The 125,664-nt window shown below is 41.6% G+C and overlaps 3 protein-coding genes across 4 annotated transcripts; 2 read left to right on the top strand and 1 right to left on the bottom strand.

The window, feature by feature from the left end:
- Positions 1-5,161: 5,161 nt before the first annotated feature.
- GPNMB (glycoprotein nmb) lies at positions 5,162-29,833 on the top strand. Its single transcript, XM_035129478.3, has 11 exons — positions 5,162-5,995; positions 13,728-13,880; positions 15,540-15,683; positions 16,456-16,638; positions 18,274-18,432; positions 18,681-18,974; positions 20,447-20,578; positions 23,068-23,170; positions 23,893-24,095; positions 25,206-25,299; positions 26,468-29,833. The coding sequence occupies exons 1-11, from the start codon at positions 5,917-5,919 to the stop codon at positions 26,619-26,621; spliced, it is 1,698 nt and encodes a 565-aa protein (XP_034985369.2). The 5' UTR covers positions 5,162-5,916; the 3' UTR covers positions 26,622-29,833.
- Positions 29,834-31,600: 1,767 nt separating this feature from the next.
- On the top strand, positions 31,601-39,172 carry MALSU1 (mitochondrial assembly of ribosomal large subunit 1). Its single transcript, XM_035129517.3, has 4 exons — positions 31,601-31,976; positions 34,515-34,693; positions 36,155-36,236; positions 37,323-39,172. The coding sequence occupies exons 1-4, from the start codon at positions 31,697-31,699 to the stop codon at positions 37,478-37,480; spliced, it is 699 nt and encodes a 232-aa protein (XP_034985408.3). The 5' UTR covers positions 31,601-31,696; the 3' UTR covers positions 37,481-39,172.
- Positions 39,173-40,476: 1,304 nt separating this feature from the next.
- IGF2BP3 (insulin like growth factor 2 mRNA binding protein 3) lies at positions 40,477-104,475 on the bottom strand. Of its 2 annotated transcripts, none has more exons than XM_088654161.1 (15): positions 103,813-104,475; positions 101,940-102,000; positions 76,564-76,612; positions 63,870-63,921; positions 63,706-63,769; positions 58,206-58,490; positions 56,170-56,304; positions 54,933-55,055; positions 51,556-51,691; positions 50,752-50,883; positions 45,967-46,086; positions 44,736-44,810; positions 43,939-44,070; positions 43,707-43,820; positions 40,477-43,136 (listed from the first exon to the last, which is right to left on the bottom strand). In XM_088654161.1, the coding sequence occupies exons 1-15, from the start codon at positions 103,985-103,987 to the stop codon at positions 43,035-43,037; spliced, it is 1,755 nt and encodes a 584-aa protein (XP_088510287.1). In that variant the 5' UTR covers positions 103,988-104,475; the 3' UTR covers positions 40,477-43,034. The 2 variants fall into 2 exon arrangements, with proteins under 2 accessions (XP_088510287.1, XP_088510288.1); XM_088654162.1 differs by having other exon boundaries at positions 50,800-50,883; positions 103,813-104,456.
- Between the last annotated feature and the right edge of the window lie 21,189 nt (positions 104,476-125,664).

Raw genomic sequence — 125,664 nt, 5'->3', positions numbered from 1 at the left:
TATGCAATATTTAGAAGACATCTAAAGGCAGCCCTGTATGAGAAAACTTTTTAATGTTTTATTATGTTTATATATATGTTGGAAGCCAACGAGTCAGATGGGAGAGATACAAATAAATAAAATTATTATTATTATTATTATTATTATTATTATTATTATTGAATAGGACATGCCTATTTTCATCAGAGAAATGCTGGAGGGTTTGCAACAGGTTTCTAGAGGCACGTTGCCTCTGATCTTGGAAACAGTAAATAAATCATCATTACTACTAGCCCTTTAAGATAGTTGCCAGGTACCGGTATAACTGAAAGCCAGGCCTCCTCCCAGTTGTCCAAACTGCACTGTGCCCCTCTCATGCTCTGTCCTGGGCTCCCCCCAATTCCTACCCCAGTTCAGATTATTTGTGCTGACTTCTCTGGGAGTTCATTTCAGCTCTATTACTTCATGTAGATTCGATACTGACATGAGAAAACCCAGTGCGGCATGATCAATAAAAGGCATAATTCATTTGAGGCCAGGGTATTTTAATAGGTAGTTCTCAAAAGCTGCATGGCCTAAACCCCTAGAGCATACTGGATAAAGAAGATCAAATTGTCCTATTTTTGAAGCCACAGAACGTACACATTATAAACACCTCCTGTCAAGTGCCCTCAGATGCATGACATGGGCTGAAACGTCTCCAGGAAATTGCACGAGGGACCTTGATCTTGTCGTGTCTGCTGACAGTACTTCCTCTAATTTTTCAAGATAGCAACTCTTGCAACTTTTATCCACACAAGAAAGAATGCCCACGGAATCAACAATTTTCTCGTCTACTGGAAAATGTCAAATCCTGCCTTCTTAAAAAAAGAAAAGAAGCAGGGGCTAAAAAAAAAAAATTTCAATGCACACCCCCCCCCCGGTCAGTCTATGTTTACAACCTTTTGCTCAATCCACAGTTGTGTGTGTTCAGTGCTCTTGATCAGGTCCCTGTGATAAGAGCAATTGCCCCTTTCATGAAAGTGAGTGAGAACACTATTGCGCACAGAGGAGCTTCACGTCTGCAGGGAGCATTTGGATTCAGGCACTGATGTGGCGACCTTTTTTTTTTTTTTTTGCCGCAAGCTGCTTTACAACCTGGATTATTATTTTTCTTCACTGCACATGACATTTTCTAGATGTGGAGCTTCAGATGTGGAAAAAATCCCAATAATCTTCATGGTTTTTTAAAAAAATGCTCGAAAATTGTTCTGCCCTTTTTTTTTTTGAAGGCAGGAGTGGGGAATCTGTGGTCCTTCATCTTGCAACATCCCTGAGGTGAAACAGGAATGTGCCTTCCTCTGCTCCCCCCCCACTACTGCACCCCCCCCCATGGGAGTTCCAGCAGGAGGGGTGGAAGGGATGCTTCCCCCAACCTCATGGGTGGGCAGGGTCTGGCTGGGGCTGATGGGATTTGGAGTCCAACAACATCTGGAAGGCACCGGTTCTCCTTCCCTGTTTTAACCCCTTTGAGCTGTACGTCTACAGCACAAGCATATAACATGTCTACTCTGAGATAAGTCCCAGTGAATTCAATGGGGCTTACTCCCAGGTAAGTGAATATAGAATTTGAATCATTGAAGAGTTGGAAGGGACCAACCACAAGTTGGGTCATCTAGTCCAACCCCCTGCTGTACAGGAATTTTTTGCCCAACATGGGGCTCGATCCCATGACCCTGAGTCTCAAATTGATGGCTTAATGACTTGAATTGAAAGTTCTGATTTGTTTTGTTTTGTTTAAAAAACACGCCCCTCTTCCTTTTTGTATTGCTAAAATAATCATTAAAATGATTGAAGTTTTAAACCCCGAATTCATCCAGGAAAAGCCAACTGAGAATATTAAATCAAAGTATGTCAGCATTGCTCTAGGCAGCCATTCCGTTGGACTGTCTGTACTGTTTGATTCCAGCTAATCTGTAAAGACTAACGTTAGCCTCGTGTCCAAGTTTGCTTTTGTCCTCCTCTGAATCCCTTTTCCCTTTCATGTCATTTCTTTTAGATTGAAAGCCTGAGAGCAGGCCCTGTCTTACTGCTGATTTTTGAAACCCATTCTGCAAGCCCACCCACCCCCCCACTTTTTTGCTGAATAGGAAGCTAAAAAATGTTTTAGCTAAATATTTAAAAACAAATTACTGCCAGATATATGCATTTGCTTTATTTATTTATCTCTTTCTCTGCTAGCCACTCAAAGTGTTTCTAGACTTCCTTAATTCTGCAACATTTAGCTGATTAATAGTGGGATTAAGGGATTCAAAATGTTTTGATTGATTACTCAGGAACATTGTTTAGGGCTCATTGGTTTCCTTTCTTTTTAAGATTTCCCTCAAGACTGCAGTTCTAGAATGACAGACTTAGAAGGCATAGGTTCATTTGAAGCAATGTGACAAGAAATAATCCTTTGTTCTTGGGGGTGCCCTGTGTGTACTGAAACCTCAACTGTCACCTAGTGGCAGCCATTCTTTCAGACTAGCTGAACTGTTGCATTCTAGCTAGCCTGGAAAAACTGTTACATTTTCAGCTGGTAGGCGAACTTGTTCTTTTTCCTCTTCCCTCTGCACCTTGTTTTCCTTTTGTGCTGTGCTTTTTAGATTGAAAGCCCGAGGGCAGGGCCTGCCTTATTTAAAATATTTGAGAGTGGTGAGGTACTGGTAATAGGCAAACAAATGAAGAAACAAGAATTTCAGGATATTCATGGAAATATGAGATGATATTCAGCATTATGGACAAAAATGAGCACATATTATTAGAAGGAAATGCCATCTCTAGTATTTTATTTTGTATTCCCTAACATAATGCGTCAGAGCAAAATAACTTAAGCCAATAAACAAATGTGCCCTTAACTCTCAGCTAATGCCAACTCATTGAGGTTAGAACTTTCTGATAAAACGTTTTTATTAGTAGTGATAATAATAAAAAATTATTATACCCCATACATCTGGTTGGTTTTCCCCAGCCACTCTGGGTGGCTTACAGCAATACAGTAGAATATTTAAACCACAGCCCTAATTTAAAGCACAGAAGATTTGAGCCCATCTAAGATGGTCAAATAGATGCCATCATGATGGAGTGGCATGAAACAAGTGAGATGTTCTTGTGACACCACAGTAGTGCTTTTACAATCATTTTGTAAAAATGAATGAATGATTGTCTTTGTGTCAGTCGCAATAACTAGAAGCAGCGCAACCAAACCCATTACACATATTGCAGCCATGTAATTAGCAATTTCATATCACATTTGATGCTCAAGATTAGAAAACTGCTAAGTCACTTAGTTTGCTGTTCTTTGATTTACAAATCAATAGAGAGAACAGGAATGATATTGTGAGTGTATTGTTTTAATATCACACAGAAAAAACCAGACATTCTCGTTCTTGTGCCATTGGCCATTAGGTACGGTGAGGCAGCTACCTCAGGTGGCAGATGCTTGGAGGGCAGGAACTGAAAGCAAGGTGTTAAAGGACAGATCAGTGTGTGACTTGTGACATACCCAGCACCCTTTGAGCTAGCCTGCTGCCCTTAAATGGGATGGAGGATCCAGAATGATCACCAGTGTTGAAGAGTCAACTGTTAACCTGCTTGGTTTATGTATGAGGGCATCACTTCCTCCATCAAATTAGAGTCCTCCAAAGCAGTTCTGAAGTAAATAAAAATATATTGGGTGAGCTGATCATGAATCACCTCCCTCACATTTACACTGGAAGGCCTTGTGCTAGAACCCAGGGTTGTGTTTTGTTTTTAACAAACTTTTTCCTTTGGAGCACTCGATCTCCAAGTCAGATCCCAAACTGCTTTTGAAATGCCTGTCACTTTTGAAAGCGACTTGCCATGAGGCTTGTGGGACGCTGTGCTTTGATTAGATTTCCCATGAGCGCACGGAATTCGTTTTATTATTCTTTGGGTCTTCCATTGTAGGTTCCACTGTAATTTGTTCTCATCATTAACGCTTCTAATACATTTTTCATTTTGCTTAACACAAAACACAGGTAGGAACGGCAGAAAGGGAAGCTAAAGGGAAGTTACATAAACCTACAAACACTTTCCAGTTCACCAAGTTGCTTGAGCTATATCATATGACAACATGCAGACTTTTGTGGCAACAATCTAACACAGTCACTACTCTGGAATTTATCACATGGCAAGTCTTCAAAGTATATAGATCTAAATCTCTGTATGTAATCAGACAAACAATCAGTTATGCATGGACATTTTTGTTGTCTGAGCTGCTTCTGAGTACTATGTTGATATGAAGTTTGCTTAAAGGTCTCTGGGAGAAGAGCTGTAGCCTCTACCTGCCTATAAGAACGGGCTGGTGTGTTTTCCAGTCATACACATTTTTGGGGGGGGCGGCAGGACTGAACCCCTAGCAGTCGTATGGAGGCCATTTTAAATCTTGAATAAAGGTTTCTTAATGTGGAGTCAACTACGTGTAGGAGTTGATCACAATGAGCTGCCACTCCTTAATATGCATCCAGATTTACCAGCCATACAGAGTGTATGATACCCTCTACCTTTTAAAAAAATGGCTCCAACCCTATTTCCGCACCAAAATAATCCTGATTAGCTTGTGAAGACACTCCTGTACCTTTAAAAGCTGCATAGAAGATAGACAAGTTTGCCACCCGTGAATTCTGCATCACTGTGATCAAAGCGATGACACTGTGTCACAACTTTTACTGAGACGCAACGGGGTCTTGCTTAGACTCATGAGCTAGCAGACAAACATGGATATGGCAAAGTGGCTCTGGCCCACAATTCAATTGCTTACAGCATCTTTTTAAATCATCTATAACAACATACACATTACGTAATTCAACATAACAGCTGTCCTGGGCTCACAAGCCACAGTCCTGAAGCAATAAAGATCATTGAAGTGGGATACCTCAGTCAACAGAGCATGAGACTTAATCTCAGGGTCGTGGGTTCAAGCCCCACAATGGGCTGCCCAAACGACAAGACCCCTTTCTTGGACTTCCATTCAGTTTCTGGAACATGGCTGATACAGTCAGTTTGGAGTCCATTAAACAATAATATTTTGATCCATGATATTGCCTCAAAGGCTTTACCCAAGAATGAATCCATTCCCAGCACATGTGATAATATGTAATCCCAGTTGGGGGGGGGGGGGTTCTTTTGCCATCTTCATGGTGGCTCTCTGGTATTAAACAAGGCAATGTAGCACCTAAGTGCCCCTCTTGTGCGTTCCCTAAGGGCTCCTCTCATATTATGTAAGGATCTGTACACCTTGTCACCTAGAAGGAAAGTAAGTTTGTTGGAGAAAATGTGAAATACTATATTTTGACATTAGACCTCTTGGTGGAGTTTTTCTATAAGGCCTTGGGCATTCCTGAAGTATATTTGCTCCAGTAGTAATTCTTGCTGCACTGTGCTGGCCTCACTGAGTAATAAATGGCACTGGTTCCATTATATAAAAAAAACTTTTCCAAATACACTCCTGATCCTTTAGCCACTATCTGGAGAGCAGAAATGGCCTCCAAAGAATGCAAGAGCTGGTCACCCCTGAATGTCAGTAGGAATTGACAACTTTGTGTAAGATGAACAGCTACACCTTCTGTGAAAGGTGCAGGATTGCTCCAGAAATGCCCGAGAGGCTACAGGCCGTTGCATCTAAGCAAAGCTGTTAAAAATCCCAGTGGATGTAGAAAGTGAGAAGCATGAGTCATAAGCACATGAGCTGGAAGGGGGGGGGAGGAAAGCCGAAGACACAAAATCATGCATCTCTTCTTAATGCCATCACATGATGAGCCCTGGGGCTTTAATTTAATCAGAAGGGAGGAGGGCAGCAGGCAAACTTTATTCCCAGTTCTGCTCTGAAGAGGTTTGGAGAAACAGCAGGCTGATCCATGCAAGTTCTGTGAGTCCAGCTGTGCATTTCCAGTTATGAAGGGGGCCTGCCTCTTCTTCCTCCTTGGATACCTGCTTGCGGCTGAAGGAGTCCAATCTGCTGTGGCCACCAGACGTGAGTGCCTTGCTCCCCTTCTCTGTGCTCCCTAGCGCAGCAAAAATATTACTTGCAATAGCACTGTTCTTACATCTTGAAGAACAGGTGGATCTGTAGGAATAACTGGGTGAAGCATCCAGATCAAGATGCTAGCAGCACAGGATCAAGGGTCAGGGTGAATGGGGGCATCACCCATTTGCAGAGATGGAGTTTTAGGAAAGATGTTTGATGATTTCACCATCACTAGACCTGAGCTATACCCACCTACTTGGGGGTATCGGTGAGCTCAGTGTGGTTACTTCTGAGAGGGTAAGTATAGGATTGCACGATTGCATTCCATATTCAATACCACTTAGTCCAGATTAGAGCAGCTGGGGAAACCCAGCCAGATGGGGCAAGGTATAAATAATAATTTAAAAATGTTGTTTTTGTTGTTTTTAACCTCTATTAACTTTTAATCAATTACTCTGGGTAATGAGAAGTTCCCCTTCCTTTCCAATGCTTGCTTACAGGCGGCAGGGGGTTCTGATTCATACTTTCGAATATGGAATACAGGAGGGGAGTTAACCCTTCTGAATTAATTAACATGGAGTGTGAAGTCTGCATGTGGCCTGAACACGATTTTATTTCTGAAACGACACTCTCCAGACTTCGTCAGACGTTGCTGGACTGGATAAGTGATGGGATTTGGGTTGGTTGCAGAGCTATCCACTGCATACCAACTCCCTCTGCTGCCTCCTGTAGCAACAGAGATTAAGGGAGACGACGCTTCTATTGACTGCTCCATAGGATACGGGGCTGTTGCCATCTTTCCAGTGGACCCCTCACTCAGTGATGTCCCTTAGGGGCCGATTGCATACTACATACTCATGCACTTGTTTTATTCTTGATGTAGTTCAGCCATTTACAGAATCATAAAATTGTAGAACTGGAAGGACCCTGAGGATCAATCTATCCCAACTCCCTACAATGGAGGAATATGCAGCTGTCCCATAGCGGGATCGATCCTGCAGCCTTGGCATTATCAGCACCATGCTTTAGCCAGCTGAGCTATCCAGGCACACTGCTTAATGCCATCATTTCTAAGCAGCATATTATAAGGTTGCTAAAAGGGATACCACTTACCGTATATAGTCACACCCCAGCAGCATTATTCTGAAAAATGAATGAAAGAAAGAAAGAAAGAAAGAAAGAAAGAAAGAAAGAAAGAAAGAAAGAAAGAAAAGAAAGAAGGAGGAGGATGTTAAAATGGCAGAGGGTTTGCACTGCCTTTTCCGCTCATTCCCCCCCCCCCAAATGTGTGAGGGTGCAAGCACACACTTTGAACTTGGAGTAGGGAGGATCTCTTGGGGAGCAAATTTTGTATCGGTGGAAGTGGGGAGAAAGCAGAGCAGCACCCTCTCCTGCCACTTCTGCTTTAAAACAATTGTTGAGGCATTGTTGCACACCTTAGTCCCTAACATGTCACTTGCCCCTTATGGACATGGGTGAGTGGAAGAAAGATTTGAGCAAGCTCTGCACAACAATTACAGCAATAGTTAATATCGCAGAGATGATGTGACTGCAAATTTCCTTCTCTGTCGACCCCAGCTCTCATGTTCAGAGTTGGTTTCATCGCTTGTCTGGCCCTGATAAGAGGGACTGGGGATTTATCTGCACTTTAGCGTTTTAATATGAAACCAGATGTGTGGAATGCAGGGCTATAGGAACAAGATACAGCTTTGCATGGTGCAAGAGCAAACATCATTTCCCTCTTTCTATGTGTGCTGCACATATGGAGCTCAGGATATGGAGAAGGACTCAGTGGTAGAGGATCTGCTTTGCACGCAGGTCCCAGGTTCGATCCCAGGGATCTCAAGGCAGGGCTGAGAGAATCCCCTGTCTGAAACCCAGTCACTGTAGACAGTATGGAGGTAGATGAGCCAGTGGTCTGACTTAGTATAAAGCTGCTTTTCTGTTCTCAAAACCTAGGATATTATTAAGTGTGCAATGTGAGCATATTAGGAAATTGACATGAGCTGGGTGTTCTGTGCCCTGCAGGTCTTATTGATGCCAGTAACACGGATTCAGCTCTCTTCTGGGGCATACAGCAGCCATGGGGAAGGGGGAATCTCGACTTGGGACCATGAACAGGACAGAGTTCAATCCTCCCTCTGTCCACACCATGGTCCCAGTCTGGGTTGATCTCTCCTGTGGTTGCTATTGATTTAAAAAAACCCACTACATAGCCACATATGAAGCTTCCAGATACTGGATCAGACCATTGGCTCATCTAGTTTAGTGTTGTTTACATTGACTGGCAAGATATGGAGGTCTCATACACCCCAGGTAGTGTGGTTGCTGACCTTGAGCCAGACATCTTGGAGAGTGAAGTCAAATGGGCCTTAGAAAGCATTGCTAATAACAAGGCCAGTGGAAGTGATGATATTCCAGCTGAACTATTTAAAATTTTAAAAGATGATGCTGTTAAGGTGCTACACCCAATATGCCAGCAAGTTTGGAAAACTCAGCAATGGCCAGAGGATTGGAGAAGATCAGTCTACATCCCAATTCCAAAGAAGGGCAGTGCCAAAGAATGCTCCAACTACCGCACAATTGCGCTCATTTCACACGCTAGCAAGGTTATGCTTAAAATTCTACAAGGCAGGCTTAGGCAGTATGTGGACCGAGAACTCCCAGAAGTGCAAGCTGGATTTCGAAAGGGCAGAGGAACCAGAGACCAAATAGCAAACATGCGCTGGATTATGGAGAAAGCTAGAGAGTTCCAGAAAAACGTCTACTTCTGCTTCATTGACTATGCAAAAGCCTTTGACTGTGTCGACCACAGCAAACTATGGCAAGTTCTTAAAGAAATGGGAGTGCCTGATCACCTCATCTGTCTCCTGAGAAATCTCTATGTGGGACAAGAAGCTACAGTTAGAACTGGATATGGAACAACTGATTGGTTCAAAATTGGGAAAGGAGTACGACAAGGTTGTATATTGTCTCCCTGCTTATTTAACTTATATGCAGAATTCATCATGCGAAAGGCTGGACTAGATGAATCCCAAGCCGGAATTAAGATTGCCGGAAGAAATATCAACAACCTCAGATATGCAGATGACACAACCTTGATGGCAGAAAGCGAGGAGGAATTAAAGAACCTTTTAATGAGGGTGAAAGAGGAGAGCGCAAAATATGGTCTGAAGCTCAACATCAAAAAAACCAAGATCATGGCCACTGGTCCCATCACCTCCTGGCAAATAGAAGGGGAAGAAATGGAGGCAGTGAGAGATTTTACTTTCTTGGGCTCCTTGATCACTGCAGATGGTGACAGCAGTCACGAAATTAAAAGACGCCTGCTTCTTGGGAGAAAAGCAATGACAAACCTAGACAGCATCTTAAAAAGCAGAGACATCACTTTGCCGACAAAGGTCCGTATAGTTAAAGCTATGGTTTTCCCAGGAGTGATGTATGGAAGTGAGAGCTGGACCATAAAGAAGGCTGATCGCCGAAGAATTGATGCTTTTGAATTATGGTGCTGGAGGAGACTCTTGAGAGTCCCATGGACTGCAAGAAGATCAAACCTATCCATTCTTAAGGAAATCAGCCCTGAGTGCTCCCTGGAAGGACAGATCGTGAAGCTGAGGCTCCAATACTTTGGCCACCTCATGAGAAGAGAAGAATCCTTGGAAAAGACCCTGATGTTGGGAAAGATTGAGGGCACTAGGAGAAGGGGACGACAGAGGACAAGATGGTTGGACAGTGTTCTCGAAGCTACGAACATGAGTTTGACCAAACTGCGGGAGGCAGTGCAAGACAGGAGTGCCTGGCGTGCTATGATCCATGGGGTCACGAAGAGTCGGACACGACTAAACGACTAAACAACAACAACAACAACAACAACATTGACTGGCAGCAGATCTCTTGGGTTATCAGACTGCCTCCTACCCCAGCCCTACCTGGAGATGCTGGGGATTATACCTGGGACCTTCTGCCTTCAAAGCAGATGCTCTCCAACTGAGCTACAGCCCTTTCCCTAAGGAGACTAGGAGGGGATTGTGAATGTGCCTTTGGGTTGTGCACGCTGAATGCCACGCCTAGTTTGACCATCAGATGTGCAGGAAGAACATGCTCAAAACTTCTGCAAAATCTGTATGCTCCTCCCGCGTCCTCTGAAACCCTGAATGTCAAATGATTCCTAGCTCTCTGAACCAGGGCTGTGTCGAGGGAGCACAAAGAGCTCTTAAGTTTGCTGTTTTCTCTCAAGAGGCAGCCCATATGCTCGGAGCAGAGAGGCGAGTCCAGGAGGGGGAGAACAGTTCTCAGCCCAGCCAGCCTCAGTTCTAGGATTGTTTAGTTTGACGATCATGAGATCAATCAGACTTTCTTCCAGGAAAGAGCATAAAGGGCTGGGTTTATGAGTTGCAAGCTCAAGATCACTTGACACAGTTGGGGTGTCTGCCATCTCTCACTCTCCATCTTAAGACCCTTAGCCACATCTCTCTCCCCCTCTCTCTCCCTCTCTCTCCCTCTCTCTCCCTCCCTCTCCCTCCCTCCCTCTCTCTCTCTCTCTCGCCCACACACTGATATATACAACCATCTAGACCAGGCATCCCCAAACTTCGGCCCTCCAGATGTTTTGGACTACAATTCCCATCATCCCTGACCACTGGTCCTGTTAGCTAGGGATCATGGGAGTTGTAGGCCAAAACATCTGGAGGGCCACAGTTTGGGGATGCCTGATCTAGACTGATGTAGCATTCTAAAGAACTTGAAACCTTGCGTACCACTTTATAAAATGCTATTTTAAGGTTGGCCTACTAGAGCTTGACCTACTTTCTTTTCATGGTCCAGCATGGCCGCCATGACTTCTTGTATGACACAGACTGTTCTCCAGTTATGGATGTCACTTAGGGGCTGCCACACAGGATGCCTGCCTGGGGTTCTTAGTCCTGGGCCTGGGGGTCTTGTAAGGTGTAGGGGATCACCACACCTCTGTCCATCATGAGCCAGGTGTGAGTTGGCACATTGCTGCCAATGAGATGTCAAAGCCAGGCTAGCTAAGTAAAAATATGGTTATAAATAAATAAATAAATTCCCCACCATTACAGTTGGGGAAGCGATTCTAATCCACATTAGTGATTGCGAATACAAAAGCAAGTGGAATGCTGATTGCTCCAGGTGAAAATAATTGGGAGTTATGCATTGCATAGAGTCAGAACTTGCAACCCTTTCTGAACTATTCGCTGTACCGTTGGATGTTTTGATGAACAAAGTCTCTCTTCATCTGGTAGCAATTTATTCTTGCTCTTTTATAACAAGGGGCGGGGAAACTGTCATAGGCATTCTTTCCTTGTTGTTGAGGCTGACACAAATGTGATCACTGTACAAAGTGTGTTGAAATTCGCTAGAAATGAGCACGAACTTCAAATGAATTTTTCTACGGCATTCATCCACTAGGCCAGATGATGTGATTAACAATTTCATTTATAATAAGCGATATTTTTATACCAGTAAAGTAAAAAATCCTATTATTTGACTCTTATGTATTTTGCAATGAAAATATGTTGCTTTTTTCAAGTGGGGGGGGGAGTGGGTAATGAAGTCTCTGTCTCTGTGAACCGGTGGAGAAGTGGAGTTCAGACAGCCTTGAGTTAGTGATTTGGTAAGTTATATGTGGAAACTCAGTGAGGAAAATGTAAGCACAAAATTCTGCAAACCCCCCCCCCCCGCAAAAAGGCTTGCTTTTGGACTGCACTTAGGGAGGTATTTAATAACACTAGTCCTACTCAGAGTTGACACATTGAAAGTAATAGACATGACTAACACAGGTTCATTAATTTCAATAAGTCTACTCTGAATAGGACGTCGTTGAATATAATCCTGAAGGACCGACATGAAGTAGAAACATTTTGTGAAGTCTCCACAAATAAATTAGTGATGTGTGTCACCACGATTGAATTCAGGGGCACATATCTGTTTAAACCTTTATCACAGGGGATGGTTGTTTTTGTTTGTTTGTTTTGGCCTAGTGGGACAGATCTTTATCTCCCCCCACACCCCATGGGCCAACTTTGGCAGCTGGGGGTCCCACCAGCCTATCACAACCAATCAATGGGGTAGGGAATTTGTTTCACCTTTGCATTCCCCCCAGGAAAGGTACTGATGAAGCCGTTCCCGCCACAACTCCCCACACATCAGCTGATGAGTTCAGACTTCACTTCTGCTTTCTGCAGGGGGCTCCTCCGTCAACACATTCCCCAAACAGAAGGAACTGGCAAAGCAGCACCAACTCCACCCCTTGACCAGTGACACCAGATGATTGATGGGTGGGCAAGGGGAAATGTCCTTGCAGGCCAGATTGGACCCCCTGGTAGGCCAAGATTGGCTCATATGCTAGATGTGCCCGATTCCTGTTTCAGAAGAACCAAAGAATCACCAGGTCGTAAGAACTTCCCACCTTTTGAGTTTAGCACTAAATTGTATCAGAAGCTCTGGAAGTTAAAAAAACATCTGCCCAAAGCTTTTACAATAATGGGAACTTTTTGAAACCTGAAGATGAATGAAAATGCCAAGCAGTTGAGCGGAAGGCAGGAACATGCAGCAATCACATCATATGATGCGCGATTATGATCTTCCACAAGGTGTAGCCTTAGAAAAGTCACGGCTCCTGGCTCAGATTCTGCTTTTAACAAGTGTGTTCTTGCTCCACTGCAACGCACAATTAAGGCAGGCTGTTGATTAATTAAGCCATCTCGAGTAACATGACAGGTAAGTCATTCCTTAAAGACCTGTGGCAGGAATGTGAAAAGGATTTCTCAACTCTCTACCAGCCCTGCTCACACGAAGCAAGATTTGTTTATTTATTTTGCACAGAAATGTCTGTTCCGTCCTTCTTGTGCCTATGCACTACTCAGAAGGGCTTATGACAATTTAAAATGAAACCAAACCAGAGGTACCCCTCTGGCACCCCTGCAAACTCACCACTTGGCGATTGTGGCGCATGTAAACAATACATTGCAAGCAAAGGTTACAAGGAGAGTTTGTGTCATGGTATGAGAACCTGATGGCTCAGTTGGTTCAATCATGGTGCTGATAGTGTCAAGGTTGCGGGTTCAGTCCCTGCATATTCCTGTATTGCAGGGGATTGGACTAGATCAGGCATCCCCAAACTGCGGCCCTCCAGATGTTTTGGGCCTACAACTCCCATGATCCCCAGCCAACAGGACCAGTGGCCAGGGATGATGGGAATTGTAGTCCAAAACATCTGGAGGGCCGAAGTTTGGGGATGCCTGGACTAGATGATCCTCAGGGTCCCTTCCAACTCTACAATTCTATGAATGTGAGCTGCTGTTGTGTTTCCTATTATTTCACTCATCGAAGTTATGTAAACATGTACACATGTCAAACATGCATTCTTTAAACTTCTATAATTTTGTAATGTTCCTTCAAACATCCAGCTGCAATTAGTTTGCATGCAACTGTTACTCATTTACAACCCCCCCCCAAAAAAAACATTTTTAGAGTGTTCTTGAGAAAGCAAGATGAGCATCATAGAATGTTCATTCAGTCACCTCTGCATTTACAAAAGTGCTTTTTAACCTTTGACCATACAACAGGCAATGGAAAAACCTCAGAGAGTTATAGCTTAGCCATGTGCTTTCTTCGCAATGTTTTGTTATGGGGTTTGCCTTGGCAGTTCAGTGTATGTCAAATAAGCCAAAGGGACTGTGCTAACACTTTCTCCCTTGTTAACCCTTCTTTCTAGGATTTCGAGATGTGATGAGTCGAGGAAGGGGACCTTCTCACACCAAGTTCCACAGGGGGCTAAGCAGTTGGTCCCCCGATCACAACAACTGGAATGACAAGCTTTACCCATACTGGGAAGAAGGAGATCCCAGATGGAAAGACTGCTGGAAAGGTAAAACATGAAAGATCAGTCTGGCTCCATGAAAGGAGATGCAGGGTCCGAATGTAATAATGTTGATGACACATTGCAAATAGGAACAAGGTCAGAATGGTATTTCTGTTCTACATTTAACATTTTAAATGGCTCTTATTTTTATGCCAACACTTAAGAACATGGGGATCTGCCTCAGAACTTTTCAGCTTTAAAATCTTGTTTGTATTTGTGAAAATATTATTTATTGACATTTCTGAATTACCTGGTCTCTTAGCTTAATAGTGGTGTTTCCCCATCCATTTTTGGTGCCATACGCAATTGCTTTCTTTAATTTTCTGAATATATATATTTTTTAGAATTCCCAGTGGGTTAACAATCTAGTCCTCTTCACAGGGAACTCTGAGAATTGTAGCTTTGTGAGGGCAATCGGCGTCTCCGAACAACTCTCAGCACCCTTAGCAAGCCACAACCTTGATTTCTGAAAGGAGCCAGACTTGAGTGCTGACAGATCTGACCAGGGAGCGACTTTAGAACTGGGGAGCACAAATGAAAAGACCTCTGACAAGTAGTGAATCAGACTGAATTTTTGTGGGAGAGACTGAGCAAACTCTATCACTCACATTTGAAATAAAAGTAGAAGTTGTTATACTGTTTGTATTTGATGCCATGCAAAATATAAAAACAACACATGCACATTGACATGTTGTGTTTGCGGTTATTATTAGCAGACTGCATCTATATGTGGTGGTCATGTTCAATTATCCAAACATTTTGAATCCATTCAGAGGCATTGGAGGTATTAAGAGAATAAAGGTAAAGGGGCCCCTGACCATCAGGTCCAGTCGTGTCCGACTCTGGGGTTGCGGCGCTCATCTCGCTCTATAGGTCGAGGGAGCCGGCGTTTGTCCGCAGACAGCTTCCGGGTCATGTGGCCAGCATGACAAAGCTGCTTCTGGCGAACCAGAGCAGCACACGGAAACGCTGTTTACCTTCCCGCCGGAGCAGTCCCTATTTATCTACTTGCACTTTGATGTGCTTTCGAACTGCTAGATTGGCAGGAGCAGGGACCGAGCAACGGGAGCTCACCCCGTTGCAGGGATTCGAACCACCGACCTTCTGATCAGCAAGCCCTAGACTCTGTGGATTAACCCACAGCGCCACCTGGGTCCCATTAAGAGAATAATGAGATATAAATGTTCCTTAGGTCTTTAAGTAATGCTATTAGAAAAATAGTTATCTGAGCATGTTGAAATCATATTGCTCAATTGTTTCAGACTAACACCTGCAAAATCGATTATTGCAAAAGACGCAATAAATGCAAGACACCTGCATGCAGATTACAGATAAGTGGGAGGTGGCAATTAGCATAACAAAACAAACTGCAATGCAACTGAATTCTAAACCTGTGACATTATGCTGCTTTATTTGAATATAAATTAATGCAATTAAATAACATTCTGAAAAGGGGGGTAGTCTGTCCCATGTTACAGTGTAGTTTTGAAGATCACCAATGAATAAGAAATGTTTTGGAAATATCCTGTATAATGTACAGGGTTGCCTATAAGGATAAAATGGAGTGGGGGTGCGGGGAGAGAACATTGCATGCTACTTTGAAATCCTATATGAAATGTGAGATATAACCGGAAGTGATAAATAAATGCATCTTAACTTCCTCAGGGGGAAGGGTTGTGGCCAGTCTGACCAGTGACAGTCCAGCTCTGGTGGGATCCAATGTATCCTTTAACGTGATCCTCAAGTTTCCCAGATGTCAAAGGGAAGATAATGACAGCAATATAATATACGATCGACACTGCATCAATGGCAAGTAATGAAAGTACCTGCATATGCTAGGAGTGTGAATGGGTCTCAAGCTTTGCCCTGCGTCTTGTATGTGCGTCTTGTATTTCAAAAATTCTATTCTGTACACACACAAAAAGCAAAGTGACAGAGCCTCTGTGGCTTGGTGGGTCCTGATGGGACTCATAGAGATTTACGGACATTGTGCTTTGACTCCAGTGGGATGGGAGACCCTGGAGATCAGCAAACATATTCCTGATGTACAAGGAAAGTTCTTTACTTCTCCATCTTTCTCGATTTCTTAAATGATACGTGGGATAGCTGACATGATGTGTTTGCCGGGAGTGACTTGTGGGATGTACCGCTCTTAACAGATGAGATTTCCTTGGTTATCATTATGACGCTTCCTTGAAGTACTGTATTTACTTTACAAAAGTTTGAAGGGAGTTTTGTGGCATTGCAAGTCTCAAATCCAAGTTCATATAAATGCCAGGTCGCTGTTATAGTCCATAGACAAGTGCAGTGCCATCCTACGCATGTTTACTCAGAAATAAGGCCCGCTGTGTTCAGCTACACAGTTGCAGATAAAACGTTTCGAGTGTGTTTTAAGTGCAATATACAATGTAACACTAGGTGGCGGTGGTGAGCCATATGGAAAATTCAATGTATTTTAAAAAATGCTTTTAAAAAAGCATTTTCAAAGCAGTTTTTATATGTGTCTAGATTCCACCCGAGTCTTTACTGACTCTCCTGAAAAGGTTGCCTTCTTTTCATTTATCCTTTCCTTTGCTTCAAGGTTCTTCTGATTATGCAAATCTTCCCGACCTGTATGTTTACAACTGGACTCAGTGGATTGACGATTGCGACGGGCAGAATTGCTCTCATAACAGTAGTCACAATGTGTTTCCAGATGGCAGACCTTTCCCTCACCACAAAGACTGGAGGAGGAGAAACTTCATCTATGTATTTCACACTCTTGGTTAGTCCTAAAAATGTGCATTTAGCTTACTGTGTTATTACTAATAATTAGTAGTACTTGTTGCTACTAATAGTATTTGTTACTTCTAATATTAGTACTTGTTGCTACTAATAAAATCATAACAATAATTATTTAGCTTTAAAAAGAAGACACTTAAGATGCTTTATAAACTTCTTTACATATAAAGAAAGACTTATATGAGATAATGTGGTCCTCATGTGAGAGGACAGTCAGTTCAGAGCTGCTCTGAGACTACAGAAGCTGTTTTGTTGACTTTTCTGAATTTCGGAAGCCGGACACCTTTTTTCAAATGCAGTCTTTCCTGAGTGGATGTACAGTTTATAGGAGAACGGTTCAATATGGCAGGCATTTAAACAACTCTGGGAAAGCAGGATATATACAATTATGATATGTGTTTGTGATTAGGAGGTATTTTAATACTGTGCGTTTTTAATGGCTGTGAGTAAGAGTTTCATATTTAAGGTGGGATTTCTGGCTTGAAATGCTCTTTCTGTTTTATTTTCTTTTAACTTTTGATGTTTAGTTTTAAAACGCGCCCCTCATATTGCATATGCTGCCTTGGGAAGATGTTTATATTTTGTAAGGTGATCTGTCTATTAAATAATAAGAATAAGAATAGGGTTGTTTCTTGTCTGTTTCGATCTTGTTGGTAAGAGATAATAAAGTTATTTTCTAGCTCCCCCACTTATGCCTTCTGAAATATACTCGGAGTCGAGAGTGAATTTCATGCTCTTTATTCAGCTCGTAGTCATCAAGGAGAAGAAGAGAAGAATGCCCTATTCCCCAAACCATCTGCTTATATACATTATTTACACAATGGGCTTTGCGTGATTGGCTACTTCAGGGCTACACCTGTGGGACAATCAGTTTGTGGATTGACTTCTGCCAGCAGCCTGATTGGCTGCTCCTGCAGGCCAATCAGGTTGCGGATTCACTTCTGCCAGCCGCCTGATTGGCTGCTCCTGCAGGCCAATCAGGTTACGGATTCATTTCCACCTGGAGCTGGATTGGGTGGCTCCTGCAGACCAATCAGACTGCTGATTCTGGATCCTATTGTTCTATGATTCAGCTCAGTACATAACACCTTCCATGATATGAGCAGTGATTGTGCAACAGAAAGCAATGGGGAGGGATCCGAATTCAGCGGTGGAGTACCTGTTTTGCACCCATTTGTAGTCAATGCCAGTACTGGTTTATTCAAGTTTGTACAGTCACTGGGAGACTGTCTTGGGCTTTTAAGTGCAAGAGGATAGAATGTTGATCTTGGATGGAGGGAACCTGTGTCCAAATTCCTACTCAATCATGAACTTAAATGAGTGACCTTGGTCATCTCCATCTCTCCCCTATCTCATCCCAAAGAGCTGCGGAGGGAAAGTGGCAAAACCACCACATACATTTCCCTGGTCTCTGTGTTATAATGATTGGAACAAATGCAATCCCCTTTTAGAACTGTTTTCAGAAAGTTTTGTTGATTTATTTACTTACTTGTGGGAAAGGATAAGTGTGTTTACCTACTCGAGTAAAATGGGTGCCTATGTTCAAAAGAAAAAGAAATTGCAAGCCTGACCAGTTCCACAACGATAATTCTCTTTTTCATTCCCCCCTTTTTCGCAGGCCAGTATTATCAAACGACGGGAGGTTCTTCAGCTGCGGTGTCCATCAACACAACAAATATCACGCTTGGAAATCAAATTATGGAAGTATCAGTTTATAGGCGAAATTATCGATCGTTTCAACCAGTAGCCACAGCAAATGTTGTTTATGTCGTAACAGGTAAGTGGGTAGGTTAAATAAATAATAACTTCGCAAATCTGGTTTAAATAACACAATACAAGAGTGCTTTAATTGTATTGTGTGCATGTGAACTTTGTATACCACGACAAACACTGGTTTGTGCGAAGACCTCTCCTAAATATGAGAGCTTCGTTGAATTTTGTTACCTCTGTGGTTTTTCAGTTTCCAGGGCTTACCTGAGTCCAACCACAATCTCATCCTTTTGCTTGGCTTCATTTTCCATGCAGATAAAATCCCTTTCTATGTGAACATGACCCAGAAGAATGATCGCAACGCCTCAGACTACATTTTCATCAAGGATATCCCTATTACGTTTGATGTCCAGATTCACGATCCTAGCCACTACCTGAACCGCTCTGCTATAACCTACCGCTGGAATTTTGGAGATGGCAGTGGTTTATTTGTTTCCAACAGTTCTGTTGAGATGCACACATATAAACTTCTGGGAAATTTCAGCCTTGACTTGACTGTCAACGCTCTTATACCTGCCCCTTGTGGACCACCAACACCTCTTCCACCAGGTCAGAGGCCACGGCTCCAGGCTAAGTTGAAAGAAAACAAATGGGTTCATTATGTGGAACAGTTAACCAGACAGTCGTTCATGATAATAATGAGCATATTGAATTAACAAAGAATTGTGGCATACGGTACTTACGGTGTTTGACTTCTATTCCCTTTCTTACAGGAGTGCTGGAAGGGAATAGTTGAAATAGGCCATTGGCATTTTAGTGTCCTAGGACAAATGCTTTTAATATATACCGTAGTGAGAATATTGAAGTGGCTTCTTTCACTCTCCCTACATTATGATTTATGCAGCACCAAAGTTACAAAAATAAAGTAGAGTAAAAGAAAATAAAATGATGATGATGATGGTATTGCTTTTGCTGCATTAATTTCTACTTTTCCTCCCAGGAGCTCAAGGCCGTGTACAGGGTGCATTTTATCCACACAATAAACCCTTGAGCTAGATTAGTCTGAGAATGAGAGTAAATGTCCCAAGATCAGCCAGTGACCTCTGCGGTTTAGTGGGGATTTGAATATGGGTCTCCCTGGTCCTAGACCTAGACCAACACTCTAAACACTCTGGCTCTCTGCTTGTAAGTTTACAGACTTTGGGGCTAAATGCAAGTGAAGAAAGAAGAGGAAGGGAGGGTGTACTCAAAACTAGGGACCAGCAAGAAATAAAGCTGGGGAAACATGTGAAGAAGTAAGACTTTAAGGATTTTTTTTAAAGTATAGCAAGCTGGAGCAAGAGAGATATTGGGGGAGGAATTATAAATAGAAGGTGTAATAAGATATGTAAAAGAATGGGTTCAGAAAAGCGAAGGCCAAGAGGACAAATATTTAGTTATGTATTAAAAATGTATATTCTGCCCATCACCTAAGGTCACAAGGTGGGTTACACAACATCAAGCGATGTATACATTAAGTACAATAATAAATGCATAATTAAATGAGCGTTGCCATAGAGATTATGTTATACACATACAAACCTTCTAGATAAGGCAAACTCTTTCTGTACAGTAAACTGTATATATATAAAAATTCTGTCGGTCATCCAACCCCCAAGGCCAAAGAAAACAGGTGTAGTAAGTGTCTGACTTGCCTTTACTTAGTTGTGTGAAATACAGTCGTACCTCGGGTTACGACCACCTCGGTTTGCGAACAGTTCGGGTTATGAACTGCGCAAACCTGGAAGTGTTTTCGCCGCGCGCGCGAGATCGCGCGATTTGCGCATGCGCAAAATGGCGGCGCCCGTCGCGCTCGGTTTGCGAACTATTCGGGTTACGAACTGCAATCCGGAACGGATCGCGTTCGTAACCCGAGGTATTACTGTACACAAATCCAGTTGATATCCGGCCATAACACGTCCGATTGGAATTTATGGGAGCTAAGCAAGAGTGCAAGACATGGATAAATTCTGTTTGTTATGCTCAAAATGTTTTGCTAAAAGTGCAAATACATTAACTCATTTCCCTTTTCCTTGTTTCAGTAACTACCCCGCTGCCTTCGAATGTAACTCCCAGCTTCAATAGTTTAACAGAGGTGCCAACAGGACAGTCTCCTGTCGAAGGATGCCATATTGCTCGATCTGGACCTTATAAAGCATCTCTCTTCATTGCAGGTATGCATCTACATCCGTAAGGAAATAATGTGGTTTGATAGGTAATAAAGGGAATTCGTTTGAACTTATGCATGTCATGAAAGTGACTTTTCTGAAGCTGCTCTTGCTGGCTGGCTGCTGTTTCGTTTTGCTCAAGAGACAAATTTTTGGAAGAGTACCAATAAAGAATATCAATAGCTGGCAATTAGTGGCAGCTGGCGGGGCAGAAGGACAGGATGCCAACTGTAGGTGGAGCCAGAGCCAAAGACAGGCAGAATCAACCCATTCTGGTTTTATCCCCATCCTCCTCCCTGTTGAGTTAAACAAGAGCAACACTAAGACTAAGGAGGAGGAAGGTGTCAGCCAGGACAGCCAGGGAGGTGAGGTCTGGCTGAAGGCAGACTGAGGTTGGTGAGGCAGTGCCCCATTTGTCCTAATGAACCAGTCTCCACTGTTGGCAAGATCAACTCTATTATTTTTGCAGGTCAGGTTGCATGCAGCAAACATTGTGGGTTGGATCCAAAACTTCCCTTCTGTGAACTGAAGGAGGCCTCTTTTAACAGGAGGACCCGAGGAAGATTCCTTCTGCCCAACAACAAATCTTCCATTCACAGAGGGGAATCTTTGAATCCAACTCAACGAAGTAATGTCTGTCAAACTTTTTACTAAACAGAGGTAAAGGTAAAGGGGACCCCTGACCATTAGGTCCAGTCGTGACCGACTCTGGGATTGTGGTGCTCATCTCACATTATTGGCCAAGGGGGCGGGCGTACAGCTTCCAGGTCATGTGGCCAGCATGACAAAGCCGCTTCTGGCGAACCAGAGCAGTGTACAGAAACGCCGTTTACCTTCCCACTGTAGTGGTACCTATTTATCTACTTGCACTTTGACGTGCTTTCGAACTGCTAGGTTGGCAGGAGCAGGGACCGAGCAACGGGAGCTCACCCCGTCACGGGGATTCGAACTGCCGACCGACCTTCTGATCGGCAAGCCCTAGGCTCTGTGGTTTAACCCACAGCGCCACCCGCGTCCAGAGGCATTAAGCTGGCAGCCTTAAGCACTCCTAAATTAGATGTAAGTCCTGTTGAAACCAATGGGCTGTCAACAATATCATTGGAAGAAGGACTTTCTAGTCTGAGAAAACTACACTGCCAGAGAGGTGATGAGGAACAGCTGCATCAACATTACAAAATGAGACAACAGTATTGCAGAGATGTTGGAGCAGCGGGTGTGTATAGGGGACACCCAATAAAGGCGGGGAGACTTCACAGACCATCCCCTAACCAAGTGAAAACATTTACAGGTGAGTATGTTTAGTAACGCGGGTGGCGCTGTGGGTTAAACCACAGAGCCTAGGGCTTGCCGGTCAGAAGGTCGGTCGGCAGTTTGAATCCCTGTGACGGGGTGAGCTCCCGTTGCTCGGTCCCTGCTCCTGCCAACCTAGCAGTTCGAAAGCACGTCAAAGTGCAAGTAGATAAATAGGTACCGCTACAGCAGGAAGGTAAATGGCATTTCCATATGCTGCTCTGGTTTGCCAGAAGCGGCTTTGTCATGCTGGCCACATGACCTGGAAGCTATACGCTGGCTCCCTTGGCCAATAACGCGAGATGAGCGCCGCAACCCCAGAGTCGGTCACGACTGGACCTAATGGTCAGGGGTCCCTTTACCTTTAAGGCTGCAAGCTTAAGCTACCATTCCAAACAGATGGCTATGAAAATCCTGTAGAAGAGATCAGCCAGGAAATATATTAAAGCAGTTGTAAATTCTCAGCACCCACTTTCCAGAATAACTTACTGTGCGATATCTAGTGTAGAAAATTCTAATGTGGTTTGCTTGTGCAGATTTCTGGTTTTCTGCAAATCTGAGGGATTGCCGGTGGGGAAATATAGTTCAGGAGTACTCTGAAAATAGTTACAAGCATAGCTGGGGAAGAAATTAATGTACGGAAGAACTAGTGGGTATGTGAAGGAGAGCAGCAGAAACTGATGATAGATCTGCCCACTCCAAAACACTGAAACAAATAGTCTGTGACCCCAAGTGGAGCACTTTGCAGCCCAATTTCCCACAGTTTATTGGATTATCCTTGTATGGTAAGCCTGAATTTACAAGGGGAACGCATCAAGACTGGTGTTGTGAGGGTAGTACTATGTGGACTATGCAAATAAAATGGGAACACAAACAGCAGCAAACACACAATAAACTCTGGTGTGAACCATTCCAAAGTGTCTGGAGTATTGAGGTGCTTTAAAAATGTTAATTTCAAGAACAGCAGGAATCTAATACAATGGTCAAAATGAAATAAATTGCAATGCATTTCCACACTCTCTTGAATTGTGTATCCACTATGACAAAATGTAAATGAGCTCCATTTGCAGGCAGCCTGCGGATCCAATTAAGATCATTCTAAAACAATTCATTCTCTGCAGTTCCAAATGGGATTTTTTTATTTTTGCTGTCAAAGTTCTTGTCTCAGAAATTCTGACATTTTGCCAATTTGTTTCTTCGGCCAGAGGGGATCCTTGGGGTCAATATTATCCAGATGACAAGTGTCCAGGTGGCAGCTACTGAGGTTGAGAACTCCATGGTTGATTTTGTGGTAACCTGTCAAGGGAGGTAGGTGCTTTCGTTAATTCTGATAACTCTGCTTCTTGTAAAACTTAGACCATGGAGTACTACAGACATTTACGTTGTTCAGTTGCAGTAGAGCTCATCTTAGCTCACTGAGCTTCTTGCCAATAAAGTGGTATTGCTGAGGATGGTCCACAGAGCAGAAGTTCCAGGTCTTTTGTGACAGTCACCAGATCTCTGACCTCTTCCCCCCTGTGCTTATAGGGCAGTGTTGGTGAGACCCACTCACCAACTTAGTCTCCCAGAGGCATATATATGGATAAATCAGCATGTGCAAATTTTATACAGATTTGTTTCAGGAGCCCATGCTCCAAGTTCAAAAAGCAGCTGACAGTGTCGCTGCTCACATAAAAAACCTTGCATCAGGATTTATAAAAAGGCTGGTTCACCAAGGTTTGTGAATTGTTAAATATTACAGAAGACCTTTATTTTCTGTTAGCCTTTGGTGAATAAAGCCACTAGTTTTTACTCCTGAGTTTTGATAGCCTTCGGGTGTTGCTTTCATTTGGTTCCTGATTTCTGTACTTTACTGCTTTTTATTGTGTTGTGTTGGTTTTAAAAATATCTTTTAAGATAAATCCATCTGAACATAGCTCTCGTAGAAAAGCAGAACAGAAATGTGATAAACAAACGTGTTGACTTCTGCGAAATGAAAACTGATGAAAAGTCCATAATTTCATGCATCTTTCTCTCTTTCCGCTCCCTAGTCTTCCTACAGATGCCTGCACAATAATTGCTGACCCCACCTGCCAGGTGTTACAGAGTGAGACATGTGACCCTGTTGACATAGATGAGTGCCTGCTGACCATAAGACGGACCTTTAACGAATCCGGAACCTATTGTGTGAACATTACACTGGGTGATGCAGCAAGCCTGGCTCTCACAAGTACTTTGATATCCATCAATGGAGGTGAGTCCTGACTGAACATCTGCATTCATTTGCAGTCAGCACCTTGTGGCTCGTGAAGCGTGGCAGAGTTGTCTCCCAACACTCCCATAGCTGCTGGTTGTCAGGACAGGACGGAGGCAGGCAGTGGCAAGGTCAGGGCTGTGCAGTTGCATTGACAAGAGTGCAGGATTGGTGTCACATGCAGGGCCGGCCCTAACATTAGTCAGGTGGCTGCCTCAGGCAACTAATTGTGGATGCCTTGAAAGATCAGGGATGCTTCATTATTTAATGCATTATTATTGCACTATATAACCAAGGAGAGAGAGGTGCTTGTGGGATCTTCAGCCTCAGTGGCCAAAATAACTTGGCTGGGTAAAGGACCCCTGGACGGTTAAGTCCAGTCAAAGGCAACTATGGGGTTGTGGCGCTCATCTCACTTCAGGTTGAGGGAGCTGGCGTTTGTCCACAGACAGCTTAGCAGGTCATGTGGCCAGCATGACAAAACTGCTTCTGGCGCAACGGGACACCGTGACGAGTGCCAGAGCACACGGAAATGCTGTTCATGTTCCCGCCACAGTGGTACCTATTTATCTACTCGTGTTGGTATGCTTTCAAACTGCTACGTTGACAGGAGCTGGGACGGAGCAACAGGAGCTCACCCCGTTGCGCAGATTCGAACTGCCGACTTTCTGGTCGGCAAGCCCAAGAGGCTCTGTGATTTAGACCACAGTGCCACCTGCTCCCTACGACTTGGCTAGACTAGGGTACTGTGACTTGGAGGGGGGCACAAAATTATTTGGGCAGCTCTGGAATAAGACATGTGCCATTTCTCCATTCCAACAAAGAATGTTTGCTTTGTCTACAGCAGTTCCCATCAGCTGCAATGATGTCCAGTGTCAGTGGTAGTATCAGGGACATGTAGACTGTGTTGATATTTTATGCTGTAAGGCAGTCTTTGTCAAGGTGGTGCCTTCCAGATGTTTTGAACTACCATCAGGCTGGCTAGGCTGATGGTAGTTGTAACCCAAAACATCCGTAGGGTACCAGGTTAGCAAAGGCTGCTATAAGAGTATTGACCTCTGTGTTAAGCAGTGTGAACTAACATTATGGCCTTTAACTTTGTCATTCAAGCTGCAGGGTCATTTTCAAGGACAGCAGAAGGAGTTCTGCTCGCCTGCGGTCTTTTGGTGGTTTTGGTTGCCGTCGCGACTTTTTTCCTTTACAAGTAAGTTGCTTGGCCCAGACCTTAAAAACAGTGTCCAACGCGCTCACAATTTTCAGTGTTCACAAGGAACATTGACATTACAGATTGCCCAGTTATACGATCTGAGGAGAAACCAGAGTTACCTTGGAAGGAGATTCCTGCAAGAGTACTGATTTCGTTTTGTTTTATCTATGCATAAATTATACCCTGCTCTCAAGCCAACATTGGATCCCGTGGCAGCTTGCATTTAAAATGCATAAAGCTACAACATATTAGGGGATACATGGTGGTGTGGGCAACACTCTCTTCTTGACCTTGGCAGCTGAGGTCCACCTTCTGGTGGCATTGTATTTGTTGGCACCCTGGGTGTGCGTATATGTATGGGGGCAGGGGCACAGTGCAGAGGGTGAACAGAACCTGCTATGCCAGCAATGCTGCCAGGTGGGCACGCTGGGTGGGAGCAGAGTGTGGAGGGTTCACAGAGCCTGCTGCATGGCCCAGCGCTTGCTACTGGAGCTGCACAATGCCACCTGCCCACCTATGCTAGGGGGAGCCCAGTTGGCCAACGTGGCCCTTGGTGGGTGAATCCCTCTGACACTGGCTGGAAGGCCATTCAGCAAGGGGACCTGGGATCTGGGCCAGTCTCTAGGGCTCAGAAACTCCTGGTGGCGCGCAGGGTGGGACGGGGATCCCTGCATGTGGGTGCCTGGTTCGTGCCCCCACAAAATTGTGTGCCTTTGGTTCATGCATTGATTTGAGAAGTGTAAATTACCAAAATGAATCCCTCCTCCACCCCTCGTCCTAATCCGACACTCTAACCACTGCATCACATTGGATCGCTTTCAAAAAAGGGGGTTACAGAACAAGAACACCAAATACAATTTTTCTCCTTCATGGTTTAGCCTATGGAAAGTTTTTGCAGAGTAGCTTGTTGACGGGTGAGAAGCACAAGTCTTTCTAAGCATCAAATAGATCGTTTCATACACACACACTTACCAGTTTTTCTCTGGCAATAAAGCTCTTGCACATGCCATAGAATTTTTCAAAATACTGGCCTGGGCAACAACAATTTGTACAGGAGAATAAAGTGGCTTGTTTTGTTTGTTCTCATCCCAGCTACACTACTGGCATAGCAATGCACCATCGAGGAAATACTTTTCAGTAAATTAATTTTGAAAATTCCTTCCAGGAGATATAAAGAATACAAGCCTATTGAAAGAAAAACTGGAGACGAGGCCGGTAATGAAGGACTGAGTGTTTATTTCAACAATGTCAAGGCTGTCCTCTTCCCGGCAAACAATGAGAAACATCCTCTGCTGAAAAATAAGCCAGGAATTGTTTAACTCTTCAGTATAATTGCTTATATTTGTATGCATTTGGGGATGTGCATTAAACTGTCATTCAATGGAAGAATACCTAAGTGTTAAAATCAGGATTTATGTGGTAAGCTTGCATTACTATAGAATGGCTGGTGTTGTGTTGACTTAGAAGGTTAAAATGGCATCTCATGGAGAAATTGATCATACATTTTGCTTGCTTATGTTCTTGAATCTGCTATGGTATATTAGCTAATAAATCATTTAAGGTTGATACGGTTTCCTAGACTAGTTACTCCTCCTGAGTATCACTAAGTGTCTTTTTGGCAGAAAGTTTTTCTCCAAATAATTTTAGGCTGAAATCCTAGCAAGTCAAGTTCCACCAAACTTGAGGGAGCTTGTTTCGGGGTAAACATGCTGAGGATCACGCTGTTTCATTGGAATTTCCCTAGTTCCCCTTGATGGCAATGTGGCTGCTTTGAAAACTGTAATAGGTATCACTTACCCCAATGGCTTCAGATGAATAGTACAGATACCCAATATACTCTCCATCAGTTGAGCAACATGCAGTTACATGACTACCCTTGGTTCTGTTTCCTCTGCCAACTATATTCCTTATACTTGAGATACATGAGAGCAGGATCTCCCTTCTGCACCCAAAGGAGCAGTAGGCAATGGGCACTGAAAAACCCATGGCTCTGGTCCCTTGGGATGTGTTTGTGTGCGGGGCTGTTTTTGAGTAGTCTACATGCTGCTGAGTCTTCAGGCCACACTAGTCCCCACTTCTCTGCTCAGCAGAATGTGCCATGTGGTGTTGGCATGGAGTGATCCTAAAAAGGCTCTACAGTGTGTGTGTTTTTACTAGACAGCTTTCCTGAACATCTGTGGTTTCGTGGCAAAGCGCTCAGCAGAAAGTGTGAGAAGTTCTCTTAGAAATGCACCCTAGTACAAAGATGATATATTTGCACGATTTCAGTCTGAAACCAGAGGACAAAGCAATGCTTCCCTGGTGCTGCTTGCTTTTGTGCAATAATTATGTTATGCTATCTATCAAGCTGGAAAACTCACATTGGCACACAGGACAAGTTGATTCTACTACTCCATAATCTGAGTTTAGCAATGCTGTAAACTTTGGAAATGTGCAGACTTTGAAAATAAACAATATATTTGGCTGAAAACTGCGGCAAGGAGGGTAGGCACAATAGGCACAGTAGGATTTATGAAATACTGTTATGCAATATGCCATTTATAATGCCGGAAGTTCTGAAGCCAACCATATAATTTTTTATGGTTGGCTTCAGAACTTTCTGCATCTTAACAGCTTATTTCACTAAAGAAAATTATGTGGAACTATCTGCCTGCCTTCCTGGAAAATGCAGAAAGGGTTTTTGATTAAATCTGTTCAGTATAAAGCTGCTTGATTTTGATTTGCAGTTATTTGGCTGCTTAGGTATCTGCCTGATCCTGCAGATTGTGTAGAATACTTTGCTCCACTTATGTCCACTCCACACATGGCTGCTGAAGACATTTTATATCTGAGGCCAAGCCCTCCTCTCAACTACTGGGATGAAGGGAGCACACAAAGGTTGTTGAAGGATTTGGGAACTTCAGGATAGAAGGAAGGGGGAAAGTCTTTTCTTTATTCCTTTGTCTGCTTCCTGTCTTCTCTGTAAATCATTGAGATGGGACAGGGAGGAAGAAAGGAGGACAAAAAAGATGAGTCCTTTCCACCTTCCCTTTCCCACCTCAAAATTTTTCCAGGTGTTAAAAACATGGCAATAGCACCCAAAGTTGGACGCAATCACTTTGCACTGCCTCATAGCACCTGTTCCCCACCAGTTTAATCTTTGCAGTGGTGTTTATGATATAGGCAAGGTAGTGCCCTCTTTGATAGCGATGTTTTCCCTGCAGAAATAGGCACGGTGAGCTCTAGATGCAAAGAAGTACAGTTCTCTTGTAACTTTAATAACGGTGTAGTTATCATGGCACTGTGGATGTTAAGTGATCTTAAGAGTACCGTACAGTCATGCAGGCAATTTAAGGTTAACAATGATGCATTAATGTTTTCATTCCACACTACTGTTTTGCACCACATGACTGGCATGCCACCACACAGGTGTAAACATCTTTTACTAACTAGTAGGTGCAGCATAGTTAGGGTTGCCAGACTCAATAGAGGACAGGACTTCTGTGCCTTTAATTGCCCTGCTCTCTTTTGAGTCTGGAAACCTTAAAGAGAAACCAGGAGACCCTTTGTTTAATTTCCAAGCAGACTCTATTGAGTCTGGCAACCCTAAGCATAGTGGCAAGAGACTGAGCTGTGACTCTGGAAGACCCTAGTTTGCACCATCTCTCTTTTGCAATGAACTCATTAAGTGGCTTGAAGCAATAGAGTGGCTTGCAGGGTTGTTGTACAAAATGCAGCTAGATAATGCATGCTAAATGCTTTTGAAGACTTGAAAGCACGCTATAGAAGTGTTAAGTATTACTGCTCCTAAATTACTAATGGCACGGAACTGGAATGTTGGACGAATGTTTACCTGAATGTTGTTCGATAAATCTTCAGTATTGCAAAGGACAGTTTAGCTGTGTAAAGTCTGCATAATCCGATACTGGTTCTAAACAGAGGTAGCCCCACTGAAATTAAAACGTCACATCAGTACATTCCTATATATGTCTGCTCAGATCAGAAGTCCCACTTACGTACGGTAGGTAAATGGGGCATACTCCCTGGTAAGTGTGCAGTCTTGATATAGTATGATGGGTCTACAAGCATTACAGGATAAGTATATTTTAAAGGTTTGGAAGTATGAATTAGTATTATCAACTTTTATTTTTCTATCTTGTACAAGTGGACATACTTTTATACAGAAGGCTACGAAGAGGAGGAAGTGTAAATGATTATAGTTTTAATGTCATGGAAGAAATTGTATATTGAATGTGTCTTGCCTTACACTGAAACATCACTATTTCAGTCTGAGACAAGACATAATAAGAATGATTTGCCCCACTTATTGCAACTCTGTTAAGTTGGAGTAAAAAGTTACACTATTATAGTTTGGGTTCTGTCTTTTATAACCTACCATTTCCTGGCATGACTTAGAAATGTAGTGTGTTTAATATTTTAGTCTATGGAGATCCTTGCAAAATCTTACAGGTTCTTTGCGAAGAGAAAATGTATGTTTTCTGTTCTGTCTTTTCCTCTTGCAACTCTCAATAAAGGTATTGATTTTATCTAATATATTGTTAGATTTTATTAAAGTCCTTTGCTACATTTTCCAATACCAAAATGCTATATATCAATCCCTGTCTGAAGACAATCTGCTTTTGTGACTTCTTTTGCCTCCCCCCCCCCACTCCTCAATGGGTAAGAAGTAATGTACATATCAAAGGACTTCTATTCTTTACATAAGGCCTCTTCATGTGCTACAAATTCAGGGCTTGAACTCACTCTACCAACTGATATTTGTTGGTTTCAGATGCTACAAGCCCTGCTCTGGCCTTTTTGTTACACACACCCCGCCCCCGCCCCCAACTAACATAAGGTACCATGCTGCTCACTGCTGCCTGTTCATAGGTTGCTTCCCATTGGAAAGATCCTCTGATGGGGATGGCAAGGGAAAGTTTAAGATCTGGCTCATTCTGTGCATTTAAAACAATAGAGAACTGTTGTTAAAGAGGCCAAAAGAATCAGGGTGATTTTGGTTCCCATATATCAGCTGTGTGTAAACAGGAGTGATTTAATATTAGACCTCATATTGCTCACACTTAACATAGACAGGCTGTGTCACAGATAGTTGAAGCCTTGGCAATGCATTCAATGATTCAGTTATTTAACAATGTCCCTGCTCACACCACGTGACTGATGTATGCTTGCAACACCTTGGAGTTGATAAATGCCATTTTATCATAAAAACCAACAAAACATTGCAATAAATAAATAAATAAATAAATGCCACAAGCCTTATTGTTGCTGTAGCTGCAACAGGCTTTAGAGGGCTACCCCTCTAAAGATACTGGAAATGAATCAGTTGTATGAGGTTTTATCCTATGTTGGGAGTTGTGTGTGGGTTTGACATAATTCAATAGAGTGTTAGCATCGTAGGATTGTCATGTATCTAAAGCTCTTTATGGAAAATTTAAGCTTGAAAACAGTGCTCTGCAAAATGGAAATCTCCTCTTTTGGATTTTCAAAAAATGTGCACCTGGGTTTTATTACTTTATTCCTTATTCCATTATGACCAGTTAGCACCTCAGCCTTGAACATGTGACTTAGTTGTATATAGGTGCGTGCTACACAATAAAAACATGGTCCATGTGCTCATGTCCTACAGACTCACAGGCTTCCCATAGGCATTAATGTTGGCTGCTGTGAGCTCAGGATGCTGGGCTATATCCAGCAGGGTTCCTCTCACAATTCAGAGCAAGGTATCAGATGGTGACTGGAGATTATCAGAAGGAACGAATGGAAAAAAATTGGTCCTTAGGGTACCCAGGTAGAGGTTCCAAGACACTTAGAATGACGTATCTGCACTCTCTGTGCAGCCTGATTTTATGGCCTTCACCTGAAAATCATAGAATTGTAGAGAATCTCACGCCCCTAAGATTAAGAGTTTTAAGAAACTCGATTTCCAAGGAGGAGCCGAGAGTCTCGTTAAGCCCCATTAAGACCAGCAAGTTTATAATGGCACAAGGTTTTGTGGGCTGGAGTCCATTTCATCAGCTGCATCGTTTGTCTTCAGGGCAGCCACCAAACTTTCTTAGCTGGCTTGTGTTTCCAATCCGTTCCACAGTCTCCAGGGCAGGGCGAAAACGAATCCGGTTCCCAGGAAGGAGCGCGCCGCGCAGTGGCGAAAGAAAGGCGCTCCGAAAGCTCCCACTCCTGGAGTTGCCTTCCGAAAAGCTTGTGCGCCTGCGCTCGCCGCCCCCAGCTTTCACGCGAGGAGGCGCGCGGCCAATCGCCAGCGGCCTCGGCAGTCGAGTCAGCCGGCGCGCCGAGGAGAGGGGGAGTTTCCCGGAGAGATTCCATTTGGAACGTTGAGTGTTCGTAAGTTCCATCCGCGGAACGTCGGGGGTTCCTCCTTGGGAACCGACGGCCCGCCATGTGGCAGAGCAGCCGCTGCTTGCGGGCGCTGCTGAGGCTCAGGTCTTGGCAAGCCGCGGGAGGAGGAAGAAACAGCGGCCTGCGAGAGGCGGCGGCGGCAGCGGCGGCGGCTCCTCGATTTCCCTCGCGCGCGGGCTCGCTAGGGTTGCGGAAATTCAGCGCGGCGGGCAGCTCGGAGCTGCGGGATGCAGAGGTGGAGCAAAGCTTGCAAGAAGACTGGGCAGCCGGGCAGGAGCAGCGCATTCGCTCCGGTGCCGGCGAGGCCGCGGGTGCGTCTGGTAAGTAGCGCCGAAGCCCCGCTCGTTTGGGTCGGGGCGGTTGGGCCTTGAACAGCTGCAACCTTCTCGCGCGGTGGTGCAGGGTCAGCGAGCGAAAGGGCCCGGGGTTCAGCCCCTGGAATCTCCAGGTAGAGCTCGGGAAGGAAACCTTGGAGCGCCGCTGCCTGTTCGTGTGGGCATCGGGTAGTTTTGGCGGTGGAAGCCGGTCTCCTATGATCAAGGGCCAGAACGACTAGCCTTCTGTAGGAGCAACGCTACTAAGCTTTTCGACGTGCGATGCGGATGGGTCCTCCTTTCAGAGAGTTGGAAGGGGATCCGAGGGACATCTAGTCCAACCCCCTGCAGTGCAGGATTTACAGCATGATGCTATTTCCCTAAGAAGAGTTTGTAGAAACTGCAGTGTGAACTTTCTGCTACACCACGGATGGAGAACATGCATGGCCCTCCAGATGCTGTTGAGCTCCAACCCCATCAGCACAGACAGTGGTCAGGCCTGATGGGAGCTGTAGTCCGAAAAGATCTGGAGGGACAGTTCTAAAGCCTTTGATATCCACCCTGTTTGTGGAAGTGGTGGCTATGTTTCATTAATACCCCTAGAGTATATGCGTACCCCTAGAGTATATGCGTATGTAATTTAATTTATAGAAATATATATCTAAACCACAAGCTCATTTAAAAAAAATCAAGTTAAATACACTAAATACATCAAAGCATATTCAAACGTATAGCTAGTGCAGGAGGAGAGGCAGCTGGCCAACTGCTTCCATACTTGTGTACAAGTAGAGGAGCCATCTCCAACCTGGTGTCCTCCAGACATTGTTGACCACACCAGTGTTTCTCAACCTTTTTTGGGCCACGGCACACTTGTTCCGTGAAAAAAATCACGAGGCACACCACCATTAAAAAAGTTAAAAAATTTAACTCTGTGCCGCCCTATATTATAATTATGACTGTAAGAAACACTTGCCAAATATTGCTTTCCGGCGGGTCAGTGTTGTGTATTGGCGGCCGCCAGGCTCGTTTGCACTGAGCTTTGGGAAAGAGGAGGAGAAATATTGCTTTCCGGCGGGTAAGTGTTCTTCATTGGCGGCCGCCAGGCACGTGACAATGCAAATCGCCCTTCTCGTCGCCGCACGTCGCCGCACACCAGCCAGCGTCTCGCGGCACAGGAACAGTGGTTGAGAAACGCTGGACCACACCACCTAGAAGCCCCAGCCAGCAAGGCCCAATGGCAAGGGATGAGTTCCTTGGCTGCTTTCCCTTCTCACCAGAGAGCAGATCCAAAAGCATCATAGGTCACCAGACTTTGCTTTCAAAAAGTCCTCCTCTTCAGTGAGCTTTCAGATCCTTGCAAGCTCAGTGTGCAGCGGGCACTGAGTTTTAGCTGACACCCCAAAGGCGATGTTTATTATCAGGACCTGTAGTTTTATCCATACTAGGTTTAGCGCCATTCCATGAAAAGCTGCTTTCCGTCTATTAAACCTCTGTTAGAATAGAAGCAAGCCAACCCAGATTTATTTGAGGGAAAGAGTGGGCTTCCGAGGTATGATGTGTACGTAACCTGGGACACTGGTGTAACAATGGAAGAGAAGGGGCTGAGAGCAGGACTGCAACTTGAGGGCAAATTCCATTTCAGAATTAGATTCAAACCATTTGTAATTTAAACAATCACAAGTTTCAAGGGGTGGCGGGAAAGTTTAAACTGTGAAACAGTAGCATGTCTCTTGCTTACAGACTAGGGTACTTTTGCCTACAGGCAATGAGGGATCTCGATTGCTTGGTTTCAGTAGTGAACTGTCAACTGCTCTTGTTGGTAACACACAACACATTGAGCTAAATTGTAAATATAATCTTTTGGGGATTATTCATTGTTTGGGTCACTTCACTGACTACCTCAATTAGTCCCTTCAGAATATTAAGCAGTTAACTCTTTCCAGAGATTTCTACATTTCCCCCCAGGATTTGTTATGCAGTTTGAAAGGATGATTTAGCATTGGTCAAAGGCAGATTTGCCTGTCTGCTCTTTTCTTCTTCAAATGTGACTCATTTAAAAGTGATATGCAGTAAGAAAAATTGTATTTATGTGGGGTTCCCATGCAGCATTCCCTGAGTTCAGTATCTTGCTTAAGCTGGGTCTCAGCCACTGTGTATTTGTGTGTAGTATGAACACACTGGGGATAAGTGGTCCAGGCAGAAAACATGCTGGCATGCTAACAATGTACGTTTAGATGAATTGACCCAGTTTAGAAGCAGCATGTGTGTGAGATGCCACTTGTGAAAGTTTCTATTGCACACTGGTGTCAAGTTTAAAAATTGCCAGAGAGTTAGTGCACAACGGAAATGGGTTGGAGATTATAATCCAGTTTGAGTTTGGCAAAAACGGCATATTCCAAAATCCTAGTCCAGAGAGGCACTTTTTGTGAACTGTAGTTTGCAAATAAGGAACTAACCTCAGGAAATGCATGCACACCTTTCCTTCCTGCAAAAGGATTTCTTTTCCACACTGTTTCATTTTTATCATTCTGTTGCCTCTTTCAGATCATGTCTCTTCAGTATTCAGCATCGACCACATGGTATCACTTCTGAGACAAGAAAATGCCAAGGACATTTGCGTTATTGAGTTGCCTCCAGAACTGAAATACAGCAATTATTTCATAATTGTCAGTGGGTCATCTCCCAGGCACCTCCATGCCATGGCTCATTACCTGGTCAAAATGGTACGTCAACTACTCTGCACTCTTCTTAGCTTGTAGAACATTATTAACAGGGATGGCTGGGTGTATACAAAGTATGCTTGCAAATTTGCCAATTAGGGGGGAAATAGGTAAAGGGACCCCTGACCATTAGGTCCAGTCGTGACCGACTCTGGGGTTGCGCGCTCATCTCGCATTAAACATGGCCGTTTACCTTCCCGCTGTAGTGGTTCCTATTTATTTACTTGCATTTTGACGTGCTTTCAAACTGCTAGGTTGGCAGGAGCTGGGACCAAGCAACAGGAGCTCACCCCGTCACAGGGATTCGAACCGCCGACCTTCTGATCAGCAAGCCCTAGGCTCAGTGGTTTAACCACAGCGCCACCTGGGTCCCTCAGGGGGGAAATAGTAGATAATAAAATATAAGGCCCTGAGTATACCAAAGATTTGTGAATTACAAAGGAGATAAATTAGCTTCAACTAAGAGTAGGGTTCCAGAAAAAGGTGCCCCAAAAGGAAATTTGAGGGATATGGGAAAGGCTGGAGGAAAAGGCACGATTTATCCCATAGCTGGAGGACCTCTGGCTCACCATGTTGCTCTCAAATAGTTACTTTTCAGGGCTAGCAGGGGAATGGGACTCTGCTGACCAGGCAAGAGCTTTTTCCACCTACCTTTCCCCACCCTCCGTCCTTCATAAGGGAGCAGTTTTCAGAGGAGGAGCTGGGAGAGGAATAGGACTCTATGCTGGCCACCAGGGAAGAGCTTGTTCCACCTGCCTTGACCTATCCTCCAGCCCTCGGAGCTTTCAGAAGCAAGTTGCTACCACCGCCACTATGTCGATGTGTTTTGATGTAGTCTTCTGCTCAGTTCAGGTCATGGAAGCGGCAAGTGTGTGTGAATTGTTTTGTTTTTGCTTGTTAACGTTAATATTGTTTTGTGGATTATGAGTGTTGTAATGCTTTGCAAATTTTACAATATGACTTGTTGTGTGTTTGTGCTGTTTATTTTTTATGTTTTGTTAATAGTGTTATGTAGAAGGTAGTTTTATTGATTATTTAATTTAATGTAATTTATATTGCATTTGTGATGTTCTACTATGTTATTATTTATTGTATGTAAGCCACTTTGTGACTTGTGAGAGTCAAAAGCAGCACAGAAATAAAATGAAATGGCAGAAACCAAATAACCTAATACATGATGATGATACTTTTATTATTTATACTCTGCCCATCTGGCTGGGTTACCCCAGCCACTCTAGGTGGCTTGCAGCATATATAAAAACACAGTAAAACATCAAAACATTAAAACAATTATTAAAACAATAATTGTGACATAGGTCTCGTTTACTGCCAATGTTGTATGAGGGCGATGTGTAACATACCACACCTGTGAGTGGCAGCAACCATTTAATGGGTTTACTGTAATAACTACTGGTCTCTTGCCCATGAACGTGACTTTTTACACTGACTTGTTTTCTGCTTCAGTACAAGCATTTGAGGACAGACCAGGATCCCCATGTTATAATTGAAGGAAAAGATTGCGAAGATTGGATTTGCATAGATTTTGGTAAATCATTTTGTTTCTAGTAATGAAGAGTAAGACTGGAGCTTGAGCTGGGTATAACTACAAACTATCAGAATACATTTGGATAGAAGTGGCTTCTTGCACCCAAACATACAGTGGGGCATGTTCTTGCAACAAAGGCATCATTTGTTAACACGGGTATTAAGGACTTAAATTCTGGTGCTGTAGCAGTGAACTACATTGCAGGATTGTTGTATACTACTCTCTCAACCCAGCTGCCTGTGTGGGGCCGAAAACGCCGTTTCAGCTCAGTGCCCAGTAGTATTCTGGCCTTTTGTAAAGAGCTGCAGTATTCACCCTTCTACATTTCCTTCCAAACTGCATTGTTACAGACATGCTACATAAGCATGATACCTTCCCTTGAAGATAAGAAAAAAATTGGTTTACTTTAATGAGAATTAAAGCATTTAAATGCCTTTTCAGTAGGAGGAGGAAGTCTGATTCCTGCCCTTATTTAAGGGGAAATGAAAGTGGGTGGCTTGATTCAATCTTAAACTATAGTTTGGAACTGTAGAGGAAGAGGCAGTTGTGGCAGGCTTCAGGATCTTACACTCCCCTCTTCCCATTCCACCAGTCCGTGTGTGTTCATAGACTGAAAGCAGGCCAGTGTTGAGAGCTGGCATGGTCAGGCACCTGCCAAGGGCTCACATGCTTGCAGGGGGGCCATTGACAATAACCTGCTGGATGTGTTCATTACAACCACCCCCCAGGTCCATGGGGAGCAGGGATGAGCAAGCTGGGGGAGGAATGCCAACAGCTGCCCCTTTTGACAAGAAGCTTTCTCTTGGCTTATGGACTAAACTGCTTTAAATTAAGTAAAATGGTTCTCGAGTTTACATGTAAACAGGAAATTGTGAATTAGTCAAGTGGAAGATTTTCTACTGCTCTTCTGGTGAGCAAAAGAGGGCAGGGAAAAGGGAGTGCTAACATCAGTTCATCCTCAAATACAGCGAGCCTATGAGATGCTTAGCTGGTGGGTTGATTAGAGGTCTTAGTGGGGGTATGTCCAACTCAAAGCACGCTTATCTGTAGAACTGTTGCTTACTGCGACTCTTCTCGTCCTCACAGGCAATATTGTGATCCATTTCATGTTGCCAGAGACACGCGAAATCTATGAACTGGAGAAGCTGTGGACGCTTCGATCTTACGATGATCACTTGGCAGAGATACTGCCAGAATCCTTGCCTGACGATTTCATAATTGGGTTAACTCCTGAACAGCAGTGATTGGCCTCCCAAGTAGGGGAAAGAACAGGTCTGCATGAAATACACTGCACAGCTGAGAATTCAGTATCACAGTGTTTCTCAACCAGTGTGCCTCCAGATGTTTTGGGGGTTGAGAAACACTGCAGTATCAGTTCTTGGGAGATGCAGCAGGAAGAGAAGACAGAAGCCTCAGTTGGAGACCTTGGTGGCAAACAGAATCATACAGAATACTCCTCAAGTGAATTTGTGGCATATAAAAAAAGGAAACTTGGTTTACATATTGCAAAAAGCTTATGTTGTGGGTATAAAGCAGAGGTTGACTTTTGAGAGCCTAGTCATAATCCCCCCCCCCCCCGGAAGCTGGGTCTTTCTTACCAGTAGCTGCTGGTGGAACAAAAGTTGGTTGCTGTACTAAGTTACTGGTGACAGGTGAAAGTCTGTCTGAAAGGTATTTTGGTCAGTAATATAGCCCAAAGTGGAAGAAATACAGTCATTCCAAAATTGTTTCAGAGTTTTCTTCATTAACCTGGACATGCTGTTCCATGTTGCCTATTACTATAGGTCAGGCATAGGCAAACTCGGCCCTCCAGATGTTTTGAGACTACAATTCCCATCATCCCTGACCACTGGTCCTGATTGGAGTTGTAGTCCCAAAACATCTGGAGGGCAGAGTTTGCCTATGCCTGACCTATAGGTGCTCCTATAACATCAGCTTGGGGGTAATTGTTGGCTGATCCATTTTCCTTTTCCAGAGGTTTATAAGAGCAAACGGGAGAAGCCACAAGGGCCATGTGGATTTTGGTACAGACCATTTTAATAGGCCCAGCAGAGTTTAGAAAGCTCAGTAGACCTACTACCATGTCCGCGACAACAGAACTGCTTTGAGTTGTCTTACCAACCACCACCATCCCATTCAACAGCCATCCAGAATTGTACGAGTGTCCCATTGTTGTCACACAAACCACAAAAGCGAGCTACTTCTAATGGAATGTCTCAACATGAATGTTGGAAGTTCTATGACATACTCAAGTTTAGGGAACTCAAAGGTCAATTCAACTAATTTAGGCAGGAAGGTTGCTGTGTGCTAAATGGCTAGTGGCCCAAGTGTTGCTATCCTAGCCCAGGCATCCCCAGCCTTCGGGCCCTCCAGATGTTTTGTACTACAATTCCCAAAATCCCTGACCACTGGTCCTGTTAGCTAGGGTCCATGGGAGTTGTAGACCAAAACATCTGGAGGGCTGCAGGTTGGGGGTGCCTGTCCTAGCCAGTATGAGTACAGGCTTTCAGACTAACTTAAGGGCTAGTTTCTTCCTCTGCTATCACTTTAAATGGAAATGTGGAAAATTCAAGAAAGCATAAATGCTTCTATATTTTGAATATAAGCAGTATGTACAATAGATGAAACAAAGGTAACTTGGAAGAAAACATTCTAGGATAGTGAATTTAAATTCATGATGAATAAAGGCTTGTTTGAAAGAGTGGACAACCAGTTTTGAGCAATAAAACCTTGCTTCATTTCATCTGTGGCAGGAAGGAAGAATGGACTGATCATGTCACAAAGTTGCTACAAATACAACTTAGATTCATTGCTTTCTCTGCACAGAAGGACTAACTTCCAGGCACACTGGTGGTGAAGTCCTCCATTCTGTTCCAGAAAAATGTGGCAAACATTAATTTCATTAAAACAGTCAAAATAAATGGTTTTTGAACACAGCTATTATTGCATGTAAGTGAAATGACCGTCACAAGAAAAAGCGCTCATAAGGCAATTGGAACTTTAAAATGGAAGTTGAGTTCTTGCATCCAATGTAACCTCTCCTTCCATCTCAGCACTGTGATGACTAGGACTCCCCCCCCCCACACCTGTATTTGCATGCGGAAGTGTATATTGGTCATTTTGGCAATGTGCACCACTGGCATGTAACCCATTGAGGGTTAAGGCAACACTTGGAAGTGGTCCTTAGGTAGCCACCACTACCTAAGAGTGTGGACCCTTAGAATATAGAAGTGGCATTTGTTACCGAGAAGTGATTTGGGTGGGTCGGTGTCATTCTAACATTTTAAAGGATCACTAACTCAAAAACCAGTATGCAGCAACATGCAGCCATATTGCAATGGTTCTGTCCTCTCATTACTGGTTTGCATGTTTCTGTTCATTAAACATTTGAAATACATCAGTTTAATGCTTTGAAATACTTTACTTTGTCATGAGAATAAGGCCCTGTTCTCTCTCTCCCCCGAATCAGATTCCTACCATTGGACTGGGGATTTTGTTTTTCATTTCTACACCATTGCTGTTGTCACCTAAGTGCAAGCTGTCCCTGCATGGGATACTTCACACACTACTTCCAAGGAAGTGCCAGGTGTGCTGTAATATTCTCCTTCAGAGAAATGTAACATTAGGAGAGAGTTAAAAGCAAGCAAACATTTGACAGCCTTACTTTGTATCTTGTTAATGAAGTGGCACATGGTATGAACCAAGTTTACATTGGGATAGAACTATGCCCATTGTCTTCTAAATGTTGACACGCTATTGGTTTATAGAATTGCATTCTGATGCTTGACATTTATTTGAACAGTGGCATATAAATTTGTCATTTTTACTGCCTCACAGCACACTAATGACTGCAGAAACCCTGTGCATGCATGTAAATTTGCAACTGTCTCCATGTGCACCATTATACTGCATCTCATTGACCATTAAGAATCAGTTCCTCCTTGTCATAGGCCACTGGAAGAGGACTTATCCCCATTATGTTACGACTGCTAAGTTTTAAGCTTATGTGTACATAGAGAGTATTGGGCAGTTTAAACTGCTCTCTCCAAGTCCAAATCCCCTAAGCAAATTTCAGAAGTTTGCAGATATTCAGTGTTAACCAAGGTAGGCAAGGATGCTATATCACAGAACAACCAGTGCCTTCTCTGTAAAGTTGCAAAATAAGGCTAAGATCTCATTTCAACAACAAATCATTTAACTGCCATGTTGTGGAAGAAGGGAACACAAAAGCAGTCACATATGTCTGATAATAGGAGTTAAACTCTTTATTCCATTCAGAGGCATCTGGCAAGTGAAGCTGCATTGGGGGCACATTACAGAGGAGAAATGATCAATACTTTTGTGAATACTGAAGTCATTTACAGAATCACTTCCTACCTATTTCTAAGTACTCCAAATTACCAATCTCAATTGAAAGTAAAAGACATGATTTTACCATTCTAAAGCCTAGAAATTTAAGAGAAATTACAATATTTAAACCAGCAGATGTAAATGCAGCACTTATTTTGCAAAATAAAACTGTTATGGAAAACAAGTCAATCTTTCCCCAATATTAAGAAAAGGATATTGAATTCAGACAACAAAAATTCACACTATGACCTTCTCTCAATTCTTCAGTAATTGTAAATTCATTGTAAGAAAAGTCTAAAGATTAAGTTAAGTACTGTCCAAAATAGAAAAGAAACTTCCATTTTTCCCTTCTACTAAACTACAACAAAGATTTGTGGTTTTTAAACCAATTAGTAAAGAAAAGATCCAGTAAAAAAAAGAGAGAGATCATTTTTCAAAAGTTATCTAACCTGTATAACGACGATCTTTGGGGAAACGATCTATTCTATGAAGAAATGCCTCTATTTTAATATCAATCTAAGAGGTAGATCAACAAAATGGTGAAACAAACTTTTTTTTGTTTTTGCTAATTGTGCCCCTCAAATCAGTGCAGCATAGCAGTTCCAATCCTCTCATGCACAGAAACATCACAAACAAAAGGGTCCGAGGTAATAGCAAGGCTCATGTACACGGGCAGGCGTGTACGCACACAGCAGTCTTTATGCACCATGTGTTGCCACATTGTTAAAACTGAGGTAGACTGAAGTTTATTGTAGAAACTCGAATGCATATTACCACAATCATGATTCAAATTACATTCTGAAATTAAAAATAAAATTTAATTTGGTAAATTTCCTGCGATCCCTGCCTTTTGATAAGTTTTCTTCCTCCTTTTTTGTGGTCAGTTGCAGAGTGTGCATAAATCTTGCTGTTATCTTATTTCATTAGCCAAGCTTGAGGTTGTATTCTTTTATTTATTTATTTATTTTAAAAAAAAAAAACCTTTGAAGTGGCTTAGTATGGCCCTTAGTAGCGGCTGGATATGTAAACTTAGCCTTTCAATACCTTTAAATGAGACCAAACAGCGTTCAATCCCTCCTCCTCCTCCTCCCCCCACCCAATATTATGGTAACTGAAAACGGTATGGAGCTATCTGCTGGAGGCGCAGAGAATCCACACCTCTAAACTGCTCCAGCAGATGAAGAATCCTACCAAACTGAAGATGAAGCTTGCTCTCTGAAACAGAACTGGCAAAGTACAAACGGGCTGCAAATGTTTAGGTGTAGCCTTAGTAGGTAGGTTGTGATGGTCAAAGGCACAAAGGGTTCATGCATTCAATCAGTACAAGAAGAAAAAAAAAGTCCAGTCTCCAAAAGACCTTCTAAAATTTACCCCCAAGCCCCAGCCTCTTGCCATCACTTCCTTGTTCTGTTCCCAACAAAAGTACCATCACAAACTTTTTCATCCCATCGTAAAAGAAAAAAATAATGGCATTGCTGCTATCAGAATGTTGGCATTTGTTTAAGTATCGTTTGAACATTCACTGATTCCCCACCCCCCACCCCAAATGATTGTGTTGACACCCTCAGATATAATCAAAGACTCTATTTTTCCATCTCACTCCTGTCAGCCAGCAGTTAGAAGCAATCTACTATATTTCTTTCCCTTCCCCCGCTCAATAAACTCTGTAGTGCTCCTGACTATTGGCTGATCAAATTTTTCTTTTTTTAAAAAAATAAAATGCTTAAGAACTATTAGCTTTATAAAGTATACAAAATACCAAAAAGGAAAAAAGGGGGGGAGGGAGAAGAAGCAAAAAAAGGAACAATTTCTTATTTGAGGTATTAAATGCCTGAGGTAGTTTAGTAAAATGCATATTTATCTTTTCATGCCCTGGCCAACACCAATGAACACTTCCCTTAGTTTATACATGGCAGTGTTATGTAAAAATGCAACCAAATGTTTAAAAAAGAAATGCCACTTGGTTAACATTGGGAGTAACACGTAACCTCGTTGTCAATGCCCTTGTTCTAAACCCCTCCCCCCTCCCTCCCCAAACCCCACCCTCCAATTGTCTTTTCTTCTTTTACAAGTGGACCTAGAAGAGCAATGCCTTTTCTTGTTAAATCAGTGAACTCAAAAGAGAAAGAAGCTTCATTAAACCAAGTTCTAAAATTGCTGGGGAATAGCAAGAACAATAAAAGAAGACTAACAAGTTTTATGTTAAACTGTGAGGAATAGAACAAAAGGGAAGTGAAGGGGTCCTTAAGTTTAAAGCTGGGTTTCAAAAGTAAGAGAGCCTAAAGAATACATTCTCAGAGACAGCATGCCAACTGTGGCCTGGTCCTCAAACAAGTGACTGGCTTTGTGAAACATCTGCATATCATTCCAACAGGTGCCCAGAACCTGTCCGTTACAGTCTCTCTCTTTGGTCTGGCATCTGTCTCCGAAGGGTCTTTTCCTAAACCTTTATTTCCGTCTCTGCTGTGGCTGTCCACTTTGCGCTGTCTTTTGTTGCTGCTGCTGCCTTCTTACCTGAGCCAGAATTTCCTGAATTTTTCGCTGGGCAAGCTGCAGAGAGTTAACAAAATTCCAACCATCACCTGTCATGTTAGGTCGACTTTCGTACCGCTTGCTTTCTCATCTCCTTCTCCCCCCGCCCCCACAATTCTGTTACTCAAATGCATTTGCAACTGTAAATACCTTCAAAATAAAGAAGACTGCAATTATAAATGTGCACAGCAGATAGCACATTTGGTCCCTGAAAAATGCTGCTACAATGATTAAACCATTAAAATGTTCTCTCTCAACAGCAAATTATATATACCAGTACATATATAAAACCAGCCGGATAAAAAACATTAACTTATACAGAACCAAATGTGTAAAAAATGAGTTTTTGCTGCTCACCAAAAGACAGGAAGCGAGGGGACAGGAAAGAATTCCACAATTTAAAATAATCCAGTATTTACTGATAGTTGAACTAGTAACAATATTTCCCCCTTGTTTTCTTCTTGTCAGGACTACAAAGGTAAATATGACTTTTCAATGGGTAATTTCATGCCATTTTAAACTAAATTTCTATTCTCGTCTTTGGGGTACATCACTGAAAAAAAATCAAAGGTCTCTGTTTACACCTACCTGGCATGCATAGAAATGGCCTGTAATTTTCACAACCACCTGATCATTTTCATCTGGTGTCTGGTCACGAGGAACTACAACTTCGGCACTTGTCAAATTCTGAAGCTCATTTACCTGTGTAAAAGAAATTGTACAATCACTGCACTGCTGTACCATGTTTTATAATACAAATTGGTTTTATTTATTAAAAAAAGTAATTGGTTTATTAGTCAACTTTTCATCAGCTACTTGCCGTTTTGCCTCCTTTACCAATAACTCTACCAGCAGCATAGGATGGCACTTTTATATGAGCTTCAAGTTTCACTTCTTCTTTAGGTCCAAAGAAATTTTCTTCCTTAAGTTTCCCGTAGATTCTTCCTTGGGCCTTTAAAATAAAATATATCCCAATCAAATCAGTCTGCCACTAAATTCAGTCCTACGTACCAACCCCATGAAGCTACAGAAAAGAAGATCACGTTTCCTTGCTAATTCCATGTTATCAGCAATAGGCATAATGGCAGAAACAAATCTGAAGATTATGTTCAAAAAAAATTAAATTACAGTTTTGATAAATTCATACAATCTTTTTACATTTTGGCACCTGATACAAATGACATCAGGATGAGAATGTACAAGCTTCTGGTGGTGACTAGAAGAGGGTGAAAGTAACCATTAGGAGAAAGAAAAAGAAAACCGCTAAACCACACCAGGAGCATTGACTTTGCAGTTATGGAAGCACAGTGCACAGAGACATGGAAGCACTGTTTCTGCGAATGAGCAATTTGAACTGAGGACTGCAAATAACACTACCATGATTTCTCTGATTGGCTGCATTTAAAACAGTCACCACATAGTTTCTTCTACCTACATTTAAAAATGAGTTAACAGGTATATGCTCCTATGCTTAACATGGAACATCACACACAAGCAACTTACTCAAATAACGAGGCAGAAGGATTTTCACCTTCTCTCAACTATTCATGTTTTGTCTTGCAACTATTAATGAAAGTCTAGATAGCACAAGAGCCAGATAGTTGCTGAACACTGTACCTTGAACTGTGCCTCTGGCGGTCCAGTGATTATCACCATTCTCAGCTTTGCATCTGGTCCTTCGGCAGGTGCAATCTAGAAAAGAAGTGACAGATTAAGAACTTCTTGGGCGCCCTCTCCTCACTACTCAATGAAATAATAGGGTGTTGTTGTTTTAAAATGAAAACCACCACCACCCTGCTATTCCACTACAAATGCACTGGCAACATTAAGCATGGATATTAGTGTTTTCCTACAAATTGTGAACCCATATAGGAGGGTACAAATCCACTGGTGATTGCTTTTGAAATAACGTGCTCCTGATGTCAGTCAATCTTACTACTCCATCCATGTATTTCTGTTATAGGCTAAGCCATACCACTTTCCTGGAAAATGGAGCTGGATAAAGCTGAGAGGTGAGATCATGGAAAATTTCAGTAGTGCCAGCAGAACTGGGGGGGGGGGGTAGAGCAGGAAGAGAGAGACAGGGAGAATGATGTACAAAGAGGTAAGATCACTCGTCAGATACACTGTATGACACAATCCCTTTAAAAAATCATTTAAACATTAACAGAGAAAAATTCTAACCAATAACCTCTTTTGCCCACTTCAAAACAAGAAAGGTGAATGCAAGTCCTACCCACATACCCTCTGCTATATTGGATCAACTATCACAGAAGACTCAGGATTGTTGATAATGAACTGCATTTATAGCACAATCCTATACTTGCCTATGCAAAAGTAAACTCGACTGATTTTAACAAGGCTTACTCCCAGGTAATAAGGGTTGTAGCCTTAATTCTAGAGTAGATTTTCCAAACTGTAATCACCTCACAGGCAAACTATACGCTCATCTTATTTTGAACTAAAAACATTTGAAGCAACATGAGAAGCACAACAATTAAATTTGCTTTCATGTTTGTTAACTAAAATCTCATTTTCAGCTCTGCACATTACGGCCAAATAAGCTTCAATTAAAAAACATGGCCCAAAGGTCTAAATTATCTGAAAGAACAAAAAGTCAAGCCCACCAAGGTGGCAGGTTTTTTTTTACAGCTTTTATTTCACCCCTCAAAGAACTTTTAGAAACATGACTGCAATTATCTTGTCTCTGACGGAGCGAGTACCATTTACTGCTTTATAGTGAAAGCAGGGTGTCTAAGGTAGACACAGAAACAGAGCAAACCTGCAGAAACTTGCTGAAACAGTTATAAAGATTGGGGATATTCGAAGTTGATCAGTTTAATATTACCTTAATGGATGCACCTGCAAAACGAGAGAGTTGTTTGATGTGTTGCCCCTGCTTGCCAATAATGGCACCCACTGCCAAGGCTGGGATGAACAGATGAACAGTCTCAGACTCTGGCTGTTGCTGGAATAGGTAAGTGAGGGGAAAGGTCAGGCAATGAACCACCTGAATGGTAGCAATCAAGCTGTAGTTGCCAATTGAAAGCAAGCAAATACACCTTATTTCCAACCACCATGTGTGGCTGAGTAGCTGTTTCTAACAACAAATAAATTCATTCAACTTAAAAGATTAAATCTACCAGATTTCTAAATATGCAACTCTAGATTTTTGTGTGTTAAGAACTACTCACAAGAGGTTTGAAACAAACAAAACGTAGCAAAAAAAATTGCATTACGTGATCAGCTGCAAACTTTAAGGATTACAACCAGATGTCAAGGAAATAAACTACTAACTGACTTTTAGAAGACATCTGAAAGCAGCCTTATATAGGAAAGTTTTTAATGTCTGATATTTTACTCTGCTTGATGTTTAAATTTGTTGGAAGCTGCCCAGAGTAGCTGGGGCAACCCTGCCAGTAGGGTGGCGTATAAATAATAAATTATTATTATTACTAATGAAGTCTCTTGCGTGCAGCACCTGGATTCTCTTGGCAGCAATCCCACAACATTAAAAAAGGACTTTAACTTCATTGTTATATATCTGCCTATCTTAGAAGTGATTTATAAAGAATAACTGGTTGATTAAGGTGTTCTGCTATTTAATACACAATGATTAACAATGTCTGACATACAGTGGTGCCTCGCTTAACGAATGCCCTGCTTAACGAAATTTCCGCTTAACGAAAGGATTTTTCGAGCGGAGGTTACCTCGCTAGACGAATACGTTTTACGAAAAATTCGTCTAGCGAATCACGGTTTCCCATAGGAATGCATTGAAATTCAATTAATGCGTTCCTATGGGCAAAAAAAATTCCAAAAAAATTCAATGCATTCCTATGGGATTCGCTAGATGAATTTTTCGCTATAAGAAAAGACCCGTGGAACGAATTAATTTCGTCTAGTGAGGCACCACTGTATTGGGTTGACATCTTTCTGTTAATACACAATTCCATTATTACCTCTATTGAAAAGCCATATGTAGCACAAAACAAATGGTTTTTCCAGTCATTTATTGTAAGAGAGATCCCTCTGCACTCAGTTACTATGTCCAATACATCCTGAAGTAATCTTAAAAAATGAGTTCATTGTCTTTACTGAAGTCAGATTATGCAGACATATTATGCTTCAGCTATATTTAAAAACAGAAAACCAAAGCACAGAAAGAAAAACCCAGGGAACAAAACCAAACACAAGCTTCTTGATGGTGACAGAATTAGAACACCAGTGTAGGCTCTGATTCACATATTGAAAGAAGCACAAACAATATTGCAAGTAAACACATATAAAATAATCAGTTATGTTAAGCTTTAGCTAAAACAATTTCACAATTTGTTAGCTACAAAGGTTCCTGTGGAGGAATAAAAGCTTGGGATCAAACACCACACATTTCCCCGTCATATATGTTGTCATATGCATACTTATGCACTGGTAGAAACTCTTTTATGTAGTCTTTGGTCTGTTGTTGTTGTTTAGTCGTTTAGTCGTGTCCGACTCTTCGTGACCCCATGGACCATAGCATGCCAGGCACTCCTGTCTTCCACTGCCTCCCGCAGTTTGGTCAAACTCATGTTCGTAGCTTCGAGAACACTGTCCAACCATCTCGTCCTCTGTCGTCCCCTTCTCCTAGTGCCCTCCATCTTTCCCAACATCAAGGTCTTTCCCAAGGATTCTTCTCTTCTCATGAGGTGGCCAAAGTATTGGAGCCTCAGCTTCACGATCTGTCCTTCCAGTGAGCACTCAGGGCTGATTTCCTTAAGAATGGATAGGTTTGATCTTCTTGCAGTCCATGGGACTCTCAAGAGTCTCCTCCAGCACCATAATTCAAAAGCATCCATTCTTCGGCGATCAGCCTTCTTTATGGTCCAGCTCTCACTTCCATACACCACTACTGGGGAAACCATAGCTTTAACTATACGGACCTTTGTCTAAGCTCCTCCAATAGCCAATTCTGATGGTGAGTGCCAATAGGACTGGAGCAAAAATGAGACAACTGCTGGGGGTGGGGGAGAAGAGGAACTATCACAATAGGCCCAGACCACCCATTAATAGCTCAGCTTGTTTGATATCATGTGATGTTGATTGTCATTGTAAAAGAAAAGCTCCTGAAGAGATTACAGTGTGGACTAGGATGCCTTCCAACCCTGTAAATTTCTAGATGCCTAAGCCACAGTTTACTTGTCTGCACAACATTTTGAGTGGCAACAAGAACACTGTCCTGAAAATCACCCTTCTCTTTTGAGTGACCATTTGTGCCCCCAGAGTTATTTTTGCTGCTGTTAGGGAATGGGTTAACATTTCTCAGAGGTTTTCAGGATGGTGGTAAAGGTAAAGGAACCCCTGAACGTTAAGTCCAGTCGTGGACGACTCTGGGGTTGCAGCGCTCATCTCGCTTTACTGGACAAGGGAGCCAGTGTTTGTCCGCAGACAGCTTCCAGGTCAGTGGTGGCTTTCCTTAAAAATACCTTCTTTCAAATATATATATATAATATTTTAGCATTATGGCAGATTGTGTCCCCACAGGGCAGAGATGGCGATGGTTTATATTTAAACAAGATCACACACCATCTCCTTCCAAGCCTCTGCGATGCACTCCACTTCCAGGATTCCAGGTCCACAATTTCCATGGAATCATGACCCAGAAGTGGAATGTGGTTTGGAGTGAGCTGGCATGCAACACTTTTTTAAAGCTGGGGTGGGGTGGGGTGGGGGAAAGCTTCCTCTCTTGTCTTAGTAATTACTAGGGCAAGCCACACCTAACACCTCCAAACTTTGGGGAAATTTCCCCCTTTCCCCCTCTATTTTGGCACATTTCTATTTTGTCTCTCATTCCCATAAATAGACAAAATCAGGTACGCTGAAATTATCTGGGTTTATTTATTTATTATTACGGTCGAGGACCAGCTCTTAAACTGAAATTATCTGCATAGTTCTATACAACATCTTTAGAGGGCTCCCTCGTCTGCCTTGCTCCAGTTTTCTTCTTTTCTTAAATGTGCCTGTCATCTTTTGGCAAGCTCATTAGAACACAGTCTAGCTGGAACCTGCCTCTTATGTCAAAAGCAGAAGTTGTTTTGGGAGTGAGCGCTGAGACTTTGCCTCCTATGGTATGAAATTGGAGACTCCCTTTCCAGCCCAGTGGACAAGCCCTCTTCCCATGCCGGTTGCTGTTCTCCCATCAAAGCAAGTTTAGAAAGGATGTCTTTGGGGAATAAACTTAATGCCCCAATTAGCTTCTCCTCTGTACCGCCAATGATACTAGTAGTTCTATCCCTTTCTGTTACCTCACACCACTATGTAGTGTGCTCTAATGTAACTTTTTCTTGTTTCTAGTGTATTTTGGATTATGTAAGCTGATGGCTGTAAGGCAGCCTACAATCACATGTATGAGCTATTTATAAAAATATTAGAATCTCGCTATATCATAAAACTATATAAAAGTGGTTTACAACAGTAAAAACATAAAACTGTACAGGAATTTAAAAGCCACTCAGAAATAAATATCAGTAAACCACAGTGGTAGGAGGTACTCTTAATTGCCTACGTAGGCATGACAGAATAGAAAACTTTTCAGCAGGTGTCTGAAAGTTGGCACAGACGACATCTGCTGAATCTCTATTGGCAGAGTATTTCACAGGACTGGGCTGATGACACTAAAGGCTCAGTTTCTCATTATCAAATGAACCTCAGCAAGTCGGGGAAAGACCATCGACACTTCTGCAGATGACCTCAGCGATCCAGCTGGGATATCAGGGTTCTGGCAGTCTCTGAGTTTATCAGAGTTCTGTAAATTAATACAGGAACTTTGAACCTGGCTTGGTAGGAGATGGGCAGCTGTTTTAACAATTGTGTCACGTTTTCTTGACCAGAAGCTCCCATCAGCATTCTGCACCAGCTGGAATTTACAACCCAGCCCCACATAGAGTGCATTAAAGTAATCCATCCTTGAGATTACCAACACCTGGACTAAAGTGGTCAGGCTGGTGGTATGAAGCTGGTAAAAGGCACTCCTAGCCAAAGAGGACACCGAGGCCTCTAGTGAGAAAGATGTACCCAGGAGTACCTGAAAGTGATGCACTTGTTCCCTCAGAGGGAATGCAACTCCATTCACAAGGGGTAGATTGCCAATTTCCCAAACATGCAAATGTGTCAATGCTGTCCAAAGACTTGGCTAATTCTGTTAATGGTGTTTCAGTTATTCACTTCCCTTTACTACTCCCTCTTGTGTTGAATTTACACATTACTTAATACATTGCACACTAGAGGGATCATAGGGATGTTGTGCAGTCCTGTATCACTTGCCTTGCTTAACAAGATGTATAGGGAAAGGAATCACATAGATCAACCCCAGGATTCAACACTGATGTCTGATCTACGGAGACATGGCTGGGCATGCCCTTGTCATGCAAAAATAAAAAGGTGAATCACCTACATATGATATCTGTTACAATAATTTTCATTCCTTCTTGTTAGTATACTGCTCAATGGAATCTTGGTTCAAAACACAGTGAGGTACAACCTAGCTCCCTGTTACAATCTAATGATAAGCCCAATTATCACCTATAGGTACCAGTGATTCAAAACATGAAGACCTATAACCAAGTGCCTGCAATAAAGGAAGATATATAATTACCCCAAATGGAGGATATGAAGAGGCAGAAGCAGCTGAAGCAACACCTACTGTGGGAGGTGGTATCCCTGAAGAAGAAGGTGGGAAGAGACCCAAGGCATTCAGATTCAATCCTGGAATTAAATGTGCTTGAAGCTGCAATGATACAGGAGATGATTAGCCACTCCCTCTTAATAACGTGTTCTTGTTCAAATTTCAAAATGTTTTAACTTGAGACATTCAACTTGGCAAACAAAAAGTGTCAAAATCCTGTATCATTTTTTAAATGTTCAATGTGAAGTAGGGCAGATGTCACTATTCTGCTAGAAGCAATTGTACTTTGACTCTATGAACCACTGTGTTAGCCAAAAAAAAAAGAGAGGTTTAAATAAAATGCACCTTATGGTGCTATGGCAGTATTGCAAGTCAGATTAAGCAATCACTGTGAAATGCATGCAGCACAGCCAATAACAAACTCATATTCGTTCAACAAATGTAATGAAACATTTTCCAGAAGCACCCTACAAAAGGGATGGGGAAATGGTGGCCTCATACTGTTGGACTCTGACACTCATCAACCCAAGCAAATGCAGCGAATGGCCAGGGATGATGGGTTTGATGTGTGTGTACTGAACTAGACTCGTTTTCCATCTGAAGGGACAAACATATGCATCAGTCTCTCTCTATGAAGCTGATGGTTGGGTATCAGTCTTCCCCTGCATGCTTTCCTTCAATGAAGTAAAAAAGATACAATATATTTATTGGGAGGAAATCAAATAAAGGACTAACTTACCCACCTCCCAACCCCCAAATTAGAAATCAACTTACATTCATAGCAGCTATATCATTTTCATACGACTCCCTGATTTTCTTCATTATTTCCTCCTCAGCCTTGGCACATGTTTCAATACTGCCTTTAACTGTAATGGTCCTTTCTGGATTATAGAGCGTCAAGTCCTGTAATCTACAAAGCAGAAAGCAGTCAACTGCTATGCATGTAGTGGTTTGTATTTAAAGCTGAAACAGAAAGTAATTATACCTTGAGAACTTCAGAACTGCACTCTGTGGAATGTGCACAACCCAATTATCCTAGCTGCTGAAGCCCCAGGGAGAGGTAGTTCCTGAAACTGCTGCTTGTGGGATCCCATGGCCAAGACTGCCTGCAAGCCAGCCCTCCTTCAGACATCATATAGCTGGGTCTTAACAAACTACTAGTTGTTGGAGCAGGCACAGCCTCCTTCGAGAACCACATTTGGCCAGAGCAACACGCCAAGTAAGCAGAACTGGATGGCTCAAGGAAAGAGTCTTCTCCTGTGTAGTAATCTAATGGGAATCATCTGCCTGCCTACTTTTCTATACTTGCCCTGCCGAGGTGTCTCTAATAAGGCAGCAAAACAAACAAAAAACCACCCATGGATTGCAAACAAATATACTGTTTGGATTTAAAGGGGCACTTTCCCCATCTCCACTCAGAAAACAATTGAAAGGGGCACTCCTGTCTCTTCCCTTCCTTGAATTTCAGCCAAAGAAAACAGAGAAGAGCTTAAATTAAATAGTTGAAAGGAGGATGAAAGTGTGTATTTGTTCCTGCCCTGACCATAAGGTGGAGCCCAGCTAGCCAAAGAGAAATGGCAGAGCCAAGAATCCTTCTAGCCCCAGGAGGCGAGGAAGGAATCCGAGCTTTCAGTTTTTGCTAGTTTAAAGATACCCATGTATGCTAAATGACAATCACTTCTCAAATCAGTTTACTGTTTAGCAAAGAACACATTGTTGCATACAAGTACTGGTACATCAAACACACAACGTAATTTGTTGTGATTTGTGTCTTAGTGTTGCACAATGATTTGCATTTTTGTTTAAGATATATGTGTTGAATTCAATTTGCTACAGATGAAAAGGACTTCACAGTTTAGTTGTATTGCTACCAGCCATAAACTTGGCAAACAACAACAAAAACCCAACAAAACGTATATGGTTCAGAGAGAAATGAAATGTATCTAATTTACAGTATAAACATTTGTTAACAATCTTTGACAGCAAGACACCAAGATAAAATGACCTTTCCTATCCTATAAAGCAAAAGGCTCCAAATCACATCACCTGGCACCCCATTTTCCCAACGTATTATCAATTATTAAAAGAGAACTGACTCAAGAGATATTTCAACTACAGCAGAACATTACAATAAATTTATAGGGTGTGACCCGGTAAACTTTTGTGGGGTATTCCCCATAAAGCAGTGATGGCCAAACTTGGCCCTCCAGCTGCTTTGGGACTACAATTCCCATCATCCCTGACCACTGGTCCTGTTAGCTAGGGATGATGGGAGTTGTAGCCCCAAAACAGCTGGAGGGCCAAGTTTGGCCATCACTGCCATAAAGCAAAAGATTCAAGTTTCCCTGCCCGAAAAAAGTAAGGATCAGTAGTTGCTCTTATTTGCTGATGCAATGGTCAAAATGCATTATTGCCTTACCTCCACAGAAGCAGGGCTTTAAAGCAATTACAGCAACCTTTCAAGACACTAGAATGGAGGACTGGACTCACTGAACAGTGCTCCTTCTCTCCAGAGACAAGAAGGCTATGCTGGGGAGTTACTCCTCCCACTGAACGCTGGAGGCAGAGCTGATCAACCTCTTGACTATTCTGGTGGGGAAGATCCCCTCCCAGTAGCCAACTAGGTGCCAAAAAATCTACATTAAAAAAATAAAAACTATGTCCTATGAAAATGTTTCTTGCATCGACTAGCATCTCCAAAAAGGAAAACACGGGAGAAAAATGCGGAGAAACAGTGGGGACAAAAGAAGTGGTCTCCCCAAAGACTCTTGAGGAAGGCTGGCTTGAGCTCCAGGTAGTACTGCAGTCAAGGAAATAGAACGGCAAACCAAAAGCTCCTAGCAGTCGCTGGGAAAGGTTTCACAAGAACAACAAGCTAAGATGAGTGATCAGGCTGCCCTTCTGTCTTCTGAAGGTATTCTGTTCTCTTTCCAAGGAGGATCCCAAGTAAAGGCACCAGATCCAGATCACTCTAAAAGCATGCAAAACATGTGAATTGTTCTCCTAAGGACTTGGATAAAAGCAAGAGACACAAAGCTATTGAGAAACACAGAATATCCTACATGAATGACAGGCAGATCTGCCTGGGTGACCAGTTTGTCTATGTAGAAAACACAAAGATCTTGCAGAATTGACAAGAGGCAGGGCTTCCACAGAGATTCTCTGAGCCAAGTCACTGCAGCCTGGAACAAAACTTTTGAGGACTGTCAGCTTCCAAGGACTATGTGCATATGGCCTGAAAGTGTCAAGTGCAACCTCCATGAAAGAAGTCGGTGGACAGTAAGCAAGTCAGAAAAAGGGACACACACACACCCCTTCTGCGAAACTAAAGATACTCCCTTATTCATATTTTAGTAGCTGCCTAGTGTGAAGAGAAGGGTGTTTAGAAGGCCCATGGATAACTTCCAATGGTCAGTAAGATTTCTTCTCCCCAGGGGATACTACTACAGTATTGCCCCTCTGGGTCTCAACAGCTCTGATCCCTGTTGGGGGTCTTGTACCATTCCTGTGAATTCCAAGACTCTTAAACACCTTTACTAAGACAGGCCACAAGTTTTGAAACCCCATTTAAACAGTGGCCCTGGCCCCAAACTTATTTTGGACTAGATCTGGGGTGGTGGTTCCCAAGTCAGGTCAGCCCGATGCCTTCTGGATCAGTGCCATGGGACAGATTTGGGGCAGTAGCGCTTGTGCCTTAATAGATTTTTTTTATGATAGTGTTTGTAGACAAGGGAACCCAAAGGACGTAACATACGAAATATGTAAAACACACATATAAAAATTACTATAAAAACATACACAAAAGGACGTAACACACTTAAGACAACTAGTAAGTAATTTCTATGCACAGCCAAATATATTTACTGGAATTAGCAATGCTTTCAACACAGGGACACTAGCTTTCTGGAAACCTCACTGGTCATTAAACTACTTCTGACAAAAACACCATTTAAAGTTGCCAGCTCATCATATGGCTTCCTAGAAAAGGTTTCATCCTACCCTCAGTAAAAAGTGGATTTGGTTGTTGATTTATGGATCTGTTAATTTGTATTAGCTCTGTGGCTGAAACTTGGGGAGGAACCTCTAAAAAGTGATAGCACTTTTTAACAACTAAGATACAGTATACCATTTAACAAGAATTGAATACTTACGGGGATATTGTGATCTTAGTGTCTGTGTCCTGCTCAATTTTCTTCAAATTCCTTCCTTCTTTGCCAATGAGGCGGCCAACAAAATTGTTATGTGCTAGTATCTTCAAGGGAATTTCTTCTGTACTGTAAGCAGTCCAGAGAATTGCATGAACTCAAGAGTCACATAATTCACTATCAGTAACAAATCAAAAAGTTGAGTCATTCTCCAATGACTCAGGGCTCAGACAGTTAACCATGTAATCAGGAGACTCTTAAACTGTCATGATAAATTCCTCCAAGTCAAGAAAAAACCTGCTTGATTTCCTCAAGTGTAATTAATTGTTCTGCTTAATCCATAGGAATAACTAATGGAAAAGGCTGTTTTACAGAAGGAAAGTTTCTGCCATTTCCATGACCCTTGAGCAGGATTCCTTCACACCTATTAGATACAGATTCCTTCCATCTCTGGGTAGAAAACAGAGCAAGCTGCATCTGTTACACTTCATGTATTCTCAATTACCAAAGAAAGCTCAGTCTTCTTTTCTACCCAACAGCCACATGCATTCTTGGACACCAGCTTGAGGGTGGGGTGAGAGGAAGAGGAGAATGAGTTTGTCAACAGCCGTAATGGCATTTGTTGCTTTAGTTTCAACTTGATACAACAGAGCTTAAGCGAGAACTCAGGTGTATTCCCCTCTTCCAGTTTACAAGTGAAGAAAAACAGGCATGAAGTATGGGAAGAGAGAAGGTTGCCCTTCTCCCATAAGTTTCTTTCACAAAGGATATTTTTGTTTCATTTGCTGCATGTTAGGTTTGAATACCATAGCAATTACTTCTGCTACTAGTTATCCGGCTTTTCAGACATTATTTACCTAACCTTTGCTAGGTGGCCTGGGAATGGCTCACTATGGAAGCCTGTATGCCTGGTTCAGGAGTATCATTCCTTACCATCAAATGTCAGGAATTTATCTGAAAAGTAAACAACCACCCATCCTCTTACATTTTCTTTAATTGCACAAAAAGGTGCTGAAAGGTGCAACAAACAAAAACCTCTTTCTTTTCTGTTTCAGAATTGCTCACCAGCTGTTGTAGTCTTCTATTTTATAATTATATTACACATAAACATAGTACAAGGATCAAGACCTGACATTCCTATGGGTTCACTTTTCAGTCCTATTCTTACAAACTGTTAATTATCTGCTTCAGACGGACTATTAAAAAACCCAATGACCTCTTAATAAAAGCATTCTTTACTCACAATTTAGTATCCTGCGCTTCCTTCTGCATTATCTCCATGATAATTTTACAAGCGGTTGAGCACCCTTCTGGAGTAGAATGGATCGTAATTGGTTTTTCAGCAGCCCCTGCATTTTCTTTACGATGAATATCAATTCTGCAAAGAAAGAAAAAGTAGTAAAAATTGTGCATTCAGTCTTGAGTTCTGCTTTGGTAGATAAAATTGCCTATGAACTCGTGGGCCTTGATACAGTTCAGGTTGCATGCAACAGCTGATGGTTCCAGATGCGGATATGCATCCTCATTCATAACAAAAAAAGCATCTATCCTGTTCAGTGGAGCCCAGATGAATATTGTAATACAAAAAAAGAGTGGTCATCCATCATCAGCTGTGCATACATGCAAAAAACCGATTTCTGTACACATTTCTTACAGCGTAAGAACAATGGCATCTCTAAAGAAAGTCATTCTATTTAAAGTTTGAGTATCCAGCAAAACTCTATAAAAATGATATTCACTCACTACAATAAAACTGGATAAAGCAACACATTGCTCAAACCCTTCAACTTCATGGGCAGTTTGGTCAGTTCCACTAATATATTATATCAAGGGACTGTCTGCATCTTGTTACGCCCTCCTATAAACCACTACCCTCAAGCTCTTTCTCTGCTGCAAGTGAAAAGACAAGTCAAACTTTGGTCAGTTGCTTTTCATATATTTCACTACTTGTACCACTGCTCTACTACAAATCCTCCAATTCAGTTGAATGTCTTACTCAGAAGTTCTGAAATAACCCTAGAGCACCAACATGGCTGTATAAATAAAAGTCTTCACTGAGCTGAAATACAAAGTCTTGATTTCTTTGGATAGAATCCATTGACTAAGTTTTAATGAGAATCCATTACAGATCCACACTGGCCCAAATCGGACACTGGACCTATCCTACAGGCTTTGCATGCTCCTCCCCTCTTCTCCTGCCTTGTCCTTGCAAATTCTTCCCTCCCTTCTTCAATTCACATTTTAAGTATGCCTCAACATAACAACCATTATCACTAACAGTAGGTTGTCACTAAACCGAAAACTGAAACCAGGATGAGAAAGTGATAATAGCAATTGTGGGTGGAGTAAAATAAAATATTTTGCAAAAAAAAAACCCCCAAGCAGTTATATTAAATGATTTTTAAAACAACCTGGTTTAAAAAGATATCTGAATGTAATGCAACGTTTGGCTTGGTCATGTTTGTAACATAATGGCCAAGTGAAGACATAAAAATACTGAGTGGATAACTTGGCTTGGCTTCTGGGAAACATTATTTAGGTCTGCGCCATAACTAGCTGCCACTTGAGAATAATAGAGGGGCAAAACTGGGAAAAGAGAAATAAACTGCAAGTGACTGTAAGTATCCCATAGTCAAACTACATAATATAACCCTGTAGCTCCAAAATCAGTGTTTTAAAACAAAAGCAGTACAACTTTGACAAATGAATCCACATTTCACTGCATGCCACCAGCTGTAGCTGCCAACAAAATGGCAGTAATTTTCTATAATGCAGTAGTGATCTCTCTCCATGGAAAATGGCCAAAGCAAGTAGTACTTGGCACACACTGGCCCTCACCACCAAAATTAGCAATGCTAACTTGGACGTAAAGGGCAAGAGTACAAGGCAAGCTTCATGTTGTTGCCCATCCCTGTTGCTATATAACATCAATCTTATTTCACATACCAGTACTTCTTTTGACAGTTCTGTTTCACTTTCATTACCCGAGGCCTCAACACTCATAGCATCAGTATGAAATATTCCCAATACTGATCTATTTTCTCAAATTTGGTAATACACCATAAAGCAAAAGTTCACAACAATAGTACTGAGGCATGCCTGGTCAGGACCAGAATCCTTGCTCACATGACCTGCTGAACAAGATACAACAGAAAAGATTTCTTCTCTTCCTATATATTACCCACACCCCAATTGTTAAACTATTGAAATATTTTATTATCAAAACCTCAGCAACCATGAAATAAAAACACCCTAGAAAGATGTAATGGGACAACTTACTTTGACTGTGTCTGTTTTGTGATGTTTCTTATGGTGGCTCCTTCTTTTCCAATAATGGCTCCTACAAACTGGGTAGGAACCAGCATCCGTAGTGGAACATCAGACTGCGGTTTTTGCCTTGTACCTGCACCAGGCGAACCTTGCCTGGGAGGACCCCTCTGCCCAAATCCACGTCTCCCCTGTGGATGCTGTTGAGGAGGTGGCTGTGCTGCCATTTCATCAGGAATATATGCAACTTTAAGTGAATAGTTTTCAAGCTGGAATCCGTTCAGTTTTTCTATGGCTCTGTACAGGTTTGCAAGGAAGGGAAGATTTTGTAAGTGGGAGCTTACAAAAAAATCAAGAAATCATTATGTTAGGCATTTTCGCTCACAAGTAACAGACCCATACCACAGAGATCATCATAGCCTTCCATTCCTACAGTTTAAAACTGTAAGCTTGTAGGGAGAGCTCTAGTATTTTATTCACCATCATGTAAAACATAATAATGCCCTTGAAACAAGGAACAAGCACTTGAACCATTAAATAGTATCAAGTGGCACGGCCTAATTACCAAATTTCATAATTTGCACTATGGTTTATATTGGTTCTGCTAACTTTCACAAGCCCATAAAGCACACAAGCCTTTAAGTACTAGAGAACAATTCCTTCGGCAATCAATTCAGGCATGCTAACTGCTTAAATACAGTTCTTTCTCTGTGGTTCCTAAAGTTTTTGACCTCTGCTAAAATCTGTCACATTTACATGCGTGACAAGTTTGAGTTGCTTTCCCTACAACTGTAAAAAAAGGTGTTAGAAGTAAATATACCTGAAAACAACTCCTTTACCATCATATTCTAAGTAACTATGGTAAAATTCTGAAGTAGTTAACCACCTCAGCAAATGAGTAAAATCCTCTTTGAAACACGAGTGTGATCTGGTCTTCAGAAAAGTGAGGTATAGAGATGAAAAAGAGGTTTCATGTTTCAGTTAGAAACTGAACTCTGATTTTTATCACACCACAAAATCTTTTGTACGTGAGTGAACAACTGACAGCTCAATTTCATACAGCATTTGTCACACTTATAGGGATGGGAAACTGAATAAGGCTGGGGCTCTAAAATGAGCATCAGATACACATTACCTTGGTGTAGAAAAAGATCCAATCTCAATGTAGGAAAAGGCATGGCCAAATCCTTTCTGGTGAGCTGTACTGAGTTACTTTAAAGTACAACTGTATGGAGTACTTGAAAGCAAATAGTAACAAACATCTCTAAAAGCACAAATGACCAACAGTGAAATTAAGGAAAGTTAAAAGTTTCCATAGCAACTGAGCTGCTCCTGAGTAGCATGTATTTAAAATAGAATTTTAACATGAACAAATGTAAGTGCTATGATGAAATATTTAACTGTTTAACTGTTCTCAAAATTCTTATCTTTTCGGGGAAGGAGAATTGTTTGGTCATCTTATTTTCCCTATCCCCAAAGGACAGCAAACAAGGTGACATTTTAGACAGCAGAATCCTATTCATTTAGACTTTCAAAAAGATGTCTTACAATTACCACATAGTCACGTTGTCTTCTGTCACTATTCACCATACACAGAGTACAAAAAGAAGAGAGCCTTAGCAAATAATTTAAAAGCCTTGTTCAATACCGGTAGTGGGATTTTTGTCATGGCCTGAAGTGGGCAATGTTGGACTAAGCTTCAGTGCTTCAAAACCAATTCTGTAAGCTTGAAGAACCTTGCAAGAAGGGATTGTTGACTGCCTACTACTCTACCATGTATTCCCATGGTCATACAGGAGAAATTCTAGAATGCTTTCCCAACATATTGGAAGGATGATTGTTCAGTGGCAGACCACATGCTTTGCAGAACATCTCAAATTCAGCCTATGGCATCGCCAGGTAGAAGGGATCAGGGACTAGATGGGGAAATTAACGACCTCAAATCCTAGAGAGCCACTACCAGTCAGAGTTAGTAGCTAGTACGGAGCTACGCTGCTGAACAATCTGACCTGGGATAAGGCAGCGTCCTATGTTCCAATGAACATATCACTACTTACGTTTTATTATTAACATACTTTGGAATGTAGAATGGTTTGTTTTTTATCTCCTCATGGCCAGAACTCATATTTTCTGCCTTTTGAGACCAGTGCCCCCATAAATGACTTGCTAGTGCAAAGTGGATTGAAATACATGTTTACAGAATTCCAGCAAACTGATGGAAGAGAAAGCGCTGCTTATCTATATCAGGGGTTGGCAAGGTTTACCTTGCCTGGGCTGGTTCACTCCAGCGGAGATCCCTCTGTGGGCCAGATCACCTGCCCCGCCCCCCGCAATTTTCAGTGTCTGCACAGACACAATTTCCGGTGTGTGCATCTGCGCAGATGAGATTTCCGTCACTGAGGAAGCGAGTCCTTGCACTGCATTGGTTTAGCACAGCGCGCGGCAACTCGCTGGGCGGGCAGCTCGTTTCGAGGGCAGCTTGTGGGCCAGTTAAACCACCCCCGTGGGCCGGTTTTTGGCCCATGGGCCTTAGGCTGCCGACCCCTGATCTATATAGATCTGCGTTTCAAATTGAAATCCCTCAGAAAGTTGGTTTCTTTCAATCTGGCTGGTTCTTCTGCAAAGCAGATCGATGAACAACTAAGTGCACGACCCAGCCACAGTTAAGCTCTTTTAAAGACCCATTTATTACAAATGAAAAACTGAATGCCTGTTTGACTTCCACTGAAATCAGTGGGATTCAAATACTGGATTTTGTGCTAGAAATTATGTCCAAGGTGCTGGGCTCTCCTTTACTGGAGGTTTTCAAGCAGAGGTTGACCACCCGTCATGTATGGTCTAGTTGAGATTCCTGCACTGCAGGAGGTTGGACTAGATGACCATCAGGGTCCCTTTCATCTCTACAATTCAATGATTCTATTATCACTTTCGGCTGAGGGAATGCACCCTTTGGCCTAAAAATGTTGCTTGCACACACACACACACAAACACGGATATCAACCGAAACACATGCCTCAATAATTTGCCCATTTAATGTATCAGGATGTTCTCACTTTTAAATTAGGCAATGGGGAATGAAGTGATGTCTTGTATATAATAAAAAGCAGTCAGTTACAGATTAGAGTTTTTAGACAGCAGCGAACAGCACACTTACTCGCTTTCTCCAGGCAGGGCAAGGAGCCAACCAGACTTGGCAAACTCAGTCCCTGCCTCTTTTGCTGCTCACACACACCTGCTGTGGGGCTGCACCTGGTTGCCTAGAGGCAAGTGCTACTTCCCCACAAGCAATCATGTAAATAGCTAATTGCAATATTGCATAAAGGCGCATTTAGCTGTCGTTTGGTTAGCACTGACCAATTTGTAGCATTCAATAAGTCACTTCATGGTATATGATCCAGAATAGATCTCATGGGAGATGGGGTGCTTTTCTCCACGCACACAACTGGTCTCAGTATCGCCTTTGTAACATTTTTACATGAAACTAACAGAACAGTTCTTGAATTCCTTCTCAGTTTCCCAATGGATCTAATTTTAATTCTTTTTGTAGTGGTTTAACAGGACAGTGTGAGAGTAGTTTAAGTATTTTATAACTCCTGCTTCAGTTTAAAGTGTGCATTCCACAGCAATGCAGCTATACATTTTTCTAGGGGATGTTACACAACAGGTGGGAGGATGGAACAACTGTCAGGAGCAGCTTATTTCAAAGCAACAGCACAGCAAACAAGATATTCAAGACAGTGCAAGTTTTGAAAGAGACAGACTATTACTGTATCTTATAACTTCTTTTTGTTTTTATGAAGTTCATGTGAAAGTGAGGGGTGGGGAAAGAGAGAATAATTATGCTCACATAATTATGCAGAATTCTATCCAAAGTCTCTAAAGAGCATTACCATCCATATGAGAAGGTACACTTATACATGCATTTTCTGCATCCAATTTAACATAGCAGATTGGTGGAATATAGAGCAGAAATTTTATAGTTTGCTGCTGAAGGGGGTTGTTATATGGCCATGTTGGCCAGTCTAGCTGCCATATTCAGGATTAGTTGTAGTTTCTCAGTCACCTTCAAAGGAAGCCCCATGTAGAGGGCATTGCAGTAATTCAAGCAGGAGATAACCAGAGCATGCACCATTCTGGTGAAACAGTGCGCAGGCAGGTAGGAACCAGATGGAACTGGTAGACAGCTGCCTTGGATACAAATACAGGGCAAAAGACCCAACTTGCCTTGTCACAAATAAAAAGGTGGGTCCACTCTAGTGCTATCATTACTGAGAAGCAGCAGTCTTTGGGTCTTTGTCAGAGGCATTTCCTTGACTGCTACCAGGTCACTGAATCAAACCAAGTCAGCGATTACTGAGTTTCAAATTTACCCTTGTTCACAGAACTCTGGATATGTCCATTTATATAGTTCAGTACATTGGATCTAGGCAAGGCTACAACTAAGCTTGTCAAATCAAATGTTCATAGCTAGTGAGAATGGGAGTAATAATACTCTGAACATTGATGCTTTCCAGCCATCTCTGGCTATGCAGCTTTGAAGGTGTGATATGCTCTAGCATTCAATGTTGGGCTAGAAAATTATCTTCAACTGTGACTGGGGTATCTTTTTATCAACTCTCCCTTTTGTTGTGACCTGCTCATGAATCTCGACAACTGTACTGTAGCTGCAGGGGCTAGACAATGCACTACAAACCAAAACACATTACACTAGAGCTCAAGCATCTGGACATAAATAAAACTGATGTTTTATCCTTATAAAACTTTTGATCCTGCATATCTCAGAGACTTCTTCCTCACTTATATGCCACTGTGACCTTTAAAAGCACTCTCTTGACTTTACTTACAGAGAGGCTATTTAATAAGCAAGGGCATGTAAATATTGCTCCCAGTGGCTGCCTACTACTATGGAATTCGCTTCTACAGGAGACCTAGCAAATTTTGAACCCTAATCATTTTGCAGAATACTTAAAATTTTGCTTGAGCTAGCGTTTAAGAGCCAAGGTTAAAGGCAGACCATTTTGGGTGACGGCAGAAGTTTTATATCATAATGTATATTTAATCAGACATGCTGTAAAGCTACTGATAAATGTTAATACCCTCTCCCTGACCCCTCAGAATGAAACGGAATACTATGAATGCTCAGACGATGTAACAAGCTTACATTACATCCAATTCTGAAATCCTCGGATATATTAACTAGAAATTAGGAACAGGCTTAATCCTCCAAAAGGTAAGAAAAATACTGGACTAAAAGACTTGTGTCAAACCAGAGATATAAATTGTATTTTTACATATACGTTGCATGAACTTTTATGGCATTTTCCACAAACACCAATTAAGATTTCTATCAGCTTCAATGGAACTGCCATTCGATCAGCCAAGAAGTTACGGCAATTGCATTAGCCCACAATTTTGAATTTTAGTCCATAAAATTGAATCTTATAGTATAATCCTGGCCACGTTTAGTCAGACATAAGTCTCAGATATAAAATCAAAGTAAATAAACACTTACTGTCTGGCCTGATCCTTATTGCCATATGTTACATTAACTACTGCAGTCTCTGTCTCCGTATTCACTAGAAAAAGAAAGAAAATGAAAAGGGTTATGTGGGGGGGGGGGTAATTTAATGCTTACATCCCTAATTTTTTTCTTTAATTGTCTGACTTTAGTGTTACCTTGCTCACAGTTCTCCACTGTTCCATACTGTGCTAACAATCCGTCTAGCACCTGTGAAAAAGGAGCACATTAAAATTAGTTTCTATGGTAGCTGTATGTGAAAACAGCCTGTAAGAAACCCCAAATTATGTTTGCTTTTTACAAAGCTACAGGGTATGGCTTTCCCCCGAACCGCCCTAAAGTTTCTCCATCTTGTGTTCTCTATTTGAACTCCAAGTATAGCTCAAGGACTAGAAACAAAATGAATGCATACAACAAACCTATTGTAAAAACTAGGATTTACAGCAAGTCAGTCAGTTCTCCATAGCTATGAATGGGGAAAAAATATATACAAGAAGAAAAAATAGAATAAAATACAAACAAACTAGGAACAAGTCTGGTTGGTGTAATGGTAAATTTACAGTTCTCTGCTCTAACCCCTTTGCTCCTATATCACAGACTTCAAATTACTCCTTTTTACTGTATATAATGTTGGCCCTTATAGTGAAATTGTTAAATTACATTAACAATAACTATCATAGTGTGATTAAAACTGAAAATGCTCATTAAACATAAAGTTGAATTGAAATAAGCAACCCTTGAAATATTTCAAATGCACCTTGTGTGTTCAGTTATTGTATCTACTACTTACTAAAAGTCATCTAATGTAAAAAGTACTTTACAATCTTTATTTACACACATGTTCACTCAGTGAGATGTAATCCCACTTATTTTTGAATGGATCTTACATGGTAGTTAATATGCTTAGGACTGCATCATAAAATTATTAACAAGTGAATGATATTATTTAAACATTTTCACTGACATCTGAATAAGAATTTACTTGTGTATGCCTGGAATGTAACCTTTCAAGTCCAACCAACCAACAAACAGCATCTTCGTTAATCATACTCAGACTAAATTCAGCAAGAATTGTAAGAATATTTCATTAGGTACAATGCCAAAGTACTTGGAAAGAATTTAAAACACATCTCAGATTTTAGCATCACAAAAGCTACTTATACTTTAAGCCCTCTTATTTTAAGATTCAAAAGACCCCTTTCTTTAAAAAGGAAACTAACCTTTGGAAATACAGCTTTTTGCCCCATAAGCATTAGGCTGCTTTAGGGCTTGCTAGCCTGTTTAACTGTTAATTTTACTTATTTTAATTGTTTTTAACTGTTCTTATTGATAATTTTAATATTTCTTGTAAATTGCTTAGAGGTTTCACTACAATCAAGTGGTATATACCGGTAGTTTTTGCTAAATAAAAATAAATGATTTGCGGGACTAATGGGAAGCATTGTAAAGAACCCCAGGATAAAGTAACATGGTGCTTTTTAATTCCTTTTTGATATAGAACGAAGGGTGGAGGTGGCAGAAATGATTTAAGGCATGGGTGTCAAACACAAGGCCCGGGGGCCAAATCCGGCCCGCCAGACCTCGTCATGTGGCCCGCCGAGCGCCCCAGCCAGCGGGACCCAGCAGCGGGATCTTGCTGCTGAAGCGCCGCGCCGACAAAGCGCCGACAAAGAGCTGGGGCCTGGGGGGAGGGGTAGAAAGGCGGCCGGAGCAGCGCTGCGTGGAGCACCCCGAGCCACAGCAGGAGAAGGAGGAGGCAGCTTGCCGGGTCAGCGCCCAGCAGCGCCGCACGGAGAGTCCCGAGCCTCTGCGACGCAGCAGTGCTCTGTAGCACTTTGAATCCTCCTCCTCCTGCCACGGCTCGGCGCCTGGAAACAGCTGCTGCTGCTGCTGAAGCACAGACAAAGCACCCAGCAGTGCCTTCCTCCCCTCCCCTCCCTCTCCCTCTCCTCAGAAACATAGGATGCTGCTTTATACTTCTGGCCCTTAAACCCTGGAACCAGGAGAACAGCTCCAGTGAGTCAATCTCAGCCAGTCCCTTTGGTGAAGGGTGGTGGCTCACTGGCAGAACATCTGTCCTGCATGCAGAAGGACCCCAGCATCTCCAGGTACCAGTAGCTCTGCAAAGCTCCTGCATGAAACCCTAGCGAGCCTCCACCACCCAGTGCAGTTACCAAAAATCATTTTTCAATAAATTGTACAATAATTGTACATTTGAATATCTACTTGCCATTATTCTGACTATGTTAGTTATTACTTACATTATTACAAAAAACAGTAATAATTGAATGCAGTGACAATAATTTATGATAATAAAGAGTGGACACATAGTCCTACAGATACAACTGGCCCTTTGAGGGTGACCAAACTGCTGATGCGGCCCCCGATGAATTTGAGTTTGACACCCCTGATTTAAGGTATTTGATGTGGCTTGGGCATGTCTGTGTGTGACCAACAATTTTGTATAGGGCAATGTATGATAAATTCTTGGTGGCTACATTTGAAAGCTGGTTAAATGTTTTATTCATGATTTGTATAAAAATGCAGTTAAATAAATAGATATATTTACAATAATAAAAATGTTTAGCTGTGGAATCTTCAAACTTCTTTGATTGCATGATGCTATTAATATATGAAATACAGAAATAACACTTTTGAGCTAAAACCTGTATTTGGACATTGGAAGAAAAATACCATAGCTATTTGCTAGCAGACTTGATAGAACATTGTTCCCTCTCCCTTAAGTTAAAACAGTATTGTATGAAAGCGCAATACAGTGAAGTGCAATTTTCCTCTCTTACTAGTAATACTGTACTATGTTTGAGACAGCTGAATACTGTTTATATTATTATTGGGGGGGTGTCATATGATGTCTTGCTTCGTCAAGACATGTCTTTTCTTCAAAAAAATTCAGGATTATAGAGGAAATTATAGAGGCTGTTGTATTTTTTGGGGGGGGGAGAGTAATGCCAAGATAAAGGTAAAGGGACCCCTGACCATTAGGTCCAGTCGTGACCGACTCTGGGGTTGCGCGCTCATCTCGCATTATTGGCCGAGGGAGCCGGCGTATAGCTTCCAGGTCATGTAGCCAGCATGACAAAGCCGCTTCTGGCAAACCAGAGTAGCACATGGAAACGCCGTTTACCTTCCCGCTGTAGCGGTTCCTATTTATCTACTTGCATTTTGACATGCTTTCGAACTGCTAGGTTGGCAGGAGCTGGGACCAAGCAACGGGAGCTCACCCCGTCACAGGGATTCGAACCGCCAACCTTCTGATCAGCAAGCCCTAGGCTCAGTGGTTTAACCACAGCGCCACCTGGGTCCCAAGATAAACTACTGTGCTATTTATAATGAAAGTTCTGTTCTCTTTTTTTGTTCTTTTTAGAAAAGTTATACACATGTGCACAACACATATATATAAACATTTCTAAGTAGATACAATGTTATGGAAATGTTTGGGTAAATCATTAGTGGAGATTCTGTTTATTAATTTTCATCAGCCTTTTGTGTTGATCTGGTTTAGGTGTGACATGGTTGAAGGTGTTATTTGTATTACAGCATGACCAAATAGTTAAGGAGTCTAAAGATCAGCATACTGCAATAGTGGAGACTTTATCAGTTTGTTGTGTTGACATACATTAAAAAATTGTGTCCATTTCCAAGGATGTGTTAGAAGTATGTATGTACGTACACACACACACACACACACACACACACACACACACACACACAAACACAGGTTCCCCTGGTTACCCTCATGGACTGAAGGAAATATGAGAAACCAAGCTTGCAAATAGTATGAGAATTTGCCACCAAATATTTAGCTCACTGTTCACTAGCCACACAAAACACCCTTGCTCATGCCGGACAAGTTGGAAAACTGCAAGGCCAAATTACAACACCATCACATGAAAACAAAACAAATAATAAGCATGCCACCAAGAGAGGACCATGCCACAAAAACCACCACACCTCAAGCATCAAAACACTTGTACAAAAAGATTCACATTTTAAATCAACATGTATATGAATGCATTAGAAACCCCTTCAGCGTTAATTAAAATTAGCTCTTTCTTGCGTTCTAGATTCTTTATACGCTTGAGTTTCCTTACACACTTTTCATACTATCTAGCTCCTGCTTCCTGCTTGATTTGGACATATCCCCCCCCCTCCACCCCACATCACTTTACATTTTATTTCTAACAGCCAAATCCTCTCGCTCTACTTTAAGACAAGCCAGTTTTGTCTGAACTCCTCATCCCGCCTCCCTATCACCACGTGCAGCCGTGTTGGGCAACGAAAACCAATTTTCTAGCCAAGTTGGTAGTGCGATAGCAATCCTGATGAGCAGCTGAAAAGAAAAGTTTGTTTGTATAAATATTTACTCCAGCTAGAAAATAATTCATTCCTTTTTTATGAAGGAACTCCGGCTTTGTCTACATTGGGTCTCCTCCTCTTGTTATAACACAGATGCCTCTTTCTTGCACACAAAAAGCTGCAGTCTTACACTGTGGACTTTCATTCATCAGACTCTAAAAGCCAACTCTTGACTGTGTTATAAACAGTACTATCCTACACCAAAACTCTAGGGGAGTTAATATTTGAAGTGTTTCAATTCGAACCAAATTTTCTCATTCATTCTCATATATTTCTATATCTATCTATCTAGAGTTATCACACACATGGAGTGATCTTTCATTCACACAGTTGTTGCTAAGGTGTTATGAGAATGGTTGTCAGCTGAGCAACTTAAAACTATGGCACAAGGTCGACTGAACACATGAAAATCAATAAAGGCTTTAAAAACTACAATACCGACTAATCTTTTAAAGGAATACCATAAGCAAAACTATGTTTTCAAGCTACACTGATGACAAGATACTTGGAAGATTTTTAACGGCTTGTTTTAAAAGGCAAGCCTACACATTTTTACACTGGCATTCTTAAAATTTAATGCTGGACCACAGAACTAAAGTCTAGAAATGGGGGCAATGGAATAAGAACATCCAAACGTACTTAGTGCATATTTGTAATTTAATGGAAAGCTAGTGATGATAGGAAGCGGTAGTTATGTCAGGAAAAAGAAGGAAAAAGACTCTCATGTAGCGATTTGGTAGGCAAAAATGGAAGTATGGAAAAATACATTTTACTGAACTAGTAGAATCACAGAATTGCAGAGTTGGAAGGGACACAGAGGGTCATCTAGTTAAATGCAGGAACCGCACCTTGGCTCCTCATCCAATATGACACCATACTTAACTTTGCAAATGTGCTAGCAGTTTTACTGCTGCACAGGGAGTATGCTCAACGTGAAATGCGTAGCTGGCCCACTAGTTGATATCTGCATCAAACCAGAATCTTCATGTATAGGATAGATAAGAGTTTTGATTTACACAGAACTGGTCTTTATACAAAAGGAGATATTGGCTGGAGAAAAGCTGCCTACACAGGATGCCATTACAGTTGTGGCAGCACAAACTTCCAGACTTTTGTTGAAGCTGCACACTTCTTCTTAAGGGAGGGCTAATATACAGCAGTAGCAGGACTGGAGGTAACACCACAATCCCCCTACCCCTTTTAGACCTTGTAAAGAAAATCAATTTGTCTGAACTGCTTTTAATGGATATGGTGTCATTCGTATTGTACTGTATGTTGCAATGTGTTTGATGGGGGAAGTCTAGTAAGGTGAACTTTGGTTTATCTGTCACTGAGGAGCCTTAAGTGACAGCTGAGTAGGGGTTGGAAACAGAAGTCTCAGTATGCAAAAGGAGGATAGAAAGTATGCATAGTATCTTGATGGTTGCGGGCTCATGATTCTTATTGTGACTGGCTGGGGCTAGACTGGGGGTTGGGAGGCAGAAAAAAATGAATATATGACTGGGTGCTAGTCAGTCAGGGTCGGTTTGTTTTGTTTGATGGTTGGCCTCTGTGGTGAATGCAGAAGAAGATGACAACAATCAAGGAGAAGCATTGAGGAAGAAGGAAGAAGACCTGAAAGGAAGGCAGAGTGACTAGGCAGCCTAAGACTTACTAGGGTAGCTGAATCACTTGGCATGAAGGATGAGAAGATAACCTGTCTATGAAGAGCAGAAGTGAGAGGCAGTATGGAATACTAGGCTCTGGAGTCTGGCAGGAGAGGCAGAGAAAAGAGTCCAGGACAGGACAGCAAAAACAGACCTGTGATTCAATAGGTCAAGTAGGGTTTGAAATAGAACTCACAATGGGGTGCAGTAAAATACAAGAGCAGTCTAGCAGAAGAGCTTTCATAATGACTGATTCCTCTAAGCTCTCTTAGTTTAGTAACAGTAGTGCAAAATAAGCTGTTGGCATTTTAAGCAACAGTAACATGTTATCAATGTGTTTACCTGGGCTCCTTTGGAAGGAAGGGCAGGATAGAAATTTAATAAGTAAAAAAAACCAAAAAAAGAAACATACCCATTTAAAGAGAAAGTACTATATTAAAGTACCCACACAAACCTGTGCAATATATAATCCTGTATTAAATAAAACTTTTAATATATTTGTTAAATTTAGTGATTGGCTTTGTTCCATGGAGTATTGGTAAGTTAAGACAGCAAAGAGTGTAAGTGATATTAAATAGTGGCAGGGTACTGGTTCAGGAAAACCAATGGAGCAGAAGTTTGCTTTAGTTTGTAAAGTAAGGAAGAAAATCACCCCTCCCCTCCCCAGACCTGTTCAATTTGGACTTTATCTAGAATGCATCTGGGCTTTCCTTCTGAGAAACTGAAAATAGCATTTGGGATATGTATGTGAAAATAATATGATAGAATTATGAAATAGTGAACAGTGCAGGAATAGCCAAATTGTGGCTCAGGCTAGAATCAGACAGACATGGGTTCAAATTCCTGTTCAGTTGGTGAACCACTTCATAACCTAACCTACATCACATGGGTGCTGAGAGGATGAACTTGGTTAGTGGAGAATCACATACACTGCCCCAAGCTCCTTGGAGGAAAAACAAGAGATAAGTGAAATAAGCCTCTCTTAAATGTGTTAGTTCTTTTACCAACATTGCTAGCTTTCAACTCCGCTGCACAAATTAAAGAGGTGCAATGTTTTTTTATCCACAGAAGAATGCTAAGACTAGTTTGCTTACTTGTCAGCTCTGGCAGTGAATAGGGAGTGTCTAAGAGTGATCAGCTTATTTAAAAACAATGGTTCAATCTTACACTGAGCAGACACAAGCTCAGTCTTCAGTGGGATTCAAATGCACATAGCTAGGAATGGGACAGCTGTAATCTACTATACCAATCCCTTCCTGAAATTTTTGTGCTAGGATAATGGGCATCCTGGAGGCCAAGCAACAATGAAGGATTTTACCAAGGTTTCATTCTTACCATTTACTTAACAAGCTCCAACTTAGGCCTATATGAGAGGTTGGCAGAATTTCCACCTGGAAATCATTTTTTAAAATGCTAAAAAACGGAGGCCTACAGGACATATGGGGTGGAAAAACCTAGGAGACACCAGTCACACATTCCAGTCCGGGTGCCATGGCACAACGTTCAGACTGGATAGCATTCTGCCATCATAGCTGTCAAGTTCTCCTTTTTTAAAGCGAAATTCCCTTATGCTGAATAGGCTTCCTCGTAAGAAAAGGGAAAACTTGACAGCTATGGGCCTGATCCCCTTGGTTGAAACAGCCTTGACCACCTTTGAAAGCCTTCTTTTGTCGGCAGATGGACATAGTAGGGGGATGGTATCCAAAATATACTGCTCCACAACCCCGCAATATCACCTGATACTATTAAAAAACAATGGGAACATGACAAAGGTTACAAAATAAACTCTACCCAATGTGGTCCAAATTTCCCTTCAAATCTCAGCCAAAAGAAGGAAACTCGTTTTGAAACTTAACAAAAGCATCCGGCACCGAGGATATTGGCATTACAGTGGAACCTCATGTTACATACCGTCCTCCTTGTGAATGCTGTGGGTTACGAGCTCTGCTAACTCAGAAGTAGATCCCCTCGTTGCAAACTTTGTCCCAGGATGCGAGCAGAAGTCGCACGGCAGCAGCGCAAGGCATAACCGAAGGTACCACTGTAATACATCTAGAAACCTTACCAAAATGCTGGAGAGGCTGTACTTATACAGGCACACACCTCCACATGTGGTGGCAACGTCCCCAAATCCAACCCTTTCAGGCAGCAGTCCTACAAAATGTATGTAACACAACTAAACACTTATTGGAACCTACCGCAGAATTGGCCCTATTAAATATTTTCCAAGACAATAATGCTCACTTGCACCATAAAGACCTTATAACCCACCTACTCTCAACAGCCAGAAACGTCATAGTTAAGACACTGAAGTGACTTGTCCGGAGTAAGCATGAACCAAATTTTATGGGAAACGGCCTTATTAGAAAAATTAACTAACAAACTAAAATTGACGTGAGGACAAAAGAAAGAGGACAAAAGAAAGAGGTATGGCTCAAACTGACAACAATGATAGCAGGGATCTTCCACCAGCATACAGATCAATATGGTTAACTTGACCCAATATTCCATATCCCCCTTCTACAAACACATACAAATCTCACTACGGTTAATCAAAGGCAATTAAAGGCAAACAAAGATGCCCCGCCCCCTCCAAATCTTCTCTCATCGCCAATATAAACCAACAAATATACAGAAAGAGGACCTACTGAATTGCCACCGACGTGAAAACCCCTCTTCCCCTACCTTAGAAACATATTGTTTTACATTTTACATTGAACGTACCAAAATACTTTATAATATGATCAAAAAAAGAAAGTGAAAGTTCTTTACTCCATTGCATCTGGATTTGCCCCTTATTCAGGAGTCCTGACATATATACCATCAAACTATTTTCCTTCTACTGCTGTGCACATTAGGCAGAATGAGAAGTTCAGTACACTTGGCAACATGTCAGAACTACATAATACTGGGGACTGGGGGGGGGGGGGCTGGCATGGTGCACAGGAAGGAATATGAAAAGGACTGAATAGTTGGAAGGAAAGCTTGAATTATAACCAAAAAAGTGGGGAATCGATGGCGAGACTGAAGCACTGAGCACTGTAGTGTGATGTGGTAAGCATGGGACTGATGAAAAGTAAGACCAGAAATCTGCTGTTGACTTAATGAAATCTGTCATTCCATTATTATTGTACTTTGTCTGCAGAAACTAAGCGTTTAAGTCAAAGGTTCCCTTCCTTTGGGAGGAAAGCTTTAAAATGTTTGGGTACTTTATAGATATTACACCAGCTTTGTATGCAATGCATAACCTTATGCCACAAATATACCTATTTTTTATATAACTTTCTAAGCTTGTTAAATCATGGTATGAGGCTGGAAGCGTTTGGGAGATATGGGGCATTTTTGGCATGACTGTATAAGTCTGGGAGGCCCTTGACATGGCCCTCTGGCTAGCTTAGCCCTACAAGGTCCAGAGCAAGCAGTGTTAGAAACTCATATATATAGAAGCTTGGCGCAAAATGGCACCTTAAACCTAGATTAGTGTCACCACACCATAACGTCTATTTGCCAGGGAGTTGGACCAGATGACCCTCAGGGTCCCTTCCAACACTGCAATTCTATGGTCTCAACTACATTGCTTGCCTGTAGCCTGTTCTTTCAACAATTCACTTGTCCCAGTATGCAAGGAGGAGAAACATGCACAGTGGAAATGGAAATGGTATTAACTATGGATTAAGGCAGAGGTTTTTAAACTGTGGTTTGTTAGTTCCATTTGGGTGGCCTGTGGGAAGCTTGCAGCAGTGTCAAATATATCTGTACTCAGCTCTGCCCTTACTTTCCTTGATGTGGCGATGGAGGACTGTGCGCAAGTCAGCTGGCTCGATGGAGAGGTCAGTTGCTAACAGAGTGCCCAGAAATCACCACTTGGTTGCAACTGGACCCGCGCCAGTAGCAAAATGCACCTGGGGAATTTCGAGCACTGGCTGAGCAAGTTTACCTGTGACTGTACCCCCAACCCCACACCTACTCCTATGTGCTAGTCTGATAATCTAATCTCTACACTGCATTGGTATTGGTGATCATAGCAGTAGTATGTCAAGTTTTTCTAAGGCATCATATTTGATAAAGGCACTATGATCCCTAAGGCATCATATTTGATAAAGGCACTATCGCCGAAAATCCTTTGTGTGCATGCGTATGGGCCTCTCCCGACCCAGAAGAGGTCATTTCCGATGCACTTCCGGGTCGGGGGAGGCCCATACGCATGCGCACAAGCGATTTTCGGCGATTTTTTCCCGACCGTGTGCGTGTGCGCATGCGCACGGGCGCGCACTCCCCCGCCCTCTGGCCCGCTGCGCGGTAAGTCTGGGGACCCCTGTTTTAAGCCCTTATGACAAACCATGCTGTGTACAAACACTCAGTGGAATCCTCAATCCCTTACTCCACAAGGTGAAAATAAAGCTGGAAAGGATAAAGGGACATGACTCATTACAAACTATAAACCTTTGGTGACCTTGATGAAAGCAAATTATTTGAACCAAGTACAATTATGATGCCAACATCTTCTAAGAACAATGATTCAACCCAGTAGCACAGTGTGTTCCTGGAAAAGAGCTCCTCACAGCAGATACTTTGCCACACAATGTAACTAAACACAAGTTAGAAAAGGAGGTTAAGGCTTACATTTGTGCTGTGCATGCTTCTCTATTACCATCTGTAAGTCAGTTTCACTAGATCAAAACAACTATTCATGGCGCTCCAGAACTTCACAACTTTTTATACTATATCAGATCAAATACCTTAGTAATACATCAGAGATGACTAGAAAATACTTTCCTGACCATGGACAAGTGAGTGAATTGGAAGGCCTAATAACAAAATGGAAATGTATTTTATTTTTGTTTTTTCTGAACGACAATCTACAAGGCAAGAAATTCTAGACCTTATCCACCAAGGGCATCAAGGTTTAACCAAATGTCACAACCAAGCCTAGCAGACCCTATGGCAACCTTGTGTTAGAAATATCAGACACACACGTTTAGTAACTGCACATGTTAACCACAACAAGCAATTGCCCGATCCCTGCCAATTACCACAAAGAACCATAGCAAAGGTAGTTTATTTTCTCTATTTACTTATGAAGTAATTCACATGCTGCTTTTGGGGGTATAACCAACTGAAAACATCTTAAAGGTAAAGGTACTGAGGGACATTGCCGCACAGGTAGTGGCTAAGGAAAGCGCTTTTATAGTTGTGTCACCCCACATGTAAATTCTTCCCTGACGGGTGAGGTAGGGGTTTGTGTTACACATCTTCCAATATCCTTCTTGCATGAAGCAAAGACCATTTTATTTCCCCAGGCCTTTAAAAATTTTACAAGTTGTCTTAATCCTGTTATTTTATCTGCTGTTTTATTGATGAGAAATGTTCTGTTAATTCACCGAAGTTTTTTTTTCTTTTATGTTAAAAGTGATCTTGGAAATATTATACTAAAAAGTGGCATACAAGTTTGTAAGTTAATATACATATATTCACTAATTTTGGCTTTAAAAATAGTGCCAGTTCTTGAGCATCTTCTCTACACCAACCTCTGCTTGATCAGTTGTTTATACAATTCATGTGTGTGTCATCAAATTGCAGCAGTAAGGAGCTCATTTATATCTAACTATATTAAGGTTAAGAGGCACAAATAAAAAGGCACATTTTAACAATAATCTATATTCTGTTGGGGATGTGGGTGGCGCTGCAGATTAAAACACAGAACCTAGGACTTGCTGATTGGAAGGTCAGTAGTTCGAATCCCCACGGCAGGGTGAGCTTCCATTGCTCGGTCCCTGCTCCTGCCAACCTAGCAGTTCGAAAGCACGTCAAAGTACAAGTAAATAAATAGGTACCACTTCGGTGGGAAGGTAAATGGCATTTCCGTGCGCTGCTCTGGTTTGCCAGAAGTGGCTTAGTCATGCTCGCCACATGACCCAGAAGCTGTACGCCGGCACCATTGGCCAGTAAAGCAAGATGAGCGCCGCAACCCGAGTCGTCTGTGACTGGACCCAACGGTCAGGGGTCCTTTACCCTTAATATTCTTTTACCTAGTTATCATAGAGCAGGGACGTCTAACTCCCAATAGACTGCGATCTAGTCATAGTATTAAAAAAACTGGCATTATACCATTGTCATAAAAAGACTGGCAGTGATCTACCCAAAGTTGTTGAGATTTTTTTTTAGGAAGCAAAAGTTGTAGAGCTTTTTAAGGAAAGGCTAAGTTGATACACTTATTTGGGAAAAGTAAAGTTGTGGAGCTTTTCTTAGTAATCCAACATTGTTTTGGGTTTTTGTTTTTGCTTTATAAGGAGATCGCTGAGGGGCCAGAGGTCAACCAGGATCTACCAGGAACACCGTGCGATTTACCAGTAGATCGCAATCTACCTGTTGGACATGCCTGTCATAGAGCTTCTGAAATTATGGTGTGCTGCTATGGAAATAACTAGTGGCAGAAGAATTACAAGAAAAAGCTAGAGAGTTTCTATTTATAAAAGTTGCTAAAATGTTAATGTTTATACAGAGAAGAAAAGCCCAGATCAGCTTTTGAGACAGAAAATGAATGAGGAAATTGCCATTCACCTGAAAAATGTACTGTAGAACCCTGAATTTTATCTCCAACTGCCTAACATTATCGGCAGCTGTTAAGAAATATTTGGAGGGTTCTGTTATTCAGTTTTGCAAATTATCCTTCAAAGAACAAAATTGCTCTTGCCAACTATTTTCATGTGTTAGAAGACCAAGAAAAAGTAGTGAGAAAACAAGGGAGAGGAGGAAAGAGGCCAAAGGTGAAAAGCAAAGCACCAATTTATCCTCTTAAAACAGGTTGAAAACAAAGATGAATGCCTACCTCCCACTGCAAGTGTGGCGGGATATTTCTGATTTGAAGTTTTCGACTCCTGGGGATGGAGAGAGAGAGCCTGTTATTTAAACACAAAAAATGTACACTCCATAACACATCTCTGAGAATTACTATGTCAAAATGAGTTCTATAGTAAGAAGCAATTATCACAACATAATTTCATTATATGCCTACAAATAACTATATGCCTTATGCTCAACAGTAAGACTCAATTGAAAAGATACTGCTGAAAAAATGCTCCTCTTCGCAGTATTTTCTTGGCACACTGAAGCATTTCTTAACACATGAAACATCTTTGCTTCAAGAATATTGTGTCTCCTATCATACTGTTTAAATATGGCGGCATTATTTTTAGACTTGTAAAAACTATCCCCAAATTTGAAACTTCACAAAATGGTGCTGAGAGAAAGAAAGAATATGTGAATTCTAAAGCCATGGTCAATTTAATTAGCTTGAATTCCTAACATTCCATGCTTCTGAAATCTTGACTAGCTGTTGTATTGTCACCTTTGTTTCAAAGATATATTGGCCCTCACTCATCTATCTTGCAATGAAAGCATTTGCTTTGTAATACTGTAGTATAAATAAGGCGCAGTGGCATCCGGAATGGAATAATAGCCAAACCTTTCGTCTCTTCGCCTTTCATTCCTTTTCACTTGAAGAAGAGTAAATGCACACCCAAATGCCACATAACCTTGGGATCTTCAGCAATGTGCAAATAAAAAAGGTTCTGTACATCACATGGGAAGTGTTATGTACTTCCTCAAAGCTAGAAAGGCTATTCATACAAGAACTCAGAAAAATCACAATTAAGGAGCTTTCTTGAGTTGGACAAAATATAGAATGCAATAAATATAATCAAGGCAACAACCCTATACAACTACTCAGTAAATAAGTCCCACTGTGATCAACAAGACTTAATTCTGAACAGACATAGGATTGTACTGTAAATGTTACATTGATGTGGTTCACAAAAAGTTAAACCAACTAAGTCATACTAACAGTAGAACCACTGAATTCAATGAACTTAAGTTTGTCATATCCACTGACTTAGTTGTATACAACACATACAAAATAAATTATGGTCAATGTGCATGAGCAATTCACTCTTCCCTCACTCTTGACTATGCCACACGAGAGAAAGGAAACAAGTCAAAGCCTGGTTGCCACGAAATGCTCATCACTCATAACATGTTGACTTCTCAATGTTTCTTTGGAGAGAAACAAACTATGAATCCACAGGGCCCACAAGACTCTTGACTTGTTTAGGGTTCAGTTGCTTCCCTCCCTGTGTGGCACAGTCAGAAATGTGGTGGAAGCAAAGCTCTCGTGCACATTAAACCATACTTTATATTTTAAACTGTGGTTTAATGTTACGGAAGAACTGCTCACTCGTCAACTGGATTTAGGTGAAAACAACTAAAATCTTGTGGCACCTTGAAGACTAAGATATTAATTATGGCCTAAGTTTTCATGGATTACACTAATGAAAAGGAATGAAAGGTTATATGGTACAATGAATGCTAGTGTTTATGGTGCATCAGGAAATTGCATTAGGTGAATTGCTATACATCCAGCCTTTTCAAACTACAACTCTCATCAGCATGGCCAGTAGTCAGGGATGACAGTTGTGTCCAACAGCATCTGGGGGCACTCAGTTGGGAGGGCTGCTATAAATGAAAAGTTTTATTTTTTTAAATGATTCTAGTTTGTTATATTGCAGGGATGCAGTAATAGCATTGTCCACTACATACAACCCAGCAGTGTAACTAAACAACAACAGAAATTTCTCTTGGGCAAGAATTGCTGAAAGGAGAATTTCCTAACAGATGTGTTAAGTTCTAGATAGGTTTTGCTTTCAATGCCAATATTTCCTATTCCAAGGTCTTTACCCCTTAAAAGATATAGCAATAATCCTAAACATAAATTCTAGCAGCCTCATATAAATGAGCACAGGGAAATGCATGCACTACCGATTGATACCGGTATGCTATGGAATAAATTCCCCTTTCCTACAAAAGAGGTTTTAACTTTCATTATGAAGTTTCATCATTAACTATTCAGTGTCCTTTTTGGACCTTCCTTCTAATCTTATTTTGCTTTAAACATTTCATGTCTAACTTGACCACAAGCAATTTAGTTTTATGGACTGTGTGATAGCAGACAAGATGCAGTCCAAACCCACTGCTTTTAAATGAATCCAGTATCTTTACTCATACTATTACGATTTTAAATAATAATAATAAATCCTCCATCAAAACCATTGTGCCAATGCTTAACAGTGTATAAGGCATGCCTACAAAGCGGTAATCAAAAGCTAAAGATTTGGGCAATATAATTTGTTACTGAGGAAGCATGCTAGTTGAGAGGGTAACAGTTGTGTTCAAGAGGTGAAGTTTTCATAACTACTGGCAGTCCACTATCCCCAGTATCAGCGCTGAACACCTAACATATAATAACCTTGCTTTTTTAATTAGACTTTGTATTCAAGTACAGTGCAATCATAACTTATGCAAGGATTATGCTACCAGGAGTTGAGTGTTAAAGCAAGATCAGAACTACTCACACCACCCAAGAACTCAGAGCCTCCCAAAGCCTGGTAAGTAAGATGAGTAACTTTAAAAAGCTCTTTTGCGCAAATTTTCCATATACAAAAAGTTTGCCGGGCTCTGAGATGGTTGTGCAAATGCTCTGGGAGGTTCCCACGAGATCTCAGAGTCAGAGCCCAATAAGTAACAGCCTCCCGTCATTTATTTATTTAGGATCCGTATAAAGCTGTGATCACATAAGAAAAATTAGCGCAAGTTGCAGTAGTTCATATGAAAATGACCATATGTAACTTAAATCCACCGATTTCAAAAAGTCTACACTATGTATGACTAACACTAGATATTACCCAGTAAGATTAGCTTCTTGCTTATGTACCCAAGGTGCATAAATCTTAAAAGTAATTTATTGAAGCAACTGTGTACTGAACCTTTAGTGGCTTGAATTATGTCATTACTAAATACTTGAACATAATCAGAATACTAATGCGTTGTTGTAATTTTCACACTACTTTAAAGCAGCAGAATTCAATTGAGTCTGTAACCAAGGACAGTCTGTCTATACTTTTCAACAGAAAGACGGTAGGATTAACTGAAATGTGCACATGTGAATTAGGCTTGAAAACAATTATCTGATAACAGAATAAGTATTTAGACTTTATGCTGAATACTGTATAGCTGAAGGACAATGTCACTCTTCCTTTTAAGTAGCACTTGGGGCTGCAATCCTATGCATGCTTACCTGGAAGTAGAAATGTTAAGATTTCCTGAAACTTGGAAGACATGAAAAAATAAGGGTTTTTTTTCTGCCACCTCTGCCTTCTGAGGGGGGGAAACTAATTTGAGGGGGAAATTGAAATATATTCTATATTTACTGTCATACGAAACCTAAATCTGCTTTTCTACATCATTTATAACTAGGCATGTGGAATAGTACTAGTTGGGTTAGGAAATGTATACAGCAGCCTAAAGCTGGATGTGAGGGAGAGCAGCTACAGACAGCCTCCTCCCATCTTAAGCACAAGCTCTTCTCCCAGCGCCAGTGGGAGCGGGGAGGGGGATGTCTCCAGCGGGGAATCAGGAAGTAGAGGGCATGGCTCAGGTAGGGTAGCGGAGCCATGGCTCCGCTCAGGAGAGGAAGTGGGAAGCAGGGAAAGCGCGACCAGAAGACCGCTCCCGCCAACCCCGGAATTGCGCAAAAAGCGTCGGGGGCGGAGATTCAATGTTCCCAGGCTACTTTGTTGGAGGAAAACGCGGGAATCTCCATTTGGAGGTTCTGACCCAGACTGACAACATGTACATAGTACTGACTCTGCACTGTAAATAGTTCGCACTAAATAAAAGCATGAAAAGGCAACATCGTGAGGAGTCTTTACTCTAGAGTAGCCGCTACCGCACCTGTGACACTATCTATGCAGGTTTTCTCAGAAGTAAGATGCACTCTGTTTAATTCAGCATATTATCAGGCAAGTGTGCACAGGACCTCAAAAGTATACATGCCTTGGGTTCTTTATCAGCATAATTGTGAATATATATATACCAGTACTTAATAATGGAGAGTAGCTGCACCCTATGTATTGAAGCACATGCATCTTAGTTTTTTGCTGTCTGAGAAGTAGCAAAAAATAGACACTTAAAAGTAGAAGCCACTAGATCAAATGGCCACCAAAGGAAGGCAAGCAGCAATTCACAAGCAAGAACACCCTGTTTGCTCCTTTCATGAAAGCAGTACCCTTTAGGTGCACGAATGCATATTAGGTATGTAGTGTGTGTGTGTGTGTGTGTGTTTGTGTGTGTGTGTGTGTAGGGACACGGGTGGCGCTGTGGGTTAAACCACTGAGCCTAGGGCTTGCTGATCAGAAGGTCGGCGGTGCAAATCCCCGCAACGGGGTGAGCTCCCGTTGCTCAGTCCCAGCTCCTGCCAACCTAGCAGTTCGAAAGCACGTCAAAGTGCAAGTACTGTAGATAAGTAAGTACCGCTCCGGCGGGAAGGTAAACGGCGTTTCTGTGTGCTGCTCTGGTTCACCAGAAGCGGCGTAGTCATGCTGGCCACATGACCCGGAAACTGTCTGCAGACAAACGCCAGCTCCCTCGGCCTATAGAGAGAGATGAGCGCACAACCCCAGAGTTGCCCGCGACTGGACCTAACTGTCAGGGGTATCTTTACCCCCTGATGGTGACGCACCTGTCAATCACCTGATGTCACCATGATGTCAGGTAGTCCAATTTCAAAAGCAAAGAATCAGGGCACATTCTAACAGTACTCTTGATTCTTTTCTTTCTTCCCTTGCAGGCACAGCTTCATATGGCACATGCAGAAGAGTAGTTCTCCTTGCTAAAAAGACGATTCCTGCCAAAATTGGGGCCTGCACTTGGGAGCTCCTGAGTGCTGCCAATCCCAGCAATAAGCACCAACTCATCATTGCTAAATGCAAGCCTGCTTTCTGTAGGAATTGCTTCCACTTAAACCCATTCAAGTGGGAGCTTGCATCGTGCACTATTCTTAAAAGGCAATAAATATAATTCCTGCTTGCCAAAGAACAAGCAGGCTCTCATTTTTTAAAACAACAGCAGCAATTCCCCATAAATTTCCAATTTTTCAATGGAAAAGGTTGGAGAAGTCTCAGAAAAAAACATGGGGTACTCCTCCCCACTGCTGTTTTTTTTCCTCCTGAGCCTTCCCGCCCTACAGCACACAGTAGGATTTAGTTCTTAATAAACATGTGATTGTGTTGTAAATGTCCTTTCAAAAATAAACACAATATAGCAGTTTTCTTCCACAGAAGTATTTTTAGACGCCAAAATCAAAAGCAGCTAGGACAAATTTCACACAGTTATTTTAAGAATTTCCACCCTCTATACTAGCCTTCTAGTTTCAATATTAGGTAGCTAATATTGTACATAAGGTTGAAGGAAAAGTGATGCTCTCTCCCACTTCTTCCATAACTGCTTTATCAAGGCACGGACTGGCATCCGAGCAGCTAAATCTGAATGCAGAATGACTGAGAGGGCAGGAAGAAAAGAAGACTGATCTGGTAGACTGGAAAGGGAGCAACAGGGGCAGGGGTGAAGAAACAGGAATGGAGTACCACAGGACGAGAAGGACAGAGTGCCAGAAAGGATGCAAATGCACAATCACATCAGATCTCATAAAATGGATGCTCTTGAAACTGCGTAAGCTCCCCTCCACCCTATCAAATATTACCGTATTTTTTGGACCATAACACACACTTTCCCCCTCTCAAAACGGAAAGGAAAAAGTTGCTGCGTGTTATGGAGCGAAGGCTTTTGCACTGCCCGCTGCTTGACAAAGGCGGCGGGGGAGGAGCTTTTATGAACGGAGCGTGCTGGTGGCGGCTTCCGAGGAGGAAGAGCTACTCGTTCCTCTCCCCCCCACCGCTACCAACGCGCTCCGCTTTTGTGAGCGGCGGCGGGGTAGACGGGCTTGCCCCTGGAGAGCCGGCAGTAGCACCAGCATGCTCCTTTTGGGGCTCTGATGCTGCCGCCGGCTCTCCCAAGAGTGGGGGGCAGACAGACTTGCCCCTGGAGAGCTGGCAGCTCATCCCCCTTCACCGTTGCTGTCAGCAAAGGGGAAGGGGGAGGAGCGGACAGCGCAAAAAATATTTTTTTCTGGTTTTCCTCCTCTAAAAACTAGGTGCTTGGTATGGTCTGGTGCATGTTATGGTCTGTAAAATGTGTCTTTGAGGCCAGAAAGGTTAGCAGTCTACACCTTTACAGTAAATCTCACTGAACTCAAAGGGCTAATGGAATAGACATGTATAGCTGGAGTACCTAACCTGTGGTTCTCTATGCTATTGGACTACAGGCACTGGTAATGCTGTCTAGGTATGATGAAAGTCCAAGTCCAACATCATCTGAAGGGCCACTGGAGTAAAAGATTGCACTGAAAGACAACTTTCTAGAAACATACAAAACAAAAACTGACATACTGCTGGGCACACGCAACCCATTTTGGATGCTGAATTATGACTAATACAATGTGGCTAAGATCAAAAGAGCTATTTTATACACGTCCAAGGGTTTGGAACATGCCCAGTGCGATTTCCCCCCTTTCAATAAGTAGACCCTTGCCCATAACAACCAATTTTGGTTCAATTTCAAAAGTGTCTTCCTAGGTGGCCTGGTGGCCTGCTGTTTGAAAAACAAAAACCACAACCTCCCTTGGGTACATGGAACTATGTTTTTCTTCTGAACCATATTGGCTAAGAGCTAAAATATACCAGCCAAACTATTCTATAGTAAAACCAAGCAACTGAAAAAAAATATTAAGCAATTCCATACAAGATGGAATGCAAGTAGAAAAGTTTTATCTTCCATCATGAAAATTAGATGTGAAAATGAGGTCAACACATGGAATTAAAATTGAACAGCAGCATTTCTAAACCTGGTACCCTCCAGATATATTGAATACTGTTTTTAGTCTGGAGGGAACCAGGTTGAAGAAGGTTGCTTGCACATGACCTGCCAACTTCCCCATGCTTGTAAGGAGTCAAGCTTATGTACAACATGTGTACTTGAAAGTATTGCACAAGGACTTCCAACTGTTCTTCACACTTCTTAGGCTCTAAAAACTTACATTAAAAATTTGATCATTCCCAAGTGTGACTTAGCAAAAGGATGTAGTAAAACAGCTACAACTCTTGAGCCAAGTACTTAAATACATCTTTGCATTTTCCTACCGATTTCCATAATGGAATACAACTGAAACAAGTCTTTAAAAAGTGATAGAAAACTTTACGTGGTTTATGGTAAACATTGCAATCTATCAACATTGCATCATCTTCTTTCCATTCTTAATTCTGATTTTCAGCAAAATGGTTGACATCCTATTTCCCCCACCATATATTTGAGAATCTACAAGTTAAGAAATACGGATTGCTTTTTCACAAAAGAGCACAAAGCACTACAACAGATAGACAACTCTACTTCAGATCAGGAATTATTTTAAACTATCAATTCAACAGTTTTCCTGAGCCTCTTTTACAAATTTCAATACCAAGTGCCTTTATAAGCTATCTCAACGATGGGTGATTTCCCATGTCTTCCCACTGTCACTTACCCCTCTCTTGATACGATGGATCCAAATGCCTCAACTGTCAAGCCCCAACCCTCCTATCTCAGGCGAAAGGAAGTGATGGGTGGGAACTTTCCTTTGTGGCCTAAAACCCTGTAACAAAGGGTCCCTCCATGTGTTTCCTCCAACCCTAATCCCTCATTGGGCCAGTGAGGAAAGGGGCACAGTGCTTGGGGTGGGGTGGGGTGGGGTGGGGGGAAAATAGTGGAATAATTACCACAAAACACTGAAACAACCTTGCTTCCAAGCCATAACAAAGCGTCAATAAGGAAGGAAGGAATTTCCTGAAGAGGAGGTGGTGCTTTTCCACTTGTAAAGACTGCCCTTTGGACTCCTAAGAAAGAAATGTCATTTCCTGTCTATTTTCACTGTTTATTCTAAAATGCGTAAATTTTAATTCGGTTTTCCATCTAGTTACTTTGGAGTGTGGTAATTTATGTTTTAAAAAGTCAAGGCAAATCACTAAAATCCCCACTAGTAAACACAAGTCAAACATCTTTCCTCTTGCAGTGGTGGTCATGATTGTGGGAATGTCTGTATTCTTCTGAAGGGGCTAACCTGCTCCTCTTCCAAGACATATTTCCTCTTTTGCTCTTCTGCTAGTTAAAAATCATTGGATTTCATTTCCCCAGCAATCAATTATTTCAAACATCTCAATACATTAAAAACCAGCAAACCTCTTAGCAATAGGCTAAGCGGGTCAAGCAGCTGCTGAATGGGGTAACATATATAAAAATTCCAAGGAACATTCATTCGTCTGATCAACCAGGAAACACTGCCATCTATGCTTCACCTTTCCTTTATCTATTCCTTTCCCCTGGACTCTAGAAACTTGGACAGCAGCTCCCTAACTGCATACAGTCAATTAAGTAAATATTTCTATGAACTAGTAACTTTCTGACACTTCCCAATTTGTAGATCATTTAATGAATTTTCATCATTTAATGACAATTACAAATGCAGCACTCAAGAACTACACATATAGAAGTTTACCATTAAGTTATCAATCACTATACATTCATAATAGACTACATGATTGATGGTAGCTTCAATTCCTGTATAGCTGGTATACAAAAGATGTCTTGCTGGATCTATGTTAGCAAACAAAAGCAGTATTTTAAGCAATGCTTTATTTATTTTTCCTTTAAGCTTCCAGTATTACCCAAGAATACGCACCAAAAACAAAATCTTCAAAATTAACAATTTCATTTTGAGAGTCATTAAGGTTGTCCTAGTATAACTGCCAGATGGCAATATTTCAAATCAAAGGACCACTCTTTAAAACCAGGTCAGAGGCTACACTTAAAGGATCATATTCAAAATATCATCCATTAGCTTTACTACTACTTATTATTCAGTTTATCTAAATCCACTTGGTACATAAATTATTTCTATTAATGCACTTTTTGCATAATAATTATTTCTTGACAATATCTCATTGATAAGTTTTTACATGTGAGTTCAATTTATCTCTATTTAATTGTTAGGTTGCAAACAAATGCCAGATACAGCGAGGATATTTGTGTAAGTATGCACATACCGTAAGTACAGTACTTATATGAGCATGGTACGTATGGAGGATTCCCCCCCTTTTAGAACCAACTCCTCATGCAATGAAGCGTATGGGAAGCTAGAAAGCTTCCATGTGCATGCAGATAAGTGGTGACAGAATCAAACACTAAAAGTAAAATTTGTTCCATTAATAAAGACAGAACAATGTCTGCATTTGTGAGTAAGCATTAATGATTAAGAATTTAAAAATTCCCAGAGTAGATTATAGTTGGGAGATTCAATGAATCAACAGAAAACCATCAGTAACTGCACTATGAGCCAAGAGCTGACATTTCAATGTATATTGTTTATAAGTAATTTAAAATTACTGTAACATATATCAGAAAAAAGTGTGTCAATTTTAAAGCATTAATTTTTATCTGTTGTCTCTTGTGAATAATTCATTAAGTATATCATACACATCTCCAATTTCAGTTAATGTATTTAAGGCTTAGTCTTGACTATGCAATGAAGTGCCCCAAAATAACAAGTGCAATATAGCTTGATAATAAATGAAACCGAGGCCCCAACTTCCCAGCAACTTCCCGCATTATCCTTGGGCAGCAGCAGCAGCAGCAGCAGCAGCAGCAGACAACTGTCATCTTGCACTGACCGGATAGGGGAAATAAACTGAGAAAGCTCAGCAGCTGGCTGCCCACAAGGACTGACTGATACAATCATATATTGACAGTGCTTTGTGTAAAAACTGATTTCCAGTTGTTTCCGCGCCCACTTCAAAGTGTTGGTATTAACCATTTTATTTAGTACCGGCATGCAGTGGATTCAAAGAATCCAGAAAAGCTGGATGTGTCCAAAGTGCTCCATACCAAATTAAGGACTTCATTTCATGGCACTTCAGATCACACCCCTCAAAAAAACACAGCACACAAGTATCTGATAAACCTGAAAATAGTGTTAAGTTTCCCATACACTAAAATGCCAGAGTAGAGGGAGGAAGGGAAGAGAAAGGACAAGCTTGTAATCAGAGCTAATGATTTTATCAGAACTCTCCAATCCCAATTCCGCTTAAACAGAAGGATGCTGAAGTAATCTGTAGTACAACCTAGGGCATGTATGAGGCTATTGAATTGGAACCTACAAAGTTACTGTATCATAGCAAATTCCTCCCCCGTCCCGCACAAACACCCCATAATTTTAAATACTTCTTGCACAAAAAAACCCTGGACCTATTTCTATATAATTTGAGAGGCTTCTAACTTGTGAGCCACTTCAGATCAACTGGCCACAAAACACTGGGAGAAATCAAATGATTTCTCCTGAAAATTGTAAATGCTTTTCTGGACATTTTATTGCTTTGATTTTTACTTGCAAACCACCCAAAGTGTTTGGTTGCTATATAAATATGGAAAATAAAATGAATGCAAATAGCACTAGACACTGTACTTTACCAAGTACCAAACCAAAAAGGACAGGAATCAAATACAAAATCAAAAGGGCTTGCAGACACAAAACCTCAAAAAGGATGAATAAGAGCTTTAATTTAAAATCTGGTTATATTTTGCCAAGGTGCTTTTTCTGTGATATCTATTCATGACGGACCTGCATTACGGCTAATAATTTTACTAGGATCATAAGCTATAAACAAACTACCTACCGTAGCTTAATTCCACAAGGTACTGACAACCCCATTTTAAGGGCCATGTAATAGGAAGGAACTGTGCTGACAGATTTGCAGGGGGTGGGGTGGGAAGAAAAAGTATTGTTTTACACCAGGAATGTTGTCAAATTGGCGGTATAACCAACCAGTCACTAATCACTCAATCAGATAAGAGGCTAAATGGGGGGTGGGGAGTTGATAAACAATTTGAAGACAATTTTATCCATAAGCAAAATCTAAAAAATAATATATTTTTGTCTTACATCTTTATAGTGAAGCTACCTAAAAATTATTTCAATAACTTTTTATGTCCATCCCAACTGAACCCTCTTGGGGCCCAATCCTGAAACTGAAAGTTATCAATTTTTGGCTTCTTCTTTCTTTAACCAATTTTTAGGGGGCTGGATGGAAGAAAGGCACTCGATTTATAGCCAACATGGCTGATAGTTGCAACCTACATTTTGAGAACTTTACACAGCATAAAAACAAGCAACACTGCAAGCTCTTCACCAAGTGGCAATATCCCCTTTCCAGAATGTTTCATACAAACAATTATGGTGGGAAAGCACAAATCTGAACTAAATACATTGTTGTTGTTTAGTCGTTTAGTCGTGTCCGACTCTTCGTGACCCCATGGACCATAGCACGCCAGGCACTCCTGTCTTGCACTGCCTCCCGCAATTTGGTCAAACTCATGTTCGTAGCTTCGAGAACACTGTCCAACCATCTTGTCCTCTGTCGTCCCCTTCTCCTAGTGCCCTCAATCTTTCCCAACATCAGGGTCTTTTCCAAGGATTCTTCTCCTCATGAGGTGGCCAAAGTATTGGAGCCTGAGCTTCACGATCTGTCCTTCCAGGGAGCACTCAGGGCTGATTTCCTTAAGAATGGATAGGTTTGATCTTCTTGCAGTCCATGGGACTCTCAAGAGTCTCCTCCAGCACCATAATTCAAAAGCATCAATTCTTCGGCGATCAGCCTTCTTTATGGTCCAGCTCTCACTTCCATACATCACTACTGGGAAAACCATAGCTTTAACTATACGGACCTTTGTCGGCAAGGTGATGTCTCTGCTTTTTAAGATGCTGTCTAGGTTTGTCATTGCTTTTCTCCCAAGAAGCAGGCGTCTTTTAATTTCGTGACTGCTGTCACCATCTGCAGTGATCAAGGAGCCCAAGAAAGTAAAATCTCTCACTGCCTCCATTTCTTCCCCTTCTATTTGCCAGGAGGTGATGGGACCAGTGGCCATGATCTTGGTTTTTTTGATGTTGAGCTTCAGACCATATTTTGCGCTCTCCTCTTTCACCCTCATTAAAAGGTTCTTTAATTCCTCCTCGCTTTCTGCCATCAAGGTTGTGTCATCTGCATATCTGAGGTTGTTGATATTTCTTCCGGCAATCTTAATTCCGGCTTGGGATTCATCTAGTCCAGCCTTTCGCATGATGAATTCTGCATATAAGTTAAATAAGCAGGGAGACAATATACAACCTTGTCGTACTCCTTTCCCAATTTTGAACCACTCAGTTGTTCCATATCCAGTTCTAACTGTAGCTTCTTGTCCCACATAGAGATTTCTCAGGAGACAGATGAGGTGATCAGGCACTCCCATTTCTTTAAGAACTTGCCATAGTTTGCTGTGGTCGACACAGTCAAAGGCTTTTGCATAGTCAATGAAGCAGAAGTAGACGTTTTTCTGGAACTCTCTAGCTTTCTCCATAATCCAGCGCATGTTTGCTATTTGGTCTCTGGTTCCTCTGCCCTTTCGAAATCCAGCTTGCACTTCTGGGAGTTCTCGGTCCACATACTGCCTAAGCCTGCCTTGTAGAATTTTAAGCATAACCTTGCTAGCGTGTGAAATGAGCGCAATTGTGCGGTAGTTGGAGCATTCTTTGGCACTGCCCTTCTTTGGAATTGGGATGTAGACTGATCTTCTCCAATCCTCTGGCCATTGCTGAGTTTTCCAAACTTGCTGGCATATTGGGTGTAGCACCTTAACAGCATCATCTTTTAAAATTTTAAATAGTTCAGCTGGAATATCATCACTTCCACTGGCCTTGTTATTAGCAGTGCTTTCTAAGGCCCATTTGACTTCACTCTCCAAGATGTCTGGCTCAAGGTCAGCAACCACACTACCTGGGGTGTACGAGACCTCCATATCTTTCTGGTATAATTCCTCTGTGTATTCTTGCCACCTCTTCTTGATGTCTTCTGCTTCTGTTAGGTCCTTACCACTTTTGTCCTTGATTATGGTAATCTTTGTATGAAATGTTCCTTTCATATCTCCAATTTTCTTGAACAGATCTCTGGTTTTCCCCATTCTATTGTTTTCCTCTATTTCTTTGCATTGCTCATTTAAGAAGACCCTCTTGTCTCTCCTTGCTGTTTTTTGGAAGACATTAAATACTATGAAATGTGTATGCTAACAGAGGTATAGGTAAAGGGACCCCTGACCATTAGGTCCAGTCGTGACCGACTCTGGGGTTGCGCGCTCATCTCGCATTATTGGCCGAGGGAGCCGGCGTATAGCTTCCAGGTCATGTGGCCAGCATGACAAAGCCGCTTCTGGCAAACCAGAGCAGCACATGGAAACACCGTTTACCTTCCCGCTGTAGCGGTTCCTATTTATCTACTTGCATTTTGACGTGCTTTCGAACTGCTAGGTTGGCAGGAGCTGGGACCAAGCAACGGGAGCTCACCCCGTCACAGGGATTCGAACCGCCGACCTTCTGATCAGCAAGCCCTAGGCTCAGTGATTTAACCACAGCGCCACCTGAACAGAGGTATAGTTTTCTTCTTACCCAGGTAAAGATAATAGTTCTGGCTCTATACCTTAAAAATAAGATTAAACTACATTTTAATGCACATATAACTGCATTGTCACTATCACCAAAACCTTAGCTTAGCTTGCACCTTGCAATAACTGCAAGGCTGACTGAAATCAAACAGAAGCACATTCCAGAAACTGTTTTGCCATTTAAACCCATGAGATGGCCAATTTTAAAAAGGTATTATTTGTATGGAGATGCAGTGCAAGAAAATTTAAATGGAGCTTTCCTTAAACACATAATTATAACAACTACAAAGATTTGGGGCACGTGAATTACTAGAGTTGTCTGTCGCTTTTAAACTATCTGAAGGGTAGAATTTAAATATTTATTTTGTATCTATTATATACAGGAACAACAGTGAAACCTTCAGATAACTTTCTAGAGCTACCTGACAGGCAGAATAAATGGTAAAGCTAATGAGTTTTGATGGAAGAAGAAGAAGAGCAAGAGTTTGGTAAAGCTCTCAGAGTTGAACACTCTACCTCAATTGTCATCAAACATACTGAAAGGGCCCTGCTAATATTTGATAATTTATTTACAGGGAAAAGGACACACAAAATCCAAACAGGATAATGACCTATTTTCATTAAAATATTGTTTGCCTACTTCTCTCTGTGCAAACGCTAGCCTAAATGTGAAGGTTAGGGATGCTAAATACAGTAGGCACCAGTTGCAAGTATTTCAGCATTTCTTCTGTGTAGTACTGTTAAGTTCTCCTAGCCCAAAACAGTCAAAGCTATTCTGTTTCACATACAAATGACAGTGTTACTACAGAGAACCAAGACTGCAGAGGACACCAATCGGGGGGGGGGGGGGCAGACCGGGTGTGCGTGTGTGATAGCACAATAGCATTAATGTTCTGATGTTATATTATTCTCTCCACTTCATGCATGTATTCACTGCACTAAAGTTTCCAGCATTAGCCCAATTCCACGGGTGATCCCCAGTTGCCTACTGCTGAAAGACACACAGGTATCAATCTTTCATCAATCTCTTAGCCAATTTATTTCTTGTAATACAGTACATACCATATTCACCTCCTTAACATTAGCACAAATTAAAAAGGTTTCTCAACCACTGATTCTTATTCTGGAAAAAGTGGTTTGTTTATTTACTATATATACAACTTGGGGAGCAATACATGAAGAGAAGCCAAACAAAGAAATGGAAAAAGAAAAGCTACAGACAAGTGGTTTAAGTGAGGCTTTGCCTCTTGCGTTGCAGGCATCCATCTGCCTCAAGAGACAATGCAGTGTGCCTCCAGGGGTGGTCAAACTATTGACTTAGCAGCACTGAAGTTACCTTCCTGGGCAGTGTGTATGGAGGTCCTGGGCTGCCCAGACAACAACACCCCCCCAGCCTCGCTGATATGGTCCAAATGAAAGCAGAGCTTGGCTGTAGGAGTTGCCGGAAGGAGGTGTGCAAGGTGCCATCCAACCATCTTAGGGACTCAACTGCAGTTTTGAGTAGGATTTACTTCTTAGTCTTTTCTTCCCCCAAAGAGATCCCACAAGGCAGCAGAGGTTTTTAGAAGGGCTACCTTCCCAGCCGTGTTAGAAACTCAGGTATATATGCTAGGTGTCAAATAGCTCCTTAAACCAGGGTTAGTGTCACCAAAACGGAATGTCTAGTTGCCAGCGTGGGGCCAGATGGCTTGAAAATCTTATTTTTCAACACGACTTTTTGGTTCCTGAAATTCGTTCTGATGATGCAGATAAAATACCAGAAATAGAATTCAACAGGATGTGTTGTGAGTGTGTGAAAACAGGAAAGATCAAAGGATCCCCAAGCATGCAACTCTAGATGGTGGAGACCTCAGACGCCGTCCTAGCACAAGTGCATCTTCACTTGTCACAAGTGGTTGATAGCCAGGTGCAAAATGCATCTGGCGCCATGTGCAGAAACCACCTTCTTGACCGTTGGAACCCACTATTGGTCTTTTCTGCTCAATTCACCATAGCCTAACTCACAGAGGGATTGAGACCCATCAGCTACCCTCCCCTGGTTTAGCAAGCCAGATGAAGCAGTGTTCCAGGGTGTGGCTGCTGTCATATTCTGACAGAATCTAAATGCAGCCGATTCCGGTAGAGTCCTAAGACAACAGATAGGGTGGTCAGCATTAAGGCTTGCAAGAGGCACTTCATTTTTCCACTAACTAGAGCTGTAAAGTGTGGCTCAGGAAAGCAGACACAGAATTGTGACACAAGGTGCTCTGAGAACATGGTCAGGCTGAGAACTCAAGCTTCCTAGATTTCAGCAGCCCACTAGGCTGTGCACACAGTATACCTTTAAAGCACAAACAATTCTGTGCACTGTTGCTTACCCCTTACAAAGTTAAAATTCCCAGCAGCCCTTACAAACTCCAGGATCCAGAATTCTTTGTGGAGGGAAATATGCTTCAAATGTGCCTTAAAGGTATAGTGTTTATACAACCAAAGCAGTAAAAAAACAAAACAAAAAATCTGTTATTGTTGCTATGGTTAAACGACTGGGAACTGGAAGCCCATTCAGAGATGCAACCAGTAGATCCCAAACTATCTTTTGTGCTGCAGTTGACTACACCAGTTCAAATTTTAAGTGAAAACGCCTTTGCACCACTGGGAAAAAAGGTCTATCCTGCTCATTCCCTGCAGTTGCTAGTTTTCTGACTGCAAAGTGATTTCTATATATAGACAAAGGTTTGAAAAATGTGACTTCCCCTTCATTATCCAGTGTGACTTTTCCACTTTATTGGACTACATATGCACCACAAACTTAGAACTGCTTAATTCCAACTTAGCAGTACATAATTTAAAAAGCACAAACACAGAAAAGACACCAAATCAGCTATTATACTAAAAAGCTCCTTAGACAGTTTCCGGAAGCTTTGATCAAGAAAAGGGCATACAGTCAACAAAAAAAACCATTTTGCAGATTTGTTGTTAACAGTACGCAACCTTGTAATTTTAAAAAGCTTGCTAAGAATTCTTATCCTTGAGACAATACACTTCTACTTCCAGCGTAGACAAGTTCTACACTTCTTCCAGGATAGAAAAGTTCTAAGCATATCCACAAGCAATTAAATTTTCCTGCTTGGCAGGGGGTTGGACTGGATGGCCCTTGTGGTCTCTTCCAACTCTATGATTCTATGATTCTATGAAATAAGCATGCACTGATAAGGTTTTTCATCTCACACATCTCAAAGAAAGCGAGGAGCAATTCACTTTACCAAATCCCAGTTCAAAGGCATTTGTGTGTTCACAGGATAAAACTAAGCAGATGCCCTCACTACATTGCATTACACACCTGCCAATATTTTTTAGTTGCAGCAAGCCTACCCAAGCACATGATTTAGTTACTATATTAATTTTTAAAGTTTAACTGATTTTATCTATTTTATAATTACTGTATGTATATACTGGTATATTTAAAAACAGTTTGTGGATTTTAACTGTGTTTTTTCTACAGTTTTATTATGTACATCATTTAGAAAGCTATTTGATTAAGCAGTTAGTACACTTTTCCAAGCAAATAAAAAAATAACCACACACAGATAGGTACTCAAAGATACACACTTATGCCTAGCGGGCATACACACAGTGTAAAAACAATAATAATATTAAAGCACACGTTTAGATAAATTTTGCAGTGTCCCTGAAATTCTTACATGTAGATAAGTGCTTTCATGTGTGAAGCAGGACATGAATATGCTACATCTTCTATATAAACTAAACATTTCAAATTATTCCTTATGTAAAGTACAGTAAAATGCCATTTCAGACACATCTGACAGGCAAGAACTGAGCTCCATTAACAAACGCGTCTTTTAGATTTCTAGAATTAAAGGGCTCTAACGTAAAGTATTTAGAACTTTTATTTAAAAGATGCAGGAAAATAATAACATTTGTATGATTTATAAAAAGAACACCAGAAAGCTTCTCTAAAAATATATTGTAAATTTTCTCCATACAATTTAAACTAGCTTTTTTGTGACTTTCTTCTACTCCTGCCTATTTACAGAATGACTATTTATATAATCATCTACATTTAATGACTGTGTACTACTAAAGGATGATAAAACTCAAAGTGCACTGACAGAGTAAAAGCACAAACTACAAGCAGCAAATCATTCTATCTCTGAGCATACCCTGTGTCTGCACACAGCCAGAGAATGGGGAAAACCTTATTCAGGATCAAATTAATCACATTTCATTTGACCGAGGAGGGAAGCAAATTATACGGACAAGGAGTAATAATCAAAAGCATTCACTAACACAGGCTCTCCAGACTCTCTTTAAAGAGGAATTCTTGATGAAGTGTTAAAGCAAAATGTAAATGCACAGGTATAATACTTAGAAAATGTTCACATAGAGCTTTCACTGGGTTTTTTTTGTGATGATTAGACGTCCAAGTACTGAAGAACATCTGTCCAGTTCCAATAAGGTTTAGCACTTGCATTTCCAAAAAGTCACATTAGGAATCTCAAATGAACCATCCCACTGAGACAATGTTAGTTTACTCAGTCAGCACAGAAATATTAATCACCAAAATAGCCCTTGTGCCTGTGGTTTCTTCTCTTTCTTTTTCTAACAGATATAGGAAAATGCCATTCACAGTCAACCCGGGACTAAGCATTTTGGTAACCACTCTTAATAGGCAAACTGTACATGATGAGATGGTAAATGCAGACATTTGACTAGAGCAACTTTGGTACTTGTTACTTCCCCATTAAAGACTTGCATAGGTCCAAGAGTTAGTACACATTCAAAGTAGTCAATGTATCGATTAAATAAACGAAGAACATCCGTACCTTGGTTTTCGAACAGCTTAGTTCCAAAAGTTTTGGCTCCCAAATGTCACAAATCCGGAAGTGCCTGTTCTGGTTTGCGAACTATTTTTGGAAGCCGAACATCCGACAGGGCTTCTGATTGGCTGCAGGAGCTTCCTGAAGCCAACCAGAAGCCATGATTTGGTTTTTCATACGTTTTGGAAGTTGAACAGACTTCTGGAACAGATTTCCTTCGACTTCTAAGGTACAACTGTATCTTCTAAAGAAAACAGCCAGTTCAGTCAACTGGTGATACCTGTTTTGCAAGCACTTTACTTTTTACTTGTAGCAACCTGAACCTTTGGTTTCCATTTAAATGATTGTAATCCAAGTCAGCAGAGTAAATATCGGAAATCCTGAAGTAGGTCCACAATATCTAGAGAAGCCACACTCAAGTATCAACTTTTGCTTTGCAGCATTCTGATTTACTTTTTAAAAAACAGGAGGACAAATACCGTAGACTCTATTCACCACATTACAACAATCAACATGGAAGATGAGTATATAACTAAATGCAACGCTGATCAAAAGTAAGATTCTTCTGGGTATTATTCAACTCAGCACCCAGAGGTACAGGTAGCATTAATTAAGCTTCCTTTGTCTGGGAAGCATTTGTAATTTCATTTATTATACTTTTCCCAGGTCTTCCTTTTTCGGTTGGGAGAAACCGAATCACACAGAGAATTCTACGTTCAACCATCACATCCTATACAACAGAAGTGGCATGTTACATACATACATACATGACACTAACAGGCATAAGAGGAGAGCAGCAGATTGTTCCTGTTCCTGCACATTAGCATACCCAAAAAGCCATGGAAATCAAAGGCTATGGAATCCAGGCTGAAGGGAAGCTGAGACTGGCAGGCCTTTGTGTCTGGGGCAAAAGAGAATATGCCTTGGAGAATATGCACTCATCAAGCCTACCACCAAATGACCAGAGTGAACCTGTTCTTCTCCTCCAGGAATCTCACAAGGTAAAATGAAATTGGCCCCATGAAATGGGCACCTCCCAAGGTGCCAAAGAATATCTTTAAAGTCACGAGGGACCATTCCATCTCATCATCAAAAAGATGTTGAGGAGCTGTGCTGGCTTCAGGAACTGACACATCACAAAATTTGCTTCCCTTGGAGTTGGGTTTAATAGGGAGGTTGCCAGAGGGGAAAGGGAATGAGGACTGATCTTCCCCTTCATTAACTATGCTAACTATGCTAGTGTTTTGAGATCAGCAGCATGCTTTGCTATGTTCATTTCCAAGACAAACCCCTAAAATGACTTTGGGGCTTAATCTGGGAGTGAGAGAGCTCACATATACAACATTCAGCCAACAAAGGCATTGCAGGGATTGAATGGCCACTACTCTGACTCCTTTGCTCAACCAGAGGAGAACCTGAGCTGTCTTTTGAGCAGGGCAGTGTGGGAAAATGGGATGGTAAAAGGACGAAAGCAATTTCATCCTCTTTGTCTTGACCTTCTTCTCCCCTTCAATAACGTTTTGTCACAGGTACTTAAAAGCTTCAACTCCTTACCCAGCAATTCCTAACAAGTTAATTTGCAATTTTTCACTGCCACATCACACTGTACCACTTATTTTACTCAGCCTTCTATCTACTATGCCCCTGAGATCTGATTCCCAAGTAATCACAACCTAATTAGACCCTTTCTCCCCAATCAAAAAATAAAAAGCACACTTCTTCCATAAGGCTTTTGTAACAATTTTATCCCCTGTGTCTGTTTTTATACTGTTATTTATATAATTTTCTGGTTTGGCACCTGTGTTCTTTGTTACATAAACCAATTTGGAAAACTTTTTTTGGGGGAAAGCTATTTTAACAAATAAAATTAAGTAATAATTATCTGCAAGTATTAACCATAGGGCCTGAGGGCCCCCTCAGAGTATGTTGTAGAATGTTTATCTGTGAATTAATCCAGCTGGTGAAATACAGCATTACACAGTGGCTGCCATGTCTGTGCTGTCTCCCTCAGACCTGGCAGGAACAGAGTGTGCCCAGTTCGTGGGCAGCCACAGTATGCCGGCATTTATTCCTAGCAAGGAAGCCTAGTACAGCAACATATACAACCAATGCGTCAGTCCCTCCCCTGCCATCTGACTTTATAGCCACAAAGTAGAAAAGAAGCTACAAGAGCAAGGAGTTAGCAGCTGCACATCCTTGCACCCTCCGTTTCTGCTGGCTTTAAGGGGAGAAAGGCACTGGTGATCACCGCCTGAATTATAACTTGCAAAGCACAGTCAAATAGTTCAGCAATGCCACCTTTCAGTTCTTTAAGGAATTATTGAAATAATATCATTCATTCTGAACAAAATATAATTGCATTTTCTACTACTCAGAAAAAAGCATCCTATTCTATCCCAGACATGTAATTAAGTCTGGATTCGGGTTTTACAAACACTATTTTTAGAAGAATAGCAACAGCAAGTAAGAAGAGAGATTTATTTACCGTATTTGAATTTATAAAATTTATACCCTGCCCTTCCACTCAAAGGAGCCAGGGGCAGATTCACGTTATATGAATACAAACTTAGGCTTGCTTCGTTGATCAGGAAAAAGCGCGAATGGGATACCAATTAATAAGAGCAACAAGGTTCAGAAGTGTTATTTACTTAACTAATATACAAAGGGCTTACTCTGGAAGGAAACAATTTAAATGCTAATTGTGTGTTACTAACCAAGTTTTAAAGAACAGCCAACATTACTATGTATTGGGATGGTTTGGAAATGGACAATCCTGCTTCATTATAAGGCGTTAGATGTGGTTCCCCGTGGTTATTCTTTTAATCATACTATCTTACTGGAGCATCCTCAAGCTTGTATACTAACATGAACACATACAGTATTGCTGAAAAGACATTTTCCAACAGCACCATACCTTACATTCCATTTTGGAAGGGTCAGTCTTTGTATCACACCATAGAAATTAACAAGCGCTGTCAGAAGAGTTTCAGTTGCCTACATTTAAAAAGGTCCAAATAGCCATATACTTTCTATGGGTGTTTAGTATAATTTATATTAAATGTTACTTAGAACTCTGCCCAAAATACAGTAAGATTATCATGCTTCCACAACCATTAAAGGTTTATTTTTATTTGATATAAAGGATTGCAAACTGTAAATTCACACTTTATAAAAGATTTGTACTTTCTCCCTACTGGGGGCAAGAGTCCTGTTGCTATCCAGATGATGATGTAATACAGCTCCCATCATTCCCGATCACTGACCATGTGGGCTGGGATGTTGGGAGTCCAACAACATTTGGAGGGTCGTAAATTCCCCATCCCATTTTAAGACACGTTATTTTAACAGATCTTTGAGGTATCCACATTTTTTAAATAACTAATGTAGAAAAAAACTGTTTTATTCTGACAGGCTTTTGGTATATGTGGCAGATAATATTTTTATGGTTTTTTTAACTGTTCTTCTTGTCTACTTTGTTGTTTTATATTGTTCTTTTTTATATGTTTAAAAATGCTGTTAGCCCACCAAAAGGGAAGGATAGACATGTTTTGATAAACAAGTATTCGGAAACTATAAAGTTGAATTTTGTAACCTGCCTGCTTGAAGTGATTCTAAACAAAACTTGGTATGTTTTGCAAAGACCAGTTTTGTATAGGAGAGGAAGGCAGATGTAGAATGAAGCATAAAAAGCAAATAATGTGTTGCTGCATGGAAGACACGAAGAGGAACATAGAGCACAACATCTCCTCAATGTAACAACTGTAATAGCTACCTGAGCTCCCACCTCACCCCAAATCATCACTGGATCTTCAGCCTTCTTCCTCGCCTACATACTTTCAGGACCATATTATCCGAAGGCTAAGCTGTTTTTTCTTTTAAAATTTGCTGGTTCCATAGATTCTATATTGCACTTGGCACAGTATTCACAATGAATAAGAGAAATCCTGATTACAACACAGCTCAACCTTATGTTGTGGTTCAGTTTCTGAAAACCAAACCATCACTCCCATGTGGTTAGGGAAACATGAAATTTCATTTTGAAACCCACAGGGGAAAACAAAAGTGATACAAAAATGGGTTGGCATCCAAGCTTGAAGCAGAAACAGTGAATAAATGTCAGAAATACGAAATCTGTAAGGATTTAACAAGACTCAAACTCATCAAGTACTGACTCAATATGCAGCCCCCAGCTGGCCAGTATCAGATCCCCACCCACCTCCCTGCCAAGCTAAACCATCCATCACACAACAAATGACATCAGTGCTATTTGAATAATCAGTTTGCAGTATACCCCACCAAGATAACAGCTGCTCTTGTGGCAAGCTAGGGAGTACAGTATCTAAAGGGCTTGTACACAAGTTTTCTAATATGCATGTACTATCTTGTTTTGCATAATTTTTCCCAAACATTTGTGGTAGCTGATGATCACAGCTAAGCATACTCCACATTCTTTTTGTAACATGTGACTAGCAGCCAGCATTGTTACAATGCCATTTCAAAGTTTTGAATGAAGTGATCCAAGCTTCCCTAAAGTATCTAGAGGTTTTCTATGATCCATGAGGTTATGAATGCAAAAATTTTACATTCCTTTCATATTCCCTTGAGGTTTCCATAGTAAATCAGAAATCAGCTTCTGGCTAGAGCCATATTATAAACAGTTCTCTCTCTGCTCTCAGCTAAAATCTAGACCATTCCCTCTATCCCAACTCAATCACAATATAGCCTATTTGCCTGTCTCAACGACCATTCTAGAACACCACAGACCTAAACAGCCTTTCACAGCAGGTATAAAGGTTGCTTTTGCAAGTGTGGGTGTGTCCTCTTTCAATCTAAAAGTCCAAACTGCTGGAATGCAACTGCTGAGCCTTAAAACTCCCTTTAAATAACAAACCAGGCTAGCTTTACAGAGACTGGCCTTTCAAATTTAATTTAGTTTTGTAAGGGCTCCTGGCACTATTATGAGAGGATGTGGATTAACAATATCCCTGTGTCTACCCCTAGTGCACCAAAATCTCACCAAAATGAATGGAGAATATCTACAACTACACAGCATGAACTATATATTCTATAGAAGTAGATATATAGAACATCTGTAAATAACATTATTTCTTCATAATTTTTTGGTATAACGTTATGACAGTAATTTATCTGTACACTACACAAGATAGCTTCATGACACAGAAAGTCCATTCCTTAGATACAAGGTGGAAGAATGACACACTTTTGAAATGTTGGCTATAAAACACAAACACAGAGACTATACTTTACAGTCCAATGCATGATTCAGTATAAAGCAAGTCTCACTGAGTTCAATGGGAATTATTCCCAAACATAACTAGAATTGCAGCCTATGTTTTAAATTAGGTTCCATATCAAAGATGCTTAAGTCCACAAAGCACATGTGTCTCTATATTTCATTAAGATTTGTATCTCCATTATATAAAATTCTATTAAGGATTAAAATATAGCAAAAATCTTTTAAAAAAGAATATTTTGTTCATCACAAAACTACTTTAAACAAATTTTCACGTTTCTTCAAAGTTACTTGTAGCATTCATGCACATCATTTTTAACTGCACACCAAAAAGCAGGAGGAAAGGAAGAAAAAAGTAAGAATTCATCAGGAAGTGAATATTTTAAAATCACATTTTCGTTACTACACCACAGCAACAAGACAACATAATTAAAATACACTATTACAAGTATTTCTGGAGTACAGTAAGATTTTCATTTACACATACAACCATTACTTTACTATCTTACATTATACTATACTGAAAATACCTACAAAATGGCTAGGGTAACACAAAAGAATCTATCCTTTAAGTAAACAGATACATATTACTAGCAAAGAAGTTGAATTACCCCATTTTCAATGCAGACATAGTGTGTGTAAACCAAACAACTACTAAGCATACCAGAATGCATGCCAATAGATACAATATGCCTCTATACATTAACTGAGGTTGCTTCCTAATTGTATTAGTCCACAAATCTCTTCTGGTTCCAACGTAAATTTTCATACAATGTTCAATAAGCCTTGCATATCTTAATTCCCCAAAGCAAATGACAACAATAAGCAGCTAACACTTCCAAACAACTATTTTAGAGGCCTAAAAATGCCTGTCTCTTTAATAAAAGCTTTTTCATCTGGATTGTATTCTTGCCTTCGTACAGAGTAAGATTTTAAAGAAGCATCTGCTAAATGTGAGATAGCAGCACAATAACGATTGCCTCATTATCTATGCATTTATGAAGGCAGATTTAACTGCTTCAGGAAAGTTTTTGATTTAGATTCAAGCAACCTTTGTATGCACCTAGCCCACAGAAGCTGTATTACTCGGTGTAAAGTATACTTTTCACCAAAAAAAAGAAAAAGTTAACTATGTATCCACTGTACCTTGCATTAAAAAAAGAATAAAATAAGGCTCCCATATTGCTATACAGAAATATCTGGTGATAAAGAAATACCTCAGCTTGCAGTGCAATCTTAATCATGTCTACTCAATGGGACTTACTCCAAGGTAAGTGGGGTTAGGACTACAAACTCAAATAAAACTTTCTCTACATAAATATAATATAAACTTCAACAAAAACAAGAGATGGTCAAGATGTTTGTAGTTTGTCTATTTCACAGTTCACTGATGTTTAATGTTCCACTACTTCCTAACTACAATATGAAATTGTTCAAATGTTTTACTCTTGACCATCTATGACAGTTCAACTTTCTTTCACAGCCACAGCTACCTGACAGTATTCATCATTAATAAAAGAGCAACATTACTGAATATCACAAATTAATGAGTGGTTTAATATCACAAATTAATAACTGATGTTTAGGCTGCTAAACATCAGATTAACTTGTTTCCAGTTTCTTCTGAACAATGAAGGTTTCCATTCACAATTGGGGGGGACGGGACTAAAAGAAAATAAATTCATTACGTACCTTTGTCTTTTGGGAACTGAATGTTCAACTTCTATGAGTTTACCATGCAGTTCAACTTTACCTACAAACAGTAATACAAGTGGTTTTAGAATTAATTGGGTGCTCTCCCACCCCTACTCCAGATATGAATTTGTGATGATGTAAAACAGCAAAGAAAACACAAATGCAACATGTTAAAAGTTTGCTCACCAAAAGTTACAGGGCAGCAACTGAAGCATGGTGGGAATGATAATAGCCACACGCCAAGAGCCTGGCGTTCAGTGGAGCCAGTTCCGAGAGAAATGGTTGAAAATGTATTCTGGGCAACTCACAAGCAGGAAGTTAATTCTCTTTTAACCTCTACTATCCTCCAGTGTGATGCGTTAAAACTCAGTTGTACATACACACATATGCATATATGTACGCCTCCCCTGATGAGATTAACAGGCCTCTAAGAACTCGTCACGAGGAAACAGGAACTGGTGGTTTGAGTGAAAAAGGAGTGTGTTCCCCACGCGTTTTTCCCTGGAAATGCACGTTTACGCTCTTTTCATACGCCCCCTCCTACCACAACCCGCTGGGCCAAAGTCGCCCCCCTCTCCCCCCCATGAAGCGGAGTAGAGCAAAAACCAAGACCCAAACAAGCCCGCCCAACCAAACAACCCTCCCTCGTTCAGCCCGCCAAGCTGCCTTTCGCGCGCGCGCGCACACACACACAAAAAACAGGATGTAGAAGAGAAGCTAAGAAAAACTGATGTGCTTTACTCGGGGTGCGAGAGCCTAAAGCGAAAGCGAAATAAATGACCCCCAAGGGGCAGGCGCGCGCGTGAAGCGGGCCTCCAGGCCTCGACCTCTCCCCAAGCGCGCCGTGGGGAGCGGGAAAAAGGGGGGGCCCTTTCCGTGGCTTTCTGTTTACACGTCCAAAGTTTGGCGTCTCGTGTTAACATGCTAAGGCTTTGAGCAAGCCGGGAGGTCGCGCGAGCGAGGGCACCGAATTGGAGGGAGACTGGCGCATCTTTGTGCCGTTTGCCCTTGGCGGGGTGTGGGGGGGACCCCCCCTCGCTTTTCTCCTCCGCCACCTGCCCTCCGGCATCTCCCGCCAGAGCGCGGGGAGGCCGAGGGTTTTCGCGTGCGCGCGTGTGAGATGAACGGAGAAACCCTCGCAAGGGAAGGGGAGACTGGCGGTTGCTGGCTGGGCCCTGGCATGCGTCTGACTGAGGCGAGCGAACGGGAGCGTGCCCGCGCGCGCGGAAGGGGCGATGTTTTTTGCGCGCCTCGTTCCCCACCCTCTCCTCCCGCAAACGCAGCTCTCTTTTCTTCACCTCGCTCGCGCACACCCCTCCGCCAATATTTTTTAAAGATTATATACTCATGCTAGGAATGTGGGGAAGAAGCTCTTCCAAGCGCAGCGGCCTTGTGCGCTCAACATTCCCGCTCCCCATTTGGAAAGAGGGGAAGGGAGGGGGTGAGGTGTTTTTTAAAGCCAACAGTTTGCGCGTCTAAGAGTTGCAAATGGGGGTGGGTGGGGGAGAAGAGAGCAGAAGGCCGGCCCAGCAGCAGCCTTAGCCTCCCCCCCCCCCACACCTCGTTCAAGGCCCCCAATTATAACGCCGCAGAAGCCCTCCGAAATAAATTGCAGTCCAACCCAGCGCGGCGACGCCTGGCCGAGCAACTCCCCTCGGCTACAACCGGGGCATCCTTGCACGGCCGGTCACTTCGATTTAAAGCGTTGCGGGCAGCCGAGCGGCCCCCGGTGGTGGGTGGGTGGGAGTAATAGCTCGGGGGTCTGAGCAGGAGAAGGGGCAGGATGGCGCCCTGGAAGAAAGAGGGATGGATAGTGGGGACCAAAAGCGGAGACGCCGGTGGGAGGAGGAGGAGGAGGAGAAGGACCCACCTGAAAGTGCCTCGATGGCCTTCATAGCCCAGTTCTCATCGGGGCAGTCCACGAACGCGTATCCTGTCTTCACGAGAAACTGGCCGGTGAAAGGGATCTTGGACTCTTTAAAGAGACTTTCTAGTTCCAGAGGGCTCACGTTTTCGCCCAGGTTCCCGATGTACAGCTTGTTCATCTTCTCGTTTTAATTAAAAAAAATAGAGCTCTGCTTAATAGTAATAATGTTTTTGTAAAAAAAAAATCCACGACGACTCCGCCACCACGCGCCGTCTTGTAACAATAATGCAAAATATATATATAAACGCCGCCTCAACCGATCCAGGGAGTAGAATAAAAATGCCAAGGGGCTTTAAAAACACACACACAACTGCAGCTTGTATCCGTCCGTCCCCCACCCACCCCTCTCTCGCTCTTTCACTCCCTCTCTCTCACACACACACCAGTTAAAAAAAAGAAAAAGGAAAAGCCCGTGACCAAATCCGAATACTGAAGGTTCACAGCGTTATCCGAACCGATAGTGGAAATCACGACGCTTTTAGAACTAGGATGGCGGTTTGAAAAAAGAAAAGATAGGAAAGGGAGGAGAGATGGGGGCAGAGAAACTACTTTTTTTGTCTTGCCCCCAAGCCCCTTTGGCAGCAGCAGGCGGAGTATGAAAATGTTACAATACGTGAATGTAGGCACCGCCCCTCCCAAAAAAGGAGGACGGGAAGAGGGAAAAAAAACCAGAGTGGGAGGAGGGGAGGGGAGAGAGAGAGAGAGAGAGAAATCACTTGAATATTCCGGCTTTTTGAATGAGCCACGTGTTCAAACTACAAATCAACTTCTCACGTGAGGAATCCCAACGCCTCAATTAGATAGCTGCAGGTTTAAGCTCACGTACACACACACAAAGGAGGAGGAGAAGCGAAGTTGTCTTTGGCTGTCCAGGACAAGTTTTTAAGATTGGGAGGTTGGATGGGCGCGGAGCCCGGACCGCGTGGTCTCTCCCCCCTCCCCCTGTTTACTACTTTCTTCGGCGGCGTTTGGTTGCTCCACACGCGCACAAACACACATATCAAAAGCTTCGCTTCCGACGTTCAAAAAATAAATAAATCCTTTTTCGCCGGGAGGAGGAGGGGGCAAATTAGCAACCTCATACAGCAAGGGCTGCGGGAACTATATCTACGTTTTGCAACGCAATCGGAAAGGGTTGGTTGGTTGGTTAAGGGGGGGGCGAGATAAAACAAGGAAGGAGGCCAAATGCAGCCTTAAAGGGCGCTCGTTGCCTTTCCTCGCGCAAAGTGCCACCGCTTAGCGCGGGGCCAACTGCGGTTCGAGGTCGCGGGGGAGGGCTCAATTGGGGAAGGGGACACACACACCCCACACACACAATGCCTTCCTCGTCGGGGCGACCCATGTGCGCCACTGCCACTTTTTTGTCTGCGATTTCGTGTTTGGTGGCGCTGCCTGCGCCCTCGCTCACCATTGGCTGCGCGCCAGAGAAAAAGCGAGGGGTCTCGCCGAGGGAGGGAGAGGCGAGGGTCTCCTTGAAACAGCTCCCACCTCCCTAGCCACCCCCACCCGCTTTTCCTTCCTGCATAGTAATGCTTCTGGCGGTTTTGATGAGCGTTGGCTGCAGCGGTTCTAGCGCTCAAACGTTATGAATCGGAGAGGACAAAGGGGGTGGAGGCCAGTTGGAGGGTGATTAAAAAGTGGGAGTGCGCAGGGGCAGAGAAGATCGTGCTACTCCGGACACATCCTCCCCCCCACCTTCCCTTCCATCCCCACCTCCACCCCAAGCTGTTTCCTTCCCCTTTTTCTTTTAAACCGAGTTAATGGTGGTTTTTCTAACTCAGGAAAAAATGGGGATGATTGGACAACACAGCCCCTCGGATTACCATAGCACGCAGAGAAATCCACCCACCTACCCCCATTCTCCCCTCCCCCCTCCCCTCTTGGTTCAAGGAACCATTCATAATTTTCAACATTTGTAAAGCACAATGGTGGGTTTGTGGGGGGAGGGGTCAGAGTGTGAGGAGCCTTGTTCCAGAGCAAACAAAATGTTGCCTGAAGATGAAGAAAAGGATACGGAAATGAAAGCCAACACTGTTTTAATATATAGGAATCCAGTAGGTTTTGTTTAAGAATTCACGTTAGTAAAAGGGTTCATTTATGCTGCATAGATTGGGGAGGGAGGAATTGGGTCATAATGGGTATAGTAAACAGTTAAGTACTTTTATTAGTTATATAGTGACAATCACATTCACTATATTTTTGTGAGAAAATAAGAGTGGGTTGTTGTGGGGGTTTTTTTGCTTTAACTTACTAACTAAAGTCCTAAAACTATTAAGTAAGCAAAAGTAATTTTAATCTGCAAAAGTATCATTAATGAATGCCTTTGTTAGAGATGTGCTTTTGTCAGACAAAAGTAGTGATCAAATGTTTTGGTATGTATGCTTTGCAAATGGAAAACAGGATAGTACTTGCAAGAGAATGACAAGATGCAGAAATGTAGAGTATTTTAAACCATTTAAAAGTTATAACTAGCCCCTGTAACTAATTGTTACAGCGAAGCAACATTTTTCATAAACAGGTATGATTTCATAAATTTATTTAGACAAGATGGATTAGACTTTGTTATAGAACAAAATTCCAACATAGAACAAAAATTATAATTTATGGAAAAATCTTTTAATTTAGATCATTGTTCAGAAATCTAACCTTTCTTCGTTCAGTGTTGAAGTGTATAATTTCGTACAATTGTTTCTGAGTCTCTGATAGAATACTTGTGAATAAAAAAGGGGGAAGTCTTTGAATATGTTTTTTTTCTAGAATTCATTTTACTAATAATTAAGTTGGGAGTTTTGGCTGCAATTACTTTGCAAAAACTGCATGTATGTTTCTTTGAATATGAGGTACGAACACAGCTTACAGTACTATAAATGTATAATTGTTTGCTTGACTTAAACATTCTTCTATTTTACATTCACAAGTTTAAAAATAACTAAATTAAACTGAAATGTAAGAAAGCTTGTTCAAAGATATAAGTTGCATTGTGTTACACTGAATTGGTTCCACAGAGCTCAACAGAATTTACTACACTGGAACAAACATGTTTTGAATCTGTCACTTTTCTAAAAAATAAATCAGATGGTTCCATAATTTTTTTCTTTAAAATAATTGAATTCATTTTTGTAAAAGAGAAGCAGGCCAAGGGCTAGCTAGTTTTATAAAATTAAAATCCTGATAGTATATAAAAAGCATTCCTGATGTTAGAGAAAATTAAGAGCCCAACCTGTATGCAAATTATTTCAGCTTGACTTGCAAAAATTAAACTAAGTAAACAGTAAACTAATGTTTTCTTAACTACAAGTTAATTTGTTTCAATTTATTTGATAAATATACATGTAATACTGAAAATGCAGTGGTCTAGTTTTATAGTATTTCAAAATACTTCCAAGACTATAATGTATTAGTTTGGTTGATTTGGGGAGCTTCCTGGTAATAAGCTGTGTTCATTTAACTTTACTTGGGAATAAAATAAAAACATCCAAAGATTTCTATTGTATTAAGTGGTAAATGTTTTCTATCAGAACAGACTGAAGAGGTTAATATTGTAAGTAGCATAAATAGTTAATAGGTCTTGCTGTAGGTCTTTGGTTGTTGTTTTTAAAGGGTCAGAAACCAAAAAAAATAGCTTAAACATTATTGGATGACCAAACCAATTTGATGAAATATAAATTGATTTTTTTGTTGCAGTAGCCTAAATGAGGAATTTATCTTCTAATTAAGGCTGCAATGCTATATTCAGTTGGTACTAAGCCCCCTGAATTCCATAGGACTTGCTTCTGAGTAGACTTGCATGGGGGGTCACATGGCAAGTGGCCAGTCACAGTGGGTTTTAAAAAGTTGTTTATAGCTGAACAGAAGTGTAATATTTGAAGCAGAAATACTGGAAAGTGTTTTGAAAGGCTATCTATGAAAGCCAAGACTAAGCTGTCAGTAGTTCAATTAAAAAATGATAAAAAACACTAAATAATGGTACACTTGCTGTAGAAAAAGCAAACCTGCGTATTTGTCTACTATCTGTTTTGAAGTCCTGGGCCTGATCTAATGACCTATGACCTATTTTTTGCTGTTGGGTTTCCCGGGATTCTCTGCAAGCAATATGGAGAACATTCACCCTGCTTTTAGGAATACAGCAGAGCTGCCTATAACAGTTGTTTTTTTTGGGGGGGTGGAGGGAGAGAGCGCGCGTCTAGAAAGCTCCTGTTTTTCAACGCGCTGGGCGGGGGGTCTGGATGTCTGAAATGGCTGCACCTCGGGGAGAAGCAGCTAACCCCAAACCTATCAGCAGCATTATTCCATTTTTAAGAAAAAGTGCCCTTGATCAGCGTTGAAGTACGTAGGTTTGGGGTTTGTTGCTGTTTTGTTTTTTGCCACCCCCATCCTGCCCCTCGCTTTGCCTTTGGCATAACGTATTGCTTCCCCTAGCATGCCATGGACACAGATTTAATTGGCTCGGAACATACCCACAGCTGACTCATGCGCGAAACACCCTTTTTAAGACACGTTTCTTCCCCCTGCGCTGTGTGTCATAATCGCATAACCGCGCAGATCCTCTCCTCCCCACCCACCCGCAGCTGGGGGAGGGGGGGAAAACCCTAAAATATATGTAACCTTTAAAAAGAAAGGGGGGATCATTCTTCTAGCTGGCATTAGGTTTTCCGATCCGAGCTCAGTGGAAACTGCGTAGAAGGCGCCCTCCCGCCCCCCCATTGCCCCCCCCATTGCCCCCCAGCCTCGATCACGCAGGACGAGGTTGCAATTCAGCAACAAGCACGCGCGCGCTGCATGGGAGTAGCCGTAGTAATCGTAGTAAGCCGCGCGTGAGCTCCGGGATGAGACTCCCCCGGCTGTGTAGAGCAAGGCCGGCTCCCAATTGGACGAGGGCTGCACCTACCAGTGTGCTCGGCCTCGTTTGCGCCGGCGCCCTCGGCTCCCTGATTGGCTCGCCTTTCTCTCCATTCACGGGCTTCTTGGGCCGTCGCTGCCGCTCTTGTCTTTGTGGCGCGAAAAGTAGGCTCGCCGCCTCGCGCCATTGCATCTCAGGGATCTCTTTTGTTCGGCGAGGGCGGCTCTGCTCCCCTTCCTCTTCCTCCTCCTCCTTCCCCCTCTGGCTGTGCTGAGGGGGCTCCTTGAAATAAAGGAAGAGGAGGAAGCACGGCTCGCCTTCGCAGCCCAGGGGCTTCCTGCGGCTCCCTTCTGCCTGCCTCCTTCCCCTCAGCCTTGCAATAATGGCTGCTCAGGAATCCTCCTTTGGGCTTGCCATTTCACCCCCAACCTGTAGCTTCTGGCCTGGCGAGGCTTTTTACCCCCGCGCGTTTCCGCGGAGCTCCGCTTCTCACTACACTTTGCAAGTTCGCAGCCTCGCATTGCACTTTTGGATGGTTTGTTGGGTATTTTAAGTATTCCGAATTGTACATCGCTTTCAGTATCCGAATTAGGGGGAATTGTGTTAGAAACTCGGCTTGTGGCTTTCTTTAACTCGTTTGGGAGCCAGGGATATTGCCTAATTTTCAACAAGGAAACGCCCACAATTGTTGTCTTTTTCCTCCCCCTGACAGTTGTCACTTTTTCGAATGGAAGCTGCGCTGTTGGTTGCTGAAATATTTAAAGGTGCAGTATCTTCAATGAAATGTGACTAGTGGTGACACTTTGAGAAATAATACCAGACCACTTAAAGGCTCGGGAGAGGTGAACGGCTCGTTCTTCCAACTAAGGGCATGCACTGGAGTTTTCTGGAGGATCTAAGGAAACAAGGCAAAAATACTTTGCAGTCTTTTTAAAAATTAGTATTTAAATAAGAGTCTCATCGTTGGCTGTGGAAGCTTAAGAGTTCGTCCAGTAGTGTGCTGCTCCTAAATTCCTGCAGCAGCTTGATAATGCAGTACATGCTAGCACCTATCTTGTCAGCTTTCTTGTATATTTAAATAGCTGCATGAGAAGGAAGCAATTGAGCAGGTGAAAGAAAGGCTGTCCTTGGATGTATATCTACACCAGGGAAGTCTTCACAATGATTGAAAAGGACCATGCAGAGACCCTGCCAGAAAGAGAGGTGACAAGCTTGGTTCTTAAGTGTTACCAGTTGGGATCAAAATAAACATAACACAGGGTAAATCCAATGGAATAGTTATCACTTGTTATCCAATAACAAGTTTGTTTGTTTGTTTGTTTGGATTAAAATAAAAAAATTCCTTCAGTAGCACCTTAAAGACCAACTAAGTTTTTATTTTGGTATGAGCTTTCGTGTGCATGCACACTTCTTCAGATACATGTTTGTTTGTATTCTACTGTTTGTTTGTATTCTACTGTTCCCTGTATTTCTTTAAATCTGGAGTTATCAAAGGGGAGTAACTAATTTCCTTAGCAGAACAAATTCAGAAGTAACAAGATTTTTATTCACTATAGAAATTAATTACTAACTTATCTGCTTACATGGTTTATTGTAGCTCAATTGTTCATCTATGTTTTTAACATAACATTGCAAGTAATTTATAGGAATTGGTATAATCTAATACTTTCAAGTGTGTAAACAATATTGTATTCTGTTAGCTGGAAAGCCACAACATGCAATAATATCCACAATTTGTCCATTGATTTACTACTGAGTTTTGCTATTAAGTGGCTAAAAATGTTTGAAATAAATATTGTTTGCATGTATGCATTGGATTCACACATGCTAAAAACGAAAAACATATATTCCTGAAATATTAAGCAATGTGACATAAATATATATGAAATCCGAAGCAAAATGTATGTTAACAATTTGCAAGGTGAAACAAAAATGTCTTGTACTACAGTATTTTCAGTAGACAAGGTGTCTGTAAAACAGTTTATAAAACTTATGTAAAGCCTAGATGATTAAGTAAGATGATCAACAAATATGATATGAGAATAGTAATTGTTTGTATAGCTTTTAATATGTATAGGATTTAGATGGGTGTTTGTGAATTAGGAATGCCACCCCACTAATATTTTCATAGGTGCTACAGACACTCCAGATGCCTGGGTTAATCTCAATTAATTTAAGGTTTTGATTATCATTTGAATAAAATAAAAGTTTTGCAGGGGGGGGGTTATATAAACTGCAGTCCTATTCTTGTTTTACTGGGAGTAAGTCTCATTGATTTCAATGGATTTGATTCCAAGTATGAAATCCCAGTAGTTAATCATGATTTTTAAATTATTTTTATATTCCATACATCATTCAGCATCATAAGTAGCTGATGGACAGTCTCACTACCAGTCTTTAAAAAATAGGAGTGAATACCATTGATTGGTTTTTTGTGGGAAATATAATTATGTGCACTGTGTTCAGTGAGGCTTATTCCCAAGTAAGCATGTGTTGGGGTTTCAGCCTAAATGTTTGTTTAATAACTTGCTAGGATTTGTTCTAGATTCATAAACTACTTTTAGGGTTTGCATTTCAGTTGCTTCACTTTTCTTAGAATCAACATACTGTACTTGCGGCAAATATTTTTACATTTCAGGAATATGAAGGATAAACTGGATTCCTTCCTTATGTTTCCAAAGCTATACTCATGTAATACAGTACAGTAATCTTGTTAAAATTTCAAGATTAACACTATTGCATTCCTTTCTAAAACATTTCTTAAGAACGACAAAATGAGAGAAATACCTTGAATGATAAAGTTAAGTAATAATTTATAGTTGCAAAATTTGCTATTTGTTATGCTGACATTTTCTCTTACAGCCCTAATCTTATTTACTTGGAAGCAAGAACCACTGATTTCTGTGAGATACGCTTGCAAATAAGTATATCTAGGACTGTAGGCTTTGAGACTAAGATCCACTTCTTAGGCTACAACCCCAAACCCATATACCTGGGAGTAAACAGCCCTGAATTCAGAAGGACTTACTTCTGAGCACACATGGTTAAGATTGTGCCATTAATCTGGATTCAGAGTAGGGATGCAATCCTTTAAACTCTTCAGTAAGTCCCACTGAACTTAGTAATACTAACTTCTGAGTAGAAATGCATATGATTTTGCTGTTGAATTAATGTGAACAGTTTGTCATGACCAAGCCCATTTATTTCAATGGAGCCAAGGTGGTCAGTTAAAAAAAGAAGACAATGCTCTAATATATTTTATAGTTGTATAGAAGCTATGCCTGATGATGTTCCCTCTTCTTGATAACCATTAAAGGTATAGGAGTCCTGTTTTGTTTTTGTTTTTCACCTGACTACCCTAATGGGAATTAGCTACAACTAATTTACAGCGCAGTCCTTTGCATACCTACTCAGAAGTAGTACTGGTATGTTCCATGTGGTCAGTAGAACTTTCTCCTAGGTTGGTGTGTATCAGATTGGATCCTTAGTCTGGATCCAAACCACTATGTGATATTCAGGAATATATTGATATATATGAAGCAAAGCAGTTCTTTTGTGTTATATCCGTTTTTGTAGCCAGACATTTCTACACATTCTCTCATGAAAAACTTTACTAAATACATTCAGATGAATTCAGTCTTCATTATAAGCTGCTGTGTTTATACTTTGCAAAATTACAAAGTAATTTGTGAATTTAAATCTTATTATTGAGTTATCTACTTAATTTGATCATTTGAACCTGAAAATTAGAATCTGGAAACGTGCCTGAAAATAGTTTAGTATAAGGTATATTATTTTTACCTAGTAAAACTGTGATTTGGTCAGTTCATTTGCTAGTTCTGAAGCAATTCATATACAAAACATTAGCTAAGTAGTATAAAAATAATGGGTAGGAAGATTGTTTCAGCTGCAATCCCAACCATGTCTACTTGAAAGTCAGTGCTATTGCATTCAGTGAGGTTTACTTCCAAGTAAGTAAGTGGGGTTTGGGGTGGAAACCGTAATGATAATACATTTCTGTTAACCTTGAACCTGGCAATTCAAGAGTTAAGCAGATAGGTATCAGTTTACTTAGGTTATCACATGTTGTAAAATATTACTTGGCTGTAACTCAGGCCCAAGTAATTTGAACTCCCTGAAAAATAATAGTTGGGGAGGTATCTTTCAGTAAGTTTTTACTCCCTTGAGCTTCAGACTACTACATTCTTGACAAGCATCTTCTAGCACTTCAGTGTGATACATTTCACAGATGAATAGTTCTGTTTCCAAATCAACCAATTTTTGGTTCTAAATTTGTTGCAGATTATTATCTGTAGGGCAATGTAATATGTTCCTTGGCACTGGTATTTATTTCATGAATACCTTTTTAATTGAAATAAATTCTACTGCTGCATGCCACAGAGTTTAATTGGTTTTTTTAAAAAAGAATTATTAGTGCAATATCAGTAAGCCTACAGCTGGAAACAGCAGTAGCAACACACAACATTGCAGGAAAATAAGTTTCAGTACTGTAGTTGATTTAGCTAATTAAATTTCAACTATCCTAGTCAAACTAGTGGTCACATTCATTTGTTATGAGCTGGACGTTGTAGAAGAATACTCTTTCACACACATAGGTAGTAACTTCTGAGAATGCAGGTTAACAAAGTTCCACAATAGAGGTCACTGAGGGCAGAGGGAAACTGAAGTTTTGTTGCATCAGACCTGTGGAAAAGCAGCAACCTATGAGCAAACAATAGTATCCTGCTAGCTTTTAAGAGAAAGTAAATATCCACTTTACCTGCTGCATCTAAATTTTTCTAAAACTCTAGTATATGCATTGGAAAAATAATAATACTACACTTTTTGAGAAATCCCTGGGAGAAAGATCTGCTTCCTTTATTTGTACAATTTAAGTTTGTTCCCCCCAAATCCTGATTGCATAGGTGTCTTAACATTTGAGTGCAGGCATTTTTGCTGCATTCTTCAATCTTTAAACATGTCACACATACACACTGTCAGTGCAGAATCATTCCTCTATTCCTCTCCTATGACGGGAGTCTGAAATGATGATTTTGAAACTGGTGAAAAAAGAACCCACCCCACCAGTCCAAACTAATCAAAACCAACGTTTAAAATATCCAAGAGGAAAAGTTACAAAAGCTACAATAAAATTTGTTTGTTGCAAGTGCATCAAGACTTCAATTTACAGCCTTAAGAAGAGAAGGACAGCTGAGATAATACAAAGAAACAAAACTATTAATTTAAGATGGCTGAAATGTTAAAACATTTCTGTTTTGGATTGCTCTAACTTTGAGTGAAATTTCTATTGCAGTCTTCAGCTTTGAGTACATGTAAGACACGAGATGTGGGGGACAAGGGTATTCTAGAATACCTTTACTATTTTATTTTAAATCAAAACAAGCACCAGTTATTAGCTAGGAAGAATCGGTGAGAATATTCTTGAAAAGTGCACATTTAATGTGCTAGGCAGTTTTGCTGGCAATTTCTTCTAAATCAAATACAGGTCTCTCTAATTTTTCTGGGCAATGCTCATAATCAGAATTTAAATCAGAAGCAGGCAAAGTTTTAAGTGTTTACCAGTATGAAGAACTGGGGAAGTTGCACGTGCTGGGTGTCTACCTCCCATGTAGCTTAAAAGCTCATAAGAAGTTTACAGCTTTAATTATCTACTTTTTCCTCCCTCACTTTCCTTTGCCAGAGAGAACTACTGGTAGTTATCTTAAGTTTTCAAAGCTCATGTGTTTATAGTGATGGAGTGATGTCAGGGGATAGCAGATTATCGGTACTGGCACAAATATAATCATCTCTGTAAATAGACATCTCACATCCAACTTTTATAGTTCTTGGGAGACGTTTCACTTTTCTGAAATTTAACCAAGAGGCTTTCACCAAGTAGAACACAACTGCGGTGTAAATATTAAGTAGTGACTTCATCATGTAAAATCCAGACTAGCATGAGTAGAGAAATGTGATTTGTCTTAAACAACCAAGAGTCTTGTGGCACCTCGGGGGCTAACAGATGGTCATGCTATAAGCCAAAGTCCTCTGTACATCAGATGCATGAGGTTTTATCCTGCGTTAGAGATATGTAAACACATGGGGTGTTTTTGTTTTTGTAACCTGTGTGAAGTTGCTGCTGCTGCTTAGTCGTGTCCAAGGTCGTGACAAAATGACAAGCATACATTTGAAAAGTTCAGATAGCAGTACTAACTTCTGAGGATCTTGCAGTTCAAACTGCTTGTATACAGTAAACTGATGTCTTATCGGGAAAAAGGGAGAAAAACGTGTTTCTGAGAGAAAGCATAGTGTCAAGCTATGCCTGAAGTAATGTCATGGTGGTAATGGAGAAAGCCCTGTAAAGATTTTTGTTAGCCCCAATAAAGACGGTGTTTTATGGAAGTGGTGAGTAGAAATCAGACAGTGTCCATGAATGCCAGCTAGTCACTCGGATTCTTGCAGAGAGTTAGATTTGGTGGACCTTGATCCAGAAAAGGCAGTCCTCATATTCTTTAAAGCAAGTGCTCAGGGGTATTTAACACAGACTAGTTATGTCATGAGGATGCGGGTGACGCTGTGGCTTAAACCACAGAACCTAGGGCTTGCCAATCAGGAGGTCGGCGGTTCGAATCCCCATGACGGGGTGAGCTCCCGTTGCTCGGTCCCAGCTCCTGCCAACCTAGCAGTTCGAAAGCACGTCAAAGTGCAAGTAGATAAATAGGTACCGCTACAGCGGGAAGGTAAACGGCATTTCCGTGTGCTGCTCTGGTTCACCAGAAGCAGCTTTGTCATGCTGGCCACATGACCTGGAAGCTGTAAGCCGGCTCCCTCGGCCAATAACGCGAGATGAGCGCTGCAACCCCGGAGTCGGTCACGACTGGACCTAATGGTCAGGGGTCCTTTACCTTAGTTATGTCATGACTACTGAGAGATGTGGAGTATGCTCTCTAGATTTGAATATTTAAAATGTAGGTTGTGCATTCTTATGTATTTATTTCCATTCTAAACTACTCTGAACTCTAGTAAGATGAAGGGCAGTACATAAATACTTAAAATCTTTAAAAAAAACCACTTTAAATATATATATCTGTTTAATGTAGACCACTCAAAATAGATGGTAAAACACAACACCCCCCGTTTTATGGTCCCTGGTTAGTTCCCCCCCCCCGAATAGACCAGTACATGCGTGTAATGTCTTTCCTCAAAGTTATTACAACATTATCTTCTTTTTCTGTGTCCATAGTTATGTTTCTAGCTGGACAAGAAATGTTCTCTTTCTGTTGCAATGTTTAAAACAGAACACCAGTGAGCTAGATCTGAATTATATTTAGTGGCATATTTATTCAAGACTGATATTGTGGCAAGCTGAAAATTGTCAAAAGTCCATGACCCTCGCTCATTTCTGCAAGATAACAAAGGGCGATGGCCAACCATTATACCTGATAATATGCTCACTGAAATAAATGGGCTTAATTATTTTAAATTTATATCCTGCTCTTCCAAAACTTAGAGCAGCAAACATTTCATAAAACAATAAGAACATCTTAAAAACAATTCAGTACAAATTCATACTGGAGAAGATCTCTGCAAAGAAGCCTTGTTGAAGGAGGTACATCTTCAGGAGGTGTTGAAAAGACAGGAGAGGCTGCCTGTCTAATATTCAAGGGGAGGGAGTTCCCCAGTGTTGATTTTAATGGGTTTGTCTGAGTATGACAAACGTTGGCTACCGCCCAAAAATGTTTCCATAGTGATCCTGGAGAATTCATAGTCGTAATAATGGGTGGCGACACTACCTGCAAGGTAATCCTGCAGTAATAACAAGTAAGCAGAGGAGAGAGGCTGATTTTGAGAAGGAGCTCAGTTTATACCTTAAGTACCTGCCATTGTCAGCTTCTATAATGGCATAATGGCAAACCTGAATGGAAATAAATATTTACTATAGCAAGGAGTAAATTTAGCCGTTTCCACCAAACAAGCAATCACATTTTTTCCATAAGGAGGGGGGAAAGCACAATGGAATAGAAGCTATTACATTTTAATATCTGATGAACTTGATCACTGCTAGGGCAAGTGCATGACATAATGCCACCCTAAATATGCATTGTGGAAATTTTGGTCTGTGTAGGCTGAATTTCAGATCCCCAGTTCAGGGACTGTTCTTGTAACTGTAGGTGCAGGTTTACATGTTTCATAACTTGACATGATACAAATAAAGTGCTTTTCCTCTCTGTTGCAGAAGAACCCTGCGATGTAGGTATAGGTCATTGCTGTTACCACTTTAGAAATGGGGAATGGGAGGTTGTATTCAGTACCTGGCCCATGGCCACACACAATGGGCCCATGGGGAATGTTTTTTAATTTGGGTCTAGTGTCAAAAGTTGGTTCTCTATCCAGCGGACATAATTGACCCTTAGTATGTTTCATGGAACTCAGTATCACACTTAACAAGTAACATAACTGGAACCAGGGTTCTGCGCAACGACTTGTGAGAAAGATGCAAGATCGCTAATGTTGTTGCAGTTAGACAAACACTATACAGTATTTTCAGGTGGTAATGTCTTATGTGTAAAATCCACAACCCCTTCCATTCCCGATTTACTTTGGTCAACGCCTGAACAGAGGCTAATTTGAGATCTGCAGTAGATGCGAAGTTCCAAGATGCTTAACGACATTTACAAGCCTATAAAACTGGTTAAACTGTTTTAGGGCCAATCCAGGAGATAATCCAAGGATGCTAGCAAAAGTTGGCTTTAGAAGGACAGGAGTCCTTTGGGTATTCCCAAACAAAAAAAAATTGACCTAGAATATCCAAGTGGTGGTGTGTTCATATTCACAATTTTGAAATAAGCAGAAAAAGAGCCGGAAAGTAACTGAATTTGGACCATATATATATATAACACTAACCCACAGTAGATAAAAATAAAAAAGGATGTAATATAATCTTTTTGATGACTTACCTGTTTTATTTGAAATCTTTCAGAAAGAGCTTGTGGAGCATAACAGTGCAAGTCCTACAGTGACAAGGATTTACATGTCAATCCTGAATACCTACCTTGGTGTAAGACTGTAACCCTATATTGTGCTGTTAACCATGTGAGTTGTGAACCAGAAAAGCTCAGGCTGCTACACGCCATACATATAAAGTACACACCCAGGATCCTTTTTTTCGCTTGGGGAAGGCGCTTTAGATGTGTGGTGCGCATGCAGCCTCAATTTCAAATCTCATTGCAGCCACGAAAGTCAGTTGGTCGCATCAGGAAATCTCTATTGTCTCAGATTCAATGCCTTGAAGATAATAATTTTGACCTACTTTTCAGGTTACTGTCAGAACCATTGAGTAAATGTGTATGAAGCACTTTAAACACTTGGGAATAGCACCAGGTAAATATATATGGATCAATATGAAAATCATCACCCTGCCAGCAACTGAAAGGATGACACATTTGTTGGAATTGAACGATGCACAGGTTGCCTTTAAAGCGTTAGAAGCACTCGGTGGAGCCTTGGGCTAGACTGAATTTCCAAAAGCAGGGGTATGATTTTCAGCTATGTTTTAATGCCTTGTTTCTGAAGGGTTGTTATTCTGGCTGAATTGTCAGATTGAAGGCATTGCTTAGGAACAAAATGATGTTCCTTCTGTGAGCTGTGCTGTACATAACTGTTGTTGGAATTGGAAATTAACTGTTCATGAGTGACCCTCCCAAAAAACCTGTGTTTGTAGTTAACTGATTTCAAAAACCAGCGCATATATATGCGCCATAAAAATAATCCCATGGAACTTCAGCTTGAAGAAACTATTATTGAGATGAGAATGTTAACCCTCCTAACCTAAGAGCAGCCTTATAATAATACACCGTCGGGAGGGGAGATCTTCAGAGATATGCAAGCCTGGCTCTCTGGGGACGCAGATATGCCATCTGCCCTTCCCCCACCCCTCTCCCAGCTGTCTTAGCCCTCCCATCCCCCACACAGCTGCCAAATGTCCTTCTCCATCAGACCAGGCTCTTCCTCCATCCCTCCCCCAATCAAGCTTCAGCAGCCAGGACTGGACTTCAGGGAAGGGAGATGGGAGAGAGAAAATTAATGGTGATCAAGAGGTCTCACTGCTTCCGAAGTAGAGCTCTGTGCCCACATTTGAAAGAAACGGTTAGGTCAGGAGCTTGTGTAAATGATGTGGGAAACATTTTTGCAGCAGCCGTTTTATAACAACAACAACAACAACAACAACACCACAGGCAAGTCAACAACAACAACACAGGCAAGTGAAATTATGAGCTCAAGCAGTACAATAGTTGATTTTGTGAGATATTCATCTTTCTGGGGTCTCATCCACGCCATACATTTAAAGCGCACACATCCTGCAAGAATCCTGAGAACTGTAGTTTACCCCTCAGAGCTACAGTTCCCAGGATTCTTTGTGGGAAGCCACATGCATTAAGAATTGCTCTGAATATATGGTGCGGATGTGACCGTCTCCGATGAAAAGCCAGAGATGGCTCCCCCTCCTGGGCTTTCTCATGCAATCAGACGTACAGAGTAGCTTACCCCAAGCCTGTCTCCTTTGTGTGCTGCGTATTCACCCTTTACAGCCTGGGATGGTCAGTCCTGTTTTTGCACCTGTGCGAAAAGCATCCTGGCAATGCTCTACACCCAAACATGACCCGCCACAGCTGGTCTGGGTATATAACAGGTGCAGTTTTGAGACCGAGCCTCACAGCCTCTCTTGGATCAATGTCTGGCGTATGGACTTATTTGGAAAGCCTGTTGCCTATAAAATTTGGCATAGGATTGTGCAGCAGGGCTACCTGTCCTGTTCTTTCCGGGAGAGGTACAGAAAGATGGGAATGATGCCGAGTCTGGTACCCAGAGAATGGCAGAAATAGTTCCTAGGGCTGGCCCTACCATTAGGCATATGGAGATAACCTCAAGCGGCAGGTGGGAGTGGGTGGGTGCAGCAGTTAGCGCCTGTCCCCTGGCTGTTCCTCCCGAGACCCCAGAGGTTCCCCTTGGAGAACAGAGAATAGGCACATCCAAGCAGCTACTGCGGAAACAGGATACTGAACTTGATGGGCTATTGGCTTAATTCCATAGGACTCTTATGTTCTTAGAATTGTGCATGCCACCTGTCCTGTCCTGCTTCCTTTAAATTAGCCAGCTAACCCTTGAGAGAGCTAACCTGCAGCAAGTATTGAAGTCCTATTCAAATGCCATTCCAGCTTTCTGGATGTGGAATTAGGGAGGGTCAACGTTTTGTCCTTCGCTGTGGCCTGCAAAAATGTCTTGCACTGGCCCTGCTAGTTCCATCTATCTACGAGCACTTCGGACTTGCATTTCTTGAACCTTTGGGCACTAGTGGCAAGACTTTAAAATCAAAGGGAATTTCGAAAGCTGTTCGTGGCATGGTATGGTATGGCGAGAGGGTCCCATCAAAAGATTTCACCTTAAATTCTTGAGGTGGTTGTATGAGCATGTATACATACATTTAAAGCACTCCCCTGAACATCGGGAACTGTAGTTTAAGGGTACTGGGAATCTTTGCTTTCCAGTGAACTACAGGAGTCTTTGAACGGAGACAATGTGCTGTAAATGTATCGCGTGTTCACAGCCTGTGTGAACAGATGGGCTTAAATCTGAATTTTGACATTGTTTCTGCTGCATAGGAGCTGATTGACAATCCCAGGCCTGCCAAATGTAATGGGAGAAGAGTTATGTTAACATCATGGCAGGAACATGGATTAGAGGCATAGGGCTCTTGCACCCATTTGTCGACTTCCCTATACAAATCTCCAGATCACACACCCTGTGGTGTTTTAAAGTCTGCACGTGGAGAATGCATGATTTATAATCGGCATTGTTAAATGTTTTATCACATTCTTAATTTTGTACTTAGCATCCGAGTTTACTGGCTCATTCAGATCTGAAGGGGAGCCTCTATGGTTGTAGAGGGACTATTATAAATCATTGGGCCTTTTAATGGGATGTGGTATACAGTTAATAAAACCTAAATAATTGATTTGGGATTTGCAATTGCACCAGACTGGCTCTCCCTACCATGGGGTTAATTTGGCCCCATCTCTCCTGTCCGTCACCTGCTGAAAACATTTTTTTATTCCAAAGGTTTTACTCACCAGGCTGAGATATGTAAAGGTATTTTACCCTGGTCTTCTGCTGAAAAGAGACTCCAGAACAGATTAGAAATTACAATGACAGATCCTGCGCTCAGGCTTGCAATCTAAAAGACATCACAAAACAAGGATTGGGAGAGAGGAAAAAACTCAGGCACTAGTTCTTCTTTACAAACTAATTATAGCAGCCAGCTGGATACTTTATTTCTCCCCATTTATATCCCACCTATACTGAAAGGCAACCTAAATATGGTTGTTGGGTAGCCTCCCATCCAGGCAATGACCAAACTTGGAGCTGCTTAATTTGGTAAGGCAGAGAGGCCTCATATGTCTTCCTGACCAGGAATGGAAACTATTGGAGAGAGGAGGCAAATGGTCTCTCTGCTGAGCCAATGGACACCCTCCAGCTGTGTTTCTACCTCTGTTGAAGCCCAGTGGAACGTCCTGATGACTAGTTACAGGTAGGTAGGCGTGTTGGTCTGACATAGTCGAAACAAAATAATTTCCCCCCCTTCCAGCAGCACCTTAGAGACCAACTAAGTTTGTCATTGGTATGAGCTTTCGTGTGCATGCACATGAAAGCTCATACCAATGACAAACTTAGTTGGTCTCTAAGGTGCTGCTGGGAGGGGAAATTTTTTATTTTGTCTTGATGACTGTTAAGGGAGGATCCTGATGGAGCTAGTGTCTCAGCAGAGTGGATGGAGATCCTATCATCTCAGGTGTCTTTTCTCCAGACAAACAGTATTTTGAGAGGTTTTTGTGTGTGGACTGATCTGTGCAATATTGCCTCTGTCTTAACACTGTTCTATTTGTATCCATTTCTGTTAAAACTTAATTTTTTGTAAGTTGCCCTCAGTACTGCAATGGAAGGACTGGTAACAAGTAAATAAACAAGCAAGACTTGGATGTGGAAGCTTCCACAAATGCACATTGCATAATTCCGACCCACCTTTAGGGTGTGAAGGCAGGCCAAATCTTCAAGCCCAATTTGGTACCCATCCTTTGTGCAAACATTTGATATTCTGTGTACGCAACCCCAGAGTCGTTTGCGACTAGACTTAAAATGACAGGGGTCCTTTACCTTTACTATCTATCCCTGGAAATGCCAGAATTATTTAACTATGTATGATAGATCCCTTCCTACTGGCTAAGCTACAAAACAGACTGAATCCAAGCTGGTTACTCTAATCAGCTGCTTAACTGTTCTGCTTTATTTCATGTTGTGTGTGTTCATGAACTAGGTTCTCTGGGACTGCTTTTCATTGGCTCTACGTGGACCACTCACAACAGCTCTTTACTCTTATGTAAACACAACAATCATTCGCAGAACCGTAAGCTTTACTTAAGCCTTATTTCCAATTCTCTCACTTTTTAATTAAGTACAGTGGTATCTCGGTTTAAGTACACAATTGTTTCCGGAAGTCTGTACTTAACCTGAAGCGAACTTTCCCATTGAAAGTAATGGAAAGTGGATTAATCCGTTCCAGACGGGTCCACGGAGTACTTAAACTGAAAGTACTCAAACCGAAGCGTACTTAAACAGAGGTATGACTGTACAGCTATTATCTTTGCAACTGTATTTTGGCCACACGGCGATTTGATTTCCTTTCCCCAATTTCTTTTTCCTATAGAAAGCTGGTTAGATCATTTGTCAGTCTATACCAGAGGTTTTCAACCTTTTTGAGTCCACAGCTCCCTTGACGCAGCTACGTTCTTTCTGAGGCACCCCTGTGGGATTCAGGAGCCCAGTCATGTCACCCCTTGCCTGCAGAGCAGGCAGCCTCTTTTTGAACAACCTGCTTAGTGGAGTGTTCCCTCCACTCCTTTCCCCTCCCTTTGGGAGTCCTCTGGGCAGTCGCAGCTGTGCCCCCTGGTCTCTGAGCTGCCCCCCTGCCCCCAAAAGAGGTGCCTCCTCACACTGCCCCACAGGGGCCTGGGAAGTATCCCATGGCCAGCCCCAGAGGCACCATTCACCTGGGGAGCTTATACCCAGGGCTGCTGCAACAAACAGCTGTGCAAGCCTTTGGGAGGCAGAGAGGGGGAAAGAGAGAGACAGAGGCCTGTGTTGCCCACAGCACCCCCGACCATCCTTCAAGGCACCCCAGGGTGAAAATCACTGGTCTAGATCCTTACTATCTAGTCTGACTACCAGCAGCTCCTCATAACCAGTTGCTATCTGTTCCTTTAAACTAGTGATAGCAGGCACTGAAGCTAGGACCTAAATCAGGCATAGGCAACCCTCGGCCCTCCAGATATTTTGGACTACAATTCCCATCATCCCTGACCACTGGTCTTGTTAGCTAGGGATCATGGGAGTTGTAGGCCAAAACACCTGGAGGGCCGAAGGTTGCCTATGCCTGTTCTAAATCCAAAGCCTATATTTTGCCACCCTGCTGTGCTCCCTCCTAATGGTCTCTCACTATATAGGCAGCCAAATAATTAGCAGCTTCATTTTTTATTTGTTGACTATGCATACATCCCCATTGCCCTTGCTACAGTGATATCAATTGTTGAAATGCAGGACTAGAAAGGCCTATTGTTCTGCTCAGCTTGCGAGGGGCTGGGAGGCTTCTTGCGTAGGATTTAGAATGAAACCTCCAGATGCATCATCACCTGTGCCAATGCTCACAGTAAACGCAAGCTTGGAAAGCCAGGGCCAACCACAGTTCGACGTGACTACAAACTTAAAAATCAGCATGTGCAATGGTAGATGCTTTTTCTAAATAGGAAATGTGTACCGTATGACACAGCCTTTCTAGAGATAACAATGGTTGATAAGGGGCTTGCCTGTACTGAGTTTTATTTACAGCCTGAGTACTGCATGCCCTTTTATAGTTTGCAATTTAAAACTTTGGGGATGTGTATGCACTGAGCTGGTATTCAGATACTCTGCTGGTTTGAAAAGAATCGTACAGTTGGAAGGGACCACAAGGGTCATCTAGCCCAATCCCTTGTAATGCAGGAGTATTTTTGCCCAATGTGGGGCTCAAGCCCACAACCTTGAGATTAAGAGTCTCTTGCTCTACTGACTGAGCTGTCTGGGGAGGCAGGGGTTTAAAGCTGATATGCAAGGCAAACCCCCCCCCCCCAAGACCTGTTTTCAGCTTGCTACCCATTCAAAACTGCTTTGATGTAAATCATGCCAGTGAGATGCTTTAGCTGTCACTTTGGGTTGTGGCCAAGAACTATCTGCTTCCTTATTACCACTATTGCTCTGCTCTTTCTCATGTGCTGGCTGAACTGCCCTTGGCTCTCTGTTGCTCCAGGACTGCTGATCCCCTGGAGTGGATCAAAATAGGGTTACTGTAAATTGCTGATATACGCTATCAAGGAGCCCAACACATGTGCCAGGTGACTCTCGAGTCTCTGGTACCCAAGGCTACAAAATGCAAGCAATGGTTTGCTGAAAAGCAGCTTTGTTCATGTGTATCATATAAAGCTAGAATCATATGCTAGAAGCTTTATATACCTGTTTAGGGAAGTTTTTAATGTTTGAAGTTCTATTTTGTTTTTAATGTTCTGTTGAAAGCCGCCCAGAGTGGCTGGGGAAACCCCGCCAGATGGGCGGGGTAGAAATAATTTATTACTATTATTATTATTAGCATCACCACCACCAGATTCACACAGCTCACAAAAGTGAAAAACAACAGAACTGCAGAAAGTGTTTAAAATGAAGCCATTCCTCTTCGGAGCCAGCCCAGCTGCCCAAGAAATATTCTGTCTGTTTGGGCACAAGGATTCTGAATAAGATCACAAGCAATGTGAGCTAAGCATTTCATCTAACAGCGCACAGGTGGTGCAGAGATGGGGTAAATGAAGTTAAATGGCACAGGAAGAATGGGTGCCGTTATGTGAAAAAATTAAGCTAGGTAGCGCCTTTGCTAATCAAGCCACCCCAAAACCTTATTAAAAAATCCAATGACTTAAGCTCAGTTGTGTGTCCTGAAGCTAATTACATGGAGATCCAGTTGGCATTTTCCTTTTTGAGGTGTGGTGACCAGAACCGCTCGTATATACAGGTGTTTTCTATTAAAAAAAACCTTTGTTTTCATGCTCTGAATTTTCCAGCAATAATTGTAAGAGAAGACAGCAAGACAGGCAAAATAATTGATATAATCAAGGCAGCTGGAGAACTATGGGATAAAATAACGCAACATGTCGTATGTTGGCTAGAAATTGTTCCTATCAACAAGATATGACACATTATTAACTCAAGCATAAGACTGAAGGGTCACCCTTTCAGGGTCACTGGGAGAACAGGTTAAAAGAAACACAACAGACAGAATAATAATCACAAAGCAGCCTCCATATTTTACAAACACAGAAGTTCATGGATATTTGACGAACTGCGATATTTGGTGTCCCTGTTCTTGAAAAATCGAGAAATTCTGTGTCACATTAAATGGATATTGTGCTAGAATCAGAGTTAGCTTATTTGAAGTACTGAAAACCCTTCTGAGTAGTTCTTAGAAGACTTGATTCTTCTTCTGCCGAAGGACAATCAACTGTTATTTCCATCCCTCTCCTTTTCCCCATCTAACAAAAATAACCCTTTTGCCTCGATTTTCCGCAGCAATCTCCTTGGAATAAGATCAAACAGCACAAGCTAACATAGCACTGACATTAGTATTCCAGTTATTTTAAAGGAGTGTTAATTAAACATATTAAACAAAAGTAACCCAAGCAACTCACAATATATAACACATACATTAAAAACAGCATTTTAAAAAAAACAGCAGATGATCTAAAACTTGGCATGCAAAAGGATCCCAGAAAACCCATTAAACGCTGGAGAGCCACTGCTGGTTAATGCATACAATATTAGGC

This window comes from Zootoca vivipara, chromosome 11 (assembly GCF_965207765.1).
Source record: "Zootoca vivipara chromosome 11, rZooViv2.hap1.1, whole genome shotgun sequence".
In the NCBI taxonomy this organism is placed as follows: Eukaryota; Metazoa; Chordata; class Lepidosauria; order Squamata; family Lacertidae; genus Zootoca; species Zootoca vivipara.
The sequence above is the reverse complement of the archived record's forward strand: the minus strand, read 5'-3'. Positions and strand labels throughout refer to the sequence as shown.

Excerpts from the sequence above, each read along its gene's own strand:
- GPNMB (XM_035129478.3), top strand. The coding sequence starts at position 5,917 with ATGAAGGGGGCCTGCCTCTTCTTCCTCCTTGGATACCTGCTTGCGGCT. Across the intron at positions 15,684-16,455 it reads CGATCGACACTGCATCAATG|GTTCTTCTGATTATGCAAAT; the intron begins GCAAGTAATGAA and ends CTTTGCTTCAAG. Across the intron at positions 18,975-20,446 it reads ACCAACACCTCTTCCACCAG|TAACTACCCCGCTGCCTTCG; the intron begins GTCAGAGGCCAC and ends TCCTTGTTTCAG.
- MALSU1 (XM_035129517.3), top strand. The coding sequence starts at position 31,697 with ATGTGGCAGAGCAGCCGCTGCTTGCGGGCGCTGCTGAGGCTCAGGTCT. Across the intron at positions 34,694-36,154 it reads CTCATTACCTGGTCAAAATG|TACAAGCATTTGAGGACAGA; the intron begins GTACGTCAACTA and ends TTTCTGCTTCAG. Across the intron at positions 36,237-37,322 it reads TTGGATTTGCATAGATTTTG|GCAATATTGTGATCCATTTC; the intron begins GTAAATCATTTT and ends TCGTCCTCACAG.
- IGF2BP3 (XM_088654161.1), bottom strand. The coding sequence starts at position 103,987 with ATGAACAAGCTGTACATCGGGAACCTGGGCGAAAACGTGAGCCCTCTG. Across the intron at positions 63,770-63,869 it reads AGTGGAGAACTGTGAGCAAG|TGAATACGGAGACAGAGACT; the intron begins GTAACACTAAAG and ends TTCTTTTTCTAG. Across the intron at positions 55,056-56,169 it reads GAAGCGCAGGATACTAAATT|TACAGAAGAAATTCCCTTGA; the intron begins GTGAGTAAAGAA and ends GACTGCTTACAG.